At 44.8% G+C, this 144,179-nt stretch overlaps 1 protein-coding gene across 1 annotated transcript; it reads left to right on the forward strand.

Moving 5' to 3' along the window:
• The first annotated feature begins 27,527 nt into the window (after positions 1-27,527).
• On the forward strand, positions 27,528-90,896 carry SHISA2 (shisa family member 2). The gene is made up of 2 exons (XM_078657111.1): positions 27,528-29,169; positions 86,247-90,896. Exons 1-2 carry the CDS (start codon positions 28,872-28,874, stop codon positions 86,807-86,809), a joined length of 861 nt encoding a protein of 286 aa, XP_078513237.1. The 5' UTR covers positions 27,528-28,871; the 3' UTR covers positions 86,810-90,896.
• Positions 90,897-144,179: the final 53,283 nt, after the last annotated feature.

A 144,179-nucleotide genomic window follows, 5' to 3' on the forward strand; every position in this document is an offset into this window, starting at 1 on the left:
CACCTGAAGGTGAGATGAGCTTTTCAAGTGTCCGTGGATACGTCAAATCAACTGGTGGTCTCCAGCCTGAAGTATCAGTAGCTCATCGCCAGTGTTATACTCTCACCAAGCAAACAGCAGTTTCAGTTCAGGTAAAAAGATTTATTGAACATAGTAAACAATGTGAAAGCCCACCAGGTACCAGTAAGCCCACCTCCAACTAACTGCAAACATTAGAACGTATGCTCCTGTGACATGCCCATGAGTCCTGCAGTAACCTCTTACCATTGCATAGATAAAATTCTACAACCAGAGTACTGAGAGGACAGTAGCAGTAAAACTAGGTTATCAACCAATCATAACATTTGTAAAGCGCACTACTCACCTGTGATGGTCTCAAGGCGCTGGGGGAGTGCTGCTACTGCTCGAATAGCTAGGTCTTGAGTAGCCTCCTGAAGGCAAGTAGCTCCTGTGTCTGCCGTATGAGGATGGGGAGGGTGTTCCAGGTTTTGGCGGTGAGGTGGGAGAATGATCTGCCACCGGTGGTCGCTCTTCGGATGTGGGGGACAGTGGCGAGGGCCAGGTCGGCGGAGGGGAGGTGGCGGTTCGGGGTGTAGAAGGTGAGTCGTCTGTTGAGGTATGTCGGTCCAGTGTTGTGGAGGGCTTTGTGTGCATGGGTGAGGAGCTTGAAGGTGATCCTCTTGTTGACAGGAAGCCAGTGCAGGTCTATTAGGTGGTGTGTGATGTGGCTGCGGCTAGGGATGTCAAGGATCTAGCGTGCGGAGGCGTTCTGTATGCGTTGTAGTCGTTTCAGGAGTTTGGCTGAGGCTCCTGTGTAGAGGGTGTTACCGTAGTCTAGCCTGCTGCTGACAAGGGCCTGGGTGACCGTTCTTCTTGTTTCAGTGGAGATCCACCTGTAGATCTTGCGGAGCATGCGAGGGTGTTGAAGCAGGTGGACGAGATGGCGTTGACTTGCTTGGTCATGGAGAGTGTTGAGTCGAGGATGAACCCTAGGTTGTGTGCGTGGTCGGTGGGTGTTGGTGCTGCTCCCAGTGCGGCGGCCACCAGGAGTCATCCCATGCTGAGGGAGTGGAGCCGAGGATGAGGACTTCCGTCTTGTCTGAGTTCAGCTTCAGGCAGCTAATCTTCATCCACTCTGTGTCAGCTTTCATTCCTTCCTGAAGGTTGGTTTTGGCGGTGAGGGGGTCCTTGGTGAGGGAGAGGATCAGCTGGATGTTGTCGGCATAGGAGGTGATGTTGAGGTTGTGCAGTCAGGCGACGCAAGCGAGTGGTGCCATGTAGATGTTGAACAATATCAGACTGAGGGATGTTCCTTGGGGTACGCCGCAGATGATCTTGGTGGCTTTGGATCGGAAAGGGGGGAGGCGGACTCTCTGGGTTCTGCTGGAGAGGAAGTAGGTGGTCCAGTCCAGTGCTTTGTCTCGGATCCCAGCAGTGTGGAGGCGTGTGTGTAGGATGCGGTGGCAGACAGTGTCGAAGGTGGCTGACAGGTCCAGGAGGATGAGGGCTGCGCTTTCGCCGTTGTCCAGTAGGATCCTGATGTCATCAGTGGCAGCGATGAGGGCAGTTTCGGTCCTGTGGTTGCTGTGGAACCCGGACTGGGACGGATCCAGGATGCTGTTCTCCTCGAGATAGCGGGTCAGTTGTCTGTTGGCGGTCTTCTCGATGACCTTCGCTGGGAACGGGAGCAGGGAGATGGGTCGGAAGTTCTTGAGGTCCTTTGGATCTGCCTTGGGTTTTTTGAGTAAGGTGCTGATCTCGGCGTGCTACCAGCTTTCCGGGAAGGTTGCATTTCGAAGGGGATATTGATGACCTTGCGGAGATGGGGTGCAATGGTGGAGCTGGCTTTGTTGAAGATGTTGTGTGGGCATGGGTCTGACGGAGGGCCGGAGTGGATGGTGTTCATGATGTTGATGGTGTCGTCGTCGTTTATGTTGGTCCAGGTTAGCAGGGGATCGGTGTGGATGGTGGCCGTGAGGTCGGAGGTCTCGGTGATTGTTGGGGCGGTCAGGGTGTTGAAGCTGTCATGGATGTTTGCGATCTTGCGATGGAAGAAGGTGGCGAGGGCGTCGCACAGGTCTTGCGACGGTGGGATGTCGTTGGTGTTGAAGCTGGGGTTGTAGAGCTCCTTCACGATGTTGAAGAGCTCTTTGCTGTCATGTGCATTGTTGTCTAGGCGGTCTTTGGAGGAGGCCCTTTTGGCGCATCTGATGAGGTGATGCTGTCTGCGGATGGCGTTCTTGTGGGCTGCGTAGCTGTACGGTGTTAGTTCACAGTGCCATTTCTTCTCTAGTTTTCGGCAGATTTGCTAGGATGAATGGAAGTCCGTGGTGAACCAACTGGCTATCTTGTTGGTGTGTCTGTTGGAGGGTTTCTTGAGCGGGCGAGGGTGTTGGCGCAGTCGTCGATCCACTGTCTAAGGTTGCGGGCAGCGGTTTCGGGGTCAGTGGGGTTGATGGGTTGGCTTCGGGCAAGGGTGGTGGTTAGCTGGCCTTCGGTGACTGCTCCAGCATCGGCGACGGGTCTGTTGAGTGCGGTGGTGCGTGGTGGGTTTCCCGAAGGTGAAGTGGATGCAGCGATGGTCGGTCCAGTGGAGTTCGGTGGTGTGGCTGAAGGAGACATAGGAGCTTGCGGAGAAGATGGGGTCAAGCGTGTGGCCGGCAGAGTGGGTGGGTGTTGTGACGAGCTGTCTGAGACCGAGGTTGGTGAGATTGTCAATCAAGGTGGTAGAGTTGGTGTCATTGTTGTTCTCGAGGTGGAAGTTCAGGTCCCCGGGGAGGATGTAGTCTGTGGAGGCGAGGGCATGCGTACTTACGAAGTCGGCGATGGCGTTGCTAAACTATGGCCGTGGTCCGGGGGGTCTGTAGATGAGGGTTCCTCTGAGGGTGGTGTTGGGATCAGTGTGGATCGGAAGTGCAGGTGTTCAGCGGTGCTGAGGGTGTTGTCAGTGCTGATCGAGACTCTGAGGGTGTTCCTGTGGACGATGGCAATTCCTCCTTGTCCGTTGGTGCGGTCCCTGCGGGTGATCTTGTCCAGGATGGCTATGGCGATGTCGGGTGCCGAGGAGGGGTTCAACCAGGTCTCCGTCAGGAAGGCGACATTTGGGGAGGTGGAGTCGAGTAGGTCCCAGAGTTCGATGGAGTCTTTCCTGGCGGAGCGGGTGTTGAGTAGAATATATCTGAGGTGGTTGCGTCCTTTCTCGGTGGGTGAGTTGGTGGCTCGGAGGCTGGTGAAGCTGCAGCTCCAGCTGGAGAAGGGTCGTTGGGTTTGCTTTGGGGTGGCCTGGAAGGAGGTGTGTGATCGTCTGGTGCTGAGTGAATGGAGGGTGCTGGCATCGTAGCGGAGATGGGCGTTGTGGCGTTCGCGGGGGCCAGGGGTTCTGGCACTGGGCACAGTCCAGTCACAGACAGGCGCAGACGGGTTTGTCTTAGGCGCGCCCTCTACGCACGGCCGCATAGCGGCCACCAGATAAGGGGAGGTGGGAGGGATGAGCAGCTGGTGGGGCGGGAGCGGGGCGGTGAATGGGCGAGCATGGGGGCTGGGATGCAGCGGCAGGAAGAGCGAGAGGGTAGAGCGGGCGGGGGTACAGAAGGCAAAAAAATGGGCACAATGACAGAGCAACAGTAAAAAAAATGAATAGGACGAAATACAACAGTAATGCAAGAGCAGACAGCACAATAACGCTAGCAGGAGAACAGGGTCAGAGCGAGCGCAAGAGCATACGCCCTTACGTCCTTGATTCCTCAACAAGTGACAGCAGCGAGCTCGGAGGCAGCAACACACAGGTGGTGCTGTGCGGCATGGGGGGCAACCTGCCTTAGAGCAGGGTCAAGGGATATAATAGATGTCTTATCCCCTGTCCTTCATTAAAACTCTCTGGGGATGCTCTGTTGCCCTACTTACCATTGTAAATGTCTCCATCACTCAGGACATCTTCCCAGAAGTTCTCAACACAGGTCAGATCCTCCCACTCTTGAAAAAGGCATCACTCAACCCTTATAACCTCGCCAGCTATCTGCTCATCACTCACTAAACATGTGCCAGAACATTGAAAAAGCAGTCTATCTTCAATTCCAAGATCAAATCAATGCTTACAATCTCTGCATGACTACCAGTCTGGCTGCCAATGATGCTGCAGCACAAGGACCGCTACCTTACACATCGTAGATGATGGCCTTTTGACCACAGATGAAGATGACCACTGCCTCCTGATACCTGATATTGCTAGACCTCCCAACTGTCTTCGACACAGTCGACCAACACACCCTCATAAGCACCCTGAAATCTCAAATAGGATTCACTGGCAGTATCATTTTCTGGTTCTCTTCCTGCTTTTCCAACTGACACCAGTTTGTTCACATGGGCACCTCCAGGTAACAATTCATCTCTTTCTCCTTTGGAATTCCCCAGGGCTCAATACTGTCTGCTGTCATCTTCAGCCTTTAGAGACCCACTTGGTGCTCTACTCATTGATAAAAGCATCAAGATTGGTTAATATGCCAATGACACACAACTCTGCTTCAAAGTCTCCTCTGCTTCAGACATCCAATGCCTTAAAGACTGCTTGGGCATTACCCAGACTTGAATGTCCAGCGCCTACCTAAAGCTCAAATCAACCAAGGAAGAATTTCTAAAATTTGCCAAGAACAACAATCAGAGGGCGTGGCTGAGCCGCGAAGCGCGATGGACGTAGCTTAGCGGAGCTCCGCCGATTCCTTTTCTTCCCCATCTATCCGATACACTTTTCTGGGTCCCAATCTCAAGGTCCTTTAAGAGGACACTACCCGACACATGTCTGTGAGAAAGCGCGCTTAGAGGAAGCACCAGAAGCCGAAATTAGACCGTGTCCAAGGTGCGGCCTGGTGGAGATGACGAGACCGGGGCCTCGAGTGGTGGTCAGAGCGGGGAGCGAGACTCCTTTCAGACATACCCTCCAGCTGTGAGTTCGGTGTCGGAGGGCATCAGGGATGTGGCCCCTGCTGCGGAGTACACGTATCAGCACCGGGAGTCCCAGAATAGACCTCGGGGCACCCGGGGCCTAGCTGGAGACCTTTGCGCCGGGGCCTAAATTACTGAGGCGGTCGGATCGAGAACGGGAAGCACCTTGGGCCCTGCTGCGGATCCTGTCCGGGGATCCCAATCGGCTGGCTGAATTCCGCTCGGGGCTTCCCCCTCCGCCCCTCTCCTCCATCAACGACGCTGAGACCAGCAGAACCTACATGCGAGGGTGAGCTGAGCATCGCGGCGACTGTGTGGTGGTCAACAGAGGTCCGGACCTGGAGTGAGTGCCTTACTTGGGGGTGACCGGCGCTGGGGGTGTCTGAGGCCTGCTGTGAGGGTGTTGCTGGCGCCTCAGTTGCACACCCCCACCTGCATACCATACGACGATCGCAGATGGACTGAGAATCGTGGCATAAGGCCCTTTTCTGAGGGCTGAGACATCTGCAACACCAGCGGGCACAGACCAACCATTATTGACGCATCACCGGTTCACTTGCTGCATTACCTTCTGCTCTGGCATTGTGGCACATAAGCAGTAAGTTGCTTTATTATTGGCATCACCGGACGCCCTGGCGTGGTTTGCCTTGTAGAAGTCATGAATCATGTAGTGCTTGACCTGGGCCCCACCTGGCGGCGCTGAACATGCTCCGTGTTTGCCTGAAGGACACAGCTACCCCCTGGGGAGTGTCAGATATCGTCACTCTGATTCGCGCAGGGGCCCCCCTTCTTCTGCCCCCACCCTGTCTGAGCTGTGGTGGCCACTTGTTTTGTTGTCTACCGGGGAAGAGAGCGGGCAAACTGTCAACATGGCCAGGATCTCCCTACCTGGTCGTTGCGTCAGAGGCCGGAAACAAAGTAATCGCAGAGGTGGTTTGGTGGAGAGACGGAGTGATCTATTACCTTGAGGAGTGACCTCTCACAGCTGTCACGCCAGAAGCCAACTAGGGATACCATATCTTCATCCAGGGGCAACAAACCAATACATCAGAACCGGTTTGATAGATACACGCACCCCAAGACTTCATTACCTGATTTCTCCCCTGGTGGAAAGGGTAGCGCTGCACAAGGAGAAGCAACGCCAGAACCCACACTGAAAGACGTACTGGCATCAATTGCAGATATCAAAACCTCCCTGGTGCACAAGATGGACACCATCACTGTCGAAGTTAACCTACTTAGGGCTGATATGAACAAAATCAACGAACGTGTGAAGCAAGTTGAGCTGACAACTGCGAGTCTGGTGGAAGATGCTTCCGAACTACAACGGAAAGTCAAAGACCTACAAGCTTTCCAGAAATTTGAGGAATCCAAGCTAGATGATTATGAAGGTCGCCTGCATCGTAATAATGTGCGAATCCTAGGTGTACCGGAAAAATCAGAGGGGCAGTCCACAGATCTCTTTGTGGAAGACCTTATCCTGAAGCACCTGCAACCCAAGGGACTTGGGAATTTTTTTGTGATCAAGAGGGCCCACAGAGTTACCGGGGGTCAGCCCAAACCCGGGCCCCCCCTCGTCTGATCCTTGCCAGGGTACTCAACTTTCGGGACCGAGATGTCATACACCAGCCCGCCAGGGCGGGACCACCCTTAAAATACGATAATGCAGACATCACATTCTTTCCGGACTTCTCCCAACTGGTCCAGAGATAGAGACGCAGTTGAGTGGGGTGGATCGCGTATTGCACTTCTATGCAGTGATGGGCGAACTGGGCCTGGGTTCTTGAAAGAGGCCATGCCAGTCAGTAACCTCGGGCTTCTTGGGCCCTTCTCAGTGCATATTAGTAAGTGGTGATATGATGTGTTAGTTTAAGAATGTGAGATTGGGAGTTTAGTATGGGGGTGTGGGGAAGGGGGGGGCACCACGTACCCTGAGTTTCTACCTTTAGTTAGTTGAAAGGGCGACAGGTACTCTGCAAGTTTAATCATGGGCAGTTCGAAGCCCAGAGTGCAGGGGAGCAGGGGGGGGAGGGGGTTGGGAGGGAATTTTCAGGTTGAATGACAACGTTTTTCTTGACTGTACGGCTCACTCGAGGTTTGAAATATACTTTGAGTCTGTTCTTTCAACAACACCAACATGGGCTACTGAGCAGGAGCAGTTTCTATGCTTTGATCTAGATGGGTACACAGTGGGACTTAGGGGTTAGAGTCCTCAGCTGGAATGTACATGGACTGGGTGACAAAATCAAATGGGGCAAGGTCATCAGGAGACAGGCCCCAGACGTCATCCTCCTACAGGAAACACACCTTATTGAGAACTCGTGCCAAGCTCTGAACAAAGGGGGATATAGGTTGGTGGTGCATGCAGGCTTTACTATCAGGTCGCGAGGGGAGGGCATTTTAACTAAAAACTTGTTCCCTTTCACCATGCAAGCCACATGGTCTGACGCAAGGGGTACATACATCGGGGTTTCAGGTATGTGGGAGGGCAGGACGGCTACATTTGTCTCGGTGTATGTTCCCCCCGGCCTTCAAAACGACCCATTCAGGGTCCTGGGTACTATACTCTTATCACTCCCCGTGGGCAACCTAGTGATAGGGGAGATTTTAATGCAGTAATGTCTGGAACACTTGACCGTTATCCGCCGCAGGAAATCAGACCCGCCCATAAGTGGTTGCCGGACTTTCTAGAGTCCATGGGACTTGTGGATGGCTGGAGGATGCATAACCCAGACAGGACCCAATACATGTTCTTGTCGGGAGCCCACCATAGTCTATCTCAAATTGATTATATCCTGGTGCCGGCGGCAAAGGCACTCAATATCAGGGAAGTTCATCACTTGGGTTGAGCCTTCTCAGACCACTCTCCAGTCTGGATGAAAGTAGTCCTGAGGCAGGTGAGTGCCGGAAGGATAGCCCCCATTAATTCATGGTACCTGAGGGACCCGGAAACTCAGAAGAAAATAGGCCAAGTTATGGATAATTATTTTCAGGATAACAAGGGGACTGTTGCCTCAGCTCAGACGCTCTGGGAAGCCTACAAACAGTTATTCATGGGAAACCCTGACCCTGTTTGCGGGAAAGAAAAAGGACAAGCAAGTAGATTTAGTACGAGCAGAAGATGAAATACTGAGAGTGGAAGAGGAAATAGCTCAGGCAGTGACACCCGAAAAACTACATCTTCTTACCCTGAAAAAAAGTACTTTAAAAGCATAGCTGAGGACAGAGCCAGGGCGCAGGGCAGAGACCTGTGAGCAGAATCTACGAACATGGTGATATGGCAGGGAACCTAATCGCATGGTTAGATAAGAGGAAATGGGTGGCTCGACTGGTGCCCGAGCTACTAGGCGAGGACACCGTCCCCATAACTGACCCGCAGGAAATAGCTGACCAGTTTGCAGGCTACTATCAAATGGTGTACTGCACAACTGGTACATACACAGAGGACGACAATAGTGAATAGTCAGACTTCATACCCTCTCGGATAAAAATAGTGAATATCTCGAGTCCACTCTCACAGATGATGAGATGGCGCAGGCAATAAGGGGGGTAAATTCGGGAAAGGCGTCGGGTCCCAATGGCATTCCAATTGAATTGTACAAATTGAGACCAGACAAGATAGCCCTGTACCTCCGTTCGATGTTTTTAGAGAGCAGGGACAAGGGAATCCTCCCCTTTGATCAACGGGTTGCAAATATTGTGGTCAATTATAAGGAGGGGAAACCCAAAACCAGCTGTGTGTCCTATAGACCAATATCGCTGCTGAATGCAGGACCTAAGATCCTTGCAAAACTATTAGGTACGCGCTTGATTAAAGTGAGGTTCCGTGAATTCTGAACCTGGGCCATAAAGGTCGTGGTTCTGTTACGATTTTGGTAACAGCGAACCGTAAACAGTGAGCTCAGCAAGTATGAGTGTTTTCGTCATGTTACACCGATGGATTCACTGTGTATTTGAAGATTTCGTTCTGAACCCTTGGGTTCCATTTTGTGCATGGCAGCCATTTTGTGGTTGCCCTCACATAGGCCGATGACTTTAGCTGACTTTTAGATGACCTGAGTGAACTGACCCTGTTGCCTGAAGCTGACCTTGTTAGGCCAGTTCCTTGCCCAGTAGCTGATCAAGATTAAGGATCAGAGCACAGGAGATTGTAAAGTTTGGTATGCACATACACACCCCTTATCCTACTTCTCATCTGTTTTTGTTCCTTCTTTTATGACCTGTTTACGATATGGGTTGTGGTCTTTTATTATGGGTTTGGCCGGCTTGTGTAAGAAGGAATGTTAGGCATTTTGCATGCTTGCAAAAGCAAGGACTGCTCCTTACTTTTATGCTGAGTTTTGTACTCCTAAACATATATAAGGCCTCTGTTCTCTGTATTCCTCAGACTACCTCATTCATTTGCTACGGCTTCTGTGTGACGTGGCCTCACTTAATTAAGTTTAATAAAGATGTCTTTTCATATTTCAGCTTCTGTGCCAAGTTCTTTGCTATATTAGTAAGTATTCCCTGAGAATGAACATTACAGTTCTTCAAATGGCGCGGCCAACGTGGGCTTCATCAGAGAAGTGACTTTCTGTGGGAGTGATCTTGTCAGAGGACTGAAATCTACTGAGGAGGACAGAACAGGATTCTACTAAGAAGGTACTCTGTGCACAGGGATTCTGGAGATTCTTTGATTCTGCAGCCCACTATATTTCTGATCTTCCTGATTTTGATCCTCCACATGATGTCACTCCTGACTGAGAACCTTTTTGGCGTGAGTATTCTAAAAAAGACTGTTAGGTCATTTAGAACTTGACAGTTAGAATTTGGATAACCTTTTGATTAGTAAAAGTAAGAGTTAAGTATAAGTGGGTCGCTCCCAGTCCTTTGTTCTTTGGTTCTTTGGTTCTTTGAGTCTTTAGTTTTTGGTTCTTTGGTCCTTAGTTTGATTGGTTTTTAGTTTTGTTTGGTCCTTAGTTTGGTTCTTAGTTTGTTTGGTCCTTAGTTTTTATTTGAAGATTGCAATTTTCAAAAACCGAGGGTATTGTATATTTACGAGTGTATCGATAGAGATAGCCCCTTGAAGTTTGAAGGTAGATTAGTGAGCTATAAGATGCCTGATCTTAGCAAATTTGGAGCTTTGTGTTGGCCAACTTTGTATACGTTTGGATTAGCCGACTTCCCCTAAAGGGAATATCTAAATAGGTTTAGATTTACAAACATATTTCTTCCTTGGTGATTTTGTATCCCCAGGGAATTAAAATATGACATAATACAAAACAAGGATCCTTTGTTCTGCGCAGTTTTATGAATGAAGATATGCAGAACGATTTTGTTTGGTGTTCTGCTAACCAAAGCTAGTGAATTGAGTGTATTTTGGCTTCTTGGACATACATCAGTCTGTTGGGCTGTTTTTGCAGTCTTTTTGAAACACAATTGAGAAGCGTTTCTTGTAAATATGACTTACAACTAATATTTACAAATGGTTTGGTTTAAGTACAGTCTGTGGGCTGTCCTTTATTTCTGTTCTGAGTATTGGTTTGTGGGTTAAATGTGTGTTTAAATGTCTATGTGGGTTTCCCATTAGTGCAATTTCTGTAAGTGAATAGCGTTGGCGCTATTCATGAAATGCATGGCTAAAAGCGCGCCGTATTGTGTGTCCTGAGTGTTTCACCCCTTTCTATTTATGTCTGAAATGAGCTCAATGTCTGTTCGTGGTTTTTCTTGATGTTTTCAGTCTATTAAGCAACATTTTGTAAGCATATTCTTGGGTCTGTTGCTAAATAAAATTGTCCTTTTTAGAAAGAAAAAAAATGGCGCAAACATTTTGTCATGTTTCAAGTTAGGCATCTGTGCTTGGGCTTATAAATTAATGCGTCTAAAAATGATAGGCAAGGGATGCAGCTTGCTCTTATATGTGGAATTATCAAAAATAATTGGGTTTATTAAATAAAATTATTAATTATGGAACATAATTATTAAAAATAAGTGCTACAAAATTCGTTTTTTACTATTCATGAAGCTTAATGCTCATACTATGACATCCTAGCATTAAAATTTAATTTAAGTTGTGCTATACCGCATGATGAGAACATTAGCATATAGAATTTCACTTAGCGCAGGCGTAAAAAACTCATTTTTCTAAAGATTTACATGGGATATGTCTGATTAAAAATCTCTGTAATTTGTAAAGAACATTCTGAGGATGATTAATATGTATCACAAGTATAGGATATTTATTTTTAAGTGCCCCAAACATCAAAGTCGAATTTGGGTATTTTTGCCATTTAAAATAGCTTTAAAGTGCTTTAGGCTTCAGTAAATGCATACATTTAGGTATAAAACACAAATGTGCAGGTTGTTCCCATTTGGGGTTGCGTTTAATGGCTCAGTGAGCCAATGTGCCTGGTGCAGAGGTTTGAGTTTAATATCAGGGTTGAAGGTTTTTAACTTTGGCTGGACCTAACTGAGACCTTCATCTATTTAAGGTTAATGAAATGAGTACCATTGCAAACAAGCATTTGTTCTAAAAACTGGTATGTGCGTTTATGTTCTGCGAATTATTCACAGTAAATGTTTTAATAATATAAGTATAGAAATAAATTATAGCCCCTAACAGGAGTAATATATATAACGTGTTTTAAATAGAGTGAATTATTGCAGGTTAGGAGGAATCCGGAACAGGCTGCTCAAGTTGCGCTAAGATGCTATCTTTAGTTTTCCTGTAAACAATGGAAGGAGGCTGGCATGTTGACATTTGTGACCTTTTAAATTAGGACTTGTCTCTGTGAAATGCAGAATGACCTTGCTAAACAGGCCTCTAAAAGGAAGGGTTTCTGGTTACTCCACAAAATTAAAGAACTTAATTCCAAAGGGAAAAATATGAAAAAGGTTTCTTTGAAAGTCCCAACACATGCTAAATGCTCTGCAGAAATGATATATTTGTATCTCTGCCTCTAAAAAATAATGTCTGCTAGTTGCTTTTATTTGACCAAAAATGAGGCATTGCATTAAGTTTTAGACAGAAAATAAGAGGAAGCTCTTTATTCAAATTTTGAAGGCTACATGCCTAAGTGAGAACGATTTGCCAATTAAGAATTATTTTTCAGAGTGAATATTGTGGGGCAAGGCTAACATGGAGTATCAGTGAAAGAATTGTACTTTTGGAAAGTTAAAAGGGCTTCATGTTGCAAGGTGACTGACTAGATGGTAACAGTTAAGTAATGGAAATTTATTTTTGTGTCTGTTAATGTGTATTATGTTTTGTCTTCTGATTAAAAGTTATAATTGATATTTGTTTGCTATGAAAAATGTTTCTCTTTTGTGTGTTGTGTTTTTTTTTTCCTGCTTCTGCCCGCAGATCATTCATGGATTGTTCTGGGTGATTTTAAGGCTGACAAGACACGTGGGAAAGAAATGTCCATGCGTTTTTTTTCATGTTTGTGTATTTGGTTCTATCATGAATTGTTCTTGCTGGTTCTGTGCGTCTGAAAGTTGTATTTGACAGCAGATATCCACTAATTGGTGATCTACTGTCAAAAAGGAGGGTAAGGATTTTAAACTTGACACGGTATTATGCATCACCGCTCATTTATATATGCTATTGTTTTGTCTATGCTTTTTTTGTGCTTGATATACAACGAGTATATCTGATGGCTTGACATGTCCGTTTTGTGCGTGTTTTTTTTTAATGTTGCTGCTTATGATACTAATCCAAGTTTACCTGTGTTGTGAAGGGATATACATGACGATGTGTATCCTGCAAACAGTTGGGTAGAATTGCTTTGACACTAAATTTCACAGAAAGACAGACAACACTTCATCAGTGTATGTCAAATTTGGCTTTAATGGTATTTGAGGGAAAATAAAAAAGATATACAGGAAACAATGTTTCACCTACAGTCACATTACTGCCCCCTTTCCTGTAAGGAACAGGCAGCCCTAAAATTATGTATCCTGAATTGGACATAAGGATAAATTATAGATCTGTGACTATTGTGCATGGTGACCTAATTTTTATATTACATTAGTCAGTTTTGTTCTGCTTCCTGAATAGTGTATGGCTTTGTACCATAAAAGAAACAAGGCTAAATTTTCCCCTGATTGATGTTGCATCGTCCCTAGTAATTGGGGATGTTAGCTGTGTCCTAGTCCCATTTTCCCTTTTCCATATTCCTTTCACCAGTTAGCCTTCTTTTTGTTATTATTGTATTAGGTTCACACTTCCAGACTGCAGTAATGTACCAGAGACCCCATATTATGTATAATTCCCTTTTGTATGACCAGACTGGTTTTCAAAAAATTTCTTTAGGCCTACTCTGATGTTTATCAGTCTGACTGTTAGGGTAGTGATGGACTGATTAACTGACTCAATACTATAGTAAGATAAGTTTTCCACCTCAATAGGAGACACCTTACGTTTTTTGAATATGACAAATTCAATGCCTATTCTAATTTGGTTTTTAGTTCCTTTTTTCCGCTGTTTAATTTTTGATGGACCAGATGTATTTTAAATAATGGAAATACCAGGACATTCTAGTTCTTGTCTTTTTGTTTCCACATCTTGATCATTAGCTTTTGTATTGCATAGTCCACCTGATGCACAATTATTAAAGGGAGGTATCTACATGTCCCTGATAATATGTATTATGTGATCTCTCTTTTGAGGTGTTCTAGATAAGGAATTTAGGAACACCTATATGTAATCATTGAGAAAAAATGTGTTTACCTCATTAGACGATGCCACTATGTGTGAAGACATCCATTTAGATAGAATTCTCATGTCGCTATCTACCCTTAGATGATGAAGGATATGCTCTCACACGGAAACCCAATTGAAAAGCCTAGAGGCACTGTTTTGCCTACTGCCTTTATATTTGTATTGCTTTTTGAAAATGACAGTGCATTCTAGACCAAAATTGTCCCATGGCGTGTGGCCACTCCTTTGAAGATCGCAGGCCACCTGTTTGCAGTCCCCTTGTTATACAATGAATTGTTTAAAGCATCGCACTTGCTTCATCAGCAGGCGTTCAACATCAGAAAAAAAAGGAGGAGCTGGTTTTGCCACAGAACCAGAATTTCAGTGCAAAAGAGCGCCTGTCATGTACTGGTAACCTCTGACAGTGTGCAGTCCCTTGAGCCCCTTGGTCTGAGTTTTGGCCACGCACCCCCCTTTTTCCTTTGCTCCAACGGAAGTGCAGTGCACCGGAGGATCCAAGATTGGCAAAAGGCACTACATTCTGGTGCCCATGAAAGAGAAGCCTGAGTGTCCTCTGACACTGAATGATGAGTGTTGGAGCCTGAGAATGGTCCCGGGTCTGCACAAGATGATCTGTGCCCATGACCAATGAAGAGCACAATATCTGTAGTGTCTGCCGCAGAGGAGAGATACTGGTGCACTGCCTTGAGACATTGAGACTTTTTGAATGAGCTATGAGTGTTTGACAGGAGGGCACTCCAACAGATACTGAGAAGCATTTTTTTCATCGGAGGCCTGAATCCAAAGGCCCATGCAACAACGGGAGCAGACTTGATGGACAATAGAAGCCTGCCAGAGAGGCTTTTTGAACGGACTCTGGGCATAGTTGGTTTCACAAGAGGTTTCCGTGTGATTGTATAGACTAAGTGTTAGGAGACTGATTCTTATTGTTCTGCTGGCATTATTTTAAAGTAGTATTCTGTTTAGTAAAAGCAGAATAAAGTCCATTTTCTGTGGAAGAGTATCCCCTTTTCACCTCAGAGCGTTAATGAGGGTCACCACTGTTTCACTTGAACATACAATAAATTACTGCAATGCATAGGAAGTCCTAAAAATGTTACTAGATAATTTTAGGATTTGCTTTTTTGCTTAGGGTTGTGAAAAATTATAATTTCGTTTCTAATAGTGGTCACTACTTTCTCCTGTTGTCTATATGTTCTTAACAACGTGTTTTTTTTGGTGTTTCTAAACATGACATTGTCTTTTATGGGTGGGATTGTTTTTTTTGCTACCCAATTCACATCTGTACCCACCTCCCAACCTATGTCTCTTCCTACTACTACTTCTTTGCATTCTTTCCATACTTTACCTGAACATGAACTGGTTAGGAGGTTAGAGTTTATTAATAATTCCTTTGTACAGCTTTTGCATCAACACCAGTTAGTAGTGAACATCACTAATTGTTGGGTGTGTGGTGGTCTTATGCCACATACTACAGAAAGAGGTATTCCCTATTTTGTCCTGCCATATGTGGCCTTTGTGCTACTACGTGTGTAAGGAGACCTGTCCCGAAGAGAGTTGCTAAGTAATAGGATTATGCTCCGGCAACATCTTGATGATCTGATGAATATAGACCTGGATTCAGATTGACGTGAGTTTAGGTTATTGCCTATGTAAGGGCAAAAGGAGGGTCTGAGGTTCCGTGAATTCTGAACCTGGGCCATAAAGGTCGTGGTTCTGTTACGATTTTGGTAACAGCGAACCGTAAACAGTGAGCTCAGCAAGTATGAGTGTTTTCGTCATGTTACACCGATGGATTCACTGTGTATTTGAAGATTTCGTTCTGAACCCTTGGGTTCCATTTTGTGCATGGCAGCCATTTTGTGGTTGCCCTCACATAGGCCGATGACTTTAGCTGACTTTTAGATGACCTGAGTGAACTGACCCTGTTGCCTGAAGCTGACGTTGTTAGGCCAGTTCCTTGCCCAGTAGCTGATCAAGATTAAGGATCAGAGCACAGGAGATTGTAAAGTTTGGTATGCACATACACACCCCTTATCCTACTTCTCATCTGTTTCTGTTCCTTCTTTTATGACCTGTTCTATGATATGGGTTGTGGTCTTTTATTATGGGTTTGGCCGGCTTGTGTAAGAAGGAATGTTAGGCATTTTGCATGCTTGCAAAAGCAAGGACTGCCCTTTCTTTTATGCTGAGTTTTGTATTCCTAAACATATATAAGGCCTCTGTTCTCTGTATTCCTCAGACTACCTCATTCAGTTGCTACGGCTTCTGTGTGATGTGGCCTCACTTAATTAAGTTTAATAAAGATGTCTTTTCATATTTCAGCTTCTGTGCCAAGTTTTTTGTTATATTAGTAAGTATTCCCTGAGAATGAAGATTACAGTTCTTCAAAAGTTATTGATACACTAGTGCACCCAAACCAGCCAGGCTTCATGCCACATCGCAACAATGCCCTTAATCTATGCCGCTTGCACGGCGTACTGGGCAGGGTACCAACTATCCTAGAACGCGCCACATTGGTATCCCTAGACACCACCATGGCATTCGATATGGTCGAATGGCCGTATCTGTTCGCCATGCTGGACAAATTGGGATTTGGTCCCGCCTTTAGGAGCCGGGTCTGCCTGCTGTACTCCAGCCCCATAGCTCAGATTGTGGTGAACAGCCACAAGTCTCCAGCTTTCCAACTGGGCCGTGGCACGCGCCAGTGGTGCCCCCTATCCTCGCTCCACTTTGCGCTAGCCTTGGAACCCCTGGCGGCATGGATCAGTAGAGATCAAGTGATTCACGGGATGCGGTGGTCCCCGGGCTGGGCAGATAAGATATCACTGTATGCAGAAGATATTCTGCTCTATCTAACCTCCCCAAGAGCCTCCTTGATCAGCCTCCTGGACATTCTCACCGGTTTGGGAGATACTCCGGATTCGCCATAAACTGGTCAAAGTCTATGGTCTACATCCTGAAGGGAGAGCCACCCACTCTCCCGAGGGCCTGCCCGATACAGATAGTGGCAGACGGCTTCCGTTACCTTGGAAACTTTATTACACTGAGCTCGGAGCTCCGCTTGGTGCGACCTATACAGAGGCTGAAAAGTGATGTCAAGCCCTGGAAGTTTCTACCTCTCTCGTTGTTAGGCACTGCCAAGCTTCCTATACGCTCTCCAGAACTCAATAGACCTAGTTCCCACATCGTACTTCAAAGAAATAGAGAACCTTCAAAGAGATCTTATATGGGACGGTTAGCCCCGAATCGCCCTCACCAAATTAACTCTTAATTGGTATGACGGGGACATCAGCCTGCCAGATATTAGGAATTATTACTGGGCGTCCCATTTGGCAGCTATCAACCAGGGGATTTATGGTCGACCAGATGACCCTGGATATGCAATGGCCAGATGGCTACTCCCAGGGGGAGAGTACGGTAGAGCGCTATATGCCGGGCCCCGTAGGTACCCCCTCACAGGACCAGGTTTGCCATGTAGCTAACAAACAACTGGAATGGGACCGTAGACTCACCAATGCCACCTCCCCCAGAAGTCCATCTCCCTGATCTACAAAAAGCTGATTAATAATATGGCAGATCCACTACAATCATTGAAGGAGTGGGTTAGAGATGGATTAGAATTGGATGAGGAAGACTGGCAGGTGGCGGTCTCCTTCCCGAGAGAAGTAGCAGTCCAGGCAAGGCTACGGTTTGTACACCTCAAAATACTCCATAGGATTTACATCACAGGGCTGGGCATGGTGCGCCTGGGCAGAGCAGAAAATGGGAAGTGCAGACGGGTGCGGGGAGATCTGCACTTTTATGCACATCTTATGGACCTGTGTGCACATACAGTCTTATTGGCAAGCCATACATCGCACCCTACGGCAGGTACTCCATATCGACCTGCGGCCCGAGGCCCGCAGGTGCCTCCTAAACATTTGGGAACCCACGGATCTCACCTCTCACACTACGCAATGGGCAACTCTGGCACTAATGATTGTGAAATGGAATATTTCACAGCACTGGGGGGCCCGTCGGTCACCTACACTGGGAAAGTGGAAGGTGGTGTATGTTCAGGGAGAAGTCGATCTATGTAGCTAGAGGGTGCCCTGGGAAATGGAATAGAGTGTGGGGGTCTTGGAACCACTACATAGGCGATATCTGTACTCCAGTCGCTCCCTTGCATGACTCTGAGACTATTGAGACCACTTGATTTATCATGTATTGTAAAATGCTATATGATTAACTGTGTACCAGATCGGAAATTCAGTATTGACAATGTCACTTGCTTGTGTATTACAATGGTGAATTTTGTCGATAGTGTTTAATAAAAAGATTCATAAAAATAAAAAAAGAACAGCAATCAAAAACTGTACAAACCAGGCTCAATAACATAAATAAACCTTGACTGCTTTGAACCCCAACTTTACCATATGCCAAGTCACTTGGATTTACCCTCATCAGAAATCTCAACTTAAAGGAACACATTGCTAAAAATACAAAGGTGACCTCATACTCTCACCTCTGGATGGTGGTAATGTCCTGCTCCATGGCCTCACAGAATTTGAATTTGTACAGGTCACTTATACCCCAACTGGGGTTTCCTGGCGCTGTACGCATACCGCTGTGGAACCCTTCCTGGCTTTTCCCTGTGAAATGTCCACTCCTGGGCACCCCCAAGGTGAAGCCAGGCATCCTAGCGCTGTTGGGGCCGTTGTGGAGATTAAGCAAGCTGTTGCCCAGAGTTGCAGAGTGGGACCCATGATTAGAATAGGCACCAAGGCGAGAATTATCAGGTCCAAGGAAATTGAGCCCAAGACCCGCCGAGGCGGGAATTGAACCCTGGTCCCTGCCAGACTACTGCATCAGGGTCTGCCGCTCTAGCCATTGAGCCACACTTCTCCGCCCAAGCACCCCTTAATGGCATTCTTCATGCTGCAGCCTGAAGAAATGTGATCCCATAAACCCACTGCGATGAAAATCCATTGGCTTTCCTAGCAGGCCCGCCCTAACTTCAACATCAGCTGCATCAATTACAAAGCTACAACGACCTGTATCCCTGCTTATCTTGCAGACAAACTCTCCATCTCTGATGGCTCTCACCGCGCCCGCAGACAGGACACCATCAGACGGCAGACTGAGAAGGATTTTTATCATCTTTGTACCTAGGATCTGGAATCGCCTCAACGTTGCTCCAATTTAGGAAAGAGTTGAAGATGCACCTCTTTAAAGCACACTAAATTACAATGCATTAACCACCCATAACCCACCTCCCACTCCTTGTTGACTTTATGCTTCTCTTTTCCCCCACAGCTCTCTGATGCCCTTCGGCTAGGTTCACATTATAGCAATACAATATGCCTGCATACATGCATACATACATGCATGCTACCAGAGTTTATCAGTGAAGAAGTTAGTCATAATTGAGCCTTGTAATAGAGTCCTACAGCTCCACGTAAAGCACCCCAATGCCTGTCACTGCAGCTGTGCTGCGGAAAAAAGGTTAAACAAGTTAATGAATTAATAGCTGCAAAAGCGGATAATATTAGAACTGTTTGTACAATTCTACAACGTGCTATCTTTTGGTCTTTTTTAATCAGGAAACTATTTCTAAACCTAATTGCTGAGAGAAGACCTTTCTTTTTGAATATGTTATTTAATCATTCAGCTAAATGCTTTAAATACTGCCCAGTCACCTGATCTTTTTATTTGTGAATCCATTCAGGATCCATAAACGCTTTTTAAGAATATTTACGTATTTTATGACAAATTGATTTCTTCAAACATAAATTTGCCTCTCTGCTAAACACCACCCAAGCCAGTTTCAAAAGAACTGCCTTTCCAAGCACATTAACTCAAACAAATTTGGTGTCCTGAAAAGGAAAAAAAAGCCTAAAGCAGTCTCATGAATTCGTAGAGTTTCAGCATCAATGTAACCCTCCCCCTACCCCTCTGTCCCCCCAAGCCCCACCTCTCATCACTGCCCTCTTCCAGACTTTCCTGACGATTCCTTCATCCTCTTGTACGCAGTGCTATATTGATTTCTGTTTGCAGGACTGAAAAGGCCTCTAGGAACTATTTCAGTAGCGTGAAATCTAAACAGTGTGTCTGCTGCAATGTGCACGCTTTGTGTTATCCTCCCGCCTCTCCGCATCGACTCGCACAATTTTACACCGAATGTTTTTCATATTTACCACATATGTTTCTTATGAATGTACATTGATGAAATCCACTGCATGGAGAAACTGAAGGAATCTGCCAGGCCTTTGGGTGGAATGTATCCATCAATGGCCGGATCTGCTTGATCATTCCACTCTCCCCAACCTCACATGACCTTCAACGCCATTACACAATTCGTGCTTTTGGGAGATTTTGTACATCTAGGTGATATTTTATTGTTACACTGAACTACAAAAGCATACAAGCCGTTGTATAAAAATAGTAACAGTGGAAAGTGGCGCTATAATCTATACATTCATCCTCATGAGTTTGGCCTTAGGGGTTTCCCTTGGCCAGTCCAACAATGCGCCTATGCTAAGGAAACAAAATTAAAAAGCGGGTTTCCTCATTTTGTATTTGTTCATTAACTAGATACCAACCTAAATAATGCATTAACCCATCATTTTTTTTAAATAGTTCTTTTGTCGATATTTCTTTGAAAGTACAAATAGACATTGACATGTAGATATCTAGGTTAGTAATGACATCTATGTATGTGCAAAGGTAACTGGGCATTAAGCAATCATGTCTGGTTACATTTTTGAGACACTGCAGGAAGAACAAACAACGAACGTGCATAACTCGCATGATTGCACACTATCTATTGTACTGCAACAATAACAACTCCCATTTTACATTGTTAAGTCCCTCCTCTTACATGTCTATATCGATGGGTTAGCATTCCGCGCACTTGCCCAGGCCTCACAACGAAAAGCTAGGGGTGGGCGGAACTCGCAGAGTTTCACTCCATGGAATAACGCGGAGTTACATGAAAACTCCACGAGGGGCCTTATTATCAAGCCAGGGCGATACATTATCGCCGCTTTTATCGGCAGGAAACTGCCGCTAAAGCGGCGATAATGGGCTTGATAATATGCCTTTGTGAATTCCCATAGAAGCCCAGGTTAACACCAGAACCTGGGCTTCTATGGGAATTCGCAAGGGCATATTATCAACCCCATTATCGCCGCTTTAGCTGCAGTTTCCTGCCGATAAAAGCGGCGATAATGTATCGCCCTTGCTTGATCATATGGCCCCCGAATCCGTTGATTTCTGTGAATGGGCGTAATTAGGCTCGATGTGCTGCTGGTGCTGATTCTTAGCACCAGGAATTCGTTCTGTTTTGAAAAACCAGTGGGAACGGTATGACGCAGTGCTCCAGAGTTGATTTTCTGCTCGAGCGACAGCTTTCTGATCCCCAAACGGTCGTGACAGCCTGTGCTTCGGAAATCTCGCCAGGTACCCTCCTAGCAACTGAAAATTGCACTAGGGGATGCAAAATCTCTCTCGCTAACTTACCATTGGCAAGTCATGCGTGACAAAAACCTTTTCCACATAGTGGTTGGCAGAATTTGGCCGGAACTCCGCGTTACATGTATGCATCGCTGTATGTGTCTGGGAATGGATGACATAAGGGGAAATTGGTCACATTGAGGATTTATTCTACTCGTTCAAAATAGGACACCTTGAGTAACATGAATGGTATGCCTAGCCAACAGGGAGATTGTTGTACATGGTTACAATGATGCCAGTCCATTATCATGACTGTCCTGACATCGTTCTTTGTGTACCTACATGGTCAGCTGACATGACCCAGCATGAGGAAGACTGAGACACAATATATCACTGCACGACTGGACTTGATATAACCTACACGGTTAGGAGACATCTGAGACAAATGATGGTTTGAGTTCTATGAGCATTTATCTATAGGATTCTGCCTAGAAGTTTGATCTAGTGACCATCGACTCATACTACTGTGGGACGTCTTTACATGTATGTATGTTTTTCTGCTTCTCTTTTTCTCCATAGACCATCTCAAGCATCAAAATAATAAAACGGGTGCAATATCTACCACAGATCCAGGATTATCCTGTACCAAGGTGAGTAATTATGATGTCTGTATAGTACTGACAAATGGGTGAATGGCACCACATCCGTAGCATGTGTTTGTATGAATCCTTGAAATCTTGAATAATCACTTTTAGTGGATATATTTTATTTATTTGCAATGTTTTATATAGCGCTGGCTAGACCCGGAGGTATCAGAGCACTTCACAAGAGGATCAGAAGGTTAATGGTTACGTAAGTTACATCAGTTACAGTTGCAGTTACAAGCAGTAGCGGTCGGTAGTAGGTGTTTCTGTAGGGCGGTGACGTGGGCAGGGGAGGGGCAGGGTGGGGGGATAGTAATGTATGGTTTTGGAGTTTTACAGGTAAGTAAACATTTAAATAAATAAAACAAATTTCGTTGCGCTCACTGCATCACAAAATGTGATGCAGTGCACGCAACAAAATTCGTTTTATTTATTTAAATGTTTATTTACATGTAAAACTCCGTAATCCATACATTACTATCCCCTACCCTGCCCCTCCCCCTGCCCACATCACCGCCCTACAGAAACACCTACTACCGACCGCTACTGGTTACAAGTATAGGCTAAGGAAAAAAACATGAGATTACACGATAAAATAAGTTATTAGCGCGCAGCCTAAACCAAGACTCAGGTCATATGGGGGAAGGAGGGAAGCGGGGGGGGGAAGAAAAACAGGTGAGGGGAATGCAGATAGTGTCAGGAAGACCGGAGGGGGGAAAGTACTTCAGGGGAGTAAAGCATTGAAAACAGTCTAAGAGGCAGACAGATAAAACCGTGAAGAACCGTGAGAAACAATGTCCGCTGTCCGGCAGGGTAGGTGACGGCCGAGGGGGTGAACCATAGCCAGACTCCTCAACAGCTGAGTGGGACAGCTCCACCGGGCAATGGCCAAGGGTATGAGTGTGTAGCAACTGTTAATCTTTTTGCGAATCATGGCGAAGATTTGATGTGTATGATACACATTATCACTTTGCATAAAGTTATTGTCACTAACACTGAGGTTCACTGTGTTATATATTAATACTTCTTGTTTGGTCCTGATTTAAAACATTTTGAATAATCAATATTAATGGACTGATGCGTGTGGGAGGTGCCAATGTTTTTTTTTTTATAATCATGATAGCATTTTACAAAATATGCCTTTGAGGTGGCGAGTGAAGGTTTGATGTATATTGCGCGATTGTGATGTAACACTCATCCCTAACTTTTATGCCCCACTACTTTATAATATCACCAGCAGTGGTCGAAGTGGGCGGGATCGGAAGGGCATGGCCTGCCCCTACTTCTTTTATTAAAAGGATTACGTTCCCCTACTTTTTCTTTTCAAAATGGTGTCCCAGGACGGCAGAAATAGCAAAGGCATTCAGATAAGGCTTGTGTTGCTTTCGTGGACGTTCGGGGACGGGCGGGACTGGCAGAGAAGGAAAAGGACTCGGGGCATATTACCAAGGCGGCGATATGAAATTATCGCCGCTTTTGCAGCCGTTTTTGGACGAAAAGCGGCGATAATTTCATTGCCTTATCAGCAACGACACGCTATCGCGTGTTTTGCTGATTTTTCGCCCCTTTCAACAACGCCCAGCTTTGCATCTCTAATGAGATGCAATGTGGGCATTCCGTGCCAAAATAACTGGAGAAATGTCGCTAACCGACATTTCTCCAATTATCAAGCTGCACTCTAACAAGCAGAGCGTTAAGAAAAGTAACACTAACCACAGTTAACGCTACTTTCCTAATGCCTGCTTGTGACCTGACTTAGCCATGTAATCCAATGGGAGGTGCATTACATGGCTAAGATCACCCTGCCCTATCAGCAAGGTTTCGCTGGTAGCAGTGTGATTATCGCTGGATTTCCAGCGATAATCACGCTGTTTTCCAGCTAATGCATGAATTCCTATCGCTTGGGAGATAAGCGTTGCTGATAGCATGCTATCTCCGCGATAGAATCCAGCATTAGCCTGCGATAATTATCCTCGCGCTAAAAGCACTGAGCGATAATTATCGCAGTACCTTTCTAATATGCCCCTCGGTCTCTTCCTTACTGCCCAGAGAAGCCACAGACAATGTCCCCTTCTTTTCTGTGCTGGCAGATGCCCCTACCCCTTCTCCTATTATTCCTTCTTTTTCTGTCTTGCTCCTCACTTACTGAAAGCTGTGACTTAAAGAAACAGTCCACAACCTCTCTTTCCTTCTTTCATTGGGTTGCTTCACTGTGAAATGGATCCAAAAAAGAAAAACTCTTGCGGGAAATGCCCTTTTTCTGACATTTTTCTATTCCAAAGTGCAGCCTCGGGATGGAGAGAAATAAAAGTTTTAAAATATGAAAAATAAATACATAACTAAATAAAGCAAGACAGAGTGGTTGCAAAGTGGCCAGATTGGTTTTATTCACATCCAAACACATCAGCCTCACATTGCAGTGAAGCTCAACTTTTGTTTTCTCGCCTTTCTTTGAACAGCATTGTTGTCCCCAGTTGGGGAAGTGCACCATTCCTTCCTGGATGTATTGCAATACCTGGTTGATGGGTGGATTGGAAAATAACACGTGTACCATGGCTTTGTGGTTATGGATGTGGTCTTTTTAAACCATACTGTTTATGTTTTGTATGGATATAAGCAATAGACATTGAAACGGTGCCCTTCAGGGCCCTGTAGTCATGTCCTTAACTTTTCTGGTAAAACCACTCGCTGATTTCTGAATAGTGAGTAAGAGATCGTTAAGGTAACCATGTTGTTTCTGCTTACATTTCACATGCTTTACTTAATCTTGCATTCCCTATGAGTGCTTGCTTTTACTTTTATTTTTTATTTTTAGGCAGCATATTATTCTTATCAAGTGCATAATTTGAATTGAGCCACATCCAAGGGTTTATAGCGGGCACAATTCAGTTGTAGCTGAAGGCAGTGCGAGTTTCTCTCAGTGGGGCAGTATGGTGTTCAGTGGGGAAGAGGATGTGGCACTATGGCCAGAGCTATCAAATTTGGAACTGGGGAATCTGGTTCAGCCTTCAGGACCAGTCCACCAAACCACTCTAATGAGGGAGCATATTCCCATGCTATACCTTAGAAGGCCCCACTAGACCTTAGATGGCCTGATGACTTAGCACAAGCAGGTGTACCCTAGTGGTGTCAATTGTGGGTTAACCTTGAAGGCCTGTCCACCACAATCCAAACTGAAGTTCATCTCCAGTCTTGCGGGCAGGCCTACGAAGCAGCACACCCTAGAGCAACAGTGATGCAGTCACTGTGACTCTGTTACTGAGGTCACATGAACCTTGAGCAGGTTAGGGCGGTGCGAATGGTGTGACCGCACTGGGTACCTATTTCGGGTGGGTGCGTAGTGTTTGCAAGGATATTATGGTTTAAAAAATAATTGCTGCCTCCTTCCTGGCCTCCAGCAATTTTCAGCAACAATAAAAATGTCATGATAACTTTGGTGATTAATGTTCTTCCTAGAGAGAGATTGGAGTTGTGTCTAGTGGAAGGGTTGACTCCTGGAAAGGTAGCACAGATGGTTAAAGTGCCTGCTGTAAAGAACATGCACCATGCACATCACAAAGTGCATATAATGTTAACTAGGTTAGTAGGTTACTGCTTTTGTCAGAGAGATCCTTTTGTTACTTGCAGTTTAAAAGTTAAAATCCTAACATAGAACAGTGAGCTACTAAACTGTACTGCCTACTAGTCTGGTTGTCACGTGGCTTCTACACCTTGTAGTCCTTTGTCTTATGTAACATTTCCTATACAGTGATTTACACATGTATAAATGATTGTCTCTGTGTAGTGTGTGTGATGTAAAGTGCTCTAACACTGTACACTGGTATGAGTGGCGTTGTAAATCAAATTAAATGCATCTGAGAAGGAGTGTGGTTGTGAAGACTTGAGGCGGACTGTTAATTCCTTAACCGTGGTGGCAATTCCGCCGCGGTTCCATTGTGTGGACGGGGCCGTGTCGGCCAACGGACGTGCGCAGCACTACGAAGGTAGGGCCGTTGGCCGACGGGCGCAAGGAAAGGGTTAAAGGGTGGTAGTGAGAGAGTCTGAGGCGTAGGTGATCATTGGGGGCACCAACAAGCATTGTTGCACAGGGCGCCACCAGCATTAAAGCCGGCCCTGCCATCGCTCCGCCTCACCCACCGGTACCTCCATTGGGCTTTTTTTTTTAGCAGTAGTAGCTGCAACTCACCAAGGATCGGCAATGCAGGATTTGCACGCACACCAAACTAAGTTTGCAAACTTCACAGTCTCTGCTTCATGCACACGCCCTTTTAACATGTACTACTGCTCTGGAGCCACTGGAATTATGCAGCAATGGGGGACAAAATGATGCTGCAGTGTTGACTAAATTATGCAACAAAAAAGCGGCAGCAGCGTAATGCAATATATTTCTTACACATGTTAAGTCTCTGCAAAGATTCTGCCTCATTAGTATCAGTATAACATACAAATGCGGCAGTGAGAAAGGTGATCAGTCAACCTTTGCAAAGGGCTGTCCACTTTGCAGCAACTCGTCACATTTTTTTAAAACTTTTTATCCGTTTGATCGACAAAAATTATTAGTTAAAACTGTAAGATTATGCAGTGGACGATGTATTATGTGGCAAATATGGCAGAGCCATAATTATATAGAAAACATTTGCAAACTAGGATATTTTGCCATTCATGTTTGAACTGCTCTTGGGGAAGAAGGGAGGAGAAGTGCTAATGAGAGAAACTGCATGGCTTGGAGACAAATGGGATGTGATTCCACTTTTAAGCGTATTTGGGACATTGTGTGATTGGAAATATATCCCACTTTGTGAATGTAATTAAATGCCAATAACTCCTATTAAACCTTAAATAATCAAGTATATCCATTGGTTGAATTAAATAACACAATAAGCTGTAACTAACTGGTCGGTGAAATTCCAAACAAATACTAAAAATTGGGAAGTTTGGCACAATCTGGCCACATCTCTGACTCCGACCACTGACCTAATCCTTGGGTTATCCCTGTCCTCGGAGTCTCCGCCCACAGTTCCCCTACTTTTTTTTACCCCACTTTGACCACTGATCACCAGCCACCACTGTTCCAGCTCCTTTCAAAAACACTTTATTCCCGTTTTGAACCATTCGGTATCCGAAGTCAAGGCCGTGCCTCTGTACATAAATCACGAGTTTCCATTGTTTATTTCTTGGCATGTTTTAGAGAGTAGGCCATTTAATATGCAAACAACCTAATAATTAACATTCGAAACCAATAGTCCATTTCCACACTGTGCAACATGATGATTTTAACCCCTTGTATTGTTAAAAACATGTAGACACAAATCCAAGAGTTAGGTAGACACTTAACAGTATTCGAAAGAGACCAAAAGGGGCAGATTTACAAGGCCTTTGCGCCACTTTTGCGTCACTTTTCCAATGTTAAAAATGACGCAAATGTTAAAAGTGCGCAAGGGCCTTGTAAATAAGTCCCAGTGTTTGAAGTAAAATAAATGGAGCACCATTTGACGTATATGTATAAATAGCGCTCTGGGGGTTCTAGAGCTGAGCTTAGAGGTGCCGTGTCTGCTCATGAGGGAAACCCCTCTAGGGGTGTCCACCTCACCCCCTGCCAGCGCTCTCTCCACGGCCCCTCCAGCACGCATGCTCCCCTCTGTGCAGGAGGGTGGTGGGGGGAGCCGGGCGCCTATGATAACAGGGGGGAAAGCCAGACAGAGCCACTGGTGTGTAACTTTCCCTGAGCAGGGAGGAAGGAGGGGCGGAGGGGACGAGAGCAGGCCCGGCTCCTGCACTCCTCCTGCAGCGCCTGGCTGCCGCTCACTCACTCCTCTGGAGCTCGCAGGCTGCACACCGGCTCCAGCCCGGAGAGCTGTCACTCACACGCCGCAGCAGGGCCGGGGGAGCGGCGGCGCCACAGCCCGGGCAGCGGAGCGGCTGGGCGCGCCAGTGGAGGTGGGAACGAGAGGCGCGCACCTCCGGTACACTGGGCATGTGGAAGGAGGTCCGCACTACCTGAACTGTGTATTTGTTCTTCACGCTGACGATGTTTAGAAACCACAACAAGCTGAATGCTGCCGGGGGTCGAGTTTCCGTCCTTGTGCCCACTGTGGCGGAGAGAAGTGTTACGGTGGCGCCAGGAGAGCAAAGGAAAGTTTTGGAGAACTTGTGAGCGCTGTGCCCAGGAGGAGGCGGCGGCGAAGCTTTGAAGTGCTCGTTCAGGAAGGAGGGACGTGTGTGTGTCTTGGCGCCGGGAGGGGATGGCGGGGAGATCTGCTTCAGGATGTCTCGGAGGAGCCGGTGAATGACGGGTGGGGGGTGACTTCTGGGATCTGCTGCTCGTTTCTAGGGTCCCGTCTGTAGGGTTGGAGTAAAATTCCCTGTGGGGACTGTGGGTCCAACCTCTGCTCAGCTAACATGCAAGAAGAAAAGTAACAGAAAGAGAGGATCATCCCCAAAGCCCTGATATAAGGCATCCTTCTCAGGGGAGATCCCGAGTGACGTCACAGCTGCAGCGGGGATTTGTGGAGAGCCCAGCACACCCCAGACTCGCATGTATTGAGGGATTACATCAGATCCCTACTCCGAGAGAGAGCCTGCCAGGCTCTTCTGTCGCCCCAGTTCCCTTCAAAACGCAAGTTTCACCCCTACGTTGGAAACTGACACTGCGATCAAAGACCCTACAAGTGTAACTTTTGTGGACCCGCTCACACCGCAGCAACTGGGATTTGTGTTCTGTGTGGCCCGTGCTCAGGTCCCCCTACTGTCACCAGGACGTCCCAGTCAGCAGAATCCACTCCCCCGGTGCTCGGGAGGTCTGCCCCGCTCTTGGATGCGCCAGCGGTGCTACCGACCGCAATAGAGCCTCGTGAATGTCGTCCCGAACCACTACGTGGGTGTAAACTACTTGTGATCTCTTTTCCCATAAACGCTTGAGGATTATCGATCCGTTTCACCTTGTACTACCTCTATCACAGGGAGCGCAGTTTCCATTGGTGCAGCAGGTGCAGTGGCACCTATGCCTAGAGGCTTGAGGGGACCAACAAACCCTGATTATTGCAGTATTTCACAATTCGATGATACTCTGGCTATGCCACTACCCCGTCACTGAGAGCAGCCTCTAGTCTACCTGTACCGGTGCCAACCTGTGCTGCGCGCCCCGCAGCATGCCTCCCCGGGCGCAGGGGCTGCTGATGCTCCTGGCGCTCCTGGTTGTCCCGGCCCTGGGCTCTGGGGAATACTGTCACGGCTGGCTGGACCCGCAGAGTACCTGGCGAGACGGCTTCCAGTGCCCCGAGCGCTTCGACGCAGAGGACGCCACCATCTGCTGCGGCACCTGCGTGCTGCGCTACTGCTGCGCCTCGGCTGAGGCCCGCTTGGACCAGGGCAGCTGCAGCAACGACCGCCAGCAGGGGTCGCCGGAGCACGGCCGGACTGACAAGGACGACCAGGACTCGGCAGCAGGTAAGGAGTGACAGCCAGGCATTTGCGACTGCAGTACCTAAATCGGCCGCGAGATGGCGGGGGAGGACGGAGAAACCCAGCAAACTTTACTGGCGCTGCACAGGAGGGCGAAGCTGTGCAAAGCAGAGATGTGGTTACATGTTTCCAGTTCTGCCTCAAACAGAGGCAAAACTTGTTTGGGTCAAATGCACCTAATTTAGAAAGCTACTGTTAAGGTCTCAGCCTGGAAACTAACGGCATTCTGTGACAATTAAAGCCCTAAAATATTTGATCAAAAGGTGTTTGCTGCAAATCACGTAAACTATATTGAATTATGAATTCCGTAACTGGTTCATTTATAGCTTCAGTCAATAAAACCCAACTAGAGAACGTCCTGGTTGCTTTTGGGCACGTTTATTTCTACAGTTATCAGTAAATAGTATCGCTCTATTTGCAGCATCTGTATTACATGGATACCCCAGTAGGAGTTAAGTGCTGCTTAAACTTTTTTATTTATTGACTGGAAAATGCCCCAGGTATGAATACGTTATGTTAACTGGGTTCTGTCAAGAAGGGAGTTTAGATTGGTTTAGCCTCTTCGTAATTGTGTCTGAAAACCAATAGTCGCCATCTAGTTCTCTTGGCAAAGTGTTCTTTTAAATTGGCAAACTGAACATCATTTCAATTTTTGACATTTTCGATGCATTTTGAAGAAATAAAATGAGAAATAGAGGATCAAAATTTCTTGGAGGATATCCCAAGCCTGCCTAAGTCTTTTGGGTGTTTTGTCCCGCTTGCTCACAAGGTTTTCTATTTCAGATTTCGGAATGATTGTGAGAAAAAAGTAAATACAAGTTATATTTTATACTGTAGGTATCGAAGGTTTGTAGCGGTCCGACAGGAATAAGTGCATTTTTTTCTGTGAACATTTACATTTCCGAGCTCCAAATCCCTTAGGATACAACTGGAGCCAGGAAAAACTTTTTGCGCCTTGCCCTTGCATATGTTCACCAGGCGTAACAGGTCATGCCCACATGATCTACACTCGTAACTTTGTCTGTCTGTATTTTATGCAGTGCTGTTCAGACCTTGCATGTTTGTACACTGAGTATTCACTGAGAACATCAGCATTCATAAAAGAAACTCTGAACAGGGCAATGCCCCTTGTACAGAAGTACCAGGGGCCCAAATCTAATAAAAAAGGAGCCTGGAATCAAACACGCATAGGTGCAGACACCCTGCTGCTTGAAGTTCACAACATTTTTCCTGGTTACATCTGCGCAAACATCGATTTTGCAGGTATAACTCTAAAAAAATAGGAATTCATTTTTCACTAACAAAAATATAATCCCGTACTTTTTTTGCATGTGTTAAAAATCAGAGCAGGTCCAAACGCACTGCAGTTGCTAACCATTCGTGTTTTTCTACATGGAGAACGCATTTTCTTCCCCTTGCAAAAGTCCTTCTACTACGACCCCAGTACTCTTGGGCGTGTTCCTCCTCTCCCCACACTGGAAAGAGATATACTGACTATTGCCAAGGTTTGGAGGGGCAGGAAATGGCTTGTTAATACTTACAAATGTGCACGTCTGTGGGTGTACACAAACTTCCAGGACATTCAGGCCCTTAAACGCCACTCAGCACCCAGAGTAGAACATTTACTCAGACAGAAATCCTTGTGTGTGAGTAAATCGGTTTACGGCTGTGCACTGCACGCGGTTTTACATTTGTAAAAGGTTACTTATGTGTGCGTGCAAAGCAGACTAACACGTGAAAACAAGTTTTGTGAATGAGGCCCAAGACCTCAGGTAGAAGATACATTCTGACTTAACAAAGGGTCATGATGGGACCAAAGGACTGTAAGATTCTGTTTTCTGTTTTCCAGACACAATACAGTTTGTATTGTGACCTACTGAGCAGCTGTAGATTATATAATATGTTTATTCAGCTCCTTTATTTGGGCGGGAACCAGGTAATGGCAGGCATAACAACAAGGAGGGGTTTAAGATTCTGTATGAATTTGCCAGTAGGTGTCAGAAAAAAACAAATATTTGTATTATAAATTGATTATTAGCATTTAATGGAGAATGGAGAATTTGGAATAAAAATTGGTTGGTTGCCTGAGTCCTGATTGGTGGCGAGTGAAACAAAAATAAAGTGATTGTTTACAAACCAAAAGCCCTTATACATTAACACATTTCCCCATAGACTCAGAATAGTAAAAGCCCTTTGATACATCAGGCCCAAAAACACATATACATTTATCCGCAGAGGCATGCTGCGGCTGCCAGGGCTCGAATTAACCAAATGCGTACTACGTTTGGGAGGATTGGTTGTCAGTGTATGGCCTGTAGCCATACCGTATTTCCAGCCCCCTCGAAGCTGCCAGTCCATGCCAGCTATGTCACTTAATAACATTCCAGATAAATTAAAATCCAAATAATTAATAGATCCCTAGTGTAGAGTGTTATTGGTTTAAACCAATCTAGGGCATTGGCTCAGGTATGGAGGCCTACTGGCAAAACAATTAACAAAAATTATTTATGACTTCAAAGACAACTCTGAGACCACACTTTTTAGTACTGATAGTAACCACAATGCTAGTAGATAGTTTTGCATATTTAAATAACAAGGCCCAGTGTTTATGGCCTTCTGTAAAGATCTTTATGCGACCTAAGGCCCCCAAATAGGCCCTTGCTTTGTTTGTCAACATTTGTACCAGCAGGTGAGTGGTTTCAGCTCTAATCACCACCCGGCCAACCCAACACTTGTGACCTCTTGCCCAACATCTTGACCAGTCACCAGTGGTTTCTTCCAGTACCAGGTGGTAACATCGGGGTTTTTGACATTGGACTATCTAGTCCTAGTGAGATTAGTGACTTGAGTATCTGTTGCTAAGATCTGCATGTAATTCGCAACTCAAAGATTTCCTACTCTGAAAGATAGCTTAGATAGCTTCTTGTCTTTAGTGCCTGCTTTGAAGATCCACCTGTAACTTGCAGCTCACACATTCCAATCAGTAATGTAGCTCATGTGGTTTAGCGGCTGCTGTAGAGATATGCGCAACCTTTAGGCCACATAATCTAACTCTAGCTCAGGTGCACTAACGTTACAAGGCTATATGTGTCACTTTATACCCAGTGGAAAATAAGGGAAGCTATGGTTGTGAAATACAGAAACCAACTCAAACGAGTATACGCATTTGGAAATAAACTGGACAGTTCGGGCACTTTATCCAGTTTTTAATGACCAGCAGTGAGGACCCACGGGTAGGAAAATCCACAGGTCTATTTCAATACCACCACCACCACCCTCACTCTCCTCTCAACCCAAAGCAGGAGAGACTTCGTCCTCTCTGCAGGCGCTAAAACCAGTAAACTATTTTGCTTGGTTTGAAATCTGTGATATCCGGAGTACACGTATATATGGGATTAGATGGGATTAGATAGTCAAGTTTCAAAAACTCTCATGCTACCAGCTGGTTTCAGTAGAATCCATGTGTGACCGGTCAGATACAATTCTGGCCTAGAAGTGGCAAGCGTGAAGCTGGCCTGGGAGTGACCACAGCTGAATCCAGTCACCTTCTGTTACACAAAAGTTGTTCACGTAAAAACAGAGCTGTATTTAAGGGTCTCGGTTCCGTTGAGGTCTTTAAAGCAGGCCATACATACCTTATGCTGGCCAATGTATATATGCAACATGAGTTACTAAAATCGTTAATATTAAGAAGTATGGTCTAACAGTTGACTGTGAAATCACAGTTATTTTTGGTAAATTGTTCTGCAAGCAGGCCCAGTACCTTAACCAATGTTTTACAGAGAACACACACGTGCTTTTAGCTACAACGGGCACTGACAATGTTAATTCGCCTGCAAAGGATGCGGACATTTTATGAGGTATCTGTGAGGAATCTTTACAAATATTTTTTCGTCACAGCTCTGACTCTCTTCTGAATTGCAATTCGTGGGGGCTTTTGGCTGGTGCAGTGAAAAAAAAACATGGCCACATTTGGCATGCAATTAGCCACGGCCGTTCAGAGAGAGGACAGGTGCAGACTGACCGTCGAGCGGGGGCAGCTGTGAGGGGCGGGGCTTGACGTGTGCAAGAACTGTGACGTCAGAGCAGGAAGCCGGCCACACCGTGCCTCACCAACCAATCCTCTTCGATTTCATATTCTTAGACCATGAAGTAACGTGTTTAGCTGAAACTGGCGTGGAATAAGCACGGCCACATCCATTATATTCATTCAAAATGGCAATCGAATAGCAAATGGCAATCGGAATTCTCAAATCTAGGATAGCAAGTAAAATAAAGATTTATTATGAACTCTGCATGTTCGCTCGCTCAGTGGGTTGAGTGCATGCTGCAGAGGTTAGTCTGAAATTTACAACTCACCGATTGCAATCTCAATCTAGCTGCTCTGTTGGAAGATCACTTGATGCAAGGATGTCTGTTTACTATGTGAGTCCTTGCCTTACACTCGCCATAAGCTCAACAGGTTGCATTCATGCTGAAGAGATTTGCGTGTAACCTCCGAGTCACCAGTTTGAACCCATCCTTCCAGGTCGCCAGCTTGAAGGCAGGCCATTAAGCATTTTCAGCCCTTCTTCAAGGCTAGGTTGAGCAATTGCATACCATCTGCTATCAAAGCGCCAACATTTTTGAGAGAGCGCAAACTGACTTAAATGTATGAGTACATCACACTTACCTGTAGTAAGCACAAATCATGAGGAGAAATGCCATGAGTGCTAATAGTATCTGCAATTATATTCCAAATGTATAGCTAATATAGAGATTTAAGTAGAAGTGGAACTAATACAGAAATGTGTGACATTATATGATTTTAGTAGATGTGATTATTTTTGAATCCATGTCGTGTAGCTGTTAAAACATAAGATGGTATGTGGTTAAACGCAGAATGTGGTAGGCCTCAGGGCCAGAGCTGGAGCTAAGAGGGAAGGTGTTTCTTTTCACGACACAGATTGTATTAATGTTTTGGTCATTGCATTAAATAGGCCATGATTTATAGAAATATTTATTGATTAATAGAATAAGAATATTAACATGCTTTAATTAATGAAGAAGTTGAATGCTATAATCATGCTGAGAAATATTGTAGGCCTGAAATGTTTTAACATTGTTTTACACGTACATGTCTGGGCCAAGAAATGTTGCAGGCCTTTTTAGAAGTCTATGAGAGTTGGGTTCTTGGCTGCAGATATCTGTCTGCAAGAGGAAAGGGGGGATCCAATTATAAATGAATGAATAGAGGTCTGTTCAGTAGACGGCCCAGACATGGAGGAGGGTTCTGGAATGTTTAAGGGGTATCAGCGGGCCGGAGAAGAGTCTGAGAAGCAAGGTCAACTCTAACGTATGAGGCCCAATACAAAGCATCATGGAAAAAGCCAGAAGCTACACCACGTGAGAGGCGTCTCGCAAGGGGCGTCTCAAATGTTGTTGACTGTTTTGTATTAGGGACAGCACCCCTGGGTGGAGTTAGAGCAGATACCTGAGGACCCTTAAGAGAGCGGATGGGTAGGCAGAGAGGGGTCATGACTGGAGAACTATAGGTTTTCACCAAGAGACTTAGAGTGAGTGACTTCCCTTGGGGGTCATTCACTGCTGACACCTTTGTTAGGTTGGGGCTTGGTTAAGTAGGGATACCATCTAGAGCAGGGTAGGGACAGCCTAACCTGTGCGTTTTCCTCCAACTTAAATGAAGGAGAGATATGCGTCAATGCTGATAGCTTTATTATTCTTAGAACTTGTGTTAGTGATTTCCGTTGCTCGTCTGAGGGCTTTCCGAGAGCACATGTATGTAATTGGACCTGTGTATCTCGTGAATCTCATTCTGAGATGCCTGTATTTGCAGCTCATTATATCTTTACAATAAACTTTTGAAAGCTAGAAGTTGTTTGTGATCTTTGGGAGCAGAGTCCTTTATTGGGTGAACTAACTTGCAGAGAGGTGCACTTTCTTTCCTCACAGACAGGCAACAAAGGTTCAGTCGACCAGATCGAGGTTTGGATCAATAGATATAAGGTATCGATCAAAATCTCGCCCTTTCAGTTGGTAGCTATAGAGGATGGTTGCCTTCTTGAGGACGGCGACCTAGGCCAGGTTAGCTTACCCCAAGGCCCCTAGAGATCGATGATCGGAAGAACAGCCCGCCGAAGAAGATCCGGATGACGTGAGACAGAAAAAGCAGCAGTATCGGTCGAGAGTGAGTATAAAGGGTTATGCGTGTTAGATTGCGGTGTTTTGTATTGTATCTATGTTGTAATGTCTGGCGGAGTTGAATGTCTGTAGAGTGACTGTGGAACAGGTTGTGAGCGCGCGCAACCGGTGGAAATCTTAAGTTCAAGGAGAGCTTAAGTGGTTCGGGTGTATCGGACACCCAGAGTAATTGTCAACTAGTGTGAAGGGGGTCATGAGGTACCATTGATCACCCGAAAGACCGAGATAGGGGAACACATTTTAACAGCGAACTTGTGAAGATGGTTTGTGTAGCACTAAACATAGATCAAAAGTTGCATTGCAGTTACCGACCAGAAGCCTCAGGAATTGTGGAGCAGATCAATGGCACGATCAAGGCCAGGATAGCAAAAGTGTGCTCCTCAACGACCCTGAGTTGGCCTGATGCCCTGCCATTGGTTCTCATGAGCCTTCGTAGTACCCCAGACAGAAGAACGGGGTTATCACCACATGAGGTGTTAATGGGGAGAGCAATGAGGCTGCCATCTGTCCCAGCTACTGCACTGTTAAATATCACAGATGATATGATCCTGGACTATTGTAAGGGGCTGTCTGACGCCATTCGTTCTGTGTCCCTTCAGGTGCAGGCTGCCGAGGTTCCAGCGTGCCAGGGCCCTTGCCATGACCTGTACCCTGGGGACTGGGTCCTGGTGAAAAAACACGTGAGAAGAAGCTGTCTGGATGTTCGTTGGCGTGGGCCCTTCCAGATCATCCTGATCACGAACACAGCTGTGAAGGTGGGAGGCCTGCCCAATTGGATCCACGCGTCACATACGCGAAGGGTTCCAGCACCTCTGGAAGAAACAGCTCCTCTCTCGGATAGACGTCCAGCAGAGGACCGAGAAGCCATAGAGGGGGCTAGCCAAGCTGTAGAGGTGCCAGCGGAAGCAGGGAACGAGTCTGACCAAGCTGAGGACGGTCAGTACAACAGCGAAACAGAAGACGCTACAGAAGGAGAAAGTAGCTGGGAGTACGAGTCAGACCCTGACAGGTCTGAGAGAGAGAGAGAACAGACAAGAAGGAGAAGGAGTAGAAGGGCACGTGGAGAAGCTAATTGGCCGCAAAGAAGGAGCTCTAGCCTGAGGTCAACTCCAGAGGTAACCCTTCCTCCGATATCAGAAGACTCAGACCCAGAAGAAGGTGCTCAGGGCGCTGAAGCACCCGACCGGAGAAGGTCAAGAAGAGTGCGTGTGCCTAACAGAAGATACTCCACACCTGAGTGGACATATCTGGCGACAAATGTCTGTGAAACCGGAGACTGGGAGGATCCGAGCGGTGGTGGTGTCCAGTTCTGAGCCCATTATCACCGTGGAAATACGACTGTTGGTACCCGGTGTCGAACAAGAAGGGTCACTAACATTCATGCTCCCCAGACCTCCCCGCCTCAGCAAGTTAAAACACATGTTTCTTACAGAATTGCAATTCCCCGACTTTGGTACAACGATAACAGCACATGAAGAGCACAATCTTCGTTTGGAAATACTGAACTATGCTATTGAAGCTGCAACAACAAATCTGATAGTAGACTGTTAAAGGACTTTGTAAATAAAGCAAGCAGAAAAAGAAGATTACCTAGCGCCCAGGAAGCAGAGAATTTTAGGGAACTTCCCTTGAGTTGATGGAGAAGGGCTAGGGTTGTCTTTTTGAACTGTTAAAGGACTTTTTGCGAAGAAGGTTGTCAGCCTCCAGTTGTGTGGATTCTAAAGACAAAAGGATTAAAAAGAGACTGTAAAGGAATGAGAGGAAAAGAACTTTTTGCCAAGATAAGAGAGAGCCATATTGTCTGACGAAATGGAGGCCGGCACCCCGAACCGCAGAGCTAAATGTATAATAGGTACACTAATAGTAGGAGTGATAATATTAATAGCTTTAGTGGTAACCATTTCTTATGTAAAGGGACATGAGGAAGAGGCGAAGGTAACTGATGTGAATTCTGCAGAAACGCTTACACCCACTGTTGCTGGTGAGAAAAGGGAAAACACTCAAGAGAAAGCGTTATTAGCTGCAGAAGCCCGCAGGTTACACGTAGATGAGTCCCAAGGAGACTTTAGGTCAAATGCTTATGCCAAACTCTTATATGAATACGTGGATGCCATGGAGGTTAAGGATTGCTATGTCTGCATGCAGTTGCCGGCATCTGTAGATGAGGGTATTAGATACCATCACCTCCCGCTGACATATGGCATTACATGTAGCTTATTGCTTAGTATATTTTATGAGAGAGATAGTTTTGAATACTATTTCTCCAATTATGATTCAGTGTTGCCAGAAGTCCCAAATTATAAGCAGATGAACAAATGGGACTACTGGAAGAGTGAAGACAGATTGGCCAAGTTCTTCATTCCTTGGGTTACCTTAGATACTTCACATGCCCGTAGAAATAACCTGACATGCAAGGTGTCAGAAGTCGAGAAGAAGTTCATAGGGCAGGTGGATGATCGTTACAGGAGACAAAAGATTTTGAAAAAATCAGGACAATGGAAAACAGATTGGACCGAGGAAGAGAAGGCACACAAGAGAAAGGGTAGTAGTGGTCCAATAGCTTTAGATAAGACACAGAGGGGAAAGCTATGTCTTCACCGAGCCAAAACGTATTATGAAAATGTATACGTGGGTGAAGTTGACTGTGAACATGCTTTCAATATAGAGTACTATACTAAGGATTTCCTGAAGGGAATGCAAGTGATTCCAAATGTGTATTTTGTATGTGGAAGAAATGCCTACGTGAGACTACCTGACAACTGGTATGGATCATGTTACTTAGCAATTGTCTTCCCCAAAATATATCATGCACAAGACTTAGTGATCATTGAGGGCAAGACATCATCGAGGGGAAGGAGAGATGTAGGCGATGCAGAAATGGTTGGAGATGTCTTTGGAGCTATGTTCCCTCTTTTGGGAGTAATCCTTAATGATGTTAAAATTAGACGACTGGCAACAGTTGTCGACAGGTTGTCTGCCAGCACTGCTCAGTCCTTAATGCTGGTAGAAGGAGAGATGCAATCGATAAGGGCTATGGTTCTTCAAAACCGTCTTGCATTAGATGTCCTACTAGCAAAAGAGGGCGGAGTCTGTAAGGCTTTGAAGGTCCAGGAATGCTGCACTTACATTCCAGACAATTCGAAGCCCCTTGAGAAGGTTATTAGGAACATAACTAATATTCATAAGGAGATCGAAGACTTGAGTAGAGAAAATGTCTGGGAAAAGGTGGGCCACGGAATGAGTGCAGTTGGTGGGTGGTTTTCCACCTTAGGCAAAAGCTTTGTTTGGTACATACTAAAACCTATCATCATAATATTGATCTGTGGGATTATATTGTGGGGATTGGTGAGGGTATTCAAATGGTACAGAGCAAGAAGGTCAGAAAGGGCCCAAAGAGAACAGCTGCAGAGATTGGCTGCCATACAAGATAATCAGTACAGGAGTCTGAGGGCTCTGGAAGCGCAGAGAATGCCAGCAATAACTGCAGTTTAAATGTTAGTGATGACCCCGAGAGGTCATCAAAGGGGGGAACTGAGAGAGCGCAAACTGACTTAAATGTATGAGTACATCACACTTACCAGTAGTAAGCACAAATCATGAGGAGAAATGCCATGAGTGCTAATAGTATCTGCAATTATATTCCAAATGTATAGCTAATATAGAGATTTAAGTAGAAGTGGAACTAATACAGAAATGTGTGACATTATATGATTTTAGTAGATGTGATTATTTTTGAATCCATGTCGTGTAGCTGTTAAAACATAAGATGGTATGTGGTTAAACGCAGAATGTGGTAGGCCTCAGGGCCAGAGCTGGAGCTAAGAGGGAAGGTGTTTCTTTTCACGACACAGATTGTATTAATGTTTTGGTCATTGCATTAAATAGGCCATGATTTATAGAAATATTTATTGATTAATAGAATAAGAATATTAACATGCTTTAATTAATGAAGAAGTTGAATGCTATAATCATGCTGAGAAATATTGTAGGCCTGAAATGTTTTAACATTGTTTTACACGTACATGTCTGGGCCAAGAAATGTTGCAGGCCTTTTTAGAAGTCTATGAGAGTTGGGTTCTTGGCTGCAGATATCTGTCTGCAAGAGGAAAGGGGGGATCCAATTATAAATGAATGAATAGAGGTCTGTTCAGTAGACGGCCCAGACATGGAGGAGGGTTCTGGAATGTTTAAGGGGTATCAGCGGGCCGGAGAAGAGTCTGAGAAGCAAGGTCAACTCTAACGTATGAGGCCCAATACAAAGCATCATGGAAAAAGCCAGAAGCTACACCACGTGAGAGGCGTCTCGCAAGGGGCGTCTCAAATGTTGTTGACTGTTTTGTATTAGGGACAGCACCCCTGGGTGGAGTTAGAGCAGATACCTGAGGACCCTTAAGAGAGCGGATGGGTAGGCAGAGAGGGGTCATGACTGGAGAACTATAGGTTTTCACCAAGAGACTTAGAGTGAGTGACTTCCCTTGGGGGTCATTCACTGCTGACACCTTTGTTAGGTTGGGGCTTGGTTAAGTAGGGATACCATCTAGAGCAGGGTAGGGACAGCCTAACCTGTGCGTTTTCCTCCAACTTAAATGAAGGAGAGATATGCGTCAATGCTGATAGCTTTATTATTCTTAGAACTTGTGTTAGTGATTTCCGTTGCTCGTCTGAGGGCTTTCCGAGAGCACATGTATGTAATTGGACCTGTGTATCTCGTGAATCTCATTCTGAGATGCCTGTATTTGCAGCTCATTATATCTTTACAATAAACTTTTGAAAGCTAGAAGTTGTTTGTGATCTTTGGGAGCAGAGTCCTTTATTGGGTGAACTAACTTGCAGAGAGGTGCACTTTCTTTCCTCACAGACAGGCAACAAAGGTTCAGTCGACCAGATCGAGGTTTGGATCAATAGATATAAGGTATCGATCAAAATCTCGCCCTTTCATTTTCATTTCGAGGTGTGTGCTATACAATGGTCGATCGTTTTCAATAAGTATCCCAGGAAGTTTTCCAAGCCAAAAGTGCCCTAGGCAGTTTCTGAGAAGCCCAGCTCGCTTCTATACTAAGGATTTTAGGTCTTGAGATCTGTACCAATCTCTGTGTACCTTGTATTTTTCCAGCATCACAAAACAGCATTATTCTACTGTCTTTGCTGAAGGGATTTATTGTAATCTTTATAAAGTAAGACAAACTCTTGCGATGCATTCATGACAGGCAATATTAGCTATGCTTGCCCTCATAGTGGGTATGAACCCTACACTTGGTGCAGCGTGTGGGATACATGTTTGTGTCCTGCTAAGTCTCACCTAACTGATTGAGAAGGTGCCCCTTCTTGCACATAAACAATCATTAAAAAAATGCCCTTTGGAACTTCTATGTGTGCTGCATTAAGCAGCACACATAGAAGTTACAAAATGGCAATTAACGATTGTTTATGTGCAGGAAGGGGGACCTTCCTGCACATAAACAATCTTCCCCTGCACGCAGACACTCTTGCACTATAGTGCAAGGGTGCCTGCGTTGGCGCTAGGCTGCCAAGTGTAGCGCTAGGCTGCCAAGTGTAGCGCCAGCGCGGAGGAAACGCAGGGCTGCACCATATTCTTGTAAATATGGTGCAGCGTTCTTTTCTGAAGTGGCGGATTGAGGCTTTAAGCCAGGAAGGCTAAGCCCCACTCCACCACTTCCCTTGTAAATATGCCCCTGAGTTAAGTACTTCCTAAGAATGCGAGTTTCTAGATCTCTCCGGAAGTGAGTGGGTTCTTAGATTGAGCGCAGCCACCCCAGTAAACGAGTTCTGGATTTTGAGTGGGGCCTCCGAGAAGGATTACTGAAGTGTTGCTGGAGTTTTTTTATGTTTATCTCTCCTGGTACAGGGCAGTCTTTCTGTGCAGCCTTTTTGCTCCCACCATGGAAAGGAGTTGGAAGTTGTAATGAGAGCCACTTCAGATACAGCAGGGCACCCTCAAGAGTAGTTGTCCGTCAAAGGAGAGCTAGTGGGGGGGGGGGGGGGGGGGGGACTCTGGGATTGGGGTGATGTGATCTTTGTGGTGGGTTGGGTGCCCGAGATCTGGGCCGTGACGCTCTCCACTGTTTGGAAGGGCACGACTGTGGTTTTGGTGGGGTGCCCCAGTGGGGCATTTCCACAGTTGATTCTGGTTAGGTTAGAATTCGGTTTCCAGCCGTGATCTGATGGAGTACAGAGCCATGGTCGAGCTGGGTGATTTTGGGCACGTTTCTGTATTCCTGTGCCTTTGATTCATCATGTAGAAATGTGTGAGAGGGACTTGAAAGGCCACCTACCCTGCCAATACTGTCATCCTTTCATTGCAGGCGCGCTGAATTTGCTTTCAGAGGGCTGATCAGTTCCTCCCAATCAATAAAAATTATATTTATACAGCACAGTTTGCTCCTTGACTTCTGTGCACAGTTTCTCCATGGTCACCTACTTGCACATTGGACAGGGAGCTCTGAGACTACTTTTCACAATGGGTGGGCCGGGCCCGGGTGGGTGTCAGGGATGTATTTAGATGCAGAAGTTTGACAATTACCTGTGCATGTCACTTTTGCAACTCGTCTGTATGAAAAGTGGGCCATGCTGCCTTTGAAATAGTTTGCCCTGGATTTCTCATTGCTCAGGGAGCTGTCAACTAAAAGAAACAGATCAGAGGTGCTTCAGTTTAGAAGGTACAAGCCCTGCACTAACAATACAAACATGGTTACATTCCTGCCGCTTACTTCTTTATTAGTATTGCAAACTTTTCACGGCATCTGGGTTTTTGCTTTTTTTCTCTTTCTATTTCCATGTTTTTAGGGCCTGAATTTTTTTGTATAGATGTTCGGCACTGGCCGCACCTGTTAGTTTGTGCTGAAAAGACAAACCTTAATTTTTGAACACTTGTATCCACGAACCTGTGAAACAGATTTGCACTAAACTGTGAACTATCTTATAATTTGCAGCTGCAGTGTAAGATCTAACGATTTAGACGAAACCATTTTACAACTGTTTTAAATGAACAGCACTAAAATTAGGGGTGTGCACATTGTTTTTATACCTGAAATCCTGAGTGTCGTCCTCCTCACAATGCTAGAGTTTTAATCTTTAATCCTGTTAGGGTCTGGAACAGATCACCCACCATACAGCAGAAAAATGTCCTTGTAACTGCTAGTTACTTCTGAGAATTGATGTGTCTTTTTCGGTTTTGTATGTGCTATCACATTTGATATTGTTTTGTAAATGGGGTTTGGAGCCCGCCCATTGCTTACCATTCACGAGTTCATTGTCATTCTCATTTTCTGCCTCCTAATTGGGCAACATATGCTGGCTTCACTTCCTCTTCTTTTGTCTGGAGCATGGACCAAGTACTGATTGCTTAAGTACTGATTGCTTCATCTTGATTATGATCCTTCTGCTGCTGGTGCTTTGATTGAGATACTATTTTTCTTTCTTGCTAGCACAGTCGTCATTATTACTTCTTCCCTCCCACCCCCTCTATTCGTGTTGCTTCTTCCCTCCCACGCCATACCCCCTTTGCCCATGTTGTTGCTTCCCTCCCAACCCCCGCTCTCCCATTGACTGTGCTGCCTCACCTTAACTTTGTCCCTGTTGCCTCTTCCCTCAACCCCCCACCCTCCCTTGTCCGTGGTTCCTCTTCCCACCTATCCTCTACCCTTCTGTTGTGTGTGTTGCCCCTCACCCGCCATAAGGGGAAAAAAGGTGCTATGACGTGGCCAGTGCTGACCACATCATATCTCTTTTTTTTAGCTTCTTGTTACTGCGTCATTGCATTTAAAAAACATTTTTTTTTAGCCATGTGATGCTGCATAACAGCCACGATGCTCTTCGCCGTGACTAAAAGACATTGGCAAAGATAATAGCTCTCATATAGGTGAGAACGATGGACTTTGCCAGTGCTTGTTTCTCACGTGTTAAAATCATTTTGATTGCGACTATGAAAGTGGTCTTTGTTTCTAACAACGTAAAAGTGGGCCTGAAAGCACTGATTTGTTTTTTAACGTGAAAACACACAGTGAAAGTTCAGCCACCTTATTATAGTAAGCGTAGTATTTACGAGAATTATGGGAAGTTCGGAAGAGAAAACTTCAAACACCCATAATTAAAATAATTGCATTCCCCCTACTTTTACCCTGACAAGACCTTCTTAATCGAGAAACAAAACACACTCTAGTTTTCTGCTCGTATTGACCTCATCACGTGAAGGAACATAAATCATAGCATTGCTTCTGTTCTATTGCATAATGACATGCCAACTCACACTGTGCCACCATGTGTCATATGATATCAGAACTCTTGTTGAAGAGTCGATGCCACATGGCAAACACAGCGTAAGCTGGAAACCCCTGCATATAGAGGGTTTCCAGCTTATGCGTGGGGGTTCTGCAGGGTTGTAAAACCTTCCTATAACCAGGGCCTTTGGAATAATGCTGTAGTAGAGCCCCGAAGTATGCTGCAGGGTTGAATAAATGATGTGCCATGAAAAGGCAAATTATGCCGCATAATGTGCCTCACTTTATGATAGTATGATTTCATTATGTTGTCATTTTTGCCCATGTTAACAGTGCCTTGGTCAAGGTTTCACCTCATTTGTGCCACTTTAACATCTAAATGCGTTAATAAGCTACTGAAAGATGAGAAGTCAACCTTTACGAAGGGCTTTCCATTGCACAGCAACTAGTGGAACTGTTTTTTTAGGAAACCTTGATCCGTTTAAGCTAGAAATATTTATGTTAGTTAAAATCTGTAAATTATGCAGCAGATGATGAATTATGTGAAAAAGTGGCACATCCATAATTATGCGAAATTTGCCAGAGAATTGCACGTCTCTGTGGCTCTGCCTATAACCTGCAAAGCTGTGTTTTGGGGGACAGTAGGTGTGTTTGTATTTCCAGTAATGGGCACAATGCCCCTCCCCTTGTCCATGGCTACACCCCCAGTGTCCAACAAAGGCTACTCTTGCATTGATGGACTGTTAGCCCCACCCCTAACTAGGCCCCTCCTCTCTCACACGGTGGAAATCTGACCATGGTTGGCAGGTCTGAATATACATTACTCACTCTTCCTGGCAAGGGCTGTGCATATGATGCAAAGGGTTTATTTAGTTGTATATGCTTCTTTATAATTCCAAAAGACACACGCTTCTCCCCTTAATACATATAACATGATTTCCCCAAAAACAAATGTTTGTACTGCTTGTGGTATGGAAGTGGCTGGTTGTGTCGACACACATCTTTGAGCAAATCCTAGAGTGTGTAACAGTGACAGTTCTAAAAGTAGACAGCCTTTGCAGACTCTTCAAAATATCTATAATTATAAAGATTCATGAGACTACGAGGCTTCTTTTATGCTGGCCTTTCCCAACCCCCAGTCCAGTGTGCAAAAAGTAAGAGAAAGAAAGAGAAACAGGCAGTGAGAGAGAGAGAGCGAGAGAGAGAGAGAGAGAGAGAGAGAGAGAGAGAGAGAGAGAGAGAGAGAGTGTGTGTATCCAATAGTGGCCACATTTTTCACAGTCTTACGTTTGGGGTTACTGATGGAAACAATGGGGTCCTTAGGAGAGGGGTGGCTAGCAATTGGGCATGTAATGGCTACCCAGAAAGTGGGAACTGTGCGGATAGTCACTAGCCTTCGTAATGATTAATTATACTCGCACATATACAGGGCTAAGAAATCCTAAAGCAAATGTGAAAATTGACTGTGAAAAAGTGTAAAAAAAATACAGATTGTGGGGGGAGGGGAGAGAGAGTGGGATTTTTCTGTGCAACATATTGTCTATGTGCAGAATAAAATATTAAACGTACATGTGCTCAAATACATGCCAATCAATACTTAAGTCATGCTGCCTGCAATCTGCTACCCAGTGGTTTATTATCAGTGCAGCAGGTGCAGTGGCAACAAGAGCCCTAGGGACAGACATCAACTCATCCCTATCATTTACTACCCAACTGGGTAAGGGCAAATGGGGTGTTTTATGTGCATGAATCAGCGCCCCCTGCTATGACACTGCCACAATCACGTGGTACATTAACTGTCAGGCCAAAGCGCTTTGACAATCACCATGGTAACATGATAATACCATTACTATGGTCATCACGCATAACAGGAAACACCTCTTACACAGACCACACTACAAACCACCACCCTCCCTACCATGCACACTCTAATGGAGTAGTGTGCTACCCACCAGCAAAGAGCTTTGACTTCTCATCGGATGTACGAAGCACTATATAAATATAGGTATAAAACAATACATTAATGCCTCACTCGTGAATCAAAATTATTAGAGGATGTAGCTTTACCAGCACTTGTAAACTTCTGTAGACCAAGTGTGAAAAAGTCATATATGCATAAATTCTATCTGGTCGCTTTAGGTCTGGCTTGACCGTGGAGCTTCTGATAGACCTATGGTTATCAATGCTTTAAAATGTACACAGAGGCTTATTTACAAGCGCCTTGCACCACCGGTGCGTCACTTTTAATAAGGGCAAAAGTGACGTACCGGTGGCGCAAGGGCCTCGTAAATAAGCCCCATAGAGTGGCTTTTGAGTTCAGCAAGACAAGTACTACTCTTTCAGGGGGCTCTTTTACTTTTGAAACGTACAAAAATTCTTCACACTGTTCAAAAACATTAAATTACCTATTTTCTATGTGTATTATGTACAGAAAGCAATCATTTGTTCCTACTTTCTCCCAGCAATGGAAAAATCAATAGAACAGGATTTAATGCCATAAAAACGTTTGTACATGCTGCTGCCCGAGTAAACAGCATTTGTGAGCGTCTTTGTTTTGCTTGTGTTGGCACGTGAAAGCCAAACCTGCTAGCTTTGCTAATGCTGTTTATCTATATCCTGTAAACAACGGTCCCAGAAATGAGGGGTTCGGGTGGCTTCTCGGATTTATGATAAATAGCAATAATAGTGCTCGCAGGGTGCGCCAGACTGGACCCACGCGCCCCAGCAGGATCAGCTGTCACGTGCACATGGCGCGAGCAGGGCGCACCTGGCGCGAGCAGGCTGGGCCGCGTTTCAAGCACGGTTGGTTTCACTTAGCGGCCTGTCCACCCTGCTGTCAACGTCAGCATTCAGTAGCACTACGTATATATAACCTAATTGCGCAATATAATTGGTTCAAAATATTAACCACGTGCTCTCCTGAAAGCGCACACTGATCTAATTTCTGGAAGTGCTGAACTCCCGAAGGGAGGCTAATGAGGGCTCGTGTCTGCCGCAGGTCACACAGCGTGTACTAGGGTGACAGGGAACAGATTATTCTCAGTGAGGCATCTGCCTCGTCCTCCTCAGCAAAGTCACTTCATACCCAGCACGGGGATGGAAGTCATTTAGGTGAACTTCAAACACTGATGGACTGTGGCACGAATAATCACATTCTGGAGATGCTCAGATTTTTTTAATGTTGCATAATTACCATGCACTTGTTTAGAAAACGAACAAAAACACCGGGTTCACTGTAGAATATAGTGAGAAGTTCTATGTGTTAACACTTCTAATAAGACAATGTATAATATTAATATTGAATCGACTATTCAGGTCTCTTGATTATGCTGTATACCACTAGTAATTACGTTGTTCATTTTTCGTCTTGCTAATAATGTATCAATGTGTACAAATATTGATCAAATGGAAACATTGTTCAATCTGAAACATATGGAACAAGTATAACCTTTTATGTGCTAGACCATCAGATGAAATACTGTGTATACTAAATGTACAAGTTTTATAAATGATCACTACATAAATATATATTTTTGATAAAAGAGGGAAAAAAGAAAAGAGATTAACAATAAAAATAATATTTTTCCAATAGCTTGCTTGATACATTGTCTTATTAGAAGTGTTAACACATAGAACTTCTCACTATATTCTACACTGAACCCGGTGTTTTTGTCCGTTTTCTAAACAAGTTATTTCCCTGTTAGGGTTCATCCTATATTACAGGGGCCCCGTACAATTTGTCAAAGATAATCACCATGCACGTCATACAGTTTTAGGTTTGTTGTGTTTGACATCTTATTATTGTGTTAATGAGCGGGTTAGAGTCGCCAGTCAGCGTGTAATGTTTTCCCTTAGCGTGGCAATGATTTAGCTTATGTATACCCATAAGCAGGATTTGGGCCTAGTCCTGCAAAATTGGCACTTGTGGTCAAGTACTGGATTGGAGGGCGGGGGAGGAGGCTGTGCATTTCCACGTGGCAAGCAGCAAGTAAGCTTTTAGAATGCTAGCCTGAACGCAGAGCTGGCTCGTGCATGAGAAAGAGTGCTGGTCCACAGGAAGGCAAAGTGTGATTGGGGGGCTGGGGAGGGTGTCTGAAGTCATCCATCCATCTTTTGATTGGCCCCAAAAGTCTGCCAACCATGAAGTGAGCGCTGTAAAGTGTTTCCTGCTCGCGAGGTACAGGAAGTCTTGAATTGACACCAATGACCCTAAACACTGTGAATATTGTTCAGAATCAGAACATCAAGAGTTATACACATAAACCGGGCTGTTTCTGTTTCCTGGTATTGCAGGGAAGCCTTTCTCATACAAGAGTGGGAGCACCTTTTTTTTAGGCCCAATGGCATGGGAGCAGTTTTTCACACTCCCACGATGAAATCTCGGCAGGATTTTTTCTGATGGTAGGAGGTTTTGCTGTGTGTTAGGGAGACCTATTTGGCACTAAAAGGACTATCCTCGGCTAGCATAAAGGCATCTTGTAAAACACCTCTCTAGTGTTGCAGGATAGAGAACGATTTCCAAGGCCTCGTGTGTACAAGGATGGGTGTGAGCCCTCTAGTCCATCTGCACAAGTGCAAATGTTTGACCCTTCCATTTTAGTCTGTTTTCGAAAGAGTTTGTGTACATCAGCTTAGGTGTAGACTGTGTGGCTAAGCCGGGCAGCTAGTGGCCAAAAGTTTTTTCATGAGAGAAATAACAAGTTGGAGGCACAGCTGCAACCTGACCTGGGTCAGTGTCGGAATTTTCTCCTTACTATGGTGGAATATGGGGTCAAATGTTGTACTCCCTCTTTATAGGGACCCCAATCACTGGGAGGAGTTGGGTGAAGGATGCACAGATGGAGCCAATGTATTCCTGTTGTTGGTAGAACGCAGAGCCCTTAAAAACACATACTTTTAATTGAGGCCTAGGGGTAAAAAAAATAGTTATGTATTTTGATAAGCCCCCTCCAAACAAGCATTGGTACAAGCATGCATTGGTTGCCTGGAGCGCTTCGGCAGGCTGAACCTGGCGTTTACGCCCATTATTGACTCATAAGTGCTAGTGACCTGGGCTGTTTGTTTCCTTGAATGGCTGCCTTTTATTTGACGCTTCTTTTCGGCGTATAGTTAACATTTTTACTGACCACAGTTCTTTTCCATCCAAACATTTCCCCAAAAGATTCCTGTTTGCGCCAATAAGAAACATAAGAGTGTTTTTTATACTTAAAAGTGCAACCACCCTGTGAATGACGTGTCTCTGGGGCTGCAGCGCCAGGTTTCCAGTCATGGACGGATTACCTCTGGTGCTCCTTCAGAGGTAGTCTCTTTCCCAGGAGTCTGGTCCCAGTGGCTCAGTGTGTGCGTTCAGCAGAGTCTGCCACGGGCGCCTCTCCGCCCGCCCTCTCGCTCTCGGCGCAGAGAAGTCTTTAACCCGAGGCCCCATCGGATGCCGGGTTATTTTAAAAGCGGCTGCAGTTGTGGCGCGAGCTCTTTCCCAGGAAAGCTGCGACCGCAGGCATAATGGACACTCGCGCGGCCCTTTCATGTGGTGAGGCGGGCATGCCTCAGATTGCTGAGGCGGGGCCGTGCACCACCGACCAGCAGGACCAGCGAGGGGAACATTCAGGAAGTCGCTGCGTGTAAACAGGCCCCCTCACCCCCAAAAAAATCAAGACGTGCTGTGATAGGCCCCCAGAAACAAGACTTGCTGTGAAAGCTCCCCCCCCAGGGCTTGAAGTGTGAAGAAAAAAACTGGGGGGGGGGGGGGGGTCTCTCAAAGGGGTGCGCCCGATGTAATTACGGGCGTGGCTTAAAAACACTTAAACTAAAAATCTGTGCTTAGCATAATGCGCCGCCCACCTTGTGTTTTGCTGTTTCTGTCATTGCATCCAGATATATGTTACAACAAGTAACACCATACCTACATCAAGGCAGGACTATTGGCTTTGTCAATGATTGTTAGTTGCATAAGATAAACAAGCAGCAACTATGGCTTGTATATTATATTGAAAAAGCTTCCACTTAAAGCCCTGGTGACACCACGACAATGTTGCTGCTCCTGAGTTTCAAGAAGAGAAGGGAAATCCAGAGAGAAAATGACTCTCTTTAAAGGATTTCTCTTCTCTTACAACGCTCCTCTGGCATGACATCACGCCGTAACTCAGCCGCGGCCCGTGGAGGGAGTTACGGTGGGGCAGGGAGGCGGGGAGAGGGAGGGGTAGGGTGGATGGTTCTAAAAACCGGCATATGGATAATTGCAGGTAAGTACACAATTTAATTAATAAAACGAAATTCGTAGCGCGCACAGCATCACATTTTGCCATGCTGTGCGCGCTACGAATTTCGTTTTAATAATTAAATTGTGTACTTACCTGCAATTATCATGGCTCGAGTCGGGGTACCACGCGGGTGGACGGCGTCCCCCCACTTATTTTAAGGGGTCTTACCGGGTGGACGCCGTCCCCCCTGTGCAAAAGCTGTGCTGAGCTGGTGCTAGCGCTGTCTACGGCTCCGTGTCATGTGCTGAGCCGACAGTTCCCAAAGACAGTATAATTAAGGCCCCAGGCAGGGCACCTCCACTCCAGCAAGTGAGCCATTACCGACACAGGCACCCCCCCGGCAAGCCCATTCAGTGATACGTCATGGCTGGAGTCAGGTTACAAAAGCACAAACTGCCCCTCCAAAAGCTCCTCGAGTGCGATTCTGAGCCTCGCCCCGCCTCTATCGCGCTCCTCCTCTTCGGGGTAAACTGTCTGGTTAGTTAGTTCAGTGGGTAAAAGCAACTGCATTAGACATCAGTGTATGCCTTGCAAGGCTCATGTTTTTTTTCTCACTTTTCCGCCATCTAGTTTTACCCGAGTGCACTGGGCAAAAGTTGGGCTGTTGCATACTTTGTCTACTAAGTAAGACTATTCTCGATTACGGACATTCTTAGTAGGTCATTGCGTCACTTTCAGATGAGCTCTTTAGAATGATATATGAAAGGTTTCTGCAATATTAGGTACTCGTTGCCGTTTTGTAAATTATTATTATTTATTTTTTTACTGAATTTTGAACTGGTTGGGGTTTGCACAGGCGGAATGTGACACGCCAGCGAGGCCGTAAGCCCCCTTCACACAAAAGATAGCCCCCTCCAAGCATGAGCGTCCCCCCACTTCTAGTTTTTTTCCTTTCGTGCCGTCACTTCACGTATTTGTGCGTCCCCCCACTTCTAGGTTTTTTACCTTCCGTGATGTCACTTCCTGTCGTGACGTCACTTCTGTCTCTGAGCGTCCCCCCACTTCTTCATTTACGACTTGTGCCCTGGCAATTATCCATATGCCGGTTTTTAGAACCCTCCACCCTGCCCCTCCCCCTCCCCGCCTCCCTGCCCCACCGTAACTCCCTCCACGGGCCGCGGCTGCCGTAACTTCTCCAGTAGTGAGAAGTGAGCACGCGCTCATGGATTTGTCTGCTGTCACTGCAGTCCGGAAAAAAAACGACCACCTGTGCCAGGGCCCACAACAGAGCCTGATTGTGACCCACTTTGAGGACCCCTTCAAAAAACTGCCGGTGCTCAGACCCGGTGAGACTCGGCCCACTTAAAGCCCCTGCTCACCACCTCCCGTATATCCTGCTGACTTACACACAAGCACCTATACAAGGACTATCTGCCTGTACAATAAACATACTGTGCCGCGCGCAAGGCATTCTGGGAATATACTCACACATCTGAATGGTTCTGAATTTATATTCATTTTGTAACTGTGAGACGCTGTGGCAGTGTTAACCTGGGGGAACTCTCCTTTACCCCAAGACAGTGACAGTAATCTATTTGACACACAGAGTGCATGCTGGCCCAGTGCAACTGTACCCCCTCTGCCCTATCTAGAAACGGAGGGTCTTTAATCTGGGTTTAAGAAAGATGAAAAAACTGGGGATGTTCTTTAGAGGGGTGTGGCCGATGTAATTAAGGGCGTGGCTTAAAAACACCTAAGCTGAAAATCTATGCTTAGGTTTGTGGAATTTCGTTACTTCTGTCATTAAATATATATATATATATATATATATATATATATATATATATATATAATATATATATATGGGACGAGGTCACCGGAAGTGACGTCACACGGGTATTCATATGCCTTTAGATGAGTCTGCAACCTGCAGAAGTGGGGGGACGCGGTCACTGGAAGTGACGTCACGGGGGTATTCATATGCCTTTAGATGAGTCTGCAACCTGCCGCACCCGACACCACGCCTGAGGCCTAGTGCCAAGGTGAAACACAGGGCAGATCAGCTGAAAAACAGTCACAAACAATTACACAAAAACTGATTACCGCTGTTTGGAAGAGGCTGCCGGTTTGTTTCCCAATACAAAGCCTCACCTGTAATTTGGCTCGGTGCTCTAATTGCCAGGCTGTCAAGCTGCCAGAGAGGCCAAAGAGCGATGTCCAGCTTTTGTGCAGGGGGGACGGCCTCCACCCGGTAAAATAAGTGGGGGGACGCCGTCCACCCGTGTGGTACCCTGACTCGAGCCCTGTATATATATATATATATATATATAATACACCAAGTAGCACCACACTTAGAACAAGACAGTACTATTGGCTTTGTCAAGGGGGGTTAGTTGCGTAACATGAATAAGCAGAAACCATTGATTCACAGTATAGAATATTGAAAATGATTCAGTTCTGAAATGGTGAGACTGTGAAAGAACTATAAGGAGTCTCTTTGAAGTTACTTCGCAGGTAGTTAAAGGTGGCACGGCTGCGGAGATAAGAGACTTGTTTTTTCATCCTGAGGCTGAAGGCCAAAATGGAGAGTCTAATAAGGACCCGTCTCAGCACCTGCTTTTTAGAACTGCTGGTGCTGAGCACTGGCAGAACAAGGCCCACTTAAAGCCCTGCCTATAATGTCAGTGAAAAAGTACCCCCTCTGCCCTACCTAGAACCAGCGAGTAGGTCACACCAAGTGCAAGCGTACCCATGACGGAGTACCCCCTCTGCCCTATTTAGAATCTGGTAAGTAATGCCAGTGGAATTGTACCCCCACGTCAATAGTTGGAAATAGAGGACAGGTAATGTCAGTGAAAATGTACCCTTCTTCCATATTTGGAAAAGAGGGCAGGTGATGTCAGTGAAAGAGTACCCCCTCTTCAATATTTGGAAATAGAGCAGGTAAGGTCAGTGAAAGGATACCCCCACTTCAATATTTGGAATTAGAGGACATGTAATGTCAGTGAAAGAGTAGCCCCTCTTACATATTTGAAAATAGAGCAGGTAATGTCAGTGAACGAGTACCCCCTCTTCAGTATTTGGAAATAGAGAGCAGGTAATGTCAGTGAAAGAGTGCCCTCTCTTCAGTATTTGGAAATAGAGGACAGGTACTGTCAGTAAAAGGATACCCCCCACTTCAATATTTGGAAATAGAGGACAGGTGATGTCAGTGAAAGAGTACAACCTCTTCAATATTTGGAAATAAAGAGCAGGTAATGTCAATGAAAGAGTACCCCTCTTCAATATTTGGAAATAGAGAGCAGGTGATGTCAGTGAAAGAGTACCCCCTCTTCAATATTTGGAAATAGAGGACAGGTGATGTCAGTGAAAGAGTACCATCTCTTCAATATTTGGAAATAGAGGACAAGTGATGTCAGTGAAAGAGTATCCCCTCTGCCCTATCAGCAAACAGAGAGCAGTTAATCTCAGTCAGAGAGTAACCCATCTTCAAGAATTTGGAAATAGAGGACAACGGATATCAGTGAAAGAGAGTATCTATCTTCAATATTCGGAAACAGAAGACAAGCAATGTCATTGAAAGAGTTCCCCCCTTCTTAAATATTTGAAAATAGAGCAGGTGATATCAGTGAAAGACTATCACCTCTGCCCTATATGTAAACAGAGGTCAGGTAATGTCAGTGAAAGAGTACCCTCTCTTCAGTATTTGGAAATAGAGAGCAGGTATTTTCAGTGAAAGAGTACCCCCTCTGCATTATTTGGAAATAGAGGACAGGTGATGTCAGTGAAAGAGTACCCCCTCTTCAATATTTGGAAATAGAGAGCAGGTGATGTCAGTGAAAGAGTACCCTCTCTTCAGTATTTGGAAATAGAGAGCAGGTATTTTCAGTGAAAGAGTACCCCCTCTGCATTATTTGGAAATAGAGGACAGGTGATGTCAGTGAAAGAGTACCCCCTCTTCAACATTTGGAAATAGAGGACAGGTAATGTCAGTGAAAGAGTACCCCCTCTACAATATTTGGAAATATAGAGCAGGTAATGTCAGTGAAAGAGTACCCCCTCTTCAACATTTGGAAATAGAGTGCAGGTAATGTCAGAGCAAGAGTACCCCCTCTTCAGTATTTGGAAATAGAGAGCAGGTAATGTCAGTGAAAGAGTGCCCTCTTTTCAATATTTGGAAATAGAGTGCAGGTAATGTCAGTTAAAGAGTACCATTTTTTTCAATATTTGGAAATAGAGGACATGTAATATCAGTGAAAGAGTATCCTCTCTTCAATATTTGGAAATAGAGAGCAGGTAATGTCAGTGAAAGAGTACCCTCTTTTCAATATTTGGAAATAGAGGACATGTAATGTCAGTGAAAGAGTACCCCCTCTTCAACAGTTGGAAATAGAGGACAGGCGATTTCAGTGCAAGAGTACCCCCTCTTCAGTATTTGGAAATAGAGTGCAGGTAATGTCAGAGCAAGAGTACCCCCTCTTCAGTATTTGGAAATAGAGGCCATGTAATGACAGTGTAACAGTACCCCCTCTTCAACATTTGGAAATAGAGGACAGGCGATGTCAGCGAAAGAGTCCCCCTCTATCCTATCTCGAAACAGAGCTTATGTAATGTCCGTGAAAGATTAAACCCCCTGCTCTACCTGCAAACAGAAATCAGGGAATGCCAACGCATGAGTACCCTCTCTGCCCTATCTGCAGAGAAGGTGATGCCTGTGAAAGCACACCTCCTCTGCCCACAAGGAGAGTAGATGTCAGTGCAACTGTACCCACTTTCATATTTGCACAGAGAGAGCAGGTATTGTCAGTGAAAGTGTACCTACGCTGCCATATCTGCACACAGAACAAGTAATGTCAGCACAAGGGTCCCCAGCTGCCCTATCTACAAACAGAGAGAAGGTAATGTCAATAGAAGTGCTCCTCCTCTGATCACACTGACAGTAGAAAATGTCAGTGCAAGTGTACCCACACTGCCACATCCACACACAGAGAGCAGGTATTGCCAGTAAAAGTTAACCCACTCTGCCCTATCCGCATAAGAGATGACATAATGTCAATGCAGGTGTACCCAGGCTGCCTTATCTGCAAACATAGGGTAGTACCCACACTGTGGTATTTACACAGAGTGGGCAGGTATTGTCAGTGATATTGTACCCACACTGCCATTTCTGCAAACAGAGCAGATACTATCAGTAGTGCAATCTCTCTGTAAGCAGAGAGTGCACAGACACTGCCCCTTACAATGCACAGGTAGTTCCAATCCTCAAAGCTTTATGTACAAGAAAGCAGAGGGAGTGTTATTGTAAGTGTACACAGCTGCCTTATTTTAAAAAAGATCAAATATGAGCTAAAGCGTGCTATTTGCTGCTTTGTCTATAAAGAGCACAGTCAATAGAAGCCCAGTCATGTCTAGAGTGTGCTGTCTGCAAACAGAGCACAGGTAATGCCATTAGAAGTGCACCAATAGTGCATGGTCTGCAAGTAAAATACAAGCACTATCAATGTAGGCATACCCACACAGGGCTTCATGCAGGGAGTGCACTGTCCATGTTTGTGCAAGTGTACTCAGAGCGCAAAGAAAAGGCGTGGACGTCATTTAGGGGTCGCCAGGCATTGCCGATGAGACCCCTGGAGTCAGCAGTGACGAGATCAGTGGCAGGAACAGAAGTAGCTCGTCCTTATGGATGTCGGTGGGGGCTTCACTCAACTCGTTTTTCGTCACATTTTTATTATACTAATAGTAAAAAAATATTACATAATATACTATTCATTTAATACAAAAATGGGGTACAGAGCTGGAATATGGCTTTCCCTGGCAGATGGTGTAAGTTCTCAAAAATGCTCTTAATGTATGTATGTTGTGTGCATGCTTGCAGTTTTGAGTGTGCTTATGTAAGAGAGAGTATATGCGTGAATGTGTGTGCTTGTGTAGGCAGAGTGCGTGTGTTTGTGTGAATGTGTGCATGCATGTGTATATATATGCATATGTATGTGTGAGTGAAAGTGAAGGTCAAGGGGCATGTGAAGTCACTTCCGCTACCTCTGGCATTTTGGTGAATTGAGGTCCATGGTGTGGTACCACAATATTGACATACAACAATATCGACTTGCACAATATCGTCAAGGTAGGTAGATGTGGCATTAGAATAGCACACTTATACTCCCCTATAAATGCTTACCTTGATGACGTTGTGCAAGTTGATATTTTGGAGTCTATATTGTTGCAGGTTGATATTTTTGTGGTCAATATGCTGACATACAACCCAACGAAGCAGACTACAGACCCTTAACAAGCTGTCATTGGTTGCATGACGTGGTTGATTCTAGTTTAATACTGTCTTGTTACTTACCGGTAATCTTCATTACCCCGATTAAGGTCCTGCTCGTCTCAGCCGATACCAAGTGAGGCAACCCTGCCTTACGACAGCCAATAGGAACACCGGTATTTTAAAAATTATATAAGCCCCTCTCACCCACCGCAATGCCTCTTATCAACAAGTCCAGACACAAACACAGTGGGAGGGAGGGAGGGAACAGGACTGGGATGAGGAGGACCTTAATCGGGGTAATGAAGATTACCAGTAAGTAACAAGATATTACCCCTCATATGTCCTCCTCGTCCCAGTCCTTACCAAGTGAGGAACTCACAAGCAGAAAAATAAGAAGAAAAACGAAACCTCACTGCACGTAGACCCCCTCTAAACAGCAAACACGGCACAGCACACCAGAGCACCGACCGACGTGTCGGGATAGCAAAAAAAATCAGGCATTGTGGTGGGTGGGAGGGGCTTATATAATAAAAAAAAATACTGGCATTCCTATTGGCTGTCATGAGGCAGGATTGCCTCAGTAAGCTTTGGGATGAGGAGGACATGTGAGGGGGTAATGGCCTTAACCTGGTATCTGTCCCAGTAGAGCCTAGGACCATAGCTTGCTCCTGGAACAGTGAAGCCCTCAAAATGGCTGAAATAGGTAACTCTGATGTGGTGGTCAGAGAGGTGAACTAACTCTAGTCAGGGTGGAGCCTTCTGCCAGAAGCGTGGCTCTGGCTCAGCTTGAGGTCCTCCTGGAACCTCAAGCCCACAACGGGTGATGATGTAGCATAGCAGCTACAGGTGCGGACAGTGCAGCATGGGAAGACAGGTTTGAGTCCCCGCCTCGCCTCACGATCCTATACATCTTCCTGTGCTGAACAAGAAAAGTGTAAGTAATCTTGGTCTGTTGTGAAATGCTCTTAAGTCCTTGGGGCTGCGCTGTGTAAAACTGTCAAAATAAAATGTGCATTCAGTCTGTCACCCACACTCTAATCTCATCTTCCAAGCATTAATGTTTCATGTCAGAAAGAGAATGCCATCTAGTGGCTGAATTTGAAAGTGAAACTGGAAAATCTGGGACCAATCCTGGATTCACTGCTTGACCAAACTGTGTGAGCCTAGGCAAATATTATATTTCACGAGCCCTCTAGTTGTTCATTATCACATGTTCGCAATAAAAATACTTTGTTTTGCTTGAATAGCCTATAATGTTGCTCCATCTATTATAAGAATCAAGGCCACATAAAGGGTGCGCAAATGACAGAGTAAAAGACGGAGGAAAAGAAACACATTAAATCTGTCACCAAAGGAGAAAGCAGACACCTTTAAGAGTGAGAAAACGTGGCTGGGAGTGACAGGCAGTGAATTAAAGAGGCATGAGGTGGATTCGGGACTGTGCACCCTTGCTATTCACGCTCTGACATTTCCTAGCGCCAGCCGCGGGTGTCCGAGCCGCGCTTTGAGCACCTGCACCTATTATTTCACAAATAAAACATGGCAGAGAGTCAACATAATTTACAAAGAGTATGTGAAGATGTGTTCATTGGTTTTATGAGTGAGGCTGGGTTTTGCTGACTGACAGAGGGATGTTGTTTAGGACCTGGGATTTTTCTTAGAAAGGATGACAGAAACATATGTTGTGCACAGCTATTGCACAATGGGTGGTTGTAACTCCCTGACTATGACAGTGCCAGTTCCGCATCATGAGGAGGACTTACATTGTTTATCAACTGGGAAGATTTGGGGGCTTATTTACAAGCCCCTTGCGCCGCCGGTGCGTCACTGTTTATGATGCTCTGGTAGCGCAGAGTGTGGTCCCATATCTGCGAGGCCACTCAAAGCCACTTCGCAATGCTTTCATGGCCTCGTAGATATGAGGTAAGGCAACACAGTGCAAGCCGCTGCTTTGCCTTGCACTGCATCAGGGAGGAGTTCCATGGGTGTTGTGGTAGGTATTCCCAGGCAACACCCATGGGTTTTGATGGATTCCCAGATTTACATGGATCTGTAAACCTGGAAAGGCATAAAAACTGTACCCCTCCCCAAATAGGACCGGACGGGCCGCAGTGGCCATCAGGCATTTTCCCAATGGGCTATAAGGGTGGGGGCCAGTTTTGGACCAGTGGGGGCCAGTTTTGGTACAGGGGGACAGTTTTGCAGTGGACTACAATATTGCCCCCTGTACCAAAAGCAGCAGCAGTGTTTACCACCAATCCCCCTTCCCCCTCGGGCCGGTCAGACTTAATTGCCAGGGCCGGTTTGCGTTCCCAATGCGGCCCTGTCCCTGAGGCAGGTGTAATGAGGAGAAATATCACATAGAAAGAGGAAAACACCTCAGTGGATAGTTTTGTGCAGTAAGATGTCCCTTCATGCATAAAAATCATCATGACAACAATGCAGATACCTTTGCACCATGGTGCAAGGGTGCCTGAGTTGGTGTTAGGCACCAAATTGTGTGGACAGGAATGCTCGTATCTCGTAAATACAGTGCATTCCTGTCATTTCGATTTGACATAGGGCAGCGCAGCAAAAAGACTTGCGGGGCTGCCCTATGCCAAATCATTGTAAATGAGGCCCTTAGCGCAGTTTTTTCCTTATCTGTGCATATACATATGCATCCTTGCTGAGCTTCTACACTTCACCCTTTTGGGCAACTCATGTTTTGCCTTGTATTACTACGCTGCATCTCCACTCTTCATTATTTGCCAGTGAATTCCAGTCTGTGGTCACCTGCAAAACATTTTGGTCTGATTATTTTATGCGTAAAGCAATGTGGTGGATTTTCAGCGCCAAATATTAGGTAGGGCGACCTTACAGTATTCTGAGAGGGTTAGACACCCAGAGGATATTTTGTGTATAGTGCAAGCACCCCCACCATGTCCTATCTTTAAAGGAAGCATAGTACAGACACTGCAAGCATTGCCATACTGCCCTGTGTCCAAATAAGACACAAGTGCAAGTCCATGCTTTACCGCTCTCCACAGACGAAGAACACACAGTGTGCATGTTAGCATAGCCTCATGTCTTACAAACAAATATATCACTACTGGCTTATTTAGAGTGCCAAGTTTCCTGCCGGTTTAGACATTTGTGGGGAAAGGTGGAATAACAGGCAGTACCACCGTTACCTCACACTTTTGCATATCTACCCCCCTCATAATTGCATTTTTATTTCTGAAGTTAAAGGAAATTGTGTTTTTTGTATGCTTGATGCAAGTTATCCACTTCTCTAATGTGGGAATACTACAGTACCCATAGCAGTCTTACTATTAAAGTCTAAATGCATGAAAATTGGAAAAAAGCTGGGTAATCTGGTTACAGCATATTTTTCCCTATTAAATTAGGTAACTATTTTAGATGAGATTGTGGGGATGATAGTACAGGTTAATTCTTAAAAGTATTAAAACCTAAAAAGAACAGGCCATCCTATTCACCCACACCGTCCTATCCCTAAGTAGGATGCCACAGGGGCAGTGTTGGGGAAAGCTTACCCATTCTGCATTCTAAGCCACCAAAGTGCAGGCAGTGTCAGTACAAGAGCACCCACATGCCCAGTGCCAGCCCTCTCTCGATCAAACTATCACGTAGGCGGTAGGAGGGAAAGTAGGGTTCTCTTGCTGTTGATCATACCATCGTTTACATGGTAGGAGGGAAGGTTGGATTCCTACTCTTGATCATACCACAGCTTAGGTGATTGGAGGGAGGATAAAATTCTCCACTCTTGATTGGATCACCACTTAGGTGGTAAGAGGAAGGTAGGATTTCCCGCTCTTGATTGGACTTCCGCTTAGTTGATTGAAGGAAAGACAGGCTTCCCTGCCCTCGATTTGATCATCACTTGTGTGATTGGAGGGATTGAACCACCCCTTCGATGTTAGGCGGGATGGTTGGGTTCCATGCCTGCTCAGTCACTATTCTCTCTTCTGAGGCTGCCAGCTAGAGAAGTGGTGGGTGCCTATTGGGATAGATTTTCTTGTGAAATCTGTTATATTCAAAATTAATTGCATATTGTATTCTTCCAATTCTTCCCCTTCTTGAGCAAGATAAAAAAAACATGCAGCGTATTTTTTTTTTAAATAGTTAATAAAACATTGGAACTCTCTAACGCCATATTAGGATTAGAGTTACAGCCCGATGACAGGGTTCTGAAAGCCTAAAGATCCTAATGTATTATCAAAGGGAACAATTTTAGAGGAATTTTCTTTATTCTACACGTTCGTTGGCTACCCGAGTCAAAAGATATCACATCTGTCGCGTGCCAGCTCTCTGCTTGAAATTGCTAGGAATCCACAGACTCGCCACAAATGCTGGCTCAGCACGCCATTGTAATATGTTTACTGGAAATGTAGTCTCCCTTACGTTTGTCTGCTGTCAAACTTCAAAAGGCTAATGATTCTAGGACGACGTAAACTTTGCTATCATTTTGCTTTGAATTCATAGTCTTTCATCGCTGTCTTCTGTTTAAATTAGCAGCCTGGCCAAAGATTAGAGTTCATTTTAGCAATGTAGCTGCTGCCAGACAGCCAAGATGGCAGAAAGCGTTATTCAGCCGCATTGTCCTTATGGTATGGAAGTCCTACCCCACCTCATTATGCTCTTCTGCACACTTTATAAGTAAGCAGAAAGAACCACAAAGCAAATGAATGAATATCACATTTTGCAAATACCTTTGCCTGCCTTTGAAATAGTTACTTTTATGTATATTGTTTGCAGTTCTATATGAGTTAGATATCGCCCTTAGGCGCAACGCAGACTCAAAGGACGACTAAAATACAAAGTAAAGATCCCAGCACAGTAGCCTTCAGCAATGTACAGAAGTACAGTTCAAAAAAATGTAAAAGATTAAACTTAAGACAGTAGCCGACAAATGTGCATACATTTCTGAGCAGGTCAGCCATCATAACTATCATCAGCGGGGATGGGCTGTTGAACTCTACTGTTAGGGTATGACAGATAATCAGGGTTAAAAAGAACTGCTTTTGGATTTTTGTCTTCCTTTTTTTGCAAGGCAAATAGAAATACAAGTGTCATTGGCTCAAGGTTTACAAGCATTAATGATTAAAAACCTGTTGCTGAGGTTTAAATGTTGAACTGCGTTGTACACAAGTTAATACATTGGAATAGGACATGCATTCACTTGTGACAAGTGCACATACTGTGATGCTGGGGAGATGAGTTTAAACAAGGAAGCATCCAAGACCATTTGATTCGCAGAATATTGAATCCCGATCTTATCCAAAGAACCAATGTTAAACACATGGCCCATCATTACCCCTGAAGAAACCGCCACCACCATGACATCCATCCACTCCGTGGCCCCATGGGACGTCTGCCCCCACCACGCCTACTCCAGAGCACTACAACCCATAGTGCCATGCTTACATCCATTGTAAATGCTTCAATCTCTTCCGCAACCTTCCCTGATGCTTGGAAAACGTAACTTTAAGCCCACTGCTAAGCAAACTCTCTGTGAACCATTTAATGCTTGCCAACTACAGACTGATCTCCCTGCTACCAGTTCCAGCCAAAGTCTTAGAGAAAATTATCAACAGATACCTTACCGAAAACGTCGGCATATACTTTCATTTTAGTCATCTCGCTGATAGGCGACTCTATGCTCCTTTCTGCACTAATGTCTATGACGAAGGGACCTATAAAAAGGGCAAAGAGTATAGGTGAAAGGGAGCAGCCCTGTCTCGTTCCCCTATTATTCTTACAAGAACTAATGTCAATGGAATTAATAATCAATCCAATATCAACAGAATTAATATCAATCAAGCTTCACCTATTTACAATTGAGATATAATCTGTATGAAGCCAGTGGTGAAACTGCATTCGGTTTTTAAAGCCTGGTCTGGAGAATCAGAAGAGGGTTTTTGTATATTTTCCAAGTGTATCATGCTGTGGGTGGATATAAGATTAATTGGTTAAAAACCGAGATTTTATTATGTAACTGCACATTGGACACTTTATCCTCTGAATTTCCCCCTCTTGTTAACTCCAGTCCAAAGTGCTTCTTAAGGATTTATACGACGGTGAACATTAACGATCTATATGCACTAAAGAACTCCCCTCTGATTAGTAAAATTAAAGCGCTTTATATGAGATGGGTCAAACTACCAAATAGATAATGGGGCGTATTACACTGATGCGTATGTCGGTTCTACATCTGCCCAATTTCTTATTTGATTCAATCCCATGTGCTTTTCAGATTACGTTTTTAGGTCTCAGGTATTATGTATGCAGGGAGGGCGTTCCCAGGCAGGAAAGCCTCGTAGAAGTGACGCAGTGAAATATACAAGCTTTCACTGCACCACTTCTGGGATGTCACTATGTCAAAACCTTAAGCCTGCTTGAAGCAGGTGTAAAGAGTGACGCAGTACAATGAGTATAGGCCTCCCCATGCATTGCTGGACTTGCGTCATGCTTAAGACACGACTCCAGCAATGCGTGACCTTTATGCCAATAGATGTGTCAGAATTTCTGACTCATTTGTCAATCCTTGTGCCATGGTGCGCTGTATAGTTAATACGGCACACCCATGGTGGCGCAAGGGTATCGCAGGCTGGCGCAGGGAAACTGACGTATCTCTACAAATGCCACCGTTTATTGTAAATCTGCCCCATAGTATCTGCTCTGAAGTTTCCAGCAAGGATTTGAACTATCTCTGAAAATGGAAAGCTGTTTCCTGTTTTAGATACAGAGAAAAACTGGGGATTCTACAGATAGGTCTTTACCTGGGTGATGGAGAACCCTAGAGGCTGGATGGGCCGACACTGGTGTCTAGGCCACTATCACAATGCCATCCATAGAGCAATAGACATACGTTCTTCTGGCAATACAGATGCTCTGCCATCAGCAGCAGGACTTTACTGAAGAGCCTTAGGCCAGCCTTCAAGTGGCAGACATTTATACTGGTATCTCTATCCACCTCCATAAACATGAGGGATTTCTGATGAACTTAGCAAATGGAAAGATGGAAATAAATGTCCAAACAATCAGTCCACAGTGTGTCACAGACCTTTCTCTTTTCACTGATGTCCCAAAGCCCCACTTAGAGTATCAAGGTAAACAAATCACAGACAGGCTCCCTGATCAGGACAAGTACTTTCTAAATAAGAGAAACCATCAACAGCAATTCCCTTTGTACAAAAACCAAACAAAATTGTGTGCAGATTCTGCAATCACAGCTTCCAGGTCTAAAGAACAGAGGGAATGATCAATGGGAGCATAGGTAGCGCCACAATACCAGTGACGTCATCTCTATTATGCAGAGAGCAACATTGCACCTCCTGGAATATTTGATGCCCAAGATCAAGCTGCATACCAGTTTCTGAAATTCCATTTGTACACCAGTAAATATTTCAATATGAGACTATTATGTTAAAAGCAATTAACTTTGAGATGTAAGAGTTCACAGCAATAGCAATGCCCGTATCCACTCAAGCAGTTCAATTAAGTAGGTGTATACTCGTTTGGTATCTGTGCATGCTTATGTTACCTGGGCTCAGAAAATGGGGAAGGCACAATCCTCTCCATACTCTTGCAGTCAAATAAATATGACTATTGGGAGCAAAGGCACTAGAAAAGAACTAGGGGGCATATTACCAAGCTATAGCGATAATTATCACTAAGCTTGGTTAGCGGGTAAAAATATATCGCCGAGCTTCGGCTATTTTTATCGCTTAGGAGCCTTGATATTATCAAGGTTTATCTCCTAAGCGATAAAAATCGGCCGAAATGTATGAATATCGCTGAAAAGTCAGTGATATTCATGCATTACGGAGCAAATGCTCTTAGCCATGTTATCCACCTACCATTGGATAACATGGCTAAGAACTGCTCTGGGCAGGCGTTAGCTTTTGGAGATAATTATTTCCAAAAGTTGGTAATAGGGGATAGCGATGTTAGCGACTGTTTCCAGTCGCTAACATCTTGGCACGCCCACTTTGCATGTCATTAGCGATAATTATCGCTGACATGCAAATGGGCCCCTAAATGCCCGCTATCGCCTATTAGCTGTCGCTAACTGGTGTTAGCGACAGCTAGGTAATAGGGCGATTAAATTATCGCCGATTAGTGGGAAAAATTCCCGCTCAAGCGGCGATAAGGCCCTTGGTAATATGCCCCTAGATCCGTAACAGGAGATATGTTCTGCTAGAAAAGCGTTGTGGGCAAAAGAGATCCGTCATAATGCAAACCAATCAGGTTTGCAGCTCAGGATACAAAATAGGACACCATGACCAGCAGAATTCTGTAGGTAAAGAATAAAACAATTTAGCAAGCACAGACAATGGCGGGATGTTTAGCTGTATACTAATAGGGTTCATTCACGCACACATGGAGAAAGTACGCTAGCAAATTTTCAAAAGTACCTTTAACAATAACAAAAAAGAAATAGCAGTTATTTACATGGAGCACACAAATCACGACTTGAAATTGTATATGGAAACACCAGCATTATGGTAGGTCTTTGGAAGGCAGCCCGCTGACACAGAGATGTGATTAATAATTAATGGGTACAAGGTGGATAAATAGATACCATGAACAGTAGAAGAGAAGGCTCCACTCGGAAAGAAAGTACAAATGTGAGTTACAAAGCACTAGGCTGCAATGAATTAGAAGATTGGGCGGCGTAGCCGGGCTGAAAAACACCACAGGAATTCAGACCACAGATTTAGACAACTCAGTTTCTCAGGGAATCTGTGCCACAAATGAACTCATGGCTGGCTAGACTGCAGGCTATCTCAAAGGTACACATCAGAGCACTGGAAAATAGTTACAAACAGAAGAAACTGCACATAAGCAGTACAAAGGCAAGGGCAAAAGTTCACTACAGATACAGAGACATACACTGTATACAAAGGGCTCACATTTAAAACAAGGCACACAATACAAGAACCCCGCAATCAACGCTAGACCACTAAAGAAGAAGCAAATCTAAAAACTCGAGAAAAAGCTGTTCGAGCAATAGTTCTAGCAACGGATTTTACCAAGCATTTTGACTCAAACTATTTTTCCCAAGTGTTATTTGCTGTCTCCATTAAATTCTATGCGAATGTATTACATTATCTGTGATTGGCCACATGTAGTGCTTGACTTACTCCAAGGCTTTTGAGCTTGTTTTGTTACTATTAGAATTGCCGCAGAGGTCTTTTGAAATAAAAATAAAAGAATTGCCGCAGAGGTAAGCGTGTATCCTGTAAATAGCAGTCGTCTTAATTATTTGTAGGTGTATTTTTGTATTAATATGTCCCTACCCCCTCTTTAATACCACCCATTTGCTAATACATTTCTCCCCATTCTCCAGCTGCTCCCCTCGTCCCTTTACTAGAAAAAAGTGTACCTATATGTGTGAATATAAATGCACATGAGCAGGGCTCGAGTCGGGATACCACGCGGGTGGACGGCGTCCCCCCTGCCAAACAGCTGGTCTTCACTCTTTGGCCGCTTTGGGATGAGGAGCTCGGAGCTCACAGCACGCTGCTCACGCGCTGACTTCTCAGATGCAATCGCATCTAAGGGGTGAGCGAGGGGGGGCAATGAGCCCGATGGTGCAAGCCACCTTTCGCGACATCACTTCCTGTCGTGACGTCACTTCCGGTGACAGCGTCCCCCCCCACTTCTTTTTTTTAGGACTTGTGCCCTGCACATGAGGCAGAGATCTCTGTATCGAAAAGGTAGGAGCAGGGCCAGTCTGGGAACCACAACCGGCCCTGACAAAGTGCTCGGCCGGCCTCCCCCCTCCCCACTCGGGGGGTTGGAGGTCCCCCCGAGCTCTTTGCCGGGGCCGGTTTTCGGCCGATTTTGGTACAGGGCCGATTTTGCAGCTATGCTGCAAAAACGGCCCTGTAACAAAAAACGGCCCCCAGGGGCCCAAAACCGGCCCCCACCCGTGCGGCGCACCGGGGGATTGCCCGGTGCCCGCTATGGCCAGTCCGGCCATGGGTAGGAGAGGTGTAGGCGAAGGTGTCCAGCCAGCGGTTTGTGAATTCAATTTTGCAGAAAGCAAATAGAACAACCGGAGAACTGCTTTACATACTTCAAAATGCAGCTTGTCAGTCGGGCCCAAAGTGCATAATTCTGTGTGAGAAAATCTTATTCTGAATGCTATGCCTTATTTTCAATTTGAAAACGCAGGGCAGGATATATTTAATATGTGTGGTAAATACCTCACCCTGAGGCAATATTACCTGTGAGTGGTAAATAACCCATCCCATTCTGCCTGCCTCATAGTGAGGGTCCTAGTGTATACTGCTGGTAGAAAACACACCGAAACTGGGGGATCACCTCATTCAGCCAGCTCAAAACGTTGCTACTCTATATTCTGATTAGTGCAAGTTGTTTTAGTTGTGTCGTTCATGCCCTAAACCCTAGAAAAGAACAGCCCTCTCCTTTTGAAAAATATTAATTAGCACTTGCAGTATTTAAGGAGTATCTAACATGCACACATGCATTGGTTAATGGGATCAAACGCTTTCGATAATTATGCATTCCAAGCTAAACAGGAAATGTCAATCACATCTATGTAAAAAGCACAGGAAGGAGGTGGCATATTGTCTGTGTCAGAGAGAGGTTTGACTTCAAGCTCCTGTTTGCACTGTTTATTGTTTTTGGTCACATCTCAGTTCAGATCTGTTATATGTTCATCACACACAATGAACCTGCTTCTTGCTCTCACCTTCATGAAAAGGGGTAATAATATGGAGTTTACTATTGCGTGTCACTACTTTGTGTAATATTGTCAATAAAGACATCAAGTCATTGATGGACTTTCCAAGAGATGTCCTGGTTTTGGTATTACAAGACATCATGAGAACTGTGGCCGACATTTACTAACACCTGGGGCCATATTATCAAGCAAGAGCGATACATTATCGCTGCTTTGATCGGCAGGAAATTGCCGCTAAAGCTGCGATAATGGGCTTGATAATGTGTCCTTGTGAATTCCCATAGAAGCCCAGGTTCTGGTGTTAACCTGGGCTTCTATGGGAATTCACAAGGGCATATTATCAAGCCCATTATCGCCGCTTTAGCGGCAGTTTCCTGCCGATCAAAGCGGCGATAATGTATCGCCCTTGCTTGATAATATGGCCCTTAGTGCTTGGTATCTGATACTGTACTAACACAAACCCTGAGCAAAGTGTTGTGGTGGTATTTACTTCCAATGCAAATCATGATTTGTGTGGGAAAGCTTGACAGTTTTTGTCAGTGGGCATTCCATTGTTGGTACATGGGCGTTTCCATGCACCAACACATGGGGTTTCACACAAATTTCCATCTACTAACATTGATAGACAGGGATTTGTGCTTGAGACACGCTTAACAGAGGGAAAATGTTTTAATTTCTTCATGCGTTTCAAATTTTGCATGTGTGCTGTATTGTACAGCACACATACAATGTAGGAAAGTATGTAAATATTTTTTTTTTCAATAAAAAATTACGAAAAAAAAAAAGTATACACATATTTTTTTACTGGAATGCTCCCTTTGTGGTCAAAATATACGCCAAATAGAACACAGACACCCTTGCACTATAAAGCAAGGGTGGTCATGTTGGCGCTTGGCATCTTAACCCCTTCCCAGCGGGGGTAATTCCCCCACGGTGCGGGGGTGAGCGCCGCGGTGCTCGTGACGAGACCAGCACGTCATGAGTCACGGTGGAGCTGTGCTCATGACGAGCTGGTCTCGTCACGACCCCGCCCACTTATTAATTCGCCTGCACAGGCGGGGAATTAATCCCGTTTGGGCGGAGTGCAGCCGTTATGACGAGACCAGCTCGTCATGAGCACAGCCCCACCGTGACTCATGACGAGCTGGTCTCGTCATGAGCACCGAAGAGGTTAAAGTGCGCCAGACCTAGGGAAGAGAAAAATAGTGTCATGTCATATCTTAGTAGATATGGCACAGTTTTTCACTCTCCATTTGATGCAAAACAGCGCAGCAACTTTGGTTGCTGTGCTGCATTGCATCTCATTTTGGTAACGTTCCCTTTATGTAGCTTTCTCAGATTAATGCGAAACGAGTGTGTGGGAACCTGAATCTATTCTTTCATGGCTGAGAACGACATACCATGGATGTGCCGTTCACGGTGATGACCTGTTCCTGAAACTACATAGCAGCCTCTCCCTTTTGAAGTAAATGACCTATATAGTTTGAACCACTCTAAGATATACTATAAACAAGCATTGGTAAAGCCAATAGGGCTAAATTTAATATGCTAGCACAATGCAACAATAGCACATGAGAGCAAGCCAAATTGGAGGGAACCAGAAGAAATGAGAGAGGCAGCTTTAGCTGTAAAGTAGTGCTACGTGTGATTCAATGCAAGCAATCGAATGAAGAAGGAAGGATACAGCCCACTGCATTGAGTGACAGAGGAAGGTTCCTTTGGGGTGTGCCAAGGCATTATTGACAAAGTTTCAAGCCAGTGGCTGAAAGAGGCTGATTCAAGAATGCCAATGGTTAAAAGTTGTGGAGCCAAAGCCTACTCTTATGCATAGTCTCAGAAATATGTCTTTTTGACAGCGGTGCAGTTAAGACCCAGTCTTCAAAATGTAATTCGAAGAATGCCATTGACTGACTCCCCCTAATGATTACCAGGTTAGAAACTGTGACAGGCGTGAATGTTTTCATTACAAGAATGGATGTTACTTGAATCCGCGTTGAAAGTGCAATTCTTCACTAATACCATATAATCAATGCCCCACAACCCTTCTTTAACAAAGATGGGACACTGCAAAAAGACTTATGGTCAGAAATTTCTATTCATTAAAATCACTTGCTACAAAAAACCAGGGCATAGTCAACTCATAGCAAGGTTGCTCATGCGTCAGTAATGATCAGCGAGTGCTGTGAGGAGTTTTAGCAGTTCTTTTAAAAAATTGCTTGATTGCAACATGTGATGCTTCACTGTCTCAAGTGTTCAGTGAGTGCTGTCTCCCCATCAATGTACGTCATCATCAGATTTCCATGCATTACTGTAGAATACCAGCCCTAGAGCAGTGCTTAATGTGTAACAAAATAAATGCCATGGCCCTCCTCAGAAAGCCACTGCAACTTGCGCCACCCGTTGCCCTGCCGATGCCATCCTCAATAGAGATCAATCCTGAGTTACAAGACTGGGTCTTCTGTAAGCCACAGACAAGAGACTGTAGTGCTGGCAACAATGAATCTTTTCCACGGCTATCGACGTTGCACATCTTGACATACAGATAAACACCCGAGGCAGCGGTGTCAAAGTCTGCCATTGGCAGGGAACTTACCTCCTCATCCATGAGTGGGATTTGATTGCTTTGATGAGTACCTGGCCCTCTAGTATTTCTGCCAAATCATTTGCTGTTCCTTGGACCCTCTGACATCCCTCCTCCTCATCAGTTCCCACTAAACGTTTCTTAGAGGTGCTACCACCCAGCAGTGATCACTGATATTTATTGCACAAATCAAGTCTCAATTTTCTCCGGATCCAGATAGTTAACTGCATCCCAGTGTGTGTCATTTTAGTGAAGAAACTGCACACACTCTGACAAGTCCTCTGCTTTTGAACCAGGAGCTGTGATGGTGGTCCGGTCTCACGGGAAGTATAAGTTTGGCAAGAGCCGGTCGACATGCTATTAAATTAAGTGTTAAACCAGTGATCCAGCCATCCAAGGAAAGCAAGGCGCGGGGGCATTTGCCAAAAGCCACAACACTTCTTCATCTCTGCACTGAAAAGTACCACCGCGTCTGGGAATCCGGTGGTGACTCAACAACACAGAGGGAGATGGACAAATGTAAAACTCATTTCCAGCATTTTTGCAGACATACCCACAAGGGTCATATTTACGCTGTATAAAACTTTATAGATAAAATTAATAAATAAATCCTCTTCCAGCAGTAGCCAGCACTAAAAAATACTGTGTTCTCGTATATCATTATCATCATAGCGAACAATATTAATTGTCAGTAGAAAAAATACAACCTTTCTTTTAGATTAAGATAAGGCTGCTTTAATTCTAGGTTATTTATTAGATTCTGAGTTTGCGCCCAACATGAGATTATTATTCATGTACACATGCACATGGATTTTTCCAGTGCAAACCCTTCTAGCCATCTTACCTGGAAGAGTAATAATCACGTAATAATCACTTTTGGTTTTATTGTTTTATTAGTCCCAGCATTGAAACTCAGGATCGGGTGTAAAGCTAATACCAAAACACAGGGTAATACACCATATATTGTATGACTCAGTGAGTAAGTGAGACAGAAACTACCTGCTCAAAGCCAAATGCAATAGGAGAAAGGTGAGGAGAAGTTTTGTTCTGCTTCTTGGTTCTATATTTAGGTTATTTAGGTGCACTGTCAGCAGGGTGGTATTTAAGGAAGATGCAACATAATACGACCCTCAGGTCTTGCCAGGAAGACCCCAGAATCATTGATGGATAGAGCCGAGACATTGAAAGCTCTAGGGAAACATACAAACGGTAGTGGTGTATTACATGAATGCTGGTAATAATATAACATATCACTTCATGCTGTTGAACCATGCAACGTACCAACCAGTCAGAGGCAGAATTGTTATTAATGTGTATTTAAGAGCCTAGAGTGCTCATATTACTTCATTCTCACAAGTAAGTGGTGGGAAAAAGTTTTGGTTAACTTATGGTTCTGTGTCTGGAAATTGGACCCCCTCACTGCTAGTCATGCAGAGGGAATTATTGCATGTGACTGTGAAGTTTTCTGTAGTACATATATCATATTTCTAATACACATTTTAAAAATATAGCCATTATTTAGTGACTTTTAATCATGCAAATAGTCCAGACTCACTCTCTTGATTTGCAAGTAATGCTTTTAAAAATGTGTCCAATTGTTCTTCCCTATAACTTCCCTATAACTTTTAAGGGGGAACTTTATTAACATATGATGCATACCAAAGTTGCTACTCTGTGGTGTATTAAAGGGAGTGAGAAACAGCATCATGTATACTAAGATATGGCAGCACTTTTCTCTCCCTTTAGGCTGCCAAGAGCCAATGTACAAACCCTCGCACCAAACTGCAGGGGGTGTGTGTGCTCTGTCAAACATAGGTTTTGTACTTCCAGTACTAAAACTTTGCTATAATCCTTTCCCCTGTTTGTATGTATACTTAATAATGCAGCGCTCATGCAAAGTATTAGATGCATGAAGAACTCAAAGCCTTTCTTCTCCATTACGCCTGCCTCATGTAGAAGTAAGGTTTTGGTGCAAATCTCATCCTTCATTTGTTAGCAGATAGTTAATTGTGTCAAAACCCATGGGCGGTTGCATGGGAATACCAATTTCCCACCCATAAAGCACCTACTTGTGGCAAAGTAGAGCTACTACGCTATTTTAGGTTACTTTGGACAACTTTCCCACACAAATCCTGGCTTATGTTGTAAAGTAAGTACCACCACAACCCTTTGCATCTGGTTTGCAGTACAAAACTAAGACAAACCCAATGCAAAGTGTTAACAAATCTGGGCTAAGGAGCTAATGATAACCAGATATTGTCATAAGCATCTGATGTGATGCCCATATAGAAAAGAGCTCTACAGAGGCCTCGATTATGAGTGCCCTAGAAGCGTACATGATAGCTATTGCACTGTGAAAATCCAATTTCTCTGGGTTTGGCATTTAATAAGTGAAAATAATGAACACGCTTTTCTAGTTAAGCCCTTGAAAGTGGCATATAACATGGGGATTGTGGTACCTTCCATAACAAATTCTGCATCTCTGCATACTAGTCAGCCAGTTAATGCCTCATTGTGTGTGATATCATTTTTTTAAAGGTTGATTTCAGTAAAGTAAATTAAGTCAAATGCTTTTAGAGAGGGCAATGCCAGCCAGTAATGTGAACCTAAGTACATCTTTGGGCACTGCTGGTTGTTTAAGAGGGAGTATGTTTTGGCAATGATCAGTTTATGACATGCCACAGCTAACGGTTACACAAAAGGTCCACAGGGAAGGCATTCTGAAACCTGCTGATGGGGTCCCTTGGCTTGTGTTAATTTCTGAAAAAGATATATTTTAGTAACATTTATTTTAGTAGCTTTTTAATAAACCAAAGGTTAATCAAGATTCGTCACATAAAACCAATGACGAATTGAAAACTAATATCACTTACATATTGTTCCATTTTGGTTGTCGCAGTCATTTGGAATAGGCTTGTCATTTTTTGCTTTCATTTTTTCTGCTGACATGCTGTTTTTGTATGGTCTAGCTTGAAATTGCAGCTGTTTCCAGAATATTATGTGAGCCTTATTAGAAATGGGCTATAGCTCCCCCCACATGTTGGGAGCCAGAAGTACATGTTTTGATTGGGCAGAAGTTGTGCGTTTCCACAAAAAAGGTGCTTGTCCTCCACTAGCGTTGGTCATTTTGTTTATTTATCTGACTGGCTGATTTTGAACAATCAAGGGTACACACATGGCCTTGTAATGCTGTAAAAGTGTCTTAGAAACTAGGAGCTAGATGTATGATGCATTTTTTCATTCGCAAAGAGCCCGCTTCATGCAATCGGGACATTTGCAAATGCTAATATGCTCTTTCTGATGTCTAAATACATGGGCATTCAGTAACTTGATACGAATCACAATTTGGGTTTTGTGATTCGGTATTTGGAAAGGGCGTGTTGAAGGCATCTCTTCCTAATACTGAATCGCAGTGTTATATACAAATGATTTGTGACTGAAATGCAGTCGCAAAACATTCACAATTTACTGCCAAGTCAAAGTTAGTGGTATTCCATTCGCAATTGGGAAGGGATTCCCAAGGGACCTCTTCCCTTATGAGAATGGTTGGAAAAATATTTATAAAACATATTAAACTTAAACGTTTATTTTTTATCCTATTAAACGAAAATGGTCTGCATTTAAAAAAAAAAGATTGCTTTATTTAGAAGCAGTCATAGTGCTAGACCATGACACCTTCGTGAGGAATTCTGGGGTCCCTTTACTTTGCTACATGCAATCACAGCACATTACATTAGGACAACATGGGCACCCCAGCGTAGCGAGCCTCCACAACATGACTTGGTACACTTGCTTTATTACATGGGGAGGGGTGGCCACCTAGTGAAATGGCTGTATACTGGAATCAGAGCGCAGGCTTCCATCTGCCTCACGGATCTCCGTGGGAAATGGGCAGAAACTACTGACACAGTAATCGCAGACAAGGCATAGGATAGCATTCTGGAACACCCCAAGCGGGTCTCCCGAAATGCCAAGCTCCAGTTTATACAGTATATGGTTCTTCATAGGGCGTACTTAACCCCCGAAACGGATACACTGTATGTTCCCGGAGGCCCAGAGCTACTGCCCTAGATGTAGGGAAGAGGAGGCGGGATTCGTACATATGTTATAGACTTGCCCACACCTTAGGGACTACTGGGGACACATTCGTGCTATGTTGGGAGAGATCACACACCTCACACTGACAGGCAACATCTTAGAGGGCCTGCTGGGCCTACGCAAATGCACCAAGGCCCAGAGAGTTCACCTACGTTTCTTAGATCTAGCACGCATATTGGCGATTAGAGCAATTACTATGAGATGGAAATCTCTGAGGAGCCCCACACTGAATTACTGGAGGGAGGAGGTAATCAGTTGGGGCAGCGTGGAAAGTGCAGCACTTCGACGAGAAGAGGCGAGGGGTTTAAGAAAACATCCCATCTTCATAGAATGGGATATCATGCTAGCGGAACTCACACAAGTGGACATCCCACTTACATTTCCGGATCCACTCCTCTGATTAGTTAGCCACCTAGCACACGACAAATAGGGTAAACGACGAAGGAAGGCCCAGGGTACGCCAGAGATATAGGTTGGAATTCAAGTTTGTTCAAGAATATGTTACGGAATAACTGGAGACACACGGACAGACCAGGAAGAGGGGAGGGAGAGGAAGGGGTAACTAACTTAGTTAGGGAATAAAAGTATAAATACATGTCAAGGTACATTAGAGAAGTAAACGGTTCATAGGTGAGATAATGCACGTTACATTCATTGCATTGTAATTTTCAAACCATGCAAATAGTGATTGGCGAGGATTGGAATATGTATATACACTTATGGAGAAAGATGTGCTGATATTACACCTAAATTGAAAATGCCAGGAATCATTGTTATACTGGAATGTACTTTGAACAATGGCAAAATAAAGTTTGTTACAAAAAAATAGAAGCAGTCATAGACATGGTGTTCTGCTGACCCCAGCATGCACCATCCCAGTGATGACATCAAATCCTAGTGAGTCGCAAATTGCTACTTACCTCATTAATATGCATGAGATAGGTCTATTTGCGACCCACTAGGACCCTCTAATGAAACTCAAAAGAGTTTCATACATTAGGAATGGTGATTTCCTAAATGAGATTCGCAGGAAATTGCAATTGGGAAATTGTTATTCCAAATCTTCGTAAATCTATCCCTACAAAGTGTATGCTATTTGTCTTTCTTTGACAACAATACAGATAGGAGGAGGCCAGTCATTAACCTACATTGAGTTTTAGGTCTGGCGCGACAGTGCAACTGTCACCTGACCTTTTAACATACACCAATATTATTTTACAGTTATGTGCTTCCACACAAATATATATCTATCCCCATGTTATGTACTTATGATGCTTCACATTACTATGCAAAAGTCCTTTAAAGTCCGACCTAGTGGCATTAAGTTTTTTTTCTGTATGTATTTGTGGGCTGAATACATAGATAAATAGTGATTTAACTGTATTCCTCAAAATGTGTTTTCTATGCAGACTTGCCTAACAGGTTGTGATGTAAAGATGCATTTATTTTTTTTAAAGTGGAAAGCCTTGTATTTCTGAAAAGTGTCCCAGTTTCAGAAAATAACTCCACTGTAAAGAGCTTCGTCTCAATATGTAACTAATTAGATATCATGGGATTTTTTAATTTATATTGCTATTCTATATCATAAGGGTCCCTTTCGTATCATAAAGGATGAAGTGCCCCAAGTGGTTTTCAACTCTATTGTTGATGAGGTGGAGTGCTGAGCAGTGGATATGACTATTTGAATGGTTATACTGGAAGTTTACATTGGTGAACTTTTTAAGAAACATTTTCGAGTACAATAAAAAGTAAAAAAATAATCTTGGTGCGATATGTTGGTTGCCTTGGGTAAAGAAAAACAGCTAAGCAAGATGCTGGTAGGAAAATGGTTCGAGAAGGAAATCTCTTTATTTTCTCCTTGAGCCAGTCTTGTAACTAGCATAAAATGATGCAACATTGTGTAATGCAAAATATTGTGAATTACGCAAATGTTTCATATTTTCAATTTTTTGCAGGCATAGATACAATTTTGCTTGGGGCATAGTACAACTATTATGAGGGAAACCCTGCACAATTTTCAAGTTATACATTTTAAGCCTATATTAATAATAAATTATATGGACCAGCCAAACTACAAAGATCTACCACCTGACCTAACATCATTGTAACTTATGAAGAAAATGCTTCCTTTTTTTTAATACATCCATAATCCTTGGAATACATTTTCAGACACGAGTCCCATAGGATACACCATTCCAGAAGAAGAGCATGTTCCTGTCTCAGATTCACTCTGCCTAGTCACATCCTGAGGTATCATTTCCGGAAGTAAATGAGACTTGCTACTCACAAGAGTTACATGAGACTTTTTAAATAGCGCTGTGACGTGCACAGCTGTCTTTTTACATCTGCGTACCACTGAATTCATGATTAGTTTTTACCTGATTTTTAAAATGTCATCCTCTTAATTACAACACTCCTGCCCCGAATACTGCATCAAAAAACATACATCAGAGACAAGGCGCCAAATGATGTAAACTGCAAAGATCTGTGAAAGAGGTGTGCTCTGGTAATTCTCACTGTTGCGTAGACTTTTACACAGGATTATGTGTGGCCTTTTTAGCTTAAGTTTTTATTGTGCTGCTTGCAATATTGATTTTTGTAAGATCTTTCTGTTTTCTGATTAAGTAAGTATATATTTTTTAACTTAGAGCAGCGTTGTGCAAATTTCAGCCCATTCATTTGACTGAGCACCGTGTAATTAAAAAGAAAATTCTAATGTGTTGAATAATAAACAAAAACTCACACGGAGAAATTTAGAAGATAAAAAAACATATATAATAAAAGGCAAGACTACTTACAGGGGGCCTATCATGCCTTTTGCTCAAATCAGAGTTGTTTATGTGATCCAACCCCACCGTCCGATGATGTGATACACAGGGGCATATTTACAAGGCCCCTGCGCCACCTTTTTTGACACTCAGGTGGACGCTGACCCATATTTAAAAGGCCACGCAAAGCCACCCTGCATGGCTTTTCATGGCCTTGACAATATGGCCCCCTTCCATGCAGTACTCAAAGGGGCGTTCAATGGGTGTTTCTATAGTTGTTCCCACACAACACCCATGGGTTCTGATGCATTCCCAGATTTACAAGGTTTTGCAAGCCTGAGAATGTGTCAGATTCAAACACCTCCCCAGGGGAGGCGTTAAAGCTGCACACAGGGAGAAATATCTGTATTTCTCCTTGTCTTTTGCTCCTTCTTTGTGTGCTGCAAGGAGGAAAACACCATCAATGATTGTTTTTGTGCAGGAAAGTTTCCCTTCCTGCACAAAAATAATCATCCATGCAATGCATTCACACTTGCTTCATGGTGCAAGGGTGCCTGCATTGGCGCTAAGCAGCCAATTGTGCACCAGTGCAGAGGAAAGCACAGGTATGCGTTGTATTGCTGTAAATTCGACACATCCCTGCCCTTTCCTAATGACGCAGCTCAGCGCAGCAGGATGGCTTGCAGCGCCGCACTTCATTTTCCTGTAAATATGCCCCCAAGTATCTGTGTTGTCATTTTGTTAGTGAGAGTTTAACCCCTCCCATGCTCGTGACGGAACCGTTCCGTCACGAGCCTCGGGTGGGCTGTGCTGGTGACGGAACGGTTCCGTCACGGCCCGCTCGCCGTGCCTGCGCGGCGCGAATTCCGCGCCTGCTCTGACGTTCTAAAGAGCGGGCGGGGCCGTGACGGAACCGTTCCGTCATAAGCACAGCGCACCCGAGGCTCGTGACAGAGCGGTTCCGTCACGAGCACGGGAGCGCCACGCGGCCCCGCCTCCCCCTTAGCGCTGTGGTAGAATAGCAGCCGCAGCAAAGGGGTTAAGCTCTCCGTCTGACTGGGTCGATAGGGGGCAGTGGTACAGCAAAGGTGTCATGGTTGCTGGTGGAAGCAAGGAAAGTGGAGGCTTGGATGCAGTGTGCCCCTAAAGCCTTAGGGCTCGCTGTATCTACTGCACGTCTCAAGCAACCGGATATCCGTACCCTCCCACTGTAGAAACCCATAAATGACGCAGACTTTCAGGACTGACGCAGAGTCAATGTCAATGTGGTGATAGCGGGATGGGCCGGACGCATTAAACGCTTTGAGCCCACTACCCTCCAGATTTACTCCTGTGTCACTTTAGACATTTGCGTTCCTCTCAATTAGCATCTGCAAAGGTAAGGGCAATCCTAAAACTGTGCTGTACAAGACACTCTCTGTGCTGAGCTTCTTCTAAACAAACCTCTGAACCAGCACAGACACCTCTGCACATCTCATGACCACAGCTTCGGACGGCTTGGGGGATATCAAGCCCTGGCTCCTTGAGGCTTCTCAATCCACTCTTGATTCAAGACTACGCAGAGACGGTTCCTTCTTTAGAATAAGCATGTATACATGTTCTCATTCATGCACCGGGCAGCTGTGCTTTGTAGTGGACGCCCACTCAGGCCTTAACCAGGAAACTCTATCTCCTGCAGTTGGGAGTTTAAGAGGGAAAATAACAGGACAACTGTATTGTGTGGCAATTACTGTGGGGGCTGCTGTGTTGTGGTGGAGATCTTTCAATCCCTCAAAACAGGTGCAGATTCTCAGCAACTGGGGAAATGTTGCTTAGTGCAACAGCAATCTTAAGGCTCAACTCAGATGTCACGGCAACTTACAACAACCGTGATGGTCTATCATGCCATCGGCCACATTTAGGGGCAAATTATCAAGCACGGCGTTAAAATTATCACCGGTTTAGCGGCAGAAAACTGCTGCTAAAGTGACGATAATGGGCTTGTTAATATGCCCTGGAGAATTCCAATAGAAGTCCATGTTCACACCAGAACATGGACTTCTATTGGAATTCTTAAGGGCATTTTATCAAGACCATTATCGCCGCGTTGGCAGCAGTTTTCTACCGCTAAACTGGCGCTAATTTTTAACGCCCTTCTTGATCATTTGCCCCTTAGTTATTCTGTGACATTTCAGTCCAAATAAGTAGTGTTTGGATGCATGGTCTTGCATACAATTATTAGGCTCATCTCTCACAGGGCCACCAGATCACATGCTGTTTACTATCTTGAGATATACTGTGAAATCTAAATATATCACATACTAATACGCAGACCTTTGTCACATTAAACACTGCAGGGAAATACACATTACTTATGAAGTCTTTCATTGATGTGTGCCCTATGTAGTTGTGTGTTTCCTTGTGCCACCGTGCTCTCACTCCCCTTTGTACCACCAGGTCCATGTTATGTCATGCCTCTGTGTGCTTGAGGCATTCCTTGTCCCTGTGCTCCATTTGCACTTCATTGCTTGTTCTTCAATGCTCCTCTGTCCTTGCATGCTCCACTGTGTTCCCGTACCCCAGTGTGCTCCTATGCCCAAGCGCACCCGCATCTCTGTGGACCCCCCCCCCCCCCCATTTCCTGTTCCGGCATGCCTGAGCTGGCAGATGAGCTTACAGTGCATTACTAGCTCCTGATACATTTCACTCTGGAGCCAGGGACCCCTCCTGAGAAAGTATAATGTTACTGGAGCTTCCTGACCACCTGCTCAGTCCATGAAGAGGACAGTGAGGCGAGGAAGCAGAAGCCTCAGCGGATAAGGGGGGGGGGTGTTGATGATGGAGATCGGAGGGAAACCTCATGGGAAGTTTCTGCTGCAAGTAGGGTGACCCAAGTGTTAACTTAATTAGCATAACATGGGGATTGTATCACAGACTGCAATATGATACTATTGCATTCCTTTTATGGCTAAACTCACACTTCCTGTCCCCAGTCACAGTTTGTAGTTAGCTGGCTAGCTAAGGTATTGCAAAACTCATTTGACTTCTGTATGGTTCATCCTCCTTTATTCGGGTTTGACAAAAAGATTATTGAAGAGAATTTAGCTAACTCTAGGTTTCAAACTTGTGAGTTAGTTGCTTCCTTGGTGCAGAAATGTCACTAGTTACTATCAAAAAGGTCTGAACCCATTTAAGTCACTCCACTTGTCCCATGATCTGTGTTTCGGTCTGTCACCATATTTCATGTGACCAAAATGGTTCTATAAGCACCCTACATAGCTTTTTAATTCACATCTGGATGAAGAATGCTAAAGTAAACAATGCCTCCTGTGGAGGCCAGCGGTGTGCTGTTGCAGGATCCATATTATGGAAAGTCTTTTCCACATAGATGTCTATCTGGCCAATTTTGTTGGGTAGCCCTGGGTAAAAGGGAGTAATGAAGCCTAGATATACTGTTTGATTTAGTAGGCCAAGGCAGTGTAGTGGTATACGGTTCCTACAAATTTAGTAGGACTGTTTATTAGGTCAACAAAACTTCACAATATAGAGACTGTTCTGCTCATGTCATCAATAAATGTTGGTTCAGCTAGCTATTGTATGGCATCTAAACTCCTGAACCTCCAGAGTTTTAAATGCTGTTGATAACCCTGAACACTTACTACTCTTATTCACAAGGAATTAGTGGAAACAGATCTGACCCTTTCATTTGTCACTTTTGCATGTCCAAAGTTTTACAAAGAAAAGAAGCAATAATACAGTTTAAAATGTTTATTGAAAGGTCCAATCCTTGTGATTAAAACATGAGACAGATGAGACACATCATTGGTATAAGCATTATTAGAATGGTGGGGAAAAAAACAATTCATAAATGAGTGCTAGATTTTACAAACATTTTAAGTGCTTTATGAGCTGTAGATACTATTTATGCATTCACATATACTAGTTCCCATGACCAATTTTTAAAGATCATTTAAGATGTTATGCTCGCCTACACATGTGTTTACTTAATCTCCCTTTTCCTAAAAAAATGAGAAATATATTAGTGAAATCCCCATTTGATGTGCACAAGCTTGTGGATCAACTCCCAACCCCCTCATGCAGTGTACAGTGTTCTGTTGCTTCCTACCTAGGTTTTCTCTGCATCACTACTAATACATACAAAGAAGACAGTCAACTATTCCTCCAACTGTATATTTGCACTCTGTATGTAATGCTTATATAACTCATGTTTAGGGTTGTTAGGAAATGTCACCAACTTCTAAAATATTTACAGTTTAGTGGTTTCTCCTTTAATAATCAATACTTTTGCACATATTCTCCCACCTGCTCACATCCTATCAATATTATGTAAAAACGCGATATTGACTGGTACACTTTAGTGCTATTTTGTGAGGTCAGTTCATGTGTACATTAGGTGCTCTGAGACGTGCCTTGTGAATTTCTTTCTAAATATGATTTTGTAATGCAGATCAGCAGTTCTTAACCTGTGGGCCAGGGACCACCAGGGGTCCATGACACCTATTCAAGGGGTCTGCGACTGCTTAGAAAATTAAATAATATTTACAGATTAATAAAGTATATGTAAATAAAGAAGCACAATGAAAAAACCTTTGTAAATTAGAAGAATTTTGAAATTGGAAGCTAAACATTAAGTTGGTATCCTCAAATTGATTTGTGGGAGCAGACTAAGTGCATCAAATTGAATAAAGTGCAACCAATGGGTGGCCTCAATTCAATATAGAAAAGCACCAACACTTTTCATTGAAGGGTAGCACTTCAGTCCTATGTCGACTTCCTGCCTTTTTACTGTATACACCTCCAGTGGTTTAAAAACATAAGTTATGGCCACTGTTTTTAACACAGACTTACTTCTTCTTTGGTTTTGGCCTTGTTTTCCTACTAATGTTGCTCACAGTTGAGTCTTAGGTTGTTAAAGTTATGGATTGTGTAGCCACCACATATGCATAAACAAAAGGAATCCACTAACATGGGTTCGGTGATCCCTACAGTGGTGGGGAGCAACCAGTGTTGTTTAAATACCCCTCACACACCAAAAGGCCCCTTGGTGTCATGCTTCATCATCGGGGTCTTCGCAAACCTCTACGGAATGCGGCGTGCTGCGACTCACGACTACGTAGGAGCACTTACAAGTGAACTATGTGTTGGTGTGAGTGAGGGTGATATACTGTGAGTGGTAAGGTGAAAAAAGAAAATTAAAAAATACCTGGCTCGTGGGTTTCTAGAAAATTTTATTCAGTCCCCGGCTGGTATCGTTAAAAAAGTGCAAGGGAGGTTGTCTTTACTAATTAGGGTAAGGTAACCTCACAAGTGCGTCGTCAACATGTTTCGGAGTAGAAATCTCCTTCTTCAGGACAAGGATGTGCACTAGGTATCCTCACCTTACTCACATGGGTGTAGATGTAAAAGTGGGCTCTACAAAAATAATTCTAGGTGAAATGTACCTATCTGTTTTATTATAGTTCGTTGCGCCCAATTGGCGATTTGCTGAACTTATGGTAACAGGTCTAGTAACCTCATGGTCGTCGGAGCCGCGTTGAGGGGAGGAAGCCAACCAGACTCTGCTGTAACCGTTGCCACAGTGGGCAGGACAGGAGACCCCCAATACCACGCATCTGGCTCATGAGGTTACTAGACCTGTTACCATAAGTTCAGCAAATCGCCAATTGGGCGCAACGAACTATAATAAAACAGATAGGTACATTTCACCTAGAATTATTTTTGTAGAGCACACTTTTACATCTACACCCATGTGAGTAAGGTGAGGATACCTAGTGCACATCCTTGTCCTGAAGAAGGAGATTTCTACTCCGAAACATGTTGACGACGCACTTGTGAGGTTACCTTACCCTAATTAGTAAAGACAACCTCCCTTGCACTTTTTTAACGATACCAGCCGGTGCCTGAATAACATTTTCTAGAAACCCACGAGCCAGGTATTTTTTAATTTTCTTTTTTCACCTCACCACTCACAGTATATCACCCTCACTCACACCAATACATAGTTCACTTGTAAGTGCTCCTACGTAGTCGTGAGTCGCAGCACGCCGCATTCCGTAGAGGTTTGCGAAGACCCCGATGATGAAGCATGACACCAAGGGGCCTTTTGGTGTGTGAGGGGTATTTAAACAACACTGGTTGCTCCCCACCACTGTAGGGATAACCGAACCCATGTTAGTGGATTCCTTTTGTTTATGCATATTTCTAGGGGAGACAGAATCCACTTCTCCTCTCCCTCCCCCTCTTGTTTATAACGTAGCCACCACATATACAGGTCATATCAGGACCAGATTAGAGTGCAAAAGAAGCCCTACTCTCTCTTCTTTGTCCCTCTTTTTCTGTCTCCTCTCTCTCGCCTAAAGCACTATCTGTTTCTTCTCTAATAACCTGGGTGAGCTGTGAAAAGTGCAAGAAGTGCCATAAGTGGCCCGCTGGAATAAATGCCCAATCCGTCCCAGGGTCACGTGCATTGACTATATATCATTAAAATGTATTTCAAAAGCTTTTCCTTGTGGTTTGAGTTAATTCCTTAGAGAGGCATGAATGTCTTATCATGCCCTCCAAAACTCTTTTAGTCTTTGCATACTCTGTGCTTAACTCCCAGGGGCATATTTAAAAAAAATGCCGGCGAGCGGTGCTATGCCAAGTTTTGCAACACCTTTCTCTTCTGACACTTTTTCAATGCATGGATGCGCCATATTCACAAGAATATGATGCACTCCTGTGTATCCCCTAGCACTGGCACAAAAAAAGCTGCCCAGCGCCAGCACGGGCACCCTGCTGCCATGTCGCAAGGGTGCCTGTGCTGCATGGGCAATTGTTTATGTGCATTGAGGGACACCTTCCTGAACATAAACAATCAATAATGCCGATTTGCTCTTTCTATGTGCGTTGCAAAATGTAACAAACATAGAAAGAGCAAAAAACGAGGAGAAATTAATAATTTCTCTTCGTATCGCCATTCTAAGACCCGGTATTCCCTGGCTGTGCCTCAGCCTTGTAAATCTGGGAAAACATCAAAAAGCAATGGGTGCTGCGATGGAACGCCCACCGCAACACCCATTGCACACTCATTTGCTGCCTAGGACTGCAGGAGAAAGGGGCATATTTACAAGGCGGCATTAAGCCACGTTAAGTAGCTTAGCACCACCTTGTAAATATGGGAAATGGCACAAGGCCACAGGAGCGTCAAAAAAAGAGACGCTTTATTGGAGATAGGGGCTTGTACATATGCCCCCCCTGCTTGTTAGATTTGGAGTTAAGCTGTATGACTGCTCTGGCAGGCTCTGCATGCTGGCTGCAGCACCTCTCTTCCCTGGGTCCCTTTGCACCCTTACTTCTGAAACGAAGCACTGGTGAGCAGCTGCTATTTTTATCTTCTATCCTCTATGCTTTGCTCAACATGTCCTAATTTTCGCACCGACTTCGACGTCCTAAAAAGCATGGGGAATGTTTCTTTTTTTTACTTCTCTCTTTAATAAAGCCTCTACCTCCTCGTTTAACAAGCTTCAGTGTTTACCTCCTGGTCTAGTCTCACATTTGCTCGCCTGACCACCTGCCCTGCACCTCTCTCTGCATTCCCCAGTACACTGCAGTCCCCCTGCTGCTGCCAATCATGGGCATCTCAGCTGTTGCCTGCATTCTTTTTGCTCTTTACTTCTTTTGTTTTCTTCTCAATGTTAACTATGGGAAACCTCGACAGTGACTCCTATGCTGATCTCCCATTAAGTCTCTCTTGTGATGCATTCAAGCACTTTCCTGCTTCAAGGGCTTGCTTCAAATTATCCACTGTAGTGTTAATTCCTTGCATTTACAGGTTTCTTTCCCCCATAAGCCAGTATTGCCCTTTTTTTTAAAATTAAAAACAACGTTCTGTTCCCTCTTAAACCAGGTACAAGGGCGGCTGTGACAGAAAACAGGCCCGGGCACAGTAAAAGTGCCCTCCATTAGTGAATCCGAGAGCTACAAACTTGGCCTATGCCTGTAAATCAGGCTAGTTTTGAATTTTTAGACACACTATATATTGCATGAGAATCATTGTCTTATGGTGCAGTAATTGATGAGTAGGCGTTGTGTTTTACAATAATGCTTTCATTCTTTCCCCAGTCTATATCAAGTTCAGGTCGTACTCTGTTGTTGTATATAATAAACATAGATATGATATACATGTATCAATATACATGTATTAATCTTGTAAATTCTGCTAGGAGGGGAAATGTGTGAAATTCTACTTCAGTGCGTGGCAGCATGAAGCATGTGGAGGTTCTAGAATAGCATGTATGGAGGGTTCCAAAATCACCCATTTTGCCAGTCAGATGTAATTTCTGTTCTCAATCAGTTTTACATGATACAACTTTTCACATACCACTGCCTTGTCCTTGTAATTTATAGGTGTTTTGCAATGTATTGGAGACTCCATGCGCGTATGCTTGCTGCAGGCAATGCTTACGGTAATATTTGTATTATCAACATTACAAACCGTCCCATCAGACCAAAGCACCACATATGGGCAAAAAACTGGTCCACATGCTGGCCTGTGAGACCCACTCTTCTGGCACTGTCATATTGCCCTGTAGGCCACTCGGACCACGAATAGGAACCAAGGGGCATATTACCAAGGGCAAGTGTCGCCGCTTTTTCGGCGAATTGTGCCGAGAAAGCGGCGATACTGCTAGAGCCCTATTAAGAAGGGCATTTTACATGTCGGCGATAAACATCGTTAATGACATGCAAAGTGGGCGTTCCCACGTCCAACCACATTTGACATGTGGTTGGAGGTGGGAACACCCTATTACCTAGGCAGGCGTTGGGAGAGGGAGACCTGCGATAAACTCGTTTATCGCAGGTCTCCCAAACGCCTGCTCTGACCAGGTGTTAGGGAATCTATAACATGGGGGAGTGGATCATAAAGCTGAATCCACCCCCCCCCCCATATTATCAAGGAACACATTAGCGCATGAAAACAACGTTTGTTTTCAGGCGCTAATGTGCCATATCGCCGACTACCGCCGGATTTCAATGCGTGATGCGCATTGATAATTGCGCGCTATCACGGCGATGGAATCCGGCGATAGCCGGCGATATTGGGATGTGCGTTGTGCGTTTACTAACATCTTCCTTACTATTTTTTAACGTTGTACATGATGACATGACCAGATCTAACCTTGCCTCATTGCATTAACAGTGCCTCACTTCATGTGACTCTGTAACAAATTCCCAACGGTCACCCCCCATACCCCCACAAACAGACACTCTGGTAGGGGATCTACATAATCTCTTCTCTTGGATGCGGAAGGCCCGTTTATGCTTTTATCAGTGTTAGTCAAATAAACATCTCTTATTATGTTGCACCCCTATTTATGTTTGATGTGTAATGGTATTTGTGGCAATCAAAATGTATTCAATCCAGCCGATAAAATGGTGATAACGGGCTTGATAATACGCCCTTGTTAATTCCCATAGAATCCCATGTTAACACCAGAACATGGGCTTCTATGGGAATTAACAAGGGTGTATTATCAAGCCCATTATCGCCGTTTTATCGGCAGTTTCCTGCCGATAAAACGGCGATCATTTTAACACCGGTCCTTGATAATATGCCCCTATGTTATTATCATTTTATTTTTTCTGCTCAAAGAGCAGTGGGGCGACGCTGCTTGGCTGCCCCTACATTTGAGACTACCTGTTCTCGGGGAAAGACCAAGCCTTTTCTTGTGAGAAAGCAAAACAAATTCAATGTTAGGACACATGAGTACGATTGAAAAGGCATGAGTTTCTCATACTGTGATTAAATAACATACAAAGGAACCTAGAAAGAATATCAATTAGTGAAGTGTCTTGCAGGATATTTAGGCGTTTTAAAATGAATGCTACCCGTAATACAGAATATTTACAAACTTTAAAATTCTACATTTAACTTTTTGCACTATGTACTGACAAAATATTCCTGATCTCATCAAATTAATGCTTTATTGATCTTTTTCTATTCCCTGCAGTACCCATCTACGTGCCATTCCTCATCGTTGGCTCTGTCTTCGTGGCCTTCATCATCTTGGGATCCCTGGTGGCCGTTTGCTGTTGTCGATGCCTGCGCCCCAAACAAGAGCCTCAACAGAGCAGAGCCCCTGGAAACAACCGGATGATGGAGACCATCCCCATGATTCAAAGCGCGAGCACCTCACGCGGATCCTCCTCGCGCCAGTCGAGCACGGCTGCCAGCTCCAGCTCCAGCGCCAACTCAGGAGCCCGGCCGCCTCCCACAAGGTCGCAAACCAACTGCTGCCTGCCAGAGGGGACCATGAATAATGTATATGTCAACATCCCCACCAACTTCTCTGTGATGAACTGCCAGCAGGCTTCACAGCTTGTCCCACATCAAGGGCAGTACCTGCACCCGCAGTTTGTTGGCTACGCGGTGCCACATGACTCTATGCAAATGACTCAAATGACTCAAATGCCGACATTTTTGGATGGGTTGCAAGGCGGTTTCAGGCCAATGCAGTCACCCTACCCCCACAGCAACCCTGAACAGATGAAATACCCACCGGTGACAGTATGAAGTATTAGGTAGCGTCTGATCACTGAAAAATAGAAGAGCACTTTGGAGGAAGTTACAGTGCTTAGTGCATCAAAGAAAGTGAACTTCTGGCGCTTTGGACAGCGCCTACTAAGCTTTTCTTGTTTTCATTGGAATGAGTTGCTTAAAAAACAGGTTTGGAATAACTTCCTGAGTTGACATTACCAGATAGGCTTTCATTCCAGTGGATTCAGTAGAGGATTAGCTACAGGGCAGAATTTATTGCGCTCAAAATGGCGGCGATGCCTTTCAAATGACTGAATGTTTGCTATACTGTAAAAGCCGAGCCATTAAGTATCCCTGCGGTACGGCAAAAGTCTTTTTTCCAGGTCAATGCAAGTATTTTTTTTAGTGTACATGAACTGACAAATATTTAGATAAATAAATCCCCAGACCTGTTTAATTCTTGAGACAATCATGTGCAAAGAGTAGAATAAACAATGGAGTTATTGGCTGAAACAAATTTCCTTCCCAAGAGGAGTTCTGTGATTTAAAAAAAAAACAAAACACTGTTAATTAAAGTGAAGCCATATGTACTATTCTTCTTTGTATTTGTATGAGCAGGTTGCTTGGTTTCTGTTTTTGAGTGCGCTTGTTTTGACATTTTTTAGCACCTGCCACTAAATTCATGAGCAGGGACTAGAACACCTGGATTATGTGGGCATGGGTGCTGCTGACAAATCTATGGGTCAATTAAGGGAAAGGATATGTTGTGTGATTTGCCCCCAAAAAAGTTCCCCTTAATATGGAAAGATCCCGGATTGTCGGTGTGGTGGGGTCAGTAACACTGATTGAAGCGTCAACATATGTTGTTAAAAGAAATGACAAATTCTGATATCTGGGTAGTGAAGGCTCCACTAGAATTAGCAGGTGTTAAAATACAAGTAGGCTTTGTTTTTTCATTTCACTTCCCATTGGAAATTAATTCCATGTGCCTTCAACAGTTCGAATGTGATGAGAGGGAGAGGCCGATAATTACTACTCATAAGAAGGTTGTCAATATGTTTATTCATGCCTGTCTCACCCCCTTTTAGGCTGAAAATCATAACAACAGTCCATGGCAGCTTCAAGATCTGTCTTGATACCTTCACAGCACTTACAGTCAAATGTACAAAGTCCTTTTGCGGTCACAATTCTCTAAATCACAGGGGTTGCAACCTCAAAATATGGTGTTTACAATGTACTAAATTAGCATTTGCGATTTGGAAAGGAGTTGGTAACTCATTTGCAAAGGGGAAACTGTTCCCATTGCACACCTTACTTTTGGGGAATTATGTTGGACAGGCTCAGAGGAAACAGGCAGTGATGATCAATAGGACCATTGCCTTCTTCCCTCATGTCTTCCTAAATGGGAAACTTTTTTTTAAAGCAGCACCTGTTCCTTTAAGGAAAAAGGGCAGCTGTAAAAACAAAAATTTCCCGTTTGGCAATGTGAACTCCGGGATGGGGGTCTGCTGTTCTCTGTATGCAGTGCTTAATTTGTAAAATAATAAGTGCCGGGCCCCAAAGTTGTGCTCAGAATCTCTTAGGCAGCACTATCGAAGGTTGGAGTGCCGAATACCAAGGATGCGTAGTCTGGATTCCGCCTCATGCCTCTTTAATCCACCACCAGACACTCTGACTCTGTATCTCACTCTTAAAGGTTCTTATTCATCCCTCCTTACTTGCTTTGCCACTGTCTTTAGTCTTTCTCTTCCTACGCTTCCCCCCTTATGTGTTTTTCTCACTCCTGCTCTTGATCAGTCTGTTGAGGTAAAATAAGTGCCCGTCTCCAAAAATGAGTGCCATTGGGCCCCACCTGCAACCACCACCTCACATTAAACACTACTTGAATGCCACCATCTGTGTGTTTGTAGCCAATCATGTAGGCTCGAGAATGGGAACCTGCCTACTTAATATTAATTCGGCAGATTGATCTGTGATGGACATTTTGTGACCAGGCCTGTTAGTGCATAGATCACATTGCAAAATTAAAGCAGGTCACAAAAAGTCGGTGCAAAAGTTTGCACCCACTATTTGCACCCTGCATGTAAATACATCTGGCCTAATGTATGTGCACAAATAGCAGCCGTTAATGTTTGCATTCTAAGCCTTGTGATTGACGAGACAATCTCAGAATTCCATATTGGTTGCAAGTACACATTATGAGTGATTGAATAAGTCACCTTTCTTTTCAGTTGCACAAGGTAGTATGAGACTGGCGGGGCAGAGATTCAGCATTTCATAATAGAGGAAGTAATTCTTGTAACCCTTATCACTTCGGCGTGCGTGCCAACAAAGAGTATGCCATGCATAGCCATGGGATGCTTGTAAGAACTGAGAGGCTTCATTTGCCACTTAACCAGCATGACACAAAGCCCGCTTTGAGAGTTCCATTGTAGCATATCAAATGAAATCAAATCAAATAACCTTTATTCGGATATTGCATTATCTATAAAAGTACACACATAATTACGTACATGGTCAGGATAAAATCACATTAAAATACGGTAACAATACTGTGTTTTTCCTTGATAAAAACAGTGACAGCAAAAAGTGCAAGGTATCATTATAGTCCGAGTCCACAAATTCATGTCTATTTCTATGGCATTATCAGATAAAATGTACGTATACAGGAATCACCTGTAGCATATCTCTTCTTGAGCTTGAAGATTGCTCAGTCATGCTTTTCTTCCACAGTACATAATGACAAATGTTATTGACGAACATACTCCTGTGGGACATTGGCTTGTGGTTCCATGTATGGATTCCACCCGACCATCCGTGTGTTACATGGTACTACACCAAGCTCACATCATCAGATTCCCACAGAGAGCCTTAGGTCTCATATCAAACAGTATCATAAATCTAATCATACATATCCGCGAACTCTTGAGAAGAGTGTTGGCTAATGAATGATTAATTGCAAGACCATTCCTCAACACCTTCTCCCAATGCACTTATGGAGAGAGCCCATTATCATTTATGGCACAACAGTATGCTTGCTTCTGTGGCTTCCAGGAGTAGGTCAACACATTTTATTGAGCAATGAGTTTCAGCTGCATCACTGGCTAGCATCCTGTAGGTAAAGGAGTATCTCTTTTCCGACCCAGAGTCACTTGTTCAATGCGAATTTTCCCATCCAAGCTAAGAAAACTTTGGTCCAGGCACTCATCCTTTCCAAGATAGACTACGGTAATGCCCTTTATCTGCGCGCCCCTAAGTATGTCACCTCAAAACTGCAGATTGTGCAGAATTCAGCTGCAAGAATGCTTATGGAAACCCAGTATTGCTGCTCAGCAAGACCGGCACCCCGCACCCTCCATTGGTTACCGGTGCAGGAAAGAATCAAGTTCAAGGCCTTATGTGTCGCCCACAAGTCCCTAGGGGAAACTGGACCTCCTATCATTAAATCCATGATCTGGTCCTATAAGGCGAACAGAAGATTTCGCTCGGATGAGATGCACCTTGGAGTAGTCCCAAAAATCAAGAAGGCCAGAAGTGGGGGCCGGCTCTTCTCGTACAATGCATCTAAATTGTGGAACAAACTGCCTTTGCAGTTACGTAAACAATCCAATCACTTAACCTTCCGCAAACAACTCAAAACACTGCTTTTTTCCTAGAAGGTAGGCCACTCTAGTGTCTTCTCAGCGCTGGGATGCTCCCGGGTAGCCATGCGCTATATAAAAATCCTTCTATTCTATCAATACGGTATCCCTGTATCTTGCGAGATGCACTGTCCACATTGCTCCACATTGCACCAGTCCAGTCCAGTCACGAACACCTCCTTGGCTGATAACATTCAGGTGAATCGTTTGTATATTGTTTACTTGTAAAAAGAAATAAATTTAAAAATATAGAACATGTGCTACAGCTGATCTGGGGAAAAATATTTTAAATTGTAAAACAAAAAGGTTTGTAAGAAATGTGGTGTTTTACACGTTTTATAATTGTAATGTATTATAATGTAAAACAAATGTTGACGTTTGCTATCGTTTTTAATTATTATAAAGGGCACTTGTGACAAGGTGTTTTTTTTTAAAAACCAAGAAAAACGTCTCCAATTCCTAATAAATATTTTATGGTGTGATTTGTTTTGTCTCTTTGAAAAGACTAGCCTATTCATGCGAAAAGATTTTGTCGAGATTCATACGAACCAACAGAAAGTAAGGGCAGATACAATAACAACATTGACATTCTTTTCAGTGGTAGTGCCCAACCTGTCTGCTTCTATTACCTATTGCTCCTTCTCCTATTTCAGCCTCCAGTCTTCTGTCACAACTTTCTCAAGTACCCACAGAACACTCTTCCTGTCAATCACACCCATTCTCTTTCCATTTTCTCTTTCCTCTTTTACAACACATTTCCAACCATCATCAACACTGTGTCTGCCTAATCATATGCAACCCTACCATCCTGTCCTCATCCTGAATTGCACTTGACCTCGTTGGCCCTTTGGGGCTTGATAAACCTATATTCTCCTTTATGTATCATTCTGCCTTTTTAAATCCTAACCCAGTGGTTCTTGACCTGTGGTCCGAAGACCCGTGGGGGCCGTTGAGGCCTACTCAGGGGGTCCGCGACTGCTTTACAAAATTAAATAATATTAACATTAATAACGTATTTACAAATAAAGATGCAAAATTGAAATTCTGAAAACCTCTTTTTTATATTTCATTGTGAATCAAACAAAATATTTTAATATTTGAGTATTTGTTTGGTCTATACTTGTTTTTGTATTTTTATGTATTGTTTTGAGGCTCAAATCATAGACATTTCCTAGGATGGGGGTCCCCGGTTTCCAATAATGACTCAAAGGGGTCCTCAGATTCCAGTAATGAATCAGTAGGGTTTCACATAAGCCAAAAGGCTAAGAACCACTGTCCTGACCCATTGTCCATTGTCAATTCACTGTTATAAGAATCCTTATATTTCCTCTGGCCATATACCATCCTCTGCTTGACCCACTCCTTGGAGCAATTACTCCTTTCTGAAACCTTGACTGAACTAGGGTTCAACGTAGAATTTCTGACACAATCTATTTAAAAGATGAAAACCATGGAATAGTGTTTCTAGTGGTGCGTTACACCCATACAGTATCCATGACCTCTGGCCGCCACTTACATCCATAGGCCCAAGCCAAATGAAAGTTCCCCTCATCACTGTTACAACATGTGTGTCAAACCATTATACATACGATGGTACAGTGTTCTAAATGTATGTTCAATGCTAAGCCTCCCTACAAAGTCTCATATATGATCAAAATCTGTTTATACACCAGTTTTGCTCATTAAACACTGCGGTGCACTCTTGCCCAAGCACCTCATGCAATAACTGCAATAATATCATGCACTCTTGATTGACAACACCTAATTCACCAACCTTACTAAAATGATCTAATAAATATCCTGTTCTGTGAATATCCTGTTCATATTCTTGTATCTTGATACAGTGGTAGCGTTTACAGAATTTTCACTCATCTTACGCTACTCATATATTGAATTGGTCCTCCAATGGATCTTGCTCTGTGCTGAAAGGGGTTGGATATTCGGTGAATGGACACTTACCCAGTGAGGACCAGGAATATGATAACTCAATTTCAACAACTCATAGATACATTTTCCCCAATACATAGATAACTCAATTAATGTTCACTCAAGGAGTGATGAGACAGAACAGCAGAATCAGATTAAATATTAAAGGTTAGTTATTCAATCTCAGAATAAGATTAAATATTAAAGTTTAGTTATTCAATCTAAAAGTTAAAGAACATTTGCATTCAATAAAGTGGCCTACAGCTCTAATAATAAATTAGTAAAGGTTTTAATGAAATATACCAAGCCTCTGAAATCCAGGGAGAATAAGATGGGGAAATCATCCTCAGCCGAGGCAGATTCTAATCACATACAGCATATGTATCGAAAGAGATAGGCTCTCGGGAGAGTTCAGCAAGGTTCCAAGTAGACAGTCCAGCTCGTCAAGACAGTGATCTGTCTCAGTTAGCAGCAGTAACAGCTAGAGTCACAGCGACATGACCTGAACCTTTCATCCAAAAAGGTTCAATCATCAATCAGGACACAGTCAGCAGTAACGAGTCCAAGTTCCCAAAATCTCAGAAACCAGTAGCACAATAGCCCAAAGACGCTCAAGGAAGCTCTCAGAAGTTCCATTAAAGCTCAAAAGCTCACAGCTCTTAGCACAAAAGGCTCTCACGTTCGTCTAAAAATGAGCAATTATACTGTAACAGTTCCGGGGTGACACCCTTTGACATCACCTCAAATATGTCACATCATTCAGTTCATTGGTTAATCCGCATCAGGGTGATGGTGATGTGGCAAAAAGAAGACACAATTCTGGAAAATGTAGGTGAATTTATTACGCAGTTCCTTAGGTTGTGTAAACATAAGTAACATTGAACAATAGGGAATTAAAAAGAAAGCATAAGGGTTCAAAAGGTCTTTTTCCCAAGCAGTTGTTCCAGAGTGTAACAAAAATTGTTCCAAATGCTATTTAGTCCGGGGGGATGTCGAAGGAAACAGTTATCATTTCAATACAACTTGCAATATTGAAATACATTCTCATACGCTTGAAAATGTTCAGGCTTTGGGGTTAAGTGCAGTTTAACAGTTCTATCAAAAGTTCTTTCTGCACACACAGACACTTCTATGTTGGGGGCACCCCTTCTCTTCTCAGATCATACAAGTCAGTCATATGGTTTTGTACGGATCTTCCATGACAAATGCTACCTGATTCGTAAGAATACAATTCTGTACCCACACTAATTAGTTTGGGGCACATTAAGTATAGCACCAATTTGGCTTCGCCCTCGTATATCAACTCCCCTTTTACTATGTCCCCTAAAATATCCTGGCTAGCAGTGGTTTGCTATTGTACCTTAACAGATCTGTATATTGTGGCAGGTTGAGCATCTGCTCAGTGAGTTTTACCTATTCCTAATTCCTTTACAGCCTCCTTAATCACGTGTTCTGTGAACTCCCTTTTGACAGTTCACTTATTTTATAACTGACCTTATGTATCAGGATTTTCTGTTGAAATCCACAGATGTTATCAGTTTCGAAGGCACTCTCTCATTTATGCAGTTTTTGACAAAACTTGAAAAATCCTCCAAGAAAATCCCCACACACTGTTAGTGTGGTGCCACTCTCAGTCTTAATAATTGGTATCACTAATGCAAATACTACCTGGGTATTAAATAGGTATCATGCCAATGTGGTTCTCTATAAGTCAAAGTAGGAGTAGCTTTGTTTCAGTTTTTTGGTCCTGACTACTTTGATGTAAGCTAGTATTTTGATGTCTGGTTTAATTTCCCGAGACATATATGGGTAACAATGAAGAGATTGGAGGAGAGGGCATGGAGGAGGCTGAGTTTATGGTATCTTAGTAGAGATGGTAAGCATGGTATCAATGCTACGGCCCCTAGCCATTGGAAAAGGTTGTTAGGTCCTCTGTATCAAACATTGTTGTGAAGACATCAAACTTGATTTCTGAAGATTGGAATTGTGACATTTTATTTTCATACAGGGTGAGGTGGAGCTCACTTTTCTAAGTATTGTAAACTGAACTCTCATAAGGAATGGTTCTGCTAATTGTGTCTAAGAAGGAAAATCATTGTGTATCAGTCCAGGAGAAGTGTCCATTTTAGGCCAGTTTTAATGGTCCTTAGTCTGAGATTATGGTACTAGTCTTGGTTTGTTGTTAGTGCTCGCGGTTTGTAGTATTTGGGGGTAGTTTTGAGTAGGCCAATGGAGACTAGGATCTGTCAAGTGTTTGTATACTCATCCAGGCATCTGAATTGATATGAAACTGTCTTTCTTCTACCTTTGGTCGACATAACAAAATCACACAAAAACATGCAAGTCATTGATTTTGAAGTAGATTAAGTATGGTACAACTGATCAGTATGACTTCACATTTGGTTGGCAGTATTTTGATGTCAGAATTCACCCACAGTGCAAAATCAGCATGAGTGTGGGAAAAATATAAGAAGCACAAATCAGATACATGTGCAAAATCAGATTTAGGTGTAGAATCACCTTTGCTAGAATCTAGGAAGAAAAAACATTTGTTAGAAATTAGGTGTCTAGTTGGCAGTGATTTGCACCCTGTCCAAGTAGGTACCCACACTCCAGTCAGGGTAAGTGTTGTACACACTAAGGGTCTTATTTACAAGAAAGGACACATTGGTGCACCAAGGCAGCGATGTGTTAAAATTTCTTTCACCTCCATCGATAAAAGCTTACGACGTCATGGATGCTCCATATTTAGAATACCGGGCTGCATGGAGCAAGATACCAAGGATGCATCAGAAATTCTGACTCCTCCATGGGTAGGATGCCGCAAGGCATCCGGCCCAAAAGTGGCACATTGCTATAGTTCGTCATAAGACTGACACAACTACAGCAATGCATCAGAAATCAGAGGTGGTGCATCAGTTTTGACTGACGCAAGTAGCCTCATGTGTAGGGACTAATATAATAGAGTATGACAAGATGAAAAACTTACCTTGCTCTGTTCTACATTGGTCCTGAATGTCACGCATACATATGGGCATAGTATGTGTACCACTATGCATACATAGGTCTGACATATCATGTGAAAGTACAATGTGAGTGCATGCATACAAGTCTGTGATGGTGTGTGATATGATATTTACTTTGTTACCTACCTTATGTGTTCACTTACCTGTTAAGGGGATGTGACTTAATTGCAGATTTCACTGTTTCAAGCCACTTCAGCTGGTCAGATGCCTATGCCACATCCAATGCATCATTCCTACACCTGGGTTTTAGAGGCATAGGAATTTTGACGCATCTCAAGCTCAGCAGCCTGCTTCCCGAAGATGTGTCCCTTTTGCAAAATGTCATAAATACCACTGCGTCAGTTTTATGGGGTGTTTTAGGTGGGAACGCCTACCTGGCATATATTAAAACTAATGTAACTTAGCCAATTCAGACGAAGGTACAAACCAACACAGGCAGACAAAAAGTAACGCATCTGCCTAAATGGAGCAAAGAAAGCTCAGCCGATGCATAAAAAAAGGCAGCAGCAGTGGTGCAAGCTCTTTGTAAATATGCCCCTAAGTTTAACTGTGCTCACCCTCCGGTAGCTTGGCTCAGAGCAGTCAGGCAAAACTAAAGAGGCAAAGTATTTGTGCTCACAGACACACATGCACAGTAACACAACAGTACTCCACACCAGTTTAGTAAAATAGCAAGTATTTATCTGAGTTAAACAAGACCAAAATGACAGAAATCCAATATACACAAGTCAAGATATTAATTTTTCAAGACTAAATGCAGCTATAGCACTAAAACCAATAGCTCCAGTTGGAGTTATCTCGACATGCTTGACAGGGATGAATCCACATGTTCAGGCAGACGTGATGGAGAGCGGGCCGGCTATGGAGTCATGCAGACCAGAGTACAGTAAATCGGAGAAGTTGAGAAGCAAGGCACTGGGAAGGTGAGGCATCGCTGAGGCAGTTGTGGTTCCTTACTGCTATGCCGGTCATTGGTGCATTGGCACTTGGAGACAGTGCATTGTACAACAGAGGTGAGGCATCACTGAAGCAAGAGAGGTGTCAGTTCTTGGTGGAGGTGGAGTCGTTGAGCCGTTGACAGTCAGGGACGATGCGAGGATCAAGGGAAGTGATGCGGCGGTTCCGGCGAGGCGTCGGTTCCAATGGCGTTGCGGTGTTGATGAAGCATTGTGGGAAGACATCGATTTTGCTGCATTTGTGTCACACCTCGGGGCCACAGGTGCTGCGGCGGAGTCGGAGTTGGGCATCACAGACTTCGGTGAGGCAGTATTAGACACTCACATGGTAGGGGTTTCTCGGAGGTGCTGCAGCAGCATTGCCGCTTGTGTTGTAAGTTTGCGAGACCATGGCTTTGGTGCGGGCTTCGGTGCCAGCTCCAAAGTGACGATTGAAGGCACCACTTGCCTGGTAGGGCTCTCAGCAGAGGAGCCTAGGTGCTGCACGTTAGGTCTTTGATGGCCCTGAGACTTCCAAAAGGAGTCAAGCTCAACTCAAGCCCTTGGAGACATTTTAGAAGGCAGGATGCAGAGAGAAAAGTCCAGTCCGCTCACTCCCAGGACCGAAGCAGCAGATTACCACAGCAAAGCAAGCAGCAAAGTGTCAATCCCTCCTGACACCACAACAGTTCTTCTCTTCTTCCAGGCAGAATGTCCTCAGTCCAGAAGTGTTCTGAGTATATGGTGTCAGAGATCCAGTATGTATACCCATTTTAGCTTTGGAGTAGGGAGACTGCAAAGAAAGGTCTTTGTAGTGCACAAGACGCTGCGCTTCGTGCCGCCAGCCACTGTACAGGAGGCTCTTTTGTGTGGGGACAGGCATAACCCTATACAGGTGCAAGTGTCAGCTCCTCCCACCACTCTAGCTCAGAAAGTCTCATCAGCCTGGTGATGGGGCATCAGGATATGCAGGGCACATGTCAGGTCCCTTTGTGTGGGACTGTCTAAGTGAATTCACAAAGTCCAACTGTCATCCAACTCAGACGTGTATTCTAGGGACAGGCAGAGGCACAGAATGGTTACAAGTAAGAAAATGCCAACTTTCTAAAAGTGCCAGTTTCAGACCTGCAATTTAATAAACAATTTCACTAAAAAGATTTGTTTTTAAATTGTGAGTGTTGAGATACCAAACTCCAATTTTCCATCTGCTCCCAATTGGAAGGTACACTTGTAAGCTCCAATGTTAACCTATGGAAGAGATAGACCTAGCTGTAGTGAAAAACACATTTTTAGTTTTTCACTACCAGGACATGTAAAACTCAAAACTACATGTCCTACCTTTTAAATACATTATTCCCTGCCTATGGGGCTACGTAGGGCCTACCTTAGGGGTGCCTTACAAGTAGTAAAAGGGTAGGTTTGGGCCTGGCAAGTAGATGAATTTGCCAAGTGAACATGGCAGTTTAAAACTGTGCACACAGGCTTTGCAGTGGCATGCCTGAGACAGGTTTGAAGGGCTACTCATGTAGGTGGCACAATCAGTGTTGCAAGCCCGCTAGTAGCATTTGATTTATAGACCTATGGCAAATGTAGTACACTGTACTAGGGACTTATTACTAAATCAACAATGCCAATTATGGGAAACCAAATGCCATTACATTTTACACACAGAGCACATGCACTTTATCACTGTTCAGCAGTAGTAAGGTGCCCAGAGTTCTAAGACCAGCAAAAACCAAGTTCAGCACACAGTCAAAAACAGGAGGTCAGAAGCAAAAAGACAGGGGAAAACATGCCAAAAGATTCCAGGCCTAACAATATTTAACTGCAAAATAACCCTTTATGCGAAGTAAGCAGGATTGTGGTATCACATTTACTAGTACTATCACACCTACAATTACATTAAAGTGGTACGGTACCAGGAAGCATGGGGCAACACTTGCAACCACACAAATTACAATTAGAAGGAAACATATTTATGTACCAAATTATATTTTAGCGCAAGATTACCCCTTGTGCAACACCAACAGGAGTGTGGAACACTTTTAGAAGCATACATATATTTAGATGCAAAATCACCTTCGTACACCATCAGCAGGAGAATGAAAATATTTGTAGGAGCAAAGATTAAGTAAAAACAAGCATTTGCAATGCAACGGTCTCGCCTTTGCAAAAGTTAGAGCTATTGGCATTGTAAATGACAACATTTTTATTTATGTGTTGGTTTTGAAAACATAAATAAATGGCATTGTCATTTACAATGCCAATAGCTTAATCTCTCGCAAATGCGAGACCTATTGCATTTGCACACACACAGAGCCACACACACACAGAGCCACACACAGAGCCACACACACACACAGAGCCACACACACACAGCCACACACACACTCACACACACACAGAGCCACACACACACACACACACACACAGCCACACGCACACACAGAGCCACACACACACACACAGAGCCACACACACACACACAGAGCCACACAGCCACACACACACAGCCACACACACACAGCCACACACACACACAGCCACATACACACAGCCACACACACACATAGAGCCACACACAGAGAGTCACACACACACAGAGCCACACACACACAGAGCCACACACACACACAGCCACACACACACACACACACACAGAGCCACACACACACAGCCACACACTGCAACACAGAAGCCTCATAAAAGAAACTGTGAGTTAACAGCACTAAAGACTATAAAACACTGAAGAAATGAGTGTGCCTGCAACACAAGTACTCCAAGGTAAATAATGAATTTAAAATCACTACTACATACTTCTAGCATTCTTGTAACCAATCTGTCTAAAACACTCATACCACAGAAAAAGCACATGATCAAGATTTTATCGCATCCTGGGAGTCTTTTGTCAGATATTTCCACTAATGCAGACACATTATTGAATTTCCTACAGAGCGGTTTCACCTCTTATTATCTGCTACAATTGCGTCTGTGGGTGTCTCGCTGCCAAAGTGCCAAGCATGTAACTCCATGAAGTGCAAAACGTTGCTGCCTGCCTGCCTCTTAGGTGACGGTGAATGCATGACAGGGTGCCTGCAGTAACGTCACTGTGTGCATGGGTGTCAGTTGGTGATCTTTGCATGTTGGGCCTGATTAATGTTCTGTGTGAACTACCATGGCTATTGCCCTGTGTGTGCATGTATGTTTTTATGTGTGTTGTTTGTTCTATATGTGTTCACACGTGCGTGATGTACCACCATCTAGTGCCCTTTAAAACACCGCTTCCTAGGAAAGAATCATGCTCACAAACAAACGCGATTACCACCAGGAAATGGAATAACTTCAATTCCACCACCTTCCAGCAGGCCCTAATGAAGAGCCCCCCCACATTAGATGAGGAAGCTGACAGAGCAAACAACGAGTGGGATTTGTGGATTACAGAGGCACTAGATGAGCTAGCCCCTTAGAGCACGAGGATACCTAAGAGACAACAAGCAACTGCCCCTTGGTTCAGCGAGGATCTGAAAAAAGCTAAAGCAAAATGTAAGAAGCTTGAACATAAATGGAGGAAGCAATACTGTAGCCAGGCCAAAAAGATCTACGGGGAAGAATTAAAAGACCATCAATCACTGATTAAGCAATCCAGATGTACCTTCTATACAGACAGTATAAAGAAAGCTAACAATGCCCCGAGAGAAATGTTCTCCATCCTAAAATCTTTAAAAACACAAATAGATAATGATGACACTAAAGCATCTGTAGAGAGCTGCAATAACATAGCAACTTTTTTCTCAGAGAAGGTAAAAAAGATATATGATTCCTTCCCAGCAGAAGTTAGACAAGGAACCAGCCAAATCTATCTAGAGCAAATAAACACCACAGGGACCACTCTAGACGAATTCTGTATCTCAGAACTAACGGAATTGACAGCTACAGCTAAGACCATACAATCAGGATCACCTCGGGACCCAGCCCGACCAGGAATAATAATGGAAGGAGCAACCTTGATTATGCCACATATCTCAAAAATCATTTCCCGCTCCTTCCAACAAGGTATGGTCCCCGCCAAATGGAAACAGGCCATTGTTAAACCACTGAAAAAGAAACCGTCAATTGTTAGTACTGTGCTCGAGAATTTACGGCCAATCTCACTGCTTCCTTTCGTAGCTAAAATCGCTGAAAAAATTGTTAATAAACAACTGACACAACATATTAACTCAAACAACCTGTTACACCCCTCTCAGTCAGGTTTTAGAAGGGCCCACTCAACAGAATCAGCCCTTCTACTAGCTACGGAAGAGCTGAGGAAGCAGGCAGATTGGGGACATACGGCAGCACTGATCCTGCTGGATCTCAGTGCAGCGTTTGATACTGTATCTCATAAACTACTTCTACAAAGACTTGAAGCATGTGGCATCAGACGTAGGGCAGTGAAATGGATGACATGGTTCCTTTCCGGAAGGAGTTTTCAAGTGTCACAACTAACAAACTTATCGAAGACCTTCCCACTAGCACAGGGAGTACCACAGGGCTCAATTTTGAGCCCAACACTTTTTAATCTGTATGTGGCTCCGCTGGCAGAACAAGTAGAGCAGTATGATGTGTCAATCGTGTCCTACGCGGACGACGCGCAGCTGACTGTATTGCTGTCGCAAAATCAAAAGAAAGCTGCAACCCGTTTTTCCGAATGTCTAGTGCACGTGGCAGAGTGGATGTCCAACCACTGCCTTAGATTAAAAGGAAGCAAAACGGAAGTAATGATCGTGGGTAAGGCACCCACCATCTGGTCCTCCGCATGTGGCCCGAATCTCTAGGCATAGTTCCCACCCCCAAAGCAGAAGTTAAAAACCTAGGAATCTGGTTCGATGACAAGATGACATTTGACAACCAGATCAGTAAAGTGGCCGGCAAATGCTATGGAGCTATAAAAACCCTGAAAAAGATCATTGATCTCCTCCCGCCCATAGCGAGAAAAACAACAGTACATGCCGTAATTACCTCCTAACTGGACTATGGTAACATACTATACCTGAGGGCCACAAAGAAAGGACTAGTAAAATTACAGAGAGTTAAAAACGCGGCTGCCCGGTTGGTGCTTAGACTACCAAAAAAAAACAAGTATGAAAAAAGCACTGGTAGGACTACACTGGCTACCGATAGAAAAAAGAGTGCTTTTCAAGGCAATGTGCTACTGCCACCGCATTTTGACACTAAACAGCCCAAAATACTTGCAACCACTACTAACGTATACCCATGGACGAAATCTGAGATCTATGGACAAAACTATGGTCACTATACCAAGAATGTACTGAGCCAGGATGGGAGGTTGTTCTTTTAGATACCTAGCAGCCAAGACTTGGAACACCCTTCCAATGAATATGAGAACAGAGACGTGTGAAAGTAGGTTCCACAAACAACTTAAGACGTGGCTGTTGGATAAAAAGGACGAGTAGGAAAGATCATCCTACGTCGATTGACAGGTGTAACAACGGACGTCTTCTCTCTCCTTAGTACCTTGTTCTGATGTCAGCGCGGGGACACACCGTTGGTGTAACCAGGTGCTCTATAAATGGATAAAATAAAAATAAAATAAATTGTTGGGTGTATGGATACTCTATGCATCACTACACAAAGGCCAAACCTGTTTGCTTTGTCATTCAAAATCTATTTGGCTATAGGTCTGTTTGTTGTGCTCCAAAATTAAACGCCTTAGAATTGTAGAAGCCCAAGTGAGTGTAAAGTTCAACTGCTTCTCTTTTCACTTTTGCTACCCTGTAGTAGCATGAAGACGAATTCTCGCCTCTTACGTCATGTACTTTATGTTGTGTTCACTGAGGGAGGAGGCACTCCTAATGTTTTAACGTATGTACTGGCATTCCTAATGTTACTATGGAACGCAGAATCCCGGGGCTGATTAGTTGGACTTTGCCCGCAGGGGCCAGTTGTGTACTTCTTGTCCTAAATAAACGTAATACTCCTTGTGCGTGGGCCTATAACTTCACACTTGTCTTGAATTTTGCAATATTAGTATTTCAGCCCCACCTCAAAGAAAAATGATGTCATAAATTATGTAAAAAAAGTAAAAAGAGCTCCCGGTTCGTATAGAGAATTGTCGATTGTATGTGACATTCCTTGTGATGTAATAATATATTGTTTGCCTTTAATGGAAAAACAGATCTCACTTTGGGTCACTCCACATGATGCACTAACTTTTTTTAACCATCACCCTCCACTGTGCTTGTTTGTGCTCCGGCTGAAGTGTGCTCCCCACCCATCTGACACGAAGTAAGCTGCTGCAAGAGTCGGGCGCTGGTGGGGAGTCGCGGAAGTTGGGCAGAGGGGAGAAGAACGCATCCTTCGTCCCGCAACCCTGACCCCTCAGCAAAAAAAGAGGAAGCCTCAACAGGCTTCAAGCGACAAGCATTCCCTCATGCAGGGCATGGACGTCGGAGCTCTCGTCGGCTCAGCCACGGCACACCTTACGCCATGCAGTGGACATACTTCCGCAGTGCCGTCGAGGCCGCGGGCACTGCCCTCCTCTGGCTGTCGGTCCTGCTCAGCACAGCGCGGTGCCACAGAGGGGAATCCTTCAAGCCAGGGTAACCGATAGCCAATGTCGCAGTCAGCCAGAGGCACGTTTTCATCACCTCTGGGGACTGGCTGTACCAGCTGGACAACCGGCTGCAGCAAGAGCTCAACGCCTCAGCTGGCAAAGCAAAGCAACACCCGGAGAACAGTACCCAGGCCAACAACCTGCTGCTGGTGTCCCAGGAAGACGGCGTGGTGTACACGGGCTGGACCTGGGATGAAGGCAGGATTGAAAAGCGCAACCTCAGCGATGTGTGGCAAGTCTTAAAGACACAAGCAGAAGTGGTGTCGAGCACCGCAGGCCAGCCCTCTCACGGCACCGTGTTCAAACTTGAAACAAAGACCTACCTGGTCATAGCAGCACTGATCGGAAGTAAAGTCAAGTCAGAGGCGAAGAATGCTATTGTGATCTACGACGACCTAGTTCAGTCTGAGAACAACTATGTAAAATTGAATAACAACGAAACGTTACATTTTGTTGATGCTTTTGTGTGGAAAGAGGACATATTCACAGCTTCCAGCTTCAACAGTACATTCCCGTCTAAATGAGAACAAATCCCTCTTTAAATAGGAGCCTTAGCAGGAACAAGCCCTCGTAACAAGCGCCAGACTTCCTGCTGTCGTAAAAGCTTTCTTATCTTCTTTATGGGGCCATCTGTTGGACCCATAAAGAAGATAAGAAAGCTTTTACGCCAGAAAAGGACGGAGCTTAGCGAGAAAGGAGAACGTCACTAGGACCTCTTCTCCAATGGCTGGCCACCGTTTCGGAGGCCAGCCAATGGAGAAGAGGGGCGGGGCTTAACCCTCGCTAGTGAAGTACTCCTAAAAACATAAAATCTCGCGAGCTCCACTGCGCATGTGTGCAGTACGGCACGCAAGACCTAAAAATAGGCTCATAATCATCTTTAGTCACAAAATCGCATTTAGGTGAAGAGACATCCATGGTGCAAAATTGCATGATCAAGAGTGTAGATAAACTTTTAAACACATTTAGCTGCAAAATCACACTTAGAGGCAAAATCAACTTTGGCACTAAATGAACAAGAGTGTACAGCCACAGTTAGGTGTAAATCACATGGATTCAGAAGCACAAATTGCATTTAGGTAATAAAACACCATTTGTGCACAGCTAATAGGAGTATAGTATCATTTAGGTGCAACCGTACAAACCACAGAAAGTAAAAGCAGAAGTATGCTCACCCATTAGTTGTAAAAGGCTTGTATCACTGTAATATCAGATTTGTTTGACAGCACATTTTTTTTAATTTATTGTTGCGCAGAATCGAACACCGGTATACTAGCAAGTGCAATTTATACAATATGAAAGACAGAAGATACACAATAAAATGGTATAAAGTGTCCCATCAGGGCAACATATCTACAATAAATATGGAAAGCGTGTATAGATGACAAAAAAAGAGGAGGAAGATCATAAAAGTTAGGATCAGGAAAAGTGGATATGTTTGGAATAGCAGAAATCAAATGAATTTTACACAATAGACATACAAACCATAATGTGCGGTTGTGCCTCATAAACTCTCATAAATTAAATAACCTCAATTATATACAATGAACGTAGGATAGCAGCAATGAATAAAACCAAGCTTGTAGTATCAAATTAGTAAAGAATGCCAGTAGCAGGAGCAAAGCATCCCTATGCCCCCTAGATCCCAGAAAACAGATAAAACAATTACAGTACCACATAATGAGCCATGCCTCCCTACCCATACATGAGAACTTGTGGATATCATGGACCTTCAACACCACCCACACCCTCAAGTTATCTCAGGTTGTGCTAGAAGAAGGTTGGACCCGCCTTTTCAATTAAATCCAAAAACTGCCACAAGGCATTATCTCTCTTTAAGCCCCCCAACCCGATTTACATAAGCCTCCAAAAACGTTTTTGTTTTGAGCATTTTATTAAGCCACTCTTGGTATGTTAGAACCCTACATGCTCTCCACTTTTGTAGAATCAATGAGCGAACAATTGAAAAAGCTATTGATATAAATACCTGCCCCCATTTGCAAAGCTAGAGCCCTGGCTCTGCTTGAGAAGCCGAAGAGTACCAAACAAGCTTCTGGGTCCATCTTAACCTGGAGTCCAAACCTAAGAGCGGACAAAAACTTTCCCCAAAACTACCCCAACTTGTGGCAAGTATAAATAATATGAAGCTAGACCCCCGCACCCCACTGCTGGCATCAAAAGCAGCAATCCTTGACCAATGGGTAAATTCTATGAAGGGCTGCAGTAGTGTAATAAGCCATACACCGGGATAAAAAAGACATCCTCTTAATATTCGCAGCTCTAAGGGGCATATCAGCAACAGCCAGTGATAATTATCGCTAAGCGAGCTTAGCGCGAGGATAATTATCGCCGGCTATCGCTGGATTATATCGCCAGGATAGCACGCTATCAGCAACGCGTATCTCCAATGCGATACAAAATGCAGCGAGAGCTGCAAAATGTGAGATTATCGCTGGAAATCCAGCGATAATAGCACAGGGATAGGAGAATCCTTGTTAGTAGGGCAGGGAGGGTTTATCCTCACAATCCACCTTCCATAGGATACAATGGCTAAGTAAGATTAAAAGCAGGCGTAATGAAACCTGCGATAAGCGCGGTTAGCGCTACTATTATCATCGCTACGCTGGTTAGCGAGCAGATTGATAATAGGAGAAAGGTTCGTTAGCGACATTTTTCACGTTATTTTAGTTAGGTACGCCCACTTTGCATATCATTAGCGTTGCAAAGCTGGGCGTCCAGGAAACTGACGCAGAGGTATAGAAACACTCGCTAGCGTGTCCTTGCTGATAGTGCGATAAAATTATCGCCGCTTTTCACCCGAAAACGGACGCTAAAGCTGCGATAATTTTATCGTGTTGCTTGATAATATGCCCGTTACCAAGATTGTCTGCCAGTCCTCATCAGAGAGGTGACTGCGCAGACAGACATTTAAAAAAATATATCTTACCACGTACTGCCACACTCCCTGATTACATAATAACCTATACAAATTTCCAATTCCCTGGAACTTTTTCTGAAAAGCGAGCGTATAGCAGGATCAGTGTATTGACTTCCTGGCAATGGTTCCTCAAGAAAAGGATGATCTGCTGGAATCCCAGGAAAAATGCTTACAGCGATCACCGCACTGAGCATGACGTTCTTGCCATGTAATGCATTTAAGTTACCCCTTAACAAAAAGTGCACCAGTTCCTTAAATTCACAAGCTTTCCAAAATCTGATCTGGGCATATGGTATTGTCAGGCCAGCATAATGGCACTCCTGTAATGTGAGATACACGTAACCTAATGGAATGTGTTTAGATCGGTATTCTGCTTTCTGCATCATTTAATCTATAAAAAAGAGATCGATCATCCACCTTCCCTCCAATGTTCCTGCCAAAGCATCTAAAAAAGACGCTTCATAATATGTCTGAACATGGGGAAGCTCTAGCCCTCCCTGAGAAATAGCTCCAAACAAAATGCTTAAAAAGTATGTCCAAATCCCTAAAATAGCTCTTAATAGCCTAAATGGGAACATTCTAGAAAATAAATAAAAGCACATAGACATTTTAATAAGACCTACCTTGTTGACCAATGTCAGGTGAAGGAGTGCCCATCTAGCCAGAAATCCCTTAATGTTCTACAACATTGCTACATAGTTTAATTGATAGAGCTGGGAGTAGTTATTCATCACAAATATCCCCAAACAACATATCGGGGCTATGGGAACAGGCTTGCTGCTGCAAGGAAATGGTATTACTAGCTGAATTATTGAAAAGAAGCAACTCATTTTTATTCTGATTTGTCTTGTACCCTCTCCAATCCTTTTAAAGTGCTCAAACTCGTCCAGCATCCCCTTGGAGAGTCTTCTTTTCAGGTTTCAAATATAGGATAATGTCACCAGCAAACATCCTTAATTTTGCCATACCGGACACGGGGGCCCTCAATCACCTCATTACCCCGAATGCCCAGCAAACATCATCCGGATAATGGAAACGTGAGCATTTGCTGTTGTAAAATGCTCTGATACCTTCGGGTCCAGGTAGCGCTATATAAAACTCTCAAATAAATGAATAAATAAATAAAGTGCAAGTGGCCGTAGAAAATGCACATAGAGCACTCACACCCTGGTGAGAAACCTGGCCGTTCACCCAAAGAAACCTCTCCACACACTGAGTCTGTCCTTTGCTGGAATCCAAAATACTGTGCGCCCTGTTCTGGTCCCAAAAAGGCTCTAGTCCAGGCAGCGACTAATCATCCAACAGTAACCGCATCCCTCAGTCACCAACCAGCCCTTCGCTGTCGGCTTACCGCTGCTTCTGCCGCTACATTTGCTGAGCTAGCGGCATTCTCGGGGGTCATGTGAGATCCGTCCGCTACAGGCCTCTGTTTGACAGCACATTGAAGTTCAAAATCACCTTTCGTCCAACATCGACATGAGTGTGGCCAACCTGCTCAAATCCGATTTAGATGTAACATTACTTTTAGATGCAAAAATACAAGGGGGGGCCAATAGGCCCCCACGCAAGCATGGCGGGGCCCGGCCCCTCCCACACCCCGTCCCTTTCGGGGCCGCTTGCCCCGCGCCCTCGCCCCGGAAGTACTGGTGTGCTTCCGGGGCGAGGGGGCGGGGTCGCGGCGGCGAAAGGGTTAAAAGCCTGGGGAGCGCGGGAAGCGGCCTCTTTGTGCCCGCGCTCCCAGGCTCGCTCCTCGCCCCACCGTGGGGCCGTGTAATTTTCCCCACCCTCCATCCCTTGTTAGCAGACCTTGGGGCCTGGCAAATGGTAAGAATCAGGTTTGTCAATGTGCCGGACTATAGGTTTAGGGGGTTTGATCCAGTAGGCCTTGAATTTCCCGTTTACTGGAAGGTAGAACAGATGTAAATATTTTGTGCAGTGCCGTGATATTTAACTAATTCTCTCCTTAGGCCTTTTTTCCCGCTTACAGGAGTATCTGTATATGTATATGTGTTGTGCTTTGCTGTGTATTAACAATTTTCTCCTTAGGCCTTTTTTCCTTTTAGAATAGCAATGTCGTATTTATTATGTGTGTCTGGCGGTAAGGTCATTAATCGGTGAGCAGCATTTTAAGGTCCTTACGGGGGGGCGGACCCATTCACGAAAGGGGCCGCCCGCGGGAGGGGCCATTGGTCTCTCTCAGAACTTCAGGGGCAGGATATGATATCCCGTTTTAAAGGGTGCGGGGGAGGGAGTCTACGCTTTCCTCAGGCTGGTAGCCACCCCTCACAACACTATGACGTCACTAAGGTGCGCGAGTGTCTGGGCCCTCCTGTTATGGTTAAATGGAGTTCAGGGAGCGCACGTGGGTGTAACGTGCCCTGGGTTGCGCATGCGCATCTTCAACGTGAGAGCGCAGCTGTAAAAGGATCTGACACCGGTTGGCGACCTTGCCGTAGGACTTTATTAAAAATATTAGAATGCAGTTTAATTTTCAGGATGATTAGATTACGTTAGGAAACCCGCTGTACTAGCTATTTGTTAAGGTTAGCCCATCATACCATGTCGAAACGGATGTCAATCTAATCGTCTGAAAAGTGTGCATTTTAATAATTGTCAGAAATGTTTATTTGATTAAAATTTTTGATTTAATTTTATATTTTAATAAATACGGCCAGGGGGGGGGCCCCGTACCCCCCCTTGACTTCCAAAGACCCCCATGTGTCGACTGGTTGAGTTGGGTAATTCAGTCAGTGTTTTAAGGGGGGAGGTGGCCGGCAGTCCAAGACCATGTCACTTTTATCTGCAAAATCAGGCTTTGTACAGTGTAAGCAGCTTTACGGCGGTATGTGTAGAGTAGGATCGCATTTAAATGCAAAATCACATTAAGATGCCAAATCAGAATTGGTGCAACCGGCAGAAGTGTGGAAAAACGGTTAGAAGCACACATAAGATTTAGGAGCAAAATCACATTTAGGTAATAAATCACCATTTGAGCAGTGTCCATGAGAAAGTTCGTTCCAATACAGAGGCTTTAAACGGTAAAGTAAACTCCCCAATAACATAATGCATAAATAGAAAATAAATGCAATTGACTTTTATATGTTAGTAAGCAGTTTATTCATGCAGAGGAGACTAAGCAGCATATTGTATTAAAATACAAAAGGTAAAAGATGGCAGTAAGGATGAGAAACAACATAGAAGTCCGCGCTGTGGCAGGGTGATTCAAACGTACTCTAGAGGTAATGAAAACATCTGGAGGTCATTTTCTACTTGTGCAAGTTTGCCTTTTGACCTGCAACAGAGTTAGTGGCACAAAAGTAAACTTTGTGTGATGTTTAACATCCTTATACAAACCTCTTTATCTACACAAACCCTCGAGTTGCAATTAAAACTATTTGCGGAGGTCAACTTCCAATTCAGCAATTGTCTTTATTTATTACGTTTTATTCAGAAAAAAATATTTGTAATTCAGTGTAATAGGTTGGGATCCATTCCTAGAACACGCCTACTCTTCTGGTATCAGTAATAATAACTGAGGAAGTTCAGCCTGGATATTTAAGTAGTAGAGAAATATGGAAATATAGAAATTGAGGGAAATTGAGAGAAAATTGAGAGAAAATTGTAATCAAAATAAATGTTGGCAGAGGATTGTCGGTGCTTGCTAATGATTCTCAGTCAGGGATAGAATCCGCTTTAAGCATACTTGCCAGGTTAACTCATGCAATTTATTGCAATTAAATTATCCTGAATCATTCTCCTTTTCGGTCAGCTGTTCAATTCCTTATTTATGACTGGGGGACAGGGATGCATTTATTATCAAAGACAATCTCTGACACAATATTAAGCAGCTATTATAATGCATTATACATATAAATACCTCTTATAAATGCAAAATTCAGCATTCCACTTTCTGCTTTCACTATACTATAAAACAAAGACAGAAAAACACGTGTATAAATCAATCACACAATTAAATATACTCCAATAAATGTAATTCGAATTCTCGCCTTTTGGAAGACTTCAGATTCATCACTATGCAGAAGTTTTCAAGAGAACTGTAACAAGATTCTGCACCCCTCTGGTTCCTGGGTATTCCTAACTTCACAGGAGGCTCATGAAAAACTATTAAGAGGCTGGTAAGCATACAGACCATAATATAAGTGTACAGAATAAGAGTAGTAGCAATTTTTAAAGTGAGTTCCCATGCTGCCCGAAAAGCAAGATTCACAATTGTTATAGGCCTTGTCGACCCACAGTATCACTAAGGGAGTATCGAGTGGTCACAACATTGTGAACAGAATATCGGGGACCAAATATCTAATAGGAAGTCTGTATAGATTTTCTATATGTATCTTCAGGCTATGTGGATGTGGAAGTAAAATAGTAAATCATTATCTTGCCTGCCAAGTATGGCACATTAGTTCCTCCTTCCAGCAATATTGCATCCTTGCCTGTTAGGTGATCCATTGTCTCCTTGGAACCCAGGACACATATTCACAGACTCTAGGGGTTAACGTTAGCTATTGTACTGGTCTTAAGGTTCCTTCTGTACTCCACATAGACAAAGAGATTTCCCCCATCATTCTTCTAGTGTCATGCACTACTAGGCTTTTAGAAAGAAGGCTCCACAGAAGGATTCAAAGTGCTGTCCCATGGGGGAAACCAAAATACCATCTTCAGCAGTGCTTTTTCAGGTCTTTTCTGAATTTGAGGTATGCAAAGGTCAAGACAGCTCTCTTTGTAGTTCTCTTGGCAGGTAAGGTAGGTATTCATGCTCGAGCCTGGTAAGGCACCGACAGGTATTCCTCAACCAATCCCTAGCTTTGTTCATGTGTCTCATACACCCTTTACTGTTGGGTGATATGTGCCAAACTGAACGGAAGTCTAGTTTGGCAAGCTTCATAGGTCACATTCCGTCCAAACAGGTCAGAGTCCTTTCCTCCAGAGCAAAACTTCTCTTTTCACAGCAAATCCACTGACATGTTAGAAATACATTTCACAACTTCATCAGAGTAGTAGGAACGTTTTTGCTAGTGGTTCATGGAGCATCAGTGTGCCCAGTGTACTGAAAGGCACAAATGGCAAAGCATGAGTTTCAGTTCACATCTGTTTCACAGACTTCAGGCAAGACCCTTGAATCCCCTCTGACTAATATCTCTATTGTGTGGGAAGTTCTTTGAAGCCAGCCATGAAGGCAAGTGGATCCTGAAGTCTTGGCTATTCCATAATGACTTTACCTCCATTGTATTAATGCAATTAAAAGTCCATCCCTTCTCATACATTCTCTGGTTAAAATAATTAAGCATATACCTCTGATCACTATTGAATATAAGGCAATGTAGAGAAATGCCAATATTCCCCAGCCATGAATGGTAGATTAATGTAATACACACAGGAATGATACTCAGCAAGAGAACCTTTTAACATCCTCTCACAACTATGTGCATTTTTCTATGAAGTATAACTATATTAGTTTCACCATTGACTGTGATACATAAGGATATTCCGTAACCATATTTTGAGGAATTGGATTGTTGGTTGACAGGAGCGTGAGCCCTGGTCAAGCAGCAACGAAAGTCCCTGTCATGGTAAGGCACAAGCAAAGCACAAATTAACCTGTACTCAACCCCTGGTAGCTTGGCAAAGAGGAGTCAGGTTTAACTTAGTGGGAATGTGTAAAGTATTTGTGCAACACCTCTAACAGAAAAACTGTTAAAACACTAAACAATAAGATCCTACACCTGGTAAGAAAAATAGAGCAAAATGTAATAAATAAACCAAGACCCCAGCGACAAAAATCCAATCAGTAGAAACGGACTTAAATTTTTTTGAAGATTAAAGTATAAATAGCGCCTAAAAGCATAAAGCGCCAAGCGCGGCTATCTGGTCATACTGGACTTGGTCAAAGACAAAAGTTCAGGCTGACCCCGATGGAGCGGGGTCAGATTCAGTCACAAATCAGTCCTACTGAATGTTTACCCTCCCAAGTTTTGTGCCAAGAGTCCAGTTCGTGCTGGAGAGGTTTGCGGAGAACAAGGAGCGCATGGAGGGCAGTTGTCGGCATGGCACAAAGAGCAGGCTGGGCATCGTGGATGCGAAGGCTAGTGCTTCACGTTGGTGGTCCCCTTCAGGTAGTTGATGCTGCTGTGCGAAGAGACGGACTGGCGGTGGCTCGCACTAGATTTCGGTGAGAGTGGCGGGGCCTCAGTGAGAACGGGTCTAATTGCGGTCACAAAGAGCCCAAAAGCTTGAATTAGGAGCCCGTGAGCCACACCAAGGGTCCAGGACCCGAGAGGCATCACTTGAGAGTCAGGAACCTGCTGCATCTGAATCCAGGAGCTGGTTGTGGAGCCTTTTATGTCCCTGAGACTCAGACCAAGAAGTAAGCAGACTAGCCCTTGGAGTCAATCTGGGATCCTGGATTCAAGATGAAGTTGCAATGCCAGTTCTTCTTCCCCATCCAGAGGGAAGGAGTCCAACAGAGTGGCAATCTGTGTAGCAGCACAGCATTCCTGCCTGGCAGAGTTTTCACAGATCAGAAATGTACTGAAGAGCTGGTGTCTGAGGTTCTTCTTTCATCGGCAGTTGTGTGTTTGAAGTGGGGAGAATCTTCTACAGGCATGCCTTCAGAGTTCACAGGTGCTCTGCCTTTCTGGTCCAGGCTCCAGACTAACTACAGGGGGTATGAACCTTTTCTGTGGAGACAGGACACAGCCTACTCAAGTGTAAGTGGGCCTGGGCCCAGCTTCTCCCAGCAATCCTCTCAGTGATAGCCCGCCCAGTCACGCATAAGCTCCCCATTGTGTGTGGCTGTGTAGGACGAATAACAAAGCCCAACTGTCAGTTACACACAGTCTTGTGACTCAGAGACAGGCTGCAGGCACTAAATGGCAAGAAAATGCCAACTTTCTAAAAGTGGAATCTTGAGAATTGTAATTTAAAATCCGACTTCACCATAAGTTAGCATTTTAAATTGCGATTCCAGAGACACCAAATATGAACTGGTTATCTCTTCCCATTATGAAATTAAACTTATACATTGTAATAAGGAAATGCCAATGTTCTCCTGTTGGAAAGATAGGCCTTGCAGTAGTGAAAAACGAATTTAAGGTCTTTTCACCACCAAGAAATGTAAAACTTACAAGTACATGTCCAACTTTTTAAATTCATTGCTCCCTGCCTTCAGGCCTGTCCAGGGCCTACCCTAGGGGTGAATTATATGTATTAAAAAGTAAGGTTATGGGCCTGTCAAAAGGTTTATTTTGCCAGGTTGACACAGCAGTTAAAAATTGCACACCTCTACAATGGCAGGCCTGAGACATGTTTAAAAGGGCTTTTTAAGTGGGTAGCACAATAAGTGCTGCAAGCCCACCAGTAGCATTTAATTTACAGCCTCCGGGCACATATAGTGCCACCTTTCTAGGGACTTACAAGTAAATAAAAAAATGTCAATTGGGTATAAGCCTATTCTACTATTTTTTCGGAAAAGAGCACAATCACTTTAGCACTGGTTATCAGTGGCCGCTAAGGTGAAGGAGTGTCACCCCACTGCTCTCCGAGCAGTTAAAAAAGGAAAAATAAAATGATAATAACGCGATGTTATTATCATTTTATTTTTCCTACTGCAGTGGCTCAGTTCGTTTTGTGCAGGCGGGGCTTGGCTCCGTGATGCAAGAACACTGCAGGGGAAAGAGTGGTGGCACTCTTCCAAGTGGGCATGACAGTTTGGCCGTCTGTCTTGGGCTGGCCAAACAGTACTGGGCGCTGTGCATGTTCTACACCCAGGCTGTATTGTACAGCCTGGGTGGAGAGCATGCCCAGGCTCCCAGTCCCTATCTAAGCGCTGAACCACAGTGCATTGCAGCTTTGTGATTGGCTTAGTGGGGCCTGCGAGCCCGGGGGAATCCTACTGCCGGGACTCCAGACAGGAAGAAGATGAAGACGACCTGGCTGGTCATACTCAGGTAAGTGTTTTTTTTTTATCATACCCCTCATCTCCCCCCGTCCGGTAGCAGCCGTTACTGAGCAGTGGTAAAGTGTGCAGTCGTAAGGCCAGCAAAACAAAGTCAGCAAAAAGAGGAGGTTTGAAGACAAAACGTTAGGGGCAAAGTACGTTAAGGGTGCCAGGTCTAACACATATATTTAATCAAATATCAGTGTCTCAGTCCATCAACACTCGGAGAATGAGAGTGGCCTCATTGTTTTCTAACACTAGTTAAATATATTGGATTGGATGAATCACTAATAAAGACTGTAATATTTTGGGATTATTGATCTATTTGGAAAGTTGAGGATGAGGGAACTAAACAAATGTTGGAAAAACTTCCAACATTAAGTTGACCACAGTATGATTGCCATGGATTTATGTATCCTCACCTAACTAAACTATGCCAAAAGCAAACCATATTTACTCAAAGAATGGTAAGCATGTTTAATTGAAACATCAATATAAATGAGGAATACCATAATTAAGTATGAAACCCTTGATAGGCAAATTGATGAATTACAAAATACAATTTTTCCAATCCTCTCTAATTGAAAAATAACTCATCTTAACAGGGGCGGTGGGTGAGATTTGAAAGTGGTGGGGCGCAAAGTGATTTGCGTACAGCACCGTTGCGAGCGAGCGCAGCGATCTAGCCCGAACCCCAAAAGAGGGGTTTGGCCCCCCCCTAAGAAAATTTTGAAAAAAAAGAAGAAAAATGGTGCATTTTCAAGCAAATTTGAGAAAGCAGGAAGGTTAATAAAGCAATTGTGAAAGTGCAGTTATTACATTAATAGATGGCATAACATAGGTAGCTGCTTATTCAGTATAACCACAGAGCTTCATACATTCCGTCCTATTATGCTCAGGTGCTGAATTCAGACTATAAGACTTTCATGGAAATCTCAGCTCTAAGTGTAGAAGAAGTTGCACAGCAGTGTAATGGTTGCCAGGCTCGTTCCACAGGAGCGTCAGGAACTTGAAGAAAAGTCCACAGTCTTCCCCTACGGCCTTCCGACTCTATCAAGCTCTAGAGTAACGAATGGCACGCCAGGGGAAAACAGGGAAACAAAACAAGGAAAGGTGGGGGGAGAAAAACAGGTCTTGAGCGTGGGAACCTCTTCGTGAATTCTTGAAGAATAGGCAGGCTGTAAAGGAAGGAAGATGTTACACTCTATTCCTATCTATACTACAGAGAATATGAACACACTTGTATATACAACCTACCACAGCTTTCAGTCTTGGTTGTAGTAGACAAATGGCAGGTTAACATAGGTTGTACCCCTGTGCAACAGAAGGATAAGATTATGAGCACTATGGTCCAACACAACGTCAGTATATACAATGATAAGGTATGTATGGCTCACCACTCTATTCCCAGAGAGGAGTAAGAGGAGTGCGTATTCTTCTGTAGGTTATACGTAAAAGTAAAGAATAATGTGCCAGGAGAGAGTGGTCATAAAGGTCACATGAAAGACTAACAATATACTGAATATAAAAGAGGCAGTGTAACGCGCTGTTACAGTGATTCTGGTTGAGCTGAGCTTTGTATACACACTTCACATAGGTCCACGCAAGTACCCCAAACATAAATGGTATAAAGGTTTTCGCAAGTTGCCAAGGGGAAAGGTTTGATAGGCAACACAAGCAACAAATCGTTCACCCTGCGAGAGACAGTTCCGCCCAGTGAACAAAGGTGAGCAAATCTGTGTAGTCTCCAAATAGAACAAACACTACAAAACTTTTAAAATCAGAGATAACAATGCATTTCTTACCTCAATCAGAATTTTTTGTATTCAAACAAGTAGCAGCATTCACTTTTTGTAAATGAAATCAGCACGTCTGTCTTTCAGTGTAGCAAACTTGTCAATTACTTTCATGTTGAAGTCCGGTATCTTTTGGACTAGCTTGCTCTCTACAGATAGCATCGCCAAAGCATTTAGTCTTTCCTCTAGCATGGTGTTCCTGAGGAATGTCTTTATGCGCTTTAAGGCTGCAAAACATCGTTCAGCTTCTACTGTTGTCATTGGAGTCGTAATCACAATTTTTAGTAAAGTCACTGTCTCTGTAAGTGAGTTTTCCATATGCAGTTTATGAATTAAACTCAGCAAAGTCAAGGTGCTTGTGGCCTTCCGGTACACAGGCATTCCGTAGAGTGCAGTTAACTCAGTTCTCAGCTGCTCTTTTTTGAGCATAGGATATGCTTCCACAGCCTGATTCAGAGCACGCTCAGGGAAGGATTCATCATATTGTGCAAACTCTTTACTTTGCAATAAAGTGGCACTCACCAAATGTTTTGTGAATGAAAAACGTTCTTGTGCCTGCACAATTACAATGTCACATATCTCCTTTCCAATTCGAACCAGAGAGGTGATGTTTTGTCTGCGGTCTGCAAAAATAGAATGCTCCGGCAGTTTGCTCTCTAAATCGTCAACCCCATCTCTCACTTTCTTTATCTTTTGTACAAATGTAGATGTAGAGGCTTTCACAGAGACAGTATCTATGTCTTTTCTTTGTAACTGATCGTATAACGTATCAACATGACGCATTATGTCATGAAATAAAAACAGTAAGAACTGAAACTCTTTGTCTTGTAGTGTTCTAATAAAGCCATGGGCTTCATTCTGACTTGGTGATCAAAGTCTTCTCTGGATGCTATGGCGACAAAACATTTCTCAAGGCCCTCCCTCTGTTCAAAGATTAAGTTGACTGTACGAATGTGAAAGTTCTAACGAGTTGAGGATCCCCTTGGCACGCTTTTGTCCACAATCTCATGAAGGGCTTCTGTTCTTTTGGGGGAACGTGTGAAGAATGCTGCTATGCCTCCGATATCCTGAAAGAAAACTCGTGTCTCTCTGATCTTTGATACCGCCTGTTGCATAATAAGATTGAGTTGGTGGGCGTAACAGTGCACAAAATGAGCATTAGGGTAGACATCTCTAATTAGTTTCTGTACTCCACCAAGGCTTCCACTCATTACAGACGCACCATCATAGCTTTGTGCGATAAGTTTTTGTTTTTGAGGCAGGTCTGGCAAAATTAAGTCCAGTTGACACAGAATAGCTTCAGTGATGGTTGCTGCACTAGAGTCTCTTAAATGTGTGAAACCATAGAACCTCTCCACAACTTTTCTGTCACTGTCAAGGTACCGAAACACTAACACAGACTGTGTTTTAGTGGCCACATCAGTGGTGTCATCAGCCTGAATAGCCACAAAGTCTGTGTTTCGCAACTCTTGCACAATATGGCTTCTTATAATTTCGAGCATACAGTCAAGGAGTTAATTTTCTATTGTATTAGAGGTGCCCTTAAAGACTGTAGCACGTGCTAAATGTGCTTCCAAATCCTTGTCTATGGTTGACATTAAATCCACTAGGCCTCGGAAAATCCCAGGTTTTGAGGAAGTTTCTGATTCGTCATGGCCTCGCAATGCCAGTTCGAAAGCACCACAGAAACTAATGCAATCAATGATCTTGGATAGATTTTGTCTGTTCCTATCAACAGCTTCATTGTGTTTTTGAATGGATTTGCGATATGCATCATTTATCTGCTGCTCAATTGGTGCGTCTTCCCCCAACATTCCCAGTCTTGTCAGGTTTTCCAGATGATTTCTTGTGAGTGCATCCTTCTTTATTTTTTCAGTGATGTGCTTGAGGTCAACCAATCCTTGCCGTGTCCAAGAAAAGTCACCACCAAACAGCAAGCAGGGGAAGCAGAACAGAGAATTTTTTATAGGGCACCCTGTAAGCCAATCAGCTTTTGTGTACCAGGCATTTGAGAATGTACGTTTTGACATGTTTCCTCTGTCCTGTGTAGTTTGCTGTAGGTTTATTTCAGGCTGATGAGGTCCTAATTGCTTTATCTGTAGTTTTTGTTCAAGTGGCCGTGCCTGGAATGACCTTGCAATCAGCTCTTGTACTGTATTCATGATGGTGTGTTGCTGGCCTTACCAATATATATATTAAAGAAACCTGTCAATAATCAAAGTACAACGTATAAGGTGCAGTGCAATAATATCAAATTTCAGTATAAATACATATGTCTTGTGCATTATCGTAATACATCTCCAACAGCTCCCCTTTCCACAAAATGACTGCTAAAATACAGCCGTACTGCCTCCTGCCTCTCTGTGCCATAGTGGTTGCTGGAGGCACTGAAAGAGACACTGCTTGAGGGCCTGGAGAGTGACCACATACTGTTACATAGCCCTAACTCCCATGTAAAAAAATATATAGCATCAGTTTCCTTACCTTTAACACTGGTGTTTACTGGGTTGTAGCTGGGGTGAAAGAGCAGCAAAGGAGGTTGGGGTCCTCTTGTTTGGCAAAAAATTGGCCCAAAATGCGGTAATGTCTCAGGTTGTCAGGCTTGACCAGGCGCTGGAAATGAAAAGATAACAATTTATTTTTCAAACACTAGGGTAACACTAGGGTAATCCAACAAAGACTGTGTGAAAACATCATAACGCTCCAATTCTTTTCTTGCAGTTTGCTCTCAATTAACAACCCCTCAAAACTTCAGAAAAAGTTTGAAAAATACGGACAGGTTTCAGCCTGTAATCATAAACCAGGATTACGTTTCCCTGTGTAATTTCCACCATATTTGGCTCTGGACACTAACTCTTCTACACAACCCGGATTTTGACCTAGTTGAGCCTTACCAATAACTATAAACAAATCCATGGTTCGCTGGTGTTAGACCTGTCTGCCCCTGTGAGTTCCCTCACAATTATTATTTATTTTGTCCCCTTTGGCACTCCAGTGAATCCAGTTATGTATTTTCTTTTTTTTAATGTCCACCAGAATTTTTCCAGTGTTCTCGTGGGGGCTAGGTGTTTCTTGGGCCTATTGTTTTACCAAGGCCTAGTTTTCCTCACAGAAAGCAACTGTTAGAACATGATTCCTAAAATGGTGGCTACTAACTGCCATAACGGTCACCTAAGGGTGGCAGACCCATAGGCTAGCATGAGGAAGGTTCCAGAACCAACTAGTAGCTTCCAGGGGTCTGAGGCCAGCCTATAAAAGGCCAGTGACCAGGGAGCCATTTTGGGACAATATTGGAATTGACCAGTGCGGAGGGAGGCGACTTGAGGAGGAGGATATCACACTAGTAGTGACAAGATCGACCTTTGGGGCCGGCTGTTGCTCTACTGGGAAGTGACCCCTCATAGGCTGACCAAACCCCACTGCCACAGCAACCATATTAAGAAACAGAAGACTCCGTGGCAAGTTTTATAACCATCAGTGACTCTCGCAGCGTGGCTCTCAAGTGACCTGTGAAGACCTGCCCTGAAGGCACGTGTGCAGTGGAAGCGAACCTGGACACAGTGACACTCTGAATGGTAAAGGAATCAGGGGTCAAGGAGTTAAAACTGCCGCGACTGCAGCACCTGAGCCCGGAGTCCACATTGTGAAGAGAAGCGGCGGAACTGGCTGTTGACCTTACCCGAAGGAAGCGCCACTGCCGTGTGGGATCCCTGTCGTGGGATCGGAAGAGGAGGAAGAGCCCAGCTGAACCGTGTTGCCATCCGGAGGAACCTGAGGTAGCGTCGGAAGAGGCGGGGAGACTGCAGGAGGAGGCCGGACGGGGGCGGAGCCTTCGTGCCTGAGGAGAGCGTCTGCGAGGATCAGGAAGCGGCTCGAAGCGGCGGACTGAGGCAGCGGTAACGGAGCAGCGGTTCAAGGGAGAGACAGTGGCCGCCGACACTCGTATAACGCAGCACAAGTGGGCAGAGAAGCCAAGACACCACAAGTAAGCGTGGGAGAGTGGTCGGGCGGGGAGGAGCAAACGAGTCCCTGCCGGAACTTACCCCAAGTAGCTGAACAACCGGGGACACGTAAGGAGACAGCAAATTACCTGTGTGACACTCATTTAGGAGATATAGCAAACCCGAGACAATCCTCTCAGTGAGGGGGTGATCCATGTGAGAAACTACCTGCCCATAACGGAACTTGTGAGGGAGAGTAAGCTGGAAGCCAAGGGGCTTCAGGGAAACGGGAGGTAGCGAACCAAGTGGGGATCACCAGAGAGTTCTGGGGGAACAAAAGGTGATTGGTGGTGAACATCCTGGAGGGTGGAGGACACGATATCCGAAAGGCTGGCAGCAGCTGTGTTTACTCTGATGGGCTCAGTGGTTTAATAAGTTCGTAGGGTGTTGAGAGCTGTTCTTCAGGGATGTAATATCTTGCTTGTCTTCTCCAGTAATTCAACTACTCGCACCAGAGCCTAATCGTGATTGTATGAAGCTGTGCGGGGGGAGCTGCACCTGGCGAAATGTAATATACCAGATATGATTTATTGTAAAGAAGCCTGTTTAATTATGAACCCGAATAGATGGGGAATGTAAGAGATTGCAACTCTAAGTTGTAGGGATTTCTCAACGTGACCTTCATACTTGGGGGTAGAGAAATACTGAAATTGCCAAATGAATTTTGCGATGAACCAATAATTGAATGTGATAAGGTTAAATGATCTGAAACTGAAACCCGGCTCTAAAGAAAAGAAAGATACATCAAAGAATTTTATAAAAGGAACCGGTATTTTTCTAAACTGGTGTGGTGTCATTATTTTAATTTGGTCATTCACTGGGTTACTGTGGGTGAGATTATAAGCACTACACAAAGCCTCGAGGGGGTTTAGCTGATGCTGTTCTGTGCCAGGCTACCCTATGTAGTCTAGAAAAACCTAGGTCTAACATAATTGGTGCTTCAGCGGTGGGATAACGGGTTTGTGCTTACAACCACTTATTAGTAACACAGTGCTTACCACAGGCCTACACCTGGAGTTTTCTCCTGGCGGACTTCCTAATTACTACTTTTGTTTTTTCCAAATTTACTCCTGGTGGTGGGTGGAGTTGACCCTCAGAGTTTCCTATCCTTGTAACTTACTTCGGGGTGGTTGTCCACACTTTTCACTGACAAGATGGAATTCGAAATGTCAGAGCTGGAGACCTATACTGTGGCACAGCTCAAGGATTTCTGTCAGGAGAGGGGAGTGTTTGTCAGGCGAGGGGCCAAAAGAGAGGAGCTCCGTACTAGTCTGCGAGCATGGGTGGAAGCACACACGGAGGGAACGGTGGAGGAGGAGGAATCGGACAGAGGTACTGTCATTGATAGGACTGCGGAATGTCCCCCGGGGGTGGGTGAGATGCCAATCAGCCCCAAGGCAACCTCAAGGGAGGGCAGCAGTGTGTCATCGAGAGGGTTGTCAGAAACCGAGTTAGCTGACAGGAGAGAGGAAAGACTGTTAAGGTGGGAAATAGCAAAAATGGAGTTGGAAGAAAGGAGGGAGGGGAGGAGGTTGGAACATGAGTCCAAGCTGGAGATGGAAAGGAAGAGGTTGGAATACGAGTTCAAGCTACGAGAACTCGAATTCCAGGCCCCTAACATCACTCCAAATGGTGGCAGCGAAATCAAAGAATTAACCAGGGAATCCAGACCCTACCTACCTAAAGACATAGTTGCCAGCTACAGCCAAGGGGATGACATAGCCAAGTGGCTGGCTGCCTATGAGGTCTCCTTAAGAGCCCATGGGATTCAGGAGAAACACTGGGGGGGTGGATTATATAAGTATATGCCTCCCACTGGTCGGGATACATTATTGGCACTAGAACAAGAGAAGCAGACCCACTACCCCACCATGAAGATGGCGTTAATCAAAAAGTTTGGGCTAACCCCGGAGAGGTATCGCCCAAAGTTCAGGGGGAGCCACAAGTTAAGCACCCAGAACTGGGTGGATTTCCTGGACTATGCAAGAAAGGCATTGGAGGGTTGGGTGAAAAGCAGCGAGGTAGGGGACTATGAAGGTTTATATGACCTCATACTCAAGGAACACCTACTCGAGAAATGCTTTCCCGAGCTGCGACAACACCTGGTGGACAGCAAGCTGACCAGCCCCAGGAAGCTTGCTGAGGAGGCGGACATCTGGGCTAGTACCCGGGTGTCCTCGAAGGGGGCTGGAGGGGATTCCCAGAAGTCCGGACAGGGCACCCCTCAGAAGAAAGAGGGGGGAGATAAAAAGCGGGAATTCTCTAAAGGTCCCCAAAACAGTTTCCAGGGAAAGGGAACAGGTTTCACCCCTAAGGCTAACCCGCCCAGAAACCCTCATCCTGGCCAAAGCCAGCAGCCAAGGGTTGTCCACTGCTTTGAGTGTGGTGGTGTTGGACATTATAAGGGAGATGTCAGATGCCCAAAGAGACCACCCCCTCCCACCGGAGGCAAAGCCCCGGGAGTAGCCAGTGTAGCGCTCGGGGAGGAGTTGCCCTTAGATAAGGGGGGTGAGTGGGCGGGTGTCACCTTAGTGTCCCTGGGAGAACGGGAGATGGTTCCTAAGATTCAGGTGCCCCCAAATACTACCAAGTATGGGCAGTGGATCACCATCAATGGCCAGAGAGGGGAAGCTCTGAGAGATACAGGAGCCAGTATCACTATGGTGAGAAGTCAACTGGTGTCTCCAGAGCAGGTGATTCCCAATGTACTCCACCCCGCCGCGATGGCTGACGGCAGAATGGGCCACTACCCCGTGGCCGAGGTTCCCTTTGAGTGGGAAGGGGTTGCAGGTTCACTTCGAGTTGCCGTAAGCCCTGCCGTGCCAGTTGATTGTCTGCTGGGGAATGACATGGAGCACAATGCTTGGAGGGAGGTGGAATACCGGACTCATTCTGAGATGCTGGGTACACCTGACTGGGCCTGTGTCAGCACAAGGTCCGCGACTACCCGCAGGGGGAGTTTGCTTACGCTGGAGCCTGGAACAATGGCCCAGCCAGCTGCCAGAGAAGAGAAGGACAGTAGGCAGGAGGAACCTGCCTCCACATCTCTACCTCGTGAGATAGATAGGCCACCTGCGAAGGTGGATCTGGAGTCCACCGGGGAGAATGTTACTTCCTTGAAGAACCTACCCATCCCTGCTGAGTGGCATGTGGAGGGAGGTCCTTCCAGGGAGGAATTCTGCAAAGCTCAGAAGGAGTGTCCTACTCTTGAGGGGCTGCGGCAACAGGCCAAAGCCCAGGCAGCAGGGAACATTGTAGGGAACTACCAGATTTACTGGGAGGATGGACTCCTCTACAGTGAGCCCAAGGCACCTGGACATGGTTCATCCAGGGCCTTGGTGGTCCCTCAATGTTTTAGAGCCTTTCTTCTAGAACTGGCTCACGAGATACCCTTGGCAGGTCACTTGGGTCAGGACAAGACCTTTGCCCGGCTTGTCCCCCACTTTTACTGGCCTCGGATGAGAGTGGCGTCTGATACCTACTGTCGGACGTGTGTGTCTTGCCAAGCCAGTGGGAAAACAAGGGTGAAGCTGAAAGCTCCCCTGGAACCACTTCCAGTCGTTAGCACCCCCTTTGAAAGGGTGGGCATCGACATTGTAGGGCCATTAGATCCACCGACTTCAGCTGGTCACAGGTTCATCCTGGTTCTAGTGGATCATGCCACAAGGTACCCAGAGGCAATTCCTCTGAGGACCATTACTGCACCTGCAGTGGCAAGGGCTCTTATGGGGATCTTCACCCGAGTGGGTTTCCCCAAGGAGGTTGTGTCCGACAGGGGGACCAACTTCCAATCAGCTTATATGCGGGCTATGTGGAAGGAGTGTGGTGTTACCTACCGGTTTACCACTCCTTATCACCCACAGACCAATGGTCTTGTGGAAAGGTTTAATAAGACCTTGAAAGGCATGATAAGAAGTCTGCCTGAGAGCCTGCGGAGGAAATGGGATGTCCTCTTACCCTGTCTCTTGTTTTCCTACAGGGAAGTGCCACAGAAGGGAGTGGGCTTCAGCCCCTTCGAACTTCTGTATGGGCACCCTGTACGGGGTCCTCTCAGCCTGGTGAAGGACGGATGGGAAAAGACTCCCAGGAAGCTTCCCCAGGACGTGGTGAGCTACATGCTGGCCTTCCAGAGCCAAATGGCCAAGTTGTGGAAGCAAGCTTCTGACAACTTGGAAGCCAGCCAAGCAGTAATGAAGGAGTGGTATGACCACAATGCTCACCCAGTGGAACTGGAGCCTGGACAAAAGGTGTGGGTGATGGAACCTGGAGAGCTAAATGCCCTCCAGGATCGTTGGACAGGCCCCTTTGAGGTATTGTAGAAAAAGGGTAAGGCCACTTACTTGGTGGACCTTAAGACCCCGAGACAGCCCCACCGGGTGCTTCATGCCAATCGCCTCAAGCCACACCATGAGAGGCCCGAGGTCGTCTTGATGATGGTGACTGATGGAGCAAAGGAAAGGTCAGCCTTCTCCACGCCTCAGGGTCACTACCAGTTCTGCGTGATGCCCTTTGGGCTCAAGAACGCCCCTGCCACTTTTCAGCGGCTGGTGAACAAGGTCCTTTCTGGTATGGAAGCTTTTTCTGCTGCTTATCTGGATGACATTGCTGTCTTCAGTAGTAGCTGGGAGGATCATTTGCAACACTTGCAAGCTGTTCTCCAGGCCCTGCAACAGGCTGGCTTGACAATCAAGGCCAGCAAGTGTCAGATCGGTCAGGGGTCGGTGGTGTACCTAGGCCACTTGGTGGGCAGAGGGACGGTGCAGCCCCGCCAGGCGAAGATCGAGGCTATCATGGCCTGGGAGCCCCCCAAGACCCAAACTGAGGTCCGAGCCTTCCTGGGCCTCACTGGTTACTACCGTCGTTTCGTGAAGGGGTATGGCACCATTGTGGCACCCCTCACTGAACTTACCTCCAAGAAACAACCTCGACGGGTAGTCTGGACGGAGGCTTGTCAGCGAGCCTTCGTGACTTTAAAACAAGCATTGTGTACTGCTCCAATACTTAGGGCTCCTGATTTTTCCAGAGAGTTCATTGTCCAAACAGATGCATCAGAACATGGCATTGGGGCAGTGTTATCGCAACTAAATGATGAGGGCTTGGACCAACCCGTGGTCTTTCTATCCAGGAGACTACTCCCCAGGGAACAGAGGTGGAGTACTATAGAGCGGGAAGCCTTTGCGGTGGTTTGGGCTCTGAAGAAGTTGCGTCCATACCTCTTTGGCTCGCACTTCCTGGTTCAGACCGACCACCGACCCCTTTGTTGGCTGATGCAGATGAAGGGGGAGAATCCCAAGTTGTTGAGATGGTCCATCTCCCTACAGGGAATGGACTTCCGGGTGGAACATCGGCCTGGAGTGGACCACGCCAATGCAGACGGTCTCTCTAGGTATTTCCGCCTTAGTGATGAGAACTCCCAAGGGGTTGGGTAGCTCTCCCCACTTTCAGCTGGGGGGGACGCGTGTTAGACCTGTCTGCCCCTGTGAGTTCCCTCACATTTATTATTTATTTTGTCCCCTTTGGCACTCCAGTGAATCCAGTTATGTATTTTCTTTTTTTTAATGTCCACCAGAATTTTTCCAGTGTTCTCGTGGGGGCTAGGTGTTTCTTGGGCCTATTGTTTTACCAAGGCCTAGTTTTCCTCACAGGAAGCAACTGTTAGAACATGATTCCTAAAATGGTGGCTACTAACTGCCATAATGGTCACCTAAGGGTGGCAGACCCATAGGCTAGCATGAGGAAGGTTCCAGAACCAACTAGTAGCTTCCAGGGGTCTGAGGCCAGCCTATAAAAGGCCAGTGACCAGGGAGCCATTTTGGGACAATATTGGAATTGACCAGTGCAGAGAGAGGCGACTTGAGGAGGAGGATATCACACTAGTAGTGACAAGATCGACCTTTGGGGCCGGCTGTTGCTCTACTGGGAAGTGACCCCTCATAGGCTGACCAAACCCCACTGCACAGTAACCATATTAAGAAACAGAAGACTCCGTGGCAAGTTTTATAACCATCAGTGACTCTCGCAGCGTGGCTCTCAAGTGACCTGTGAAGACCTGCCCTGAAGGCACGTGTGCAGTGGAAGCGAACCTGGACACAGTGACACTCTGAATGGTAAAGGAATCAGGGGTCAAGGAGTTAAAACTGCCGCGACTGCAGCACCTGAGCCCGGAGTCCACATTGTGAAGAGAAGCGGCGGAACTGGCTGTTGACCTTACCCGAAGGAAGCGCCACTGCCGTGTGGGATCCCTGTCGTGGGATCGGAAGAGGAGGAAGAGCCCAGCTGAACCGTGTTGCCATCCGGAGGAACCTGAGGTAGCGTCGGAAGAGGCGGGAGACTGCAGGAGGAGGCCGGACGGGGGCGGAGCATTCGTGCCTGAGGAGAGCGTCTGCGAGGATCAGGAAGCGGCTCGAAGCGGCGGACTGAGGCAGCGGTAACGGAGCAGCGGTTCAAGGGAGAGACAGTGGCCGCCGACACTCGTATAACGCAGCACAAGTGGGCAGAGAAGCCAAGACACCACAAGTAAGTGTGGGAGAGTGGTCGGGCGGGGAGGAGCAAACGAGTCCCTGCCGGAACTTACCCCAAGTAGCTGAACAACACGTAAGGAGACAGCAAATTACCTGTGTGACACTCATTTAGGAGATATAGCAAACCCGAGACAATCCTCTCAGTGAGGGGGTGATCCATGTGAGAAACTACCTGCCCATAACGGAACTTGTGAGGGAGAGTAAGCTGGAAGCCGAGGGGCTTCAGGGAAATGGGAGGTAGCGAACCAAGTAGGGATCACCAGAGAGTTCTGGGGGAACAAAAGGTGATTGGTGGTGAACATCCTGGAGGGTGGAGGACACGATATCCGAAAGGCTGGCAGCACCTGTGTTTACTCTGATGGGCTCAGTGGTTTAATAAGTTCGTAGGGTGTTGAGAGCTGTTCTTCAGGGATGTAATATCTTGCTTGTCTTCTCCAGTAATTCAACTACTCGCACCAGAGCCTAATCGTGATTGTATGAAGCTGTGCGGGGGGAGCTGCACCTGGCGAAATGTAATGTACCAGATATGATTTATTGTAAAGAAGCCTGTTTAATTATCAACCCGAATAGATGGGGAATGTAAGAGATTGCAACTCTAAGTTGTAGGGATTTCTCAACGTGACCTTCATACTTGGGGGTAGAGAAATACTGAAATTGCCAAATGAATTTTGCGATGAACCAATAATTGAATGTGATAAGGTTAAATGATCTGAAACTGAAACCCGGCTCTAAAGAAAAGAAAGATACATCAAAGAATTTTATAAAAGGAACCGGTATTTTTCTAAACTGGTGTGGTGTCATTATTTTGGTTGGTCATTCACTGGGTTACTGTGGGTGAGATTGTAAGCACTACACAAAGCCTCGAGGGGGTTTAGCTGATGCTGCTCTGTGCCAGGCTACCCTATGTAGTCTAGAAAAACCTAGGTCTAACAGCTGGTCTTTAGTTCTTGATTTTGCTTGCGCGAAAGTGTCACTCATAGTAGTTAAATGTCACTCATAATTCCACTGAAATTATGAAAATGTCAGACATAAGCAATCAGAAACCTTGGCAGCTATGGGGCTCAAGACCCTGAACAAATCAGTGAAAACAATGCACAATGCATACTGGATGGTACTAGGGAAGAGACAGCACATCCTCTCTCATAATACTAAATACACCAAGGGTCTTGCAGTAACAGCACATTCATGAGCGGGCATTCCTCTTATTTTTTATGTGGAAAGAGGCAACTTAATGACATGCAGCCTCCAAACGTCTAACGGTTTTTAGAAAGTGTTTTTGTATTTTATTACACCAGTGCGGGGCAGGGGAAAGAGTAGGACGAGAGACCCAGAGAGATGGGGGGAAGAGAGGCTGACACCGGCCGAGAGAGCCAGTGTGGAATACGAGGAAACAGATCTGGATAGGAGGGGAAAACATGACACAAGGGAAACACCGAAGGAAATGTGCAGCGACCAATGAAGATACCGGCGAAAAATAAGAGAGTAGAGCAACAAAAAGAGCGTAATACAGCAGGAGGGAGACAAGCAGTGCTTTCAAAGTGCATCTTAAAGGGTACATCACTTGAACTCCTCTCGTGAAGCTCTCTTAATTACCGGGGCCAAATTCACATTCTAGAAAGGCAAAGGAGTTGGAAAGCCATGCTTGGTTTTGACACATTGACAGGACCATTATGCTAAAGTCATATTGCCATACAATACAGCACGAAGGGCACTTAGATAACACCTGACCTCTGGCGAGGAGCCCTGCAGTCTCGGAAAACCTTCACTCGGGTGAACTTAGTTACTACTGCTGCTGCATACACCCGGCCCGGGCCCCGGCCTGTATTGACGACGAGTCATCACTCCACTCCAGCCGATCTGATCTCTTCTTCCCTCACTCTTCTTCTTTCAACACTTTTTCTCATCTAACTCTATTCTGCACCACACCACGTGCACTTCTAAAATTACCAGCATCTCACCTTACAGTCGTTCTCCACCAAGAACCAGGCCTCTGGATTCCTGTAGTTCTGGGTCATTTATGGTGTATTTCTTCAAAGGTTTCTGGGAGAGGTTTTTTGGTTGCTAATGTTTTTTATACTCAACCCACCCCAATTCTTTTATTGATGTTGGAAGAATGAAAGGCGATGAGGTCGGACTCCCATGGATTTGAAACTGCGACCATGTTGGGGGAGAGGCAGTTGTTCAACACAGATCATTGAAATGGGCACCTTAGCTCATTTAACCACCAGTGCAACAGACATGTATTAATTACTACACCACATGTTCCAGACAGAGAATTATGTCCAGACATTAAAGTGATTCAAAAACAGTAGATTGCTTTGCTCTCAAATTTCTTATTAAAAAACATAAAAATAAAGCAACATTAGGGGGCAAAGCCATCTGGGGTTAAGGATGGCCACACTCTGTTGGTGCCGCAAACCATCTCTGTTTTCTTGAAGGTGAGTGTCCTTAGAGCAGCCTGTGGCCACCACAGTGGTTATGTGTCTGTGAACCTTGATAGCACCTCTGAGGAGTGCGTTTTTTGTGTTTGTCTTTTTTTACCCCTGATGAACACTGCAAACCCCACTAACCCAACATACATTGCAAACCCATGAACGCCCCACAAACACTGTAAGACCCATGGACCACAAACAGGCTCTGCAAGCCCCACAATGTTGCAGCACTACTAAACCCCTCACTCTTCAAGTCCAGCAGCCTGTAACACTCGGAAAATTCTTCAGACTACTTTCAGACACTGCAAACCAGTTTGACTGGACATGAATGCTTAATGTGTGCTGGTGGTTTGCAGGCGGATGCCATTGGCTCTCAGTTTTGCGCACCAGCACTTATTTTTTCTCATCAGATTTCAAACTAGAGCAAAAGAGAGAAAAAGGAAGGAAAAGGTGGAAAACAATGACAAAGAAAGAAAGCAGGGATGAAAAAGAACCTTAAATAGTAAGATAAAGGTGCAGAGCCTGGCAGTGGATGAAATAGGCATGAGGTGAGATCAAGAGGAAGCTGCCTTGGTATTTGGCATCCCCCGAAATTCAATAATACCAGTAGTGAGCTTCTCAGCAAAACGTTGGGCCCCCGCCACTTATTATTTTACAAAATAAGCACTGCCTGGCACACTTTGTAAACCTGCTGACCACGTCTCACTCTGTGGACGCCTCTGACACCTTACACACATACACGGCAAACCCAACATATCCAGTAAAGCCCCATACCTCTGACAAACTGCAAACCAACTAACCCCCTCACATACTCAGCAAATACCAACCCACACAGCATTCTGCAAACCCCACTGACCCAAAACACAATGCACCATCCACCTTCCAAGAGAAATTGCAAATCCACTAGCCCCCTGACACTCACCAAACCCCAAGGACCCCAGCACAAACTGCATACAGCACTGATCTGACACACTCTGCAAACCTCTCTGAATCCCACATATTCTGCAGCACTGTGCCAGATTCCAAAATGTAAGATCTCTCTTTAATTTCCTGCCAGAAAACTAAAATATAATAATTGCAGAAATACAGTTTCAGGAGGAATTTGGGTGTGTACAGAAGCTTCGCACTTTGTAACAACAGCAGAGATTTTAAAGTACCATGACAACGAGGCTATTCATGCACAAAAGGGCATGCTCATAGAGAGCTTCCATAGGGCAGGCAATACCCAGCTACAATACGACCACGAAGGGGCATGCGAAGTCAGTCAATTGATTTTCAACTTATGGTGCATCTGTGATCCATTATTGGGCCACATATATTTCTGCGGACAATATCCTGCATATGAAAAGTTCACACACCTCTCATACTGTCACAGATATGAATGTGAAACAAGCTACTTAAACTTAAACTCTAAACCCGCTCAAGACAGCGGGTGGAGCAGTACATGAAAACTGTGCATGTATTAACTATACAATATGCGTGCTTTTAAAACATTGAACATTTTACTTTGGAAAATGTGCCAGAGGGCAGTTGCAAATAGAGCAAACGTCTGTTCTAATAAAGCACCCAGGACAAACATCTGTACCGATCTCTGGCGTCACTCTGAAGAACCGGGTTATTTAAGACCCAGCGGCGCCAGGGGCACGCCCAAAGTCTTCGGGTTCACCTGTCCTAGAGTACAGAGACACGGGACTCTTCATGGTGACGTCAAAGATCGAATTTATTGACTGCAGCCAGTAACAGAAGTCCTAGAAGTCATCACGGTATGAGTTCTCAGGAGACTGCTCAATTTTACAAAGCAAGTCATCCCTTTTTATGCCAAAAATCACATTCCAGACAAATACCCAACATTTACGAACTGTCCAATCACATGTATCCACACCAGAGGTATCGCATGACGGTAAAACCCACTTTTCAATTACCCGGCCCATGATCAATCATCGGACAAACCCAACATTCTTCTTTAGACAGGTCGAACGAACCCATAATAAAAAAGACCACAACCCATATCATAAATAAGCCATAAAGGAAGAAACAGAAACAGGTGGGAGAAAGATAAGACATATTTGTACATCGTAAAAGTTTTACGATGTCCTGTGCTTTGATCCTCAATCTTGATCAACTACTGGGAAAGGAACTGGCATTACAAGGTCGGCTTCAGGCAACAGGGTCAGTTCACTCAGGTCATTCAGGAGTCAGCTAAAGTGTACGTGTACTAAAGACTCGTTCGGCCGTAGTCATCGGCCTATGTGAGGGCAACCACAAAATGGCTGCCATGCACAAAATGGAAACCAAAGTTCAGAACGAAATCTTCAAATATACTGTGAATCCTTGTGCGTAGCGTAGCGAAATCACTCGTACTTGCCAGACTCCTCGGTTACGATTCCTCGTTACCCAAATCGTAACGGAACGATGACATTTGAAACATGGGTTCAGAATCCACGGAAACTCAGACCCTCCTTTTGCCCTTACATAGGCAATTACTCAGTCTATATCGGAGTCGATGTCAATTCTCATCAGATCACCAAGGTGCTGTTGAAGCATTATCTTGTGCCTTTGTGTATCTCTCGAGGCAGGCGATCCCCTGGCACACATAGTAGCACAAAGGCCACATATGGCAGGACCGCACTGTATACAGAGACAACACGAGAAAAGAATTGCTAAAGCCACACCAATGACCATCATAATCTTCCATCCCCAAGTGGATATCAGTCCCCAAAACCATCCAGTTAACGACCAATCTCCTTCGTCCACAAGTATAGACTCGGAGATCTTATTTAACTTAGAAATGGCCTAGTAAACTGTCGGAGCATTATCTGGGATAAAAACGCAGCAACTCGATTGGATCACTTTACATACTCCACCTCGATCTGCGAGTATGACGTCTAAAACCATACGATTTTGTAACGTCATAAGGCGATCTGCTTGAAGCTCAGCTGTCAGATTACTAAGGGCACCGGCAGTTTCGTTTATGGTGGATTCAACCACTCTCGTCAATTACCGTAAGCCTCTACTGTTAGCCATAGGTCCCCAAAACGGTAAGAAACCTTTAAATAAGTCTCCCACTTCCTGTCCAGCGGTATCTTCCCGAGCGAAGACACCTCTAACAACTCTCGTCTTGTGGTAATCTGCAGCAGCAGTATACGTAGGAGGCAACAAGTATCCAAAATAACATGTTCCAGAAAAATCAGGGGGCAACCATGTATATGCTCGGTTGTAACAAACAAAATATGTGCCCTTAGCTGCCAAAAACGGCGGGCTTTCGTATTTTTGCCATTACCTTGCAGACATAATTGACCTCGGTGGGGTACGACCCAAATCGGAGGTGACCTCTTTCGTTTCTGCTTTTCACTCAGACTAATACTGTATCTAGTTGCATTCCAACCGACATATGCCATTAGCTCATCTCTGGGAATAGTTCTATAAGTGTCAATCTCTCTACTCATATTCAGAACTCCTTTCACCAAAGCTTGATTACTCGTGTTTTCTCTTACAGAACGAGGAGGATAAACCTCAAGGGCATAAAGGAACATAGTCTGAAAAGCCCACAAAGAACCATTCTGACTAAACGGTAAAATCAAATAGGGAACACCTCTATCCGTAGTATGCGGCATAAGACCACACACCCAGCAATTAGTGATGTTCACCACCAACTGATGTTGATGCAGTAACTGTATGAACGAGTTGTTCACAAATTCTGACCTTCTAATCTGTTCGTGTTCAGGTAAGACATGAAAGGAGTGCAAAGAAGTAGTAGTAGAAAAAGACATAGGTTGGGAGGTGGGTGCAGAAATCAATTGGGTAGCGAAAACAATCCCACCCACCAATGCTAACGTCATGCTCAGAGACATCAGAACACATGTAATCAAGAAACATTTGCTATACATTAATTTACACAGTTTCATTTTAAAATTCTTTTTCACAGCAGTTCTCTCTGTCCCAGGAAACTCCATCCTCTAACCGTGTTGTTCGCGGCAGTTGGTTTTCTTCTGCTAAGGAATGTGTCTGTCAGTCCAGGGAACGCCCTGAGACCAACCAGAACCGTCGACCTTGTGTCTTCGGCCTGCAATCCCAAGTCTTTATACCGCGACCCTACAGCTGAGCTCGGATGGCAGCTCGAAAAAGAAAAAAAATAGGCCAAAACAGTTTCTTGGATGAGAGAGTGCAGTTCTCCAAAGGCAAAATATTTTTTTTTATACTTTAATTTGTTTATCGTTTCTCGGTCGGAAATTATAACGACCTTTACCAGGCACTGTGTGATCTGTAAATAAGAGTTCAGGCTCAGTAGTGTCCAATCTCAAATGTGGAGGTACAGCTGCTTGCAGAATGTCGTCGTCCTCTCGTTCAGAATTTGTCCATGCTAGATGTGCATCGCTTAACGGCATGAACTTCGGCACTCGTTCCGTCTCTGAATCACCAATACCATCACAGACCCACTGGTCGTACGGCAGAGGTAAAGGCGCCCTCTTACAATGTACGCCGGGGTCCAATTTCGCTTCCCGAAGACCTTCACCGAAGTTCTCGTTGACAGAAGCACTTGGTGGGGGCCGGTCCAGCGGGGTTGCTCATTTTTGGTCCGCTGAAAATTCTTCACCAGGACCCAGTCACCGGGATTGATGGTGTGACCTGGATCCACAGATGCTGGTGGCAAGTTATCATGAACCTGTTGATGCAAGACACGCAATTTAGCCGTCAAATCATACAAATAATCCACCAACACAGGGTATTCGATGTCACTAAACTTCACTGGCCTCGGCACTCCCCACACATTCGCCGGGCGGCCAAAAATGATTTCATATGGACTAAGGCCAATCAGGGAATGTACTGTAGTTCTAGTTGACAAAAGTGCCAACGGCAAAGCATCTGGCCATTGAAGACCAGAACTCGCCTGAATTTTGGCTAACTTTAACTTCAAAGTGCCATTGTAACATTCCACTAGTCCAGCTGATTGGGGATGATTTGCGGCATGAAACTTCTGTCGTATTCCCAAACCCTCACATACTTTTTTCATAATCTTCCCCACAAACTCACTTCCATTATCACTCCACACCATCCTTGGCAACCCAAACCTTGGGAAATATTCTTTGAGCAAGACTTTAGCCGTAGACAAGGCTGTATTGTCTTTTAGGGTGTATGTCTCTACCCATCTAGAAAAGGCACAAACAACTACCAGGACGTATTTCAAGTTGTTACACCTTTCCATGTGGATAAAATCCAATTGCATAACCTCGAACGGATACGTCAGAGGCGCAAAGTGACCAGCAGGAGTTGGAGTTCCCTTGCCAAGATTATACATCAGACACACCATACAATTCTTGATCACATTCTCAGCACATTTGGGAATTCCAGTATTCTGCCATACTGGTGCCAACAACTTACAAATTCCTTTCACACTAATGTGGGACAAACCATGTGCCATCGTAACCACTGCAAGCACATATGCATCCGGCAACATCCATCTTTGGTGTTCTGATAACTCAACTCAACAACCAGTCGAATCCAATCTACACGTAGTTTCTCTCCACACGCTCTTTTCACTTTCAGTAGCTTCAGCTTGGATTGATTTTACACTCTCAATCGTATCTTCACACATTCCCGTTGCACCAATCCATCTCGCAGGGCCTGCAACATACATTCTACTCATCACATTTCTCGCTGTTTCTTTCACAACTTCAAACGCATTACCACGACCAACATCATCCGTAACCTTCCGGTGAGCACTACACTTCACAATCGCAACTTGCTTCGGCAAAGTAAGTGACTCCAGAAGCTCATTCACCAACTGTCAATGTTGAATCTTAGTCTCATGCGACGTCAGAAATCCTCTTTCTCTCCACAAGCGTCCAAAACTGTGGGCAACACCAAACGCATACTGACTATCAGTGTACACATTCACTCTCTTCCCCTCAGATAAAACACACACTCTCGTTAATGCAATCAATTCCGCTGCCTGCGCTGAATTATGACTCACTCGTGCAGTTTCAACAATTGTGCATAATGTCGTGACGGCATATGCTGCGGTCGTATCACCATTCGGGAGTTTGTAGCATGACCCATCAACCCATAACGTACCATCAGGATCCGGAAGAGGAGAATCTTTCAAGTAAATCCTACCCTTCGTCTCCTCTTCCGTCCTCAAAAGACAATCATGCTGTTCCTGACCATCTGTATCCACAGACGTCGGCAACAACGTAGCTGGATTCAACACATTGCACCGTTTGATGTGCACATGACTAGCCAAAAGCGTCAACTCATAACCCGACAACCTCGCACTAGTAAGGTGCTGAGTCTTGGTTCGGTTTAATAAAGTGTCCACTGCATGTGGGACCATCACAACCAACGTATTGTCCATCACCAATCCAGTGGACTGTCGGATAGAAACAGCCGCTGCCGCTGTTGCTCTTAAGCAACTTGGCAACGCTCTAGCTACCGGATCTAAAGTTGACGAGAAATACGCACATGGACGCTGCTTATCACCAAATTGTTGAGTCAAAACTGACAAAGCACAACCCTCTCTCTCGTGGACGTAGAGTGTAAAAGGCTTACTGTAGTCAGGAGTACCTAACACTGGAGCGGAACACAACGCATCACGCAACTCAGAAAAACTCTTCTGACAATCGTCAGACCAAGGAAGAGGATTCGGTATATCCTTACAAGTCAATGCCAACAAAGGTTGGCCAGCAAAGAAAAATTCGGAATCCACTGTCTGCAATACGATGTGATACCCAGAAAAGCACGTACCTCTCTCTGCGTATTTGGCACAGTCATTCGAGCAATCGCTTGAATTCGTTCTGGGGTCAACCTTCTTCCCTCCTTCGACAAGAGATGACCTAAATAGGTCACTTCTTGGTGACAATACTGCAACTTTGAAGGTGACACTTGATGCAAGTCAGACAAATGTCGTAACAAAGAAAAAGTAGCTTCTTTACAAGTTTCCTCATCATCAGCAGCCACTAATAAATCGTCAACATACTGAATAAGAGCAGTACCAGCAGGCATCGCAAGAGTGTCAAGCTGAGTTTTCAAAGCCTGGCTATAAATGGAAGGACTTTCACAATAGCCTTGGGGAGCGCGTTTAAACCGGAAGCTTCGGCCTCCTAAACAGAAGCCAAAAATATCTCTACTCAGCAATTGGAATACTGAAGAAAGCATTTTTCAAGTCTATGACTGAAAACCAGGCAGCTGAAGCAGGAATCATGGTCAGTAAAGCAGTAATGTCTTGAACAACTGGGAACTGTGGCACGACAATCTTGTTAACCTCTCTAAGATCGATTACAAACCTGTAAACAGGTGGCTGAGAAGAGTCAGTACGCTTCAAGACAGGCAAAACCGGACTGTTACACATATTACCTCTCGTTTCTTCAATCACATCTTTCTCAATTAAATCATAAATGATTGCTAAAAGTGCTCTGTCACCATCGTTAGAAATCCTATATTGGGGAATACGTGGCAATTTGACATTCGCTTTAAGCGTTACAACGTAAGGTGGAATTTCCAAAAAACCCACATCATTAGGACCAGTAGCCCAAAGAGTATCAGGGAGAGAATGCAATTCCGGTGGAAGCCGATCTTTAGACAAATACATCAGAGAAATCACTTTCTTACCCAATGTAAGCTGTACTCCCGAAGGAGAACAATGCAATGTCGCATTCAACCTTTTCAACAAATCCAAGCCTAACAAATTCTCACCACAACCTGTCGTTAAAATGAGAGGTGCTTCCAATTCACAAGGCCCTATAGAAAGAGACAATGGACTAGAAACTGGATTACGAACTGGGGCGCCAGAGAATTCTACCGAAACATTCGTTAAGCCAGACAAAGGTGCGCCAGGGAGTTTAGGGTGCATGATAGAACTCTTCGCTGCACCAGTATCGAAAAGAAAAGGCTCTACCACACCCGATGTGGCTACTGCAACTTAAGGCCCACCCTGATCTACTGGAACCGACACTACTCCCTCTCTTTGTCCATGGCTGTCCTAACAATAATTATAGTCGGCATTCTCACTCTCAACATAATAGTCATCAGCATAGTACCGAGTCGACTGACCAGATGCAATTTTCTGTTGATCAATTCAATTCATAGAATTCTGTGGGGGAAAGGAACGTTCGTTCTGAGGAAACGCACCACGTCCTCTACCCCTAGACACTTGCTGAAAACCACCACGGCCTCTCGGGCCGGCATACCACTCGCGCGTTGTCGTAAAACAGGGCACTCATTTTTATAATGACCTTCCTCCCTACAGTACGCACACTGATTCAAACCCAAGGGTGGTCTTGGAGGAAAATACCCAATGTTCTGTTGCGGTCTCTGAAACTGTGGAGGTTGCTGAAACTGTGGCCGTTGCTGTGTCTCTTGCTGATTCGAGCGAGGCGGATACGCCTGCTGCAAAAGAACCTTTGTCTTTAAGTCTTTTGTCTTTTTCTCTGCTTTCTCTTTCTCGTCCTTATCCCTATTCTCATAGTACTGTGCAGTCGCCAATATCTGGGCCAACAATGAAACAGCCCAAGAACTTTCAGAATCTTTCAACTTATTAGAAAGTTCAGGAAGCAAATTAAAGACAAATTTGTCCACAAATAATCTTTGCCCACCTTCCGTACTCATGTCCTGACCACTATGATCTATAAATGTCTCTTCAAAAGTAGTGAAGAAATCATATACACTTTCGTCCTTCTTCTGCTTACATGCTGCTAACTTGTCCCAATTTACTCGTAATGCTGGCATCATCGTTTTCATAAGATTTATAATTCTGCCAGGTAGTTCTGCCACTGGAGCCTCAGGCTTAGAACCACCAACTTGTCTGGCGTCCGCAGCAGCAATATTGAGCCATGAGTCACCTAATTCAACTGCATGATCCTCATGACGAATCTTTGCCCATAGAGGTTGAGGACTACGTTACCCAACAGCATATCTATGTCGGCTAAATTCATGATCCATGCGTCAACTGTCTGAGACAATTCTTTGTAATAGCCAGCTGGATTCTTACGGGGATCAGGTAAAGACTGTTTAAGGGCCAAAACTTCTACTCTCTTCCATGGCACATGTACCCATACTCTTTGAAAATGTGCTGGTACAGCTGGGGGAACATTATTCGGACCAGCAGCTACCGTATCACGCCACACTGGAGGAACCTCTCTCATCGGATACTGTCTCCCTTTCCTCCTAACTGTGGAATCAGGCTCAAACAGTCGCTGAGAAGGGAAATCGTTTCAAAATGCAAGTACATCGCAACTGCTTCCTCAATTCCGGGACCCACTATCGTCCCTTTTGCAAACTCAGACTGGACATTTAGCAATTCTACAGGGACTGAACCTAAATCATTATCTTCCCATTCCTCACGAAGGAAAGTACACATAACTTCAAAAACATACCTTTGTTTCGGTGCCTCCCACTGCTGGAAAACATCCATAACTGACTCCAAGTTATACCTCGAAACATTCGAAACCCATCTGTGAGCCAAGAGATCTAACACTGCCCGTTCTTCGGGACCAGGTAGCTGACTACGCATTTGTTTACGTGCAGAAACAGGGGTCATACTCAATGACCCAAAGAAAGGAGACAAAAGACCAGTAACAGTATCAGTCATTCGTTGTCGAGCGGAAGGAGAAGCTGTCATAAGGACAGGAGACAAAGTATTCTGAGGTGATAGAAGCGTAGGGTTAGTAGCAAGAGAAGTTGAAGGTACAGGAGAATAAGGCAAAGTCGTTCCAGACAAAACCGATAGCAAAGTCGGTGGCCCTAGGGGAACCTACGTCGTAGAAGGAAGAACCAGCTGAGGAGGAGCCGGTGGTTGAGCAGCAACAAGAGGTTGTGCAACTGGAGGTTGCGGAGGTGCCGTAGCACTCTGTGCATAAGGGGGTGGTAATCTCAACAAATGTGACATTAAAGGGTCCTTTTCAGGATCCTTTGTCGCCTTCTCAAAGAGAGGTGACAATGCTGGCTAACATTTATCAATAGCCATATTATGTTGCCTATCTGATACCTCTATAGCTTTATCTTCTTCGTCTTCTTTAAACTGCTTAGCAGCTTGCATTATCGACAACCCCTTTTCTCTCTTATCTCTTTTAGCTTGTTTTATTTCTCGTTGTCTGGCTTCTTTATGCCAAAGGCGAAAGGAGTCAAACATTGCCAGCCGGGCTTTCTTCCTAAATAATTTCCCTTCCAAATTATCTAGAATATCTGTGTCATAGCTACCATGATGTGGCCATTTAAAAACACCGTCTTTCCTAGTGTATCGGACCCATACTTCATTAAACAAAATGGGGCCCACGCCGTGTTTAGAATAGAGCTCATAAGTCGGAGTTCCAACCGGAGGTATCGGACATGAATCCTCCAATCGGGAATCCCTGTTGCAACCACAACCAAAAGCAAGTACCAAATTTGTTACGACTAGGCATCTTCGCTCACTAATCGAGCTTCAAACTTCAAGGGATTATCTACAACGATAGTCTTCTCGCAAATATACGAGTCCCTCGACTTTGGAAATTGTAATTTTCAAATCAAAACTAAGGACCAAACAAACTAAGAACCAAGAACCAAAAACTAAGGACTGGGAGCGACCCACTTATACTTAACTGAGGTATCAGTCACGTCACCAGAAGACCCATCTATCGTCTCGTCTTACAAATCTTCACAAAGGGGGGTCCAAGACAGGGCAACTGTCAGGGCAGCGGTCCTTCGTAGCCGTCTAGAAAGTGGGAAACCTCGCAGCAAAGACCTTCAGTCCACGTTCGACATGCCGGGGTCGATGAAGTGGTGGCCATCCTCCAGAATTTCCTCACGAAGCTCCTCACGATCTTCAGGCTTGGACCGGTACCGCTGAAGTCGCCCTACGTTGGGCGCCAACTGAACAACCGGGTTATTTACGACCCAGCGGCGCCAGGGGCACGCCCAAAGTCTTCGGGTTCACCTGTCCTAGAGTACAGAGACACGGGACTCTTCGTGGTGACGTCAAAGATCGAATTTATTGACTGCAGCCAGTAACAGAAGTCCTAGAAGTCATCACGGTATGAGTTCTCAGGAGACTGCTCAATTTTACAAAGCAAGTCATCCCTTTTTATGCCAAAAATCACATTCCAGACAAATACCCAACATTTACGAACTGTCCAATCACATGTATCCACACCAGAGGTATCGCATGACGGTAAAACCCACTTTTCAATTACCCGGCCCATGATCAATCATCGGACAAACCCAACATTCTTCTTTAGACAGGTCGAACGAACCCATAATAAAAAAGACCACAACCCATATCATAAATAAGCCATAAAGGAAGAAACAGAAACAGGTGGGAGAAAGATAAGACATATTTGTACATCGTAAAAGTTTTCGGATGTCCTGTGCTTTGATCCTCAATCTTGATCAACTACTGGGAAAGGAACTGGCATAACAAGGTCGGCTTCAGGCAACAGGGTCAGTTCACTCAGGTCATTCAGGAGTCAGCTAAAGTGTACGTGTACTAAAGACTCGTTCGCCCGTAGTCATCGGCCTATGTGAGGGCAACCACAAAATGGCTGCCATGCACAAAATGGAAACCAAAGTTCAGAACAAAATCTTCAAATATACTGTGAATCCTTGTGCGTAGCGTAGCGAAATCACTCGTACTTGCCAGACTCATCGGTTACGGTTCCTCATTACCCAAATCGTAACGGAACCATGACATTTGAAACATGGGTTCAGAATCCACGGAACCTCAACTCAACCCACTTGTCACAGACTCCATATAGCTAGTGAATAATACTTTTATTTGGGTGAGCACTATAAATAAACAATCAACAGAACAATAACATTGATCTATGATGAGGGAAACAAAGACCCACTTGAAAGCTCTACAGTAGTAGGGAAAGGAAGAAAGGAAACGTCATAGCTGAAATAAGGTGTAATGGTCAGTGATTTATTATTAATAACAGGCTGTGAGGTGCATGTGGGTGGATCTGCGATCTGAATAAGGGAAAGGGGGCAGTTTCTGGATACCCAGATATCCTCAGATGCTCGCCTTCAGCACAAGGTTAAGAACTACACACCGCTGGGGGCCCAGGGCTGAAGATCAGTAAACAGTAAGCTTTGTCAGCATTCTTCTGTTGTTGGGCGGGATATGGCCTCTGCAGGCCAGCAGTGTCTCTTCAAAGCTATCTTCCCCTGCACCTGCAGGGAGAGCGGATACTTCCAAAAAATACCAACGGAGTCTCGTAATGCAACGTTTTTGCCTGGAGATCAGAGCAGAATAACTTCGGATGGGGTAGGCCTTAAAACCTGCAGCCCTATCCCTGAGTCCAGCCTACAGCAGCCGACAGGGGGAGGGGAGCCAAGGCCTCTCAGCCCAACAGTTATGGCGCTTCTCGTGCTGTGCAGTGCACAGCACGAAAAGCACCATAACTGTTGTGCAGGTAAGGTTTGGCAATGCGCGCCTTACGATGCAAATATTCTTTATTATGAACGAAGACTGAGCTAGGAAAACCACCGTTTAAATTCACGTGAAAGGTCTGTAACTAGCCAGCAGCACCAGAGACAGAAGAATCCTGTGAATGGAACACTTCATCATGATGATGACATTAATTTATCAATATGTCCTCCACACAAGATATATAATATACTCACTAAAAGAAGTCAGAAGAGAAGTCGAGACCAGCCCTGGTCGAGACGAGAGTACTCTTGTACAGTGTGTACAGTGTACTACGGTAGTGGCACGTGACGGACCGGTGAATGACCGTGACGATGAGACTCGGAGTCGGAGCAAAGCAAAGCACAAGAATGCGACCACTCCACACAGAACACCACGAGGCGAGTCCCAGGGCCCAGTCCAGAACCAGAACCAACCACGTCGAATGGAATAGGAAACAAGGAAAGAAGAGGAAGTAATATTTTGAGATAATGGATTGGAAAGGTATTAGGCCTGTCATCCTTAGGGTAGTCTGTCCCCCACCTTTTTGTAATTTTGCCTCCCATTTGTGATGATTATTTTTGTTGGCCTAAGGACTCTGAGCACTTCGCCACTGCTAACCAGTGCTAAAGTGCATGTGCCTCTCCCATAAACATGATGACATTAGTGTATACCTGTTTGGCATAGTTGTTGTACTGGTCAGTCCCTTGTAAAGTGGTATACCATATAAACAGGGCCTGTACTTCAAATTCTACTAGTGGGTCTGCAACACTCATTGTGCCACCAACAGAAGCAGACTTTCAAACCTGCCTCAGAACTGACACTGCAGTGTATATGTTTACAGTTTACTGCCACTTCAACTTGGCATCTAAAACTACTTGCCAATCCTTAGGAACCCCTTTTATTACATATAAGTCAACCTTAAGGTAGGCTCTACGTAACCCTAAGTGCAGGGTGCTATGTAAGTAAAAGGTAGGAAATGTACCTTTATGTATGACAGGTCCTGGCAGTGACAAACAGCCTAATTAATTTTTCTCTTCTGTGAGGCCTACCCCTCTCATAGGCCAGCATTGGGAATTCCTTGATATACTTTTAAGCTGTAATTCCTGATCAGAGAGGAGTGGCCTTCACATGTTTGATATGTTTGGAATGGTAATGATAAATCTTCTTTACTGGTGTAGTTGGATTTAACATTTCTGTTTTAGAAATGCCACTTTTAGAAAGTGGACGTTTCTCTGTATTTACTGCTCTTTGTGCCTGGAAGCCTGTCTCCTATAAATGTCTGGGTTGGGTGACAGCTAAACTTTGTGCATTTTCTCTAGACAACTACAAACACAGGATGGTGAGGCTCGTCTGCATTCTGAGCACTCATCTGCATGTATTCATTTGCATTCTGATGGGTCTTCCTGGGCAGGAAGGAGGAGAGGTGGCTCACACTTACATCTGAATAGGCTGTGTCCAGTCCTCACACAAAACACTGATTTACGCCCCACCCCACAGGGTTAACCTGGCAGACAGGATTGGGCTGAAAGGAATCCTTTTGAACTTCAGAGAGTTTTTTTGAAGTCACCTTCTATATCAAAGGCACTTATGGGTACTGGGTCTCTGCCCCCCCACAAATCAGGCACTTCTGGATCTTGAACTGAACCTCTGTCAGAAGGACTGCTGTGCTGCTTAAATCACTCAACTAGACTGCTTTTCTGGAAGGACTTCTTTTCTGCTTGTTGCCCTGGTGCCTGCAACTCCCTGACTCTGTTGGAGGGAGAGCTTGACTTTGCCTTCCTTCCATGTGATCTCCAAGGGCTTGCTAGCTTGCCTCCTGTTCTTCTGAAGTCTCAGATGTACAAAGCACTTCCTACAGTTCTGCTGGTGCTGCTGGACTCTGCCTTCTGTGAGTTCTACCCTTGCCTGAGGTGCCCCACATCTCTGGGTTCTGCAGCTGCTTTCATCATCTACAGCTCCTGGGCACCTGAAACCAAGCTTTTGGTCTCTTTGTGACTGCAAACTGGCCCATTTGCACTGGAACTGCTCCTATCACATGAAGGATCAGTGCAAGCTGCCGCAGCATTGTGTCCTCGCACAGCAAACATCACAGACCGCGAGGCCCCGTCTGCCATCTGCGATGCCTGGTCGACTCTTCATGCCCACAGGATCATCGCTGGCGATGCTCTTTTTGCTTCCAGCGACCTTCTCCCCCACATACGGGCCACTTTGCTCAGCTTGAGAAGGTAAAACTTGGGGTGTGGCTTGAACACCGAGCGCGATGGGCGCAGTTCTACAGCTGCAATATCCGTAAAATGATCCGCAAATTGCCCCAATATTGTGGCGGAGCGTTGTCATAACACCCGCTACAGACCGATGACCTCGTATGCTGCACGGGAGGAGGGAATCGGCGAGCGAGAGCCATGCACTTACTAGGCCCCAGAAACCCGGACCTCAAGTTTGCTTCAGCCGCTGGAGACTTCCGTTGGAGGCGGCGATCAATGGGTGCAAGTCGCGGCCCACAGATGGTGAAATCCAAACATTGAGAGCGGACTTGGGCAGGCCAGCCCATTTAGACCCCCCCCCCCCCTGGTTCGGGGGTTGATTGGTGCTGGGGGGGCTCTTAAATCCGCCCGGTCCGGGGACAAAATGACCTGGATGAAAACAACAGCGGTAATCTGCGGAGACTGGTCGGAGGCCTGCAAAGAGAACCGGGCCCAATCAAGTGCGAGAGTGCCGGTACCTGAGAGGCGCCTTCACTTCGGGTTGTTGGTGTGGGAAAACCAGGCCAAGGGGAATCGCAGGGCCGGGCCCCTTCATGGTGAGAGAGAGAGGCCGCATAAACTGTAGGAGGAGAGCCGCGTTGGTCCCGCTCCTAGAGAGGCCGACCTCAGGATCAAGGGAGGGCCCCCGCTTCACGACAATAAATTGGACAATCCTTGAGGGTGACACCTCAACAATGCGCGACAGAGGCCCGGTGTGGATGGGAGGTGTCCTGCACTAAACCTATGCCGTAATAAATTGAAAGGCCGAGATCCTCAAAGATACCAAACAATGCAGCAGAAATACTACACGGTAGGGGCAGAGAATCAGTGATGCAATAAGTACAGTGCGAACGGCGTGGAGTCAAGACCACTGCCCAAGAGCAGGCCTGCAAGTATCGCAGCTGGCAGATTCCTCCCAAGAGTAAGCAGAGTCTGGCGCCTGCCGGAGACCCTATCCTGACGCACCGCAGTGTCTGGAACCAAGGGATAAAAAGGTACGC

The sequence above is a fragment of the Lissotriton helveticus genome, chromosome 8 (assembly GCF_964261635.1).
Source record: "Lissotriton helveticus chromosome 8, aLisHel1.1, whole genome shotgun sequence".
In the NCBI taxonomy this organism is placed as follows: domain Eukaryota; kingdom Metazoa; phylum Chordata; class Amphibia; order Caudata; family Salamandridae; genus Lissotriton; species Lissotriton helveticus.

Excerpts from the sequence above, each read along its gene's own strand:
- SHISA2 (XM_078657111.1), top strand. The coding sequence starts at position 28,872 with ATGCCTCCCCGGGCGCAGGGGCTGCTGATGCTCCTGGCGCTCCTGGTT. Across the intron at positions 29,170-86,246 it reads CGACCAGGACTCGGCAGCAG|TACCCATCTACGTGCCATTC; the intron begins GTAAGGAGTGAC and ends TATTCCCTGCAG.